General features: G+C 49.7%; 4 protein-coding genes across 9 annotated transcripts; 1 reads left to right on the forward strand and 3 right to left on the reverse strand.

Moving 5' to 3' along the window:
• Positions 1 to 4,614: 4,614 nt before the first annotated feature.
• Positions 4,615 to 15,650, reverse strand: CD40 (CD40 molecule). 2 transcript variants are annotated; one of them, XM_047852227.1, is made up of 9 exons: positions 15,529 to 15,650; positions 11,859 to 11,937; positions 11,400 to 11,525; positions 10,999 to 11,145; positions 10,551 to 10,644; positions 7,952 to 8,013; positions 5,982 to 6,068; positions 5,853 to 5,881; positions 4,615 to 5,237 (listed from the first exon to the last, which is right to left on the reverse strand). In XM_047852227.1, exons 1-9 carry the CDS (start codon positions 15,577 to 15,579, stop codon positions 5,073 to 5,075), a joined length of 840 nt encoding a protein of 279 aa, XP_047708183.1. In that variant the 5' UTR covers positions 15,580 to 15,650; the 3' UTR covers positions 4,615 to 5,072. The 2 variants fall into 2 exon arrangements, with proteins under 2 accessions (XP_047708183.1, XP_047708184.1); XM_047852228.1 differs by lacking the exons at positions 4,615 to 5,237; positions 5,853 to 5,881; positions 5,982 to 6,068 and having other exon boundaries at positions 7,140 to 8,013; positions 11,003 to 11,145.
• Positions 15,651 to 32,640: 16,990 nt separating this feature from the next.
• NCOA5 (nuclear receptor coactivator 5) lies at positions 32,641 to 63,939 on the forward strand. Of its 3 annotated transcripts, none has more exons than XM_047852224.1 (8): positions 32,641 to 32,784; positions 45,800 to 45,866; positions 54,533 to 54,859; positions 56,466 to 56,602; positions 57,580 to 57,706; positions 59,539 to 59,738; positions 61,093 to 61,413; positions 61,872 to 63,939. In XM_047852224.1, exons 2-8 carry the CDS (start codon positions 45,829 to 45,831, stop codon positions 62,459 to 62,461), a joined length of 1,740 nt encoding a protein of 579 aa, XP_047708180.1. In that variant the 5' UTR covers positions 32,641 to 32,784; positions 45,800 to 45,828; the 3' UTR covers positions 62,462 to 63,939. The 3 variants fall into 3 exon arrangements, with proteins under 3 accessions (XP_047708180.1, XP_047708182.1, XP_047708181.1); XM_047852226.1 differs by having other exon boundaries at positions 61,093 to 61,436; positions 61,872 to 62,058; XM_047852225.1 differs by lacking the exon at positions 45,800 to 45,866 and having other exon boundaries at positions 32,649 to 32,784.
• Positions 63,940 to 66,844: 2,905 nt separating this feature from the next.
• On the reverse strand, positions 66,845 to 101,178 carry SLC12A5 (solute carrier family 12 member 5). 3 transcript variants are annotated; one of them, XM_047852221.1, is made up of 26 exons: positions 101,058 to 101,178; positions 87,871 to 87,965; positions 87,434 to 87,565; positions 86,976 to 87,122; positions 85,501 to 85,555; positions 84,876 to 85,006; positions 83,529 to 83,770; positions 82,579 to 82,790; positions 80,793 to 80,963; positions 80,400 to 80,498; positions 80,201 to 80,258; positions 78,159 to 78,333; positions 77,436 to 77,554; positions 77,021 to 77,119; positions 75,966 to 76,085; positions 75,600 to 75,704; positions 74,286 to 74,454; positions 72,265 to 72,460; positions 71,221 to 71,390; positions 70,661 to 70,792; positions 69,655 to 69,762; positions 68,422 to 68,544; positions 68,124 to 68,323; positions 67,768 to 67,782; positions 67,394 to 67,527; positions 66,845 to 67,187 (listed from the first exon to the last, which is right to left on the reverse strand). In XM_047852221.1, exons 1-26 carry the CDS (start codon positions 101,176 to 101,178, stop codon positions 67,096 to 67,098), a joined length of 3,420 nt encoding a protein of 1,139 aa, XP_047708177.1. In that variant the 3' UTR covers positions 66,845 to 67,095. The 3 variants fall into 3 exon arrangements, with proteins under 3 accessions (XP_047708177.1, XP_047708178.1, XP_047708179.1); XM_047852222.1 differs by lacking the exon at positions 101,058 to 101,178 and adding an exon at positions 93,584 to 93,650; XM_047852223.1 differs by lacking the exons at positions 67,768 to 67,782; positions 68,422 to 68,544; positions 101,058 to 101,178.
• Positions 101,179 to 105,985: 4,807 nt separating this feature from the next.
• On the reverse strand, positions 105,986 to 113,563 carry MMP9 (matrix metallopeptidase 9). Its single transcript, XM_047854582.1, has 13 exons — positions 113,394 to 113,563; positions 112,665 to 112,897; positions 112,156 to 112,304; positions 111,743 to 111,871; positions 111,481 to 111,654; positions 111,057 to 111,230; positions 109,957 to 110,133; positions 109,700 to 109,855; positions 108,601 to 108,874; positions 108,338 to 108,477; positions 107,867 to 108,017; positions 107,671 to 107,774; positions 105,986 to 106,295 (listed from the first exon to the last, which is right to left on the reverse strand). The coding sequence occupies exons 1-13, from the start codon at positions 113,529 to 113,531 to the stop codon at positions 106,177 to 106,179; spliced, it is 2,118 nt and encodes a 705-aa protein (XP_047710538.1). The 5' UTR covers positions 113,532 to 113,563; the 3' UTR covers positions 105,986 to 106,176.
• Positions 113,564 to 138,510: the final 24,947 nt, after the last annotated feature.

Below are 138,510 nucleotides of genomic sequence, written 5' to 3' on the forward strand. Positions count from 1 at the left end.
GACGATTCCCTCCACCCCTCCACCCCTCCACCCCTCCACCCCTCCACCGGGTGAGGGCTTGGAGGGAATGGGGGGCAGGAGAGGAGAAAGGAGGGTGGGACCCTGGAGGTGAAGATGGGAGAGGAGGTGGGGCAGAATGAGGAGAGGCAAAGGGGGGAAGCAGGTAGGGACTCCAGAGGAAAAGGAAAGAGAGAAGCCGCGTAAAAGTCCCTCTACATGGCATCCTTAGGTGAATCGGGCTCAGCCCTACACGGAATCCTATGCAGCACTTAAAAAGCATGTTGCCGATCTATTATTTATCGGCATGGAGAGACGCCCACTGTATCCCTCTAGGCAAAGATGGCTGCATACAACATAGTGTATGTAATAATAGCCCAGGTTAAAAAAAATAGTTTTGGCACAGAAAACAAGTCTGGAAGGACCTGTAACTTGTGGTTGGTGGGGGTGGTGGGAAGGCTTACAGGTGGTCTTATTTTCATGTTTATTGCTTAGATGGGGGCGGTGCATTGCACAGGTATGATTTTCATAATTAGCCAAAATAACACTTGTTCGAAAGAGAACAGGGGGAGATGGAATTGCCGGGGGAAGGAAGGAGGTGGGTGGGTAGGGAGCAGGCAGACCGCGGGGAGGGGGGTAGAGGGACGGGCAGGGACTGCAGGTGGGGTGGGCAGAGCCCTGGAGGGAGGCAGAGGCTGGGAACTAGCTGGGCGCCTAAGCCCAGCGGGATGTGCGAGTCTGCAGGGAGAGAGGCAGAGAGCCCCAGGGATAGAAAGGGGGGTAGGAATGGACGAGCGGTTCCCCTCCTACTGGCCCCATCTGTCTGGGCAGAATCTGCCCAGTGACCCTGCTGAGCCCCTCCCAGAGCCCTTGTCCCTTAACGGTGCTACACCTGCTGTAGGCAGGTGCTGTAGGCTGTAGGCTGGAGGAGCCTCCCCAAGTTGTCCCCAACCCCAGCCCCCAGACTCCAGGACCACAGCACGTGGGGTTTTTTTTCTTTCTTTCTTTCTTTGTTTTTTTTACAAATTAAAACTGTATCTCCCCACCCCTGCAGGTGGCTTTGTAATTTTCTGTGTCAGAATCACTCTGGGGGAGAGAAATCCTTCGGGGCAGAGTCTTTAATAACTTCTGCTGCCCAAGGAATCCACCACAGAACCTGAAGGCTGAAGGGGAGGGTATGTGCGTGCCTGCTAGGGAGGAGGGGGGCTGGAGGGGAGCGGGGAGGGGGTTGCTGGCAGGGGACAGGACGGGGGTGTATTACAGAATTAAAAGGACACATACACCCGGCTCAGCCCCAGTCCCAAGGCAATTGCCTCGGTCCCAGAGCTTCCATCCTTTATTCACCTGGTGGAGCCTGAGCCCCCAGGAGCCTCTCCAGCCTCCCAGCTGGGATGCAGAGGAAGAGACAAGCTGCATATGACACTTGGCCTAACTCGGTTCTGGGCGTTCCCAGGGCCTCAGTTTCCACATATATGAAACAAAGGGATTGGACACAATGTCATTCCCAGTCTCTCTTAAATTCCAATCCTCTGTGACATGCTTTCTTGGGTTCTCACTGACTTTTCCAGTTCTTGGAATTGGTAGGATTTCAGCATTGGGAGAATCCACACGGAAATCTGGATTCTCGGCGATAATCTGGATTCTCAGGAACTCCCGTTCCTGCAGGGCAGCGTTGGAGAGGACTGATGGACGCTGCCCCCCCCCAGATAGATAGAGCCTCCCCACTCACTCAGCCATAGTCTCTGCCGTCCTGATCCCGACCTGGCCTGCCTCACTCTGTAGCTCCTGTGCAGGAGCAAAAACCAGAGGCTTTGGGTCAGCCTCATTAGGTCCAAATCCCAGCTCTAACCCTCCAGACCTTAGCATATCATTTAGCCTCTGAGCCTCATCTGTAAAATGGGTTATGAGACTGCGCGTTACGTAGGGTCGCCCTACACACTAAGACAATGCATAGAAAGTTCTTAGCATTGTGCCTTAGTACGTAGTGAGCACTCGATCCTTGCACGCTCTTAGGGTCACTGTGCACAACCCTAGCTAAGGATGAGGCCACAGTGAGAATGCAGTCGATGCTTGTCAAATCGGGGAAGCAGTGGAGAGGGAGGCCTCCGCTGGGGAACGGATGAAGTTTCAGAATACAGGTTGCAGGAGGCTCAGGCCTTTGGGGCCCCAGAGAGGAAAGGCCTCTTCTCCAAAGGGAGGGTGGGATGCAGCTTGAAAGTCCGCGAAAAGCGGCCGCCGGGGTCTTCGCACGTTACTTTGGCGCCACCTTCTGGCTGATACATGCCTCACACCCACCCTCCTCCAAGCGCAGGCCAGAGCCGCTCCTACAGCGGGTTGACCTTCTTCACGTATTTTTAGATTTGGCGGGGCCCTTAGAACTCCTAGGGCACCAGCCCTTCATCACACATCGGGAGGGAAAATTTCCAGAACCAGAGCGTAACTTTCCCAAGGTCACACAGAAAGTTTCTGGCTGAGCTCCATTGAGAACCCAGAACTCGCCACAGTTGCCAAGAACCCCTTCCCTTTATCAGGGACTCTAAGATACACAAAATTGTGCCTTCCCACGTATGCATTCTGCTGGTTCTTAGGGGGAAACTCTCCCAGAAACAGACTCTGTGGCAAGGAAGGAATGCAGGTAGTTTATTCTGGGGTCGAACTCAAGAAGCACCAGTGGGGGAGTGGGGAAGTGAGACGGGGGGGAGGGGGGGGAGCCAATGGCAGAGGGGTACGGGGGCTCGAGGCCTTCAGATTTGTCCCTCCCAAGGGCGAGGAGGCTGGGGCATCTACTCTCCACCTTTCATTCCTATTCAGTGGAGAGTATTCTGGGTCATCAACTCCCCTGGGTAGATCTGACCACCGCACACCTGCACCCAATACCGGGGGGGAGCCCCAAGGCAATCGATCTCCAGTGCTTGTAATAGGAAACTCATGGCTCATCTGGACATAGCAATGTAGGAATGCCGAGGGAGGGGCGGTACTTCTCAAAGTGTGGTCCCTGGACCAGCAGCATTAGCGTCACCTAGGGATCTTGCTAGAAATGCACATTCCCGAGCTCCATCCAGACTTACCCCAACACTGGCCATGGGGGCCCAGCAATCTTTTAGCAAGTCAGGTTTTGATCAGGTGGTCTGACACCTGTTCAAGATTGAAAACCTCTGACCCAGGAGAAAACAAAGAAGACTCAATACCGTCTACTATGGGTATTATCCCCATTTGCCAGATAAGGAAACTGAGCTGGTCCGAGATGAAAATGACGTACCCAAGGTCACACAGACAGCAGGTGACAGAGGAGGGTCTCTTGCCTCTTACCACCATACTGCCACGCGCAGAAGTGAGTGACACTAGTCTTCGGACTCTAGGTAGAGAATAAGGGTGAGGTCCAAAGCTCCCCTCCCTCCCCCCCACCCCATGACGCCACCACTTTGTTCTGCTTTCTAAACCAACCGTCTCCACCTGGTGCATCCAAATTGTTCTCAAAGCCCTTCTGGGAAGACTGCCAAGCCAGGTGCCCTTCTCTCGGCTTGCAGCTGCCCTCAGTCTCCATCCAGGATAAGCCCTCTCCACCCCCACCCTCCAGCCAGCAGGACACACGGGAAATCCAAAAGCAGCTTTGTACTGGGGAAAAGGTTGAGATCCCTGGGTGAAAACAGCCCGGTCTCATCTTCACTGTGAATCTCTGCGCAGGGGCTTTGCATGGCTCTTCCCTCTCCTCGTCCTACAACCTTCCTCCCCTCCCCTCCCTTCCCCTCTGCTCCCACCCCATCTGCTGCTCCTCCTGGCTAGGCTCCCCCTCAGTTGGCACAGCAGGAAAAGAGAACAGGATGGTTTATTTTTAACCTCAGATACTGTTGGGGGGGGGGGGAAGGGGGCACCATCTGACCAAGAAGCTGCAAGCTCCTGTAGCAGTCGGGAGGTCAGAAGGAGGTGGGAGGCCCAGGAGCTCCCCAGGAAGGAGCCACAGATGTAGGTTCCAGAGAGCAGGAAGATCTGGAAGCAGCAGCACAGGACAGAGAGTGGGGAGCTCTGAGTGGCATCTCTAAGAATTGCTGTGTGGCCACAGGCAAGTGGCTTCACCTCTCTGGGCTTCCATTTTCACCTCTGTTCAAGAGGGAGGGATGTGGAACCCTGGCTGCCCTCAAGGCCGTTTTTTGACGAACATAAGTAAAATGAAGACAGCGCTTTGCAAAACACCGCCAAATGCGAGCACACATGGAAACCGCCCTGGAAGGACAGCAGCCTGGGGACATTGTTATTATCCTCAGAAAGTGCCCTAATTCTGTGAGCCTGACAGTAAGTTAAACAGCTCATGTCATCGAGCATTTCCACCCCCGTTTTCCTTTATACATGTTTGATGACTTTTTAATTACATAAGCATTGTATGAACTCACTCTCCGTTTGGGGGGGGGGGGAGCCAATTCTTCCTTTAACCCTTCGCCAACCCTTCTTCCCCAACCCAGACATTACAACTCCTGGAACCGTGCGTTTTCTGTGTATCCTTCTGAACACTGGCTATACCTACACATACACGGGTGTGTTCTGTGCCTACACATAACCCCAGACGACATATCATGCTGTTGGGGTGTGTGTGTTTTTAAAGAAATGCTTTCATACCCATCATTCTGCAACCTGCTTTTTTTGTTGTTGTTCCACAACAGTGTTCTTGAGATCTTGTTGTATAAAATATATTACACTTTTATTTAGCCAGTCCCCTTCTGCTGGACAATTAAGTGGCTTCCAGTTGTCCACTGTCACAAACAACACCGCGATGGATATTCACGTATCCGTCTTCCTGGGCTCGTCGAAACCACCATGATACATCTCTGGCCACTGAACTCTGGGCGGGAGGATTTTGGTGGATATTCCTACACGGCCCCCCAAAAGTTTTGCCTCCGCCTTTACAAGCAAGTCGGGGGATCAGTGGGCTCCAGGGCAGGGTGGAAGGTTCTGTTTCTGCACCACAGGGGTGCAGGCTGGGGGGGCCCCCCCCGCACCCTCCCTCTGCAGCACCAGCAGCTCCAGGCTCTCCGGCCACGTGCCCGTTTCCCATGCCGCCACACTCCTGGGCACACACCGCCTCATACTCTCTCCTGCACCGAGATGCGGCTCTCTTTGCCGTCCTCCTGGGTGACCGGCTGGCACCCGTGTAAGGTCTCCTGCACCGGAGCAATGGGGTGGAGGGGGACAGGAAGGACCTCCAAGTCCTCCACAGGGTCCTGCGACACAGCCTTAGGCTGGAGGACCTGGGGAGCCAAGGCGGGAGGTTACCCCCGGTAATCCTGCAGAAGGGGACCCCCCCCCCAACACGTGCGCGCGTACACACACACACACACACACACACACACACACACGGAAGCCCCTTCCCCTTTCCCAAAAGGAGGGTCGGTGCTGAGTCAGTGGGTGCCTCCTGCCCCCTGCTGGCCACACAGAGCGTGTCAAGAGGCTTCCAGAGCGGGAGGCTTTGGATCCAAGGAGCAGGGGGGCTGGAGAGGGGGCCCCACCTCCTGACCGCTGACCAAGGCCACAGAGACGTGGTTCCCCACGTATCAAATGCCGGGAAGGAACAGCAAATGTCAGATTTTACCAGCGGTGCCAGGGCTGTTCTGTGGGGAGGTGAGCTCACGAGATGCCGGAATTTGGTGGTACAGGGGAGTGAACGGGAAGAGCCCTCCGGCCAGCACTGGGGGTGGGGGCATGGGGGGGGAGGGGTTGGTGGGGGGAGAGGAGCCAGTCCTGCCGCCTCCCCACTGGCCACAGGGGCAGACCCTGAATCAGTGTTACTGCCATAGAGGCAACAATGAATCAGGCTTTCTTTCCAGTTTGCCAAAACCCTCAGCCGGTGCCCAGGGTTGACCTACCTTATTCTCTGGCTTCCTGGTCACCTTTCCTAGAGAGAGAGAGAGAGAAGGAAAAAACCAAATGGGAGGGGGAGTTGGCAAAGCCAATCTCTCCCCCTTCCCTCATCACCTCCCCACCTGGGGACTCACTGATATACGCAGACACCAACAAGACAGCAAGCAGGACCACCATCGTGATGGGGATCACCACCAGGGCTCTTATCCGATCCTGGAAACCTGGAGAAATCAAGACTTCGGTGACGGCCTCCCACCCGCAGCGGCCCCCTACCCCCGTGCCTCAAGCTGCTCTGTCCCCGGCCGGACTCTCAAATCCTCCAGTGTCTGAGCTCAGCTGTATCACAGGATTCAAACAGGTGGCCTTGACAAAATGTGGCCAGATGTGTTTAGTGTGACCAGCACTGAGTAGCGATACAGCTGTCTCTCCCGGCTCCCCACATGCCCCTTCCCTCCCTACTCCCTGCCCAATGCTGAGGTCCATTGACACTGATGTCTGCATTGCTGCCTTTGTTATAGAAGGATGGAGGGGAAAGTAAAGGGTTTCCTGTACCTAAGTCTCTATCCTAAATGGGAAAATGGCAAAAAAAAAAAAAAGACCAAGATGCATGGCAGGAACTAGGGGAAGGCAAGTGAGACATTCACCTTGCAACAAAATTTAAGGGAACACCAAAAAAACCTCAGTAATCAAGAAGAGTAACGTTTTAATGTCATGTTTTGAAAAATCATATCAACAAGCTGTGGCCCACAGGCTGGCTGCCTGCTTTGTATTTTATTTTTATTTTTTATTTTATTTTTATTTATTTTATTTTGTTTTTTTAACTGAGCAGGCTCCATGCCCGACATGGGGCTTGAGCTCATGACCCTGAGATCAAGAGTCACATGCTTTACCAGCTGAGCCAGCCAGGCGTCAACAGATGTCTGTTTTTTAAATAAAGTTCTGTTGGGGGTGCCTGGGTGGCTCAGTCGGTTGAGCATCTGACTTCAGCTCAGGTCATGATCTCACGGTCCATGAGTTCGAGCCCCACGTCAGGCTCTGTGCTGACAGCTCGGAGCCTGGAGCCTGCTTTGGATTCTGTGTCTCCCTCTCTCTCTGCCCCTCCCCCGCTCATGCTCTGTCTCAAAAATAAATAAACATTGGGGCGCCTGGGTGGCGCAGTCGGTTGAGCGTCCGACTTCAGCCAGGTCACGATCTCCCGGTCCGGGAGTTCGAGCCCCACGTCAGGCTCTGGGCTGATGGCTCAGAGCCTGGAGCCTGTTTCCGATTCTGTGTCTCCCTCTCTCTCTGCCCCTCCCCTGTTCATGCTCTGTCTCTCTCTGTCCCAAAAATAAATAAACGTTGAAAAAAAAAATTATAAATAAATAAATAAATAAATAAATAAATAAACATTAAATAAAGTTTTATTAAAACCAGGGCTGGGATTAGGCTGAGGCAAGTGAGGCAGGGTTGGGTCGTGTTTTTATGTAAATTTTGATATTGTATTCTTTCTAGACTTGTTTTTACATTAGCTTTGTTTTTTAAAAAAAATGTATCTAACGTTATTTATCTTGATTACTGCATTTTCTGCCTGCCCACCTGCCTGCCTCGCTCACCTCACTCCAGTCCCAGCCCTGCCAAGAGGAAAGTGGGTCTGAAGAAGAAACAGAGTTTATTCTTCTTACCCCTGACTCTTTTGCTCATTAACATGACCTGCCTAGTCCCTGCAGCTATTTGGGCCTGTGGCCTGTGCTACTGTAGGCCAACCTCCTCGTTATAAAATCAAAACCAAGGCTCTGAGAGGAAACAGTGGCACGCCCACGCTGGTGTTGAAATGCAGGGTGGAGTATCTCCAAAGTGCAGGAACCCATGCCAGGCACTCCCCCCAACCAACGAAGGGAAGTGCTGTCATCAGCCCATTTCACAGATGAAGAAACTGAGGCTCAGAGTGGGGAGGGGACTTGCCCAGGCTCCACAGGTAAGTGGCAAAGCTAGGACACCTCAGTCCCAAACTGCCTCCTCTGACTTCACCTCTCTCTTTCCGCACCGGGTGTCTCTGCGACCCTGCGTCCCCTGTCAGCTCGCCACCTTCCCGGCCTGCTGCCACAGTCCCTTCTCTAAGACTCACCGCAGACGGCATCCGTCTTGTTGGTCCCCGCCTGAAGCTCCACCAGGCCTTTGGTCTCACACCTGTGCACAGACAGGTGCACGCACATGTGCACACACGGACACACAGTGAGAGAAAGAGACATTACATTTCCCCAACCGTAAGATTTCCAACCCCGGAGGGAGACCATCAAAACCAACAAGTTCAGGTTCACTGAGCACGTATTGTGTGCAATCCCCTGTGCTGGTTATTATGGGAATGACACAGACTCTGTTCTTAGGGAAGTCATGAGTGCAGAGAAAACATTATTGCGCATCTTCAAGGAGGAATAATAGGCCAAAGTTTGTCACATAGGTCAAAGTGAACTGGGAATCGCTCAGAGAAGGGGAGACAAAGCCCACAGTGGCTGGAATAGAGGGGTGATGAATTCAGTTTAAGGCAGGGCTTCTCAGCCTCAGCACTACTGACGTGTGGGGCCACTTAACTCTCTGTTGTGGGACTGTCCTGTGCACTGTAGGACACTCAGCAACACCCCCGGCCTCCACCCACTAGTTGCCAGTAGCAGCCCCTCCTCAGTTGTGACAACCAAAACGTCTCCAGATATTGCCAGATGTCCCCTGGGCAGAAAAATCACTCAGTTGAGAATCTCTGGGTTAAAGGCTCGTCCAGAAAGACTTCCCTAGGGAAGGGCGATCTGAGCGGCCCTGAAGGATGTAAACTTAGAGCAGCAGAACACTCTAGCTGAAGCAGGACAATGTGATTTGAGGGATTAGGTGGGGGAGGGGGGCATGCCAAACGGTATTAGGGAACTATGGAAAATTGGGTCTTTAGAACCAGATCACCGGTAATCAGCCATGAAGGTTTCAACTGGATTCAGCTGGGAAGTCACATCAGCACCCAACCAGACGCCCCAACAGTGAGAGGACTCACTTGGCCGGAGAGCTTGCAGGAGGAGAAATTATGGAAGAGTGGACAGCTGGGAGGCCTGCGCAGGAGTCTCAATATGGGATGATGAAGATGTGGTCGCTGGAGGGGTGGGGAGGAACGGATAGAAAAGGACACCACGAAGAAAAAAAACATCTAAAGTGGGAAAAGGGTGAGAAGCTTCAAAGAAAGCACATACATAAGAATGCTTAGGTGTCTACAAGGCACCCCTACATGTCTTTTCCTCATGCCTTGTGAGATGAAGGTCATTCCCATTCTCCAAGTGAGGGCACTGAGGCTCAGAGGGTTGCAAACTTTCTAAGCTGCAGTGAGGCTGGAACTCAGGGCTCTGATCTTATTAACCAGGGTGCCCCCAGTTATCATTCAACATTTATCGGTAAAGATTAATTGAGCACTTACTATGCATGGACACTGTCCTAGGCATAAGGAATGCATCACCGGAAGAAAAAAAAAAAAAAAAGGCCAAGTCCCTACACTGAAGGAATCTGCAGTCTACTGGAGCAAGGCAGACAGTAAACAAATAGCAAAGTATATACGAGATGCTAGTATTTGTGTGGAAAATACGTGTTTGCATGCGTGTGCATTTATTTATTTGTACATAGACTCTCTGGCAGGACACACAGGGGGAAGAGCTGCTTCCAGGGAGGAGAACTGAGTGGCCAAGGAACAGAAACTCATCACCATAGGCTCTCTCGTGCCTTGTGTTTCATGAGCCTCTCTTACCCATTTTTTTTAAATTAAATGTAAAAAATAATTGGGCAGGTGTTTAAGGGTATTCCAGGCAGGAGAGTTTGATGCAAGAGGACAAACCGCACATTGAGGGCATCGCAAGTAGCATGTGGGGAAAAGTCAGGAAATGGTGCCGCAAGTTAGGGGAGCAGGTGAAGGAGTCTGCGTTTCATCCTAAAGGCACAGGGAGTCACGAAGCCTTTTAAATAGGGAGCACCGTGATTTGAAATAAACTAGAAAGCTCGCTTTGGCAAGAGGATAGAGACACAGCTGAAGAGGAGAGACCAGAGGCAGGGAGGCTGGTGAGGAGGTGAAGGCACCATCCAGACCACAGGGATGACCACAGGGATGACCACCGGAGAGAAAAGGAATCCCAAAACATTTGGAAGGCTAGATAGACAGGACCTGGTACCTGATGTGGGCTTGGAGGTGAGGGAGGGACCACGGGACAAGTGCCCAAACACAAGTGAGTGTCTTCCCAGAGGGTGAGAGGGGCGGGCAAGTGAGTCCATTTGGTGCCTGTGGGTCAACTGCGTGGAGTTGGACCCTTGGTGGTGGCATGTTACTGTCTTGGACCCAGGAGACAGATCCAGACAATAGATGTTGATTGGGAACCATGGATACGGATGAGATGCCCGGGGGAGGCGGGCAAAGTGACTGGGGAGCAGAGCCTAGAACAAAGGCCAAGGAAATCAGTTAGGAGGAGGAGCAGAGGAGTGTCATGAAGATCAAGAGGTCAGCAGTATCTGTTACCGCCGAGACAGAGCAGAAAAAAAAAAAATGCTGAAAAGTGGCCTTTGGGTCAACCATGTGGACACTCTAGAAGTTCTCTATGTGCACAAGTGTGTGGACATGGGGAGCAGGGGCTGAAGGACAGGTGGCCGGGTAGAATAGAAGTAGTCCCACACCCCTCTTAGGGCAGGAAACAAGGGGTGAATCCTTGTACCTCGTCCAAGGGTGACACTTTTCCGAAGCAGATGACACATTGGAGAAGAAGCCGGCTGGGCACGGGTGGCAGATGGTATCAGAAACCCCTGTAGCTGGAAGGGAGGAGGTGGCTTTCGTCATCACAGGGGACCACCCACCCGACTCTCAAGGAAACAGGCGGACAGGAAGGGCCAGAAGAACTATCTGTGTCAAGTGCTGTCCCCCAGCACAGAGCTTCCCCGACTGCTGCAGCCCCTAAGAAGCCTCCTCCCACTGCCCAACCAAGGCAGATACCCAGGGCTGGAGGCAGGACGAGAAAGGTGCCATTTCCTGCTCACCAAGCAGAGATACCAATGCAGGGTGGCCCCTCCACCTCCGAGACCGAGCGCCCTACTGCCCAATCCCTCACCGTGAGTGTCAGCTCCTCTCTCCTGCCCGCAGAGCCAATTCCCAGACAGGCCACTTACCAACCTGCTTGACTCCAAGGCCAGGGGGGCACAGGGTGTGCTGGATGCAGCTTTCACAGGCGTCGCTGGTACAGTGTAGACCTTCGTCACACGTGCAAGTGGTGTCAGTTTCTGAGGTGCCTTCCCTCTGGACCTGGAGCCCTTGGTCTGAGCAGAGATGGCAGGAAGGATGGGGACCCCTTACGAGCCATGCTTGGGGGATCTGCCCCTCACACTTCCTGCTTTTATCAGACCCTCTTCCAAGTAGGGATAGGAATCAAATTATTTAACAACCGGTACAACCCAGACTCCAACCAATCAGAACAGACCCTGGCTATTAAAAAGCAACGGCTGCACTGTCAGGAATAAGTTAGACTATCAGCCTGACTCCCCGCGCACCCCTTCCCCAGCAGCCCACGCACTGGGGTCGCAGTACTTGTGCTGGTGACAGTGTCTCTCTATGTTCCAAGTGTCTAGGAATTCGCCTTTTTTGCAAGGAAGGCATTCCGTGGAGGTGACCTCTGTGCAGTCATTCACCAGTTTCTCTCCTGGAAAACATCAGGAAATGAAGCAGCTCCAGACAGCTCAATGAGTCAAGACATTTATCAAAAACTGATCAGGCTGGGTTTTAGGGCAGGGGATTCAAAGATGACAGTCTCGGACCCTTCTAGACTTCATAGTCTGGTGGGGGACATGGGAGAGATAGGAGCCCCACTCCCGGGTAGGCAGAGAGGGGACCCAGGACATTCTGGCTGCAGGGCGGGGCTGGGGAAAATCCCAGGGGTCATTTGAGACTCGAGTTTACAGTTGACACACGGGGCCTGCACCCACCAGGAAGCCAGGAAGGGTCCCGCTGTGGGGCTGGAGGGTGGGCCGCTCACCTGGCTGGCACTTATCACAGCACCGACTGTTTATCAGGTACTGGTTTTCTCTGCACGTAGTGCGTGATTCTGGGTGGACCTAAAAACAGAATTGGACGATTTGAGGGGATCTCGAAATCTCTACTGCAGCCTCTATGGCAGGAAGGTGGAAGTCAGCCAGCACAGAGGTTAGAACCGAAGTGGAAGTCCAAAGCAGAAAACTGGAGCCTGCACATTACTTGGTGTGTTTGTTTTTAACTAAACTGCCAACTGACGTGATTATAAAAGCACCCAGAGGATCGGTCTGGCATTTTACAAAGCGATTGCACTGGGACATCGCAATATTCTCGGCACTAAACAGATCTTCCTTTTGGCTTGACGCCTGAGTCTTTCCTCTTCCCAAACACCCAGGAGCACACGAGGGCTCCGGTACCTCCCCTGGCGTCCTGAGGCTGGCTAGGCAGCTGGTCCTAGGCCTGGCTGAGGCTATATTTAGCACTTGGCCGCTTCCTTCAATTCTTCTGCTCCCCACCCCTTTTCCCTCTCCAAACCCTCATCATCTGATTATCCAACCCCTCTCTCATGAAATGCCAGGACTGTGAAGCTGGAAGGGAAAAAATCCAACTTTTTTGCTTTACAAATGGTAAGGCTAAGGACCAGAGAGGTTGGGTCACCTGCCCAGGGTCACACAGTGATAGAATCTGAATAAGAACTCAGCTGTCAATACTCCCCCTCTCCGTCAACTGCACTATTTTTTACTCCATCCAGGTACCATTAATTTAAGTACATTTGTTTTATTTTTTAACCATTGTGATTTTTATTTATTTTTAAGTTTATTTATTTATTTTGAGAGAGAGAATGCGCACGCTCGTATAAGTGGGGGAGGGATAGAAGGAGGGGATGGGGGAGAGAGAATCCCAAGCAGGCTCCGCACCATCAGCGCAGAGCCCGATGCAGGGCTCGTACTCACAAACCATGAGATCGTGACCTGAGCTGAACTCAAGAGTCAGACGCCCAACTGACTGGGTCACCCAGGCACCCCTTATTTTATTTCTTTTTAATACTTATTTATTTTTGAGAGAGAGAGAGAGAGAGAGAGAGAGAGAGAGAGAGAGAGAAAACACAAGCAGGGGAGGGGCAGAGAAGAGGAGGAGACAGAGGGTCCGAAGCAGGCTGTACGCCGACAGCAGCGAGCCCAATGCAGGGCTCCGAATCACGAACCATGAGATGGTGACCTGAGTGGAAGCTGGGCAGTTAACCAACTGAGCCACCCAGGTGCCCCTGAATACGTTTATTTTAAATGTGAACCTTATAGCGCTGCCATCAGAGAAGAACCAGTATCACTTCTCATAAATAAAAGGCAACCCTAAAAATAAATTCAACAGAAGCAAAACAATGTTATTAAAACCCAGCCGGTTGCTTTGCTTGCTGACCTTGGCGTTTGTTTCAAAAAGCGGGCACCTGGGTGGCCCAGTCAGTTGAGTGACTGACTCTTGATTTCGGCTCAGATCAGGGTTGTGGGATTGAGCCCCGCATGGGGTCAGCGCTGAAAGTGGAACCGGTGCTGAGCGGTAACCTGCTCAAGATTGTCTCTCCCTCTCCCTCCGCCCCTCTCCCCTGCTCGTGCTCACGCGCGCGCGCTCTCTCTCTCTCTCTCTCTCTCTCAAATAAAATAAATAAATAATTTTAAAAATAAAGAAATAAAGAAATAATAAAAAAAGGAGTATTAGCAATCTTGACGTCATAACACTTACTAGTTATGTTGTCTCTTAGCCTCAGTTTCCGCATCTCTAAAATGGGAGTAATGCCTGCCCCACAGATTCGGTTGTGAAAATCAGAATGAATATATGTATATGGCCTGGCACGGCAGCTAGAACATAGGAGGTGCTCATTAAAAGGCACTTTTAATTATCATATATATGTGAATATCTGTTTGGATGACTACCGCCCTGGCTAACTGGCTGGCTGTCCAGGATTCTGCCTAATTGGTGGCTCTCATTCAGTGAGAAAATTACCTACAGAAGTGAATCTTACTCCAAATGGAGAAGGAAGTATGAAGGTCTGTTGCCTCCACCACCACATCCTGTGAATGTTCTTCCTACAACCCTGTGGACTTTCCCACTAGACTCCCAGGGCAACGAAAGTCCTTTATGCCATGTTCAAATCTATGAGAAATACGGCTTCTTCTCTGAAAGTTTGTCAATCTCCAGCTCCCACTCCATAGCTCTAATCCTTCTGACAAAGCAGCTCAGGACCTAGGCTTGGGGAGGCGGGCGTGGGCATCAGGCAGACGTAGATTTACATCCAGGTTCCACCTAGCTGTGAGAACTCTGGCAAGTTCTTTCCTCTCTCTGAGCCTCCGTTTGCTCATCTGTACAATGGGAGAGTCAAAAAAAATCGGACCAAGAATGCATGTAAAGCATTTTGCTCGGAGCCTGACAGAAAGGAAAGTCTCAAAAACAGTCCCTGCTATTGTCATAGCCCAGTCTCTACCTGGAGCCAGAGCTGGTAGTGTGCTCTTGAGAAGCCCAGACCACCCTTCTTCCTGAATCCCCTGGCTCTCCCTCCAATCCTCCTACAAGAGCCCTCTTCCTCCTCTCACTAGCTCCAACACCGCCCCGCCCCCCCCCCCAACTCCCTTCTCCCTAAGAACCATTGCTTAGAGTGAAAATGAAAGTTCTGGGACAAAAGCAGCTTCCCCAACTGCTCTCTTCCCTTGCTGCTGACTCCCCTCCCCTGCGCCTCCATGGGTCTTTCCTGCCCAGACTTCATGCCAGAAACTACGGCCCTTGAAAGCAGGGGGAGGCCGGAGAGGTTGGAATGAGAGCGGCAGGTACTTGGGGGGATGCCCAGCCTCCAGAATGAGGAACTACAAAAATACATTTGAACAAAAAGTGAGTCAAGTGTGGGCCTCTGAAAATCCCGGAGATGTGCTTGGTTGGGCATAACTGAGACTTTCTGGTGCCTGGAGAAACCCCTGCTGGTCACCTCACCCCTCCCTGGGTCCCATGAATTATTCATCTCCCCCAGGGGTCCTCTATGTCATCTTAAATTCAGGAGGCAGAGACACAGCCTTGGGTATTCCTCCTAGGTTGGATCACCTAGGATTTGGGGGTCGAGGTGGGGTGGGAGTGTTAAAAACCCCTTGCCTTCTCAAAGAAGTACCTGGGCCTCTGCACCCACCCTTGTTCCCACAAGATACCCCGCAAGAAGGCGGCCCCAGGGGGCCAGGACATGATAACCGCTCAGAGAGGCTGCCTGCCATCTGTCCACAATGTTAAAGGGACAGGAAACCTGCCAGACCCGCCCCTGCCCTTGCCCGGCCTCCCTTCTCATCTCTGAAACCCCTCAGCAGTCTCCGCGTGGCCAGCCTCTGAGGCAAACCCAGACTCCAGCCTCCCGACCAAATAAAGGCTTGAGTCTCCCAAAATCCCAACCCCGTCCACGCCGCAGGTGCACGTTTCCTGCAGTGCCCCCCCCCACCACGCGCCCTCTTGGGGCTACCTGGGACCCCAACCTGGGATGACACAGAAGCAGCCGGGACCCGGGGTACCTTACGCACCTTCTACCCCGTCTTCTATCCCCCAAAATCAGCTAGGAAGTTGCCTTCCCCGAAATATTGCTTCTCTTCCCATTCTCCACTCTCAAATCCCCAAATCCCCTGTCGGGTCGGAGCAGAAACTCAACTTACCGCGGTCAACACGCAGCCCCAGAGGAGACAGCGCAGAGGCAGAAGAACCATGGCGAGGTGAGTACCTAGCGGCGGAGTACGGGTGCGGGCCCTGCGAGCGTAGTAACTCCCTCGGCCCGTGCCCCACCCCACGCGCGCCCGCCCTGGAAATGGGCGGGGTCTTCGGGGACCAATCGCGGCCAGCATCGTTGGGGGAGGCGGAGCTCCTGACAACGCTGCGCGCCGGGATTTCCCCTGAACGTTCCTAGGAGTCGAATCTCCCGGGAGAGTAGGGACTTGCTTTCGGCGAGGGGGAGGGCGCGTGGTCCCTGGAAGTGCACTTCCTCCTCGCCCCTGGGACTCAGAGGCCAAGCTGAAGAGGGCAAGGAGTTAGCAGTGTTCCCGGAGCGCGAAGGCAGAAAAGAGAGATCCCCCGCGTGCTGGGAAGAAGCCCCAGGGACACCCCCCCCCCACGGTTCTCCACCCACCCACCCCCCCCCCCGCAGCCTCCGGGAATTCCGGCAGAACCGAAAGTGTCCCCACCGCGGATGCAGAGGCCTGAGGAAGTTCCCCGCATCCCAGAAACCGGGAAGGCCATAGCTGGGGTGTGGGGGAGAGGAGGGCTCCGGTGGCGTTTCAAGGAAAACAGTTTCCCAGCTTAAAGTTTCCCTCTCTTTCAAAGGAAATTCCCTCCTGTGGATGCAGCGTCCCAGCCTCCCCATCCATCCATCCATCCATCCATCCATTCATGCGTCTCCACCAGATTCTATTCCAACGCCCCCGTTCCCACCTGTCACCTGGAGACAGGCATTTGGAGTAGCACATCAGCCTTTGTGTGGGAGCGCAGGACCCCGTGAGAATCTCAGGAGACTCGGGACTCTTTCCTTCTGCAGAAACACACACAGCCTTGTGCCCACATTGCCCAGGTTCTGGCCCTTCTTCAACCAGTGTTAACACGGTCTACTCAGCAGCATAGAATCCCTGAATTCTGACTGAGACTCTCCTTCTGATGGGTTGACTTCCCTTGAGCTTTGGTTGTCGCCAGTGCAACCTGAGGAGCGTGAACTAGACAGCTGGTTGTCGGGGTGACGACACTCCACGTTCTGCATTTCTGGGCCAGGCCAAAAGGCCAGGCTGCATGGAATCAGACAGGATGGGAGACGAAGGGGCTGTTAACTCCACTCTCCTGGCTCCTGCTGCAAAGGGCACCCTCCTTTCCGTCACCTCCACCACTGATTCACAGGCTTATCATCTCTCACCTGGGCTGTCCCAACAGCCTCCCTCCTTCACTAGGTACCTTTTGAGCCCCTACTATGGGCCAGGCAACTCTCAACTAACTAACCGTCCCCCACTCCCTCCTTCTCTCGTTGTTCATACTGTTGCAATTCTCTTTGCAAACCCCAGGTCTGATCTGCTCCGGACACTTCCCTGCTGAATAACCTCTTTGGGCTCCCCATCCTTAAGATGGTCCAAACCCCTCCTCCTGACCCAGCAAGCTCTTCTCCACTCTACCCCCACCTGTCTCCCCACGCTCACTCCCTGCCATGTCCTCCCATGCACACTGGCTTCCACCATACTCTCCTTCTCCCCAAGTTCAAACGATCTTGTGTTCTTACGGTGTCTTGCTGTTTCCTTCTTTCCCCTCTCCTTCCTGGAACCAGTTTAAGTTTCACCTTCTCTTTGGTTAAACCTCCTCTTAACTTCCTGCGCCCCTTCCTTAGCCCCTTCTCCATGTTCCCACAGCATTAGCCTGCTGGACTAGAACTCCATCTGTCTGGTCCCATTGGACCGTGAGCTTCTTGAAGGCAAGGCTGACTTCATCCCAGTCCGGGGCACGTAATAGGACACCAATACATATTTGCTGAGTGAATAAATAAGTGGGTTCAGTAACTTCTCATTTGCAGTACATCCTCCATCAGGAAGGATGTGGGGGGCAGGAGATGCAAAGCTGATTGGTAGCCGCAACACATCACAAGCTGGTGGTCAGACACAGATAAGCCAGGAACGCTTGAAATCAGAGTCCAGGGGACTTCACGAAAGCCACCAAACATGCCTGGGATGAAGAGAATATTAAACTATCTTTTCCCTTTTTAACCCACTTCAAAAAGCAAACACAGCTTTAATTCCTTTGGGAGGGGGGAGGGCGTTGCTATAATAACTTCAGCCATTACTTATTCTTTATTTGCTTGATTCCAAAATTGGGCCCTTCACAAAACTGCCTTGGGAAGCAAGTACACAGAATTAAAACGTTAATTATATTATATAAAACATATCATGGTCGTAATTAAAGCTGCTTAAATTAATGTGTGGAAGAATAAATAGTAGCCTTCGGGTTGCCCCATGGGGTGAAGACCAGATAAGATAAAGGGAAGATATTTTAGTATATGCATATCCCAAGGAGACATGTGCTGTGGGGAGAGGCTAAGAGAAGGCATAGAATCCTCCTGGGCTGAGAAAAATATACTGGAAGAGGAAAGCGAGATGATTTATGGGGAGGATGGCAATATTTCAGAGTCCTGTCAAAGAGGGGAACTATTTAGGAAGGGTTCAAAGATAGGGCAAAGGACATTCCAGGAGTGGGGACCCAGGATTTTGGAATGACAAGATATGCCCTTTGCAGGAGGAGGTGGGGAGGGGGGCAGTCACAGGGCCACATGGATGGGTAAGAAGCAGGCCTGGAGGTCAAGTCCACAACATAGCCAGAATCTGGTGAGCAGATGATTCTAATATGAAAATCCCATTGTGTTGCTCTTAGGTTTGAAGCAACTCCCTAGAGCCCTCACTCCTTAAGCTCACAGGACCTCAAGGCCATGGGCTCCTTCTGCCCTCAACTTTCTGCTCCAGACTGTGCCACCACCTCTGCCGGAAAGACCTTCTCCATTCTCCTTTCATTGGATCAACCCCTTCTCATCTTTCAAGTCTCAGCTCAGGTGCTGAAGCAGAGCCCTCTGCAGCAGCCCTCTGCAAACCCGGAAAGCCCTCTGCATCAGCCACCCTGGAATGTGCACCCACCTACCTCCCCTTGCCCTCTCAGAACCCTGCGGCTGCTTACCTAAGCAAGCCTCCAGCCCTACCACACTGTATTTCAGTTATTCTGTTTACTCACGGAACCGGTATACTGAGGCGACTCGACTTGATAGGGCATAATAATGAAGCTTTCCCCCCTAATCTCTACCTTCAGCTATGCTGTGGTGAATTTCCCTTTTCCATCCCTTAATGACATCTTGGGCAGATTGCATTACTTTTGGATCACTTTCTGTTGTTAAACCTCCATCCTTGAAAGCTTTATTCTCAAACTCAATTTAAATCTCATTCTGTCTTCTCCCTTACTCATCCAAGGGTTGACTGGAGCCAGGATCCTGCCAGTTCGAATAAAGGGTGGGGGAGGGGAGCCTAGCCGGCTTGGAAACATGCCCCAGCACCCTCCCCCTTGTTGAAATTGGGAAAGGGGGAATGGGAAAAGCCCTCCACAGTAGCTCCCTCCCTGTGGGTTGACCCTGTTTCCCGGGCTAACCTGGAGTAGCAAGTGTTGACAAACGGTTTCTCATGGGGCACATGAGTATATCTCTGTGGGCTTCCCCATTGCACAGTCCTCTGACAGGGGGCGTCCGGCTCAGGTTTCAGCTTCCCCACCTTGCCCCGCCACCTCTGCTTCTGCCTCTGGTGGGACCCTCTTGCTCTGCAGTCAGCCTGCTCCAGTGGAACACTAGGAGCTTAGCTAACTACTACTGGGTCCACTTGACCCAGAGAAACTCAAGACGTCCTGGCCAGCAGCTCCACGGTGACCCCTCTCTCCACCTCTCTCTTCCCCTGCTCAGACAGACCCAGGGGGACATCAGCAAGTCCACTACCAAGTTGACCCCCACTGGGGAACAGCATCCCAGCATCCCCTTTTTGCAGCCACCCCTCAATCTCCAGAAGGGACTCCCAACGAAAAGGGGGAGAAAAGGGAATTGCTTTCACAATAAACACTATATTCCTCATCAAAACCAAAGAACTCCTCTCTCCCCAGTATTACTGTTTGGGCAAGGAAGAGGAAAGTGAGCTTATAGCTAGGGGATCTGAGCCATTCGTGCCCCCTTTAGTAAACCTTGCAGGCTCCATTCAGAATGCGGGTTACACAGGGCCTGTTTGCTTTGGCCGTGGGACATGGTACCAATTCCTGAGTAATGGGGAGTTCCCACTCAGTAACCTTTGGATTGGGCCATCCTTCATGCCTAACTTGATGCTTGGAGAGGACGGTCTTTGTAGCCTGAGGCCCACACAGAGCCCAGGCACATGCTAGATGCTGAGCAAGTATTTGTTGAGTGAACGTGGGACTATAAAGTAATGAGACTGTAGGGTTCCATCGCTTCTACCTGATCATTCTCACACTGTCTGGGGAGCTGCTCATCTACCTCCACCAGAGAACCAGGCTCTCTAGCTAGGATTCCCAGGCCCAACTGTAAACACAAATCTCTCCTTTCAGCTCAGCATAGTTGGGGTTGGATTTATCAAAAGGACTACGAAACTCAGAAAAGAACCCAACCATAAGTTAAGAAAACCTGAGAGCCAGCAAAAAAAAAAAAGATGGATGAACTGACAAGTTATAGACATTTTTTTAGCATGATCTGGTCAAAGCCACTTACTGACTTGGCTGATCCTGATTTCCTAGACCTCGGGGTCTTGTCCTCAGCCTTGTCAAGCTTTGATGTCTGGAATGTGAGATGGCTTTGGTTGGGGGAGAGGATCCAAATCCCTTACAGTGGCCTCAAGATCTTGAGTAATCTGACTTCTGATGATAGTACCTTCTACACACCCACTTGCAGGCTACACCCTAGCCATCCAGTCTTCTTGGTTCACCTCAGAGCCTTTGTCTGTGCTGTTCCCTCTGCCGGAAAGACCCCTCCTCCCACTCTTCATCTGCTGACTCTTCATCACCATTCAGATCTCCGGGCAAATGACACCCTCAGAGAGTTCTTCCCTGATAACCTGCTGCAACCCACTTCCCCACCACTGTCCTCTCTCATGGCACCTGTTCTAGTCACAGTTGTCATTGCAAGCAAGACAAGACGGAGCTGGTGAACTTAAATAGAAGAGAACATTGTTGGAGGGTGTCAGGTGGCTCATAGAATTGACAGGAAGGCTGAAGGACCAAACTCCAGCAGGAACCGCAGGAGGCAGGACATAGTCAAGACTCTGCTACAGGTCTTACAGGTCTTACAAACCAGCTCTGTGTTAGCCAACCTCCAAGATGGCCCCCAATGACCCCACCTCCTGGTCTTCACACCCTCTGTGGTCCCCACCCTCACGGTACTGAGGTTGGTCTGTGTAACCAATAGAAACAAGGGGAAATGATGGCACGTCACTTCTAAGATTAGGTCATAAAACTGAGATTTCAGGCTTCTGTGCTCTATAGAATACTCTCTCTCTCTCTCTCTCTCTCTCTCTCCCTCTCTCTCTCTCTCTCTCTCACCTTCCCCCTTTCCCCTTTCCCTTCCTCTCCCCCTCCTCCTCTCCTCTCTTCTTTCTTCCCTTGTCAGACCCACCTGGGAAGCCAGCTGTCCCGTCAGAAAAATGTTCAGGCAGTCTATAGAGAGGCCCACATGGTGAGGATCTGGCAATTCTGGCCATCAGCCACACAAGACGAGTGGACCCTCCAGGCCCAGTCAAGTCTCAGATAAGCGAAGCCCCAGCTGACACCTTGACTGGAGATTTGTGAGCTCATAAATGTTTCATTATTTCAAGTCGCTAAGTTTTAGGATAATTTCTTACACGGCAATAGAAATAGATAACTAACACGGTCAGTAAGTGACCCTGACCTTGAGCATCAATCCCTCGAAGTTCAGTGTCTTGGGAAGGGACATTAGAGTGGCCACACTTGGCTTACACCCCATATTCTGGCTGCCAGGGGGTGGGAAGAACTATCTGAGTCCTCCTGGCCCCTGGTGAGTCCTGCCCTTCGACGTTCCCCTCAAATAAGAAGGATGTTCCTAGGCTAAATGGTCAAAGCGGTCCACTTGCACTGCAATGTTTCGTCACATTACCACCAGCTGCAGTTCCCTGCACAGAAAGGCCTTTTTTCTCCTTTCTCCCTCCCTCCCCTCCTAATCTTGGGCACACAGCAAGGCCCCAGAACTAAAGGAAGCAGATACTCTCTTGGCCAATAGTACAGAGGAAATATCCCTCAAAAATCAAAAGTCCGAGTGCCTTAAAAATGTCAAACCCTGAGGGCAACCTCTTCTCAGTGGATTAGGGGGGGGGGGGGGGGGGGGCGGAGAGAATAGTTTGAGAATCAGGATCAAAAGATCCAATTCTGCATCTTTTCGTATAGCCAAAGCCCAATGAATAATCAAACCATTCCTGCTCAAGATATACATACGAAAGAGGGGCGCCTGGGTGGCGCAGTCGGTTAAGCGTCCGACTTCAGCCAGGTCACGATCTCGCGGTCCGTGAGTTTGAGCCCCGCGTCGGGCTCTGGGTTGATGGCTCGGAGCCTGTTTCCGATTCTGTGACTCCCTCTCTCTCTGCCCCTCCCCCGTTCATGCTCTGTCTCTCTCTGTCCCAAAAATAAATAAACGTTGAAAAAAAAAATTTTTTTTTATAAATAAATAAATAAATAAATAATTAAAAAAAAAAAAAAAGATATACATACGAAAGAGATACTTTAAAACAGACCAAAAAATTAGCTATGGTCCCATTCCAAAATTAAATCGGTTTTGTATTTGTACATGTCACCTTGATTTTTCTTTTCTGAGGATATCCTAGATAGATTTCCTGTTTTATGTTTTTCAATAGCATGGTATCATATGCATTATTTCCACTTCTGTAAATACCTGTGTTTTTTTTCTTTATCTTTACGCCCCCCCCCTTCCATAACAGCTTGATAGGTATCCTTCTACATATTTATAAATATATTTGTTCCTTCCATAAGAAAAGGAATGTTTGCCATTTTTTGGCCCTTTTCTCACTTAACTCTATCATGGCAATCATTCCAGGTTAGCAGACACAGATCTGACACATTCTTTTTTTTTTCAACGTTTTTGTTTTTGTTTTTGTTTTTTTAATTTATTTTTTTTTTTTGGGACAGAGAGAGACAGAGCATGAACGGGCGAGGGGCAGAGAGAGAGGGAGACACAGAATCGGAAACAGGCTCCAGGCTCTGAGCCATCAGCCCAGAGCCCGACGCGGGGCTCGAACTCACGGACCGCGAGATCGTGACCTGGCTGAAGTCGGACGCTTAACCGAATGCGCCACCCAGGCGCCCCCACATTCCTTTTTTTAATAACTGGGTAATATTCTGTGATGGGGGCTTGTCACAACTGATTCAATCATTCTTCTTTTGATGTACATTCAGGCTGCATCCAGGTTTTTACCGCTGCGAAGCATGCTGTAACCACATGTACCCATACGCTTAGGCATTTGTGCTTCTATTTCTATAGATTTCTAGAAGTGGAATTTGCAGATATGTGTATTGTAAATGGGAACAGTATTTACAAAACACTTGGGAAATGTACAAGTGTGAAGGGACCTTTGCTTTGTATGCTCTCTATCACTAGATGTTGCCATTCATTTTAATATTTGACAGTTAATGGGTGAAGAGAGAGGTCTCATGGCTTTGATTTACATTTTCTCAGTTATAATTGAAATTGAGCATCCTATCAAATGCTTACTAACCATTTGGGTTTCCTCCTTCATGAACTAACTGAATATATCCTTTGCCCATTGTTTTACTGAATGTCTTTTTCTTAACAATTTCATTCATTCATGTGTTCATTCAACAAATATTCATTGAGCATTTGCTATATGTCACTTTTGAGGTTATAGCATTGAATTAGATAAGTCCCAGCCCTAATGAAGAGCTGTTTGTATGATTTCAATGTTAACCCTTTACTATGTCACCCATATTTTTAACTTTTTTAATGCTTATTTATTTTTGAGAGAGACAGAGCGCGAGCAGGGGAGGGGCAGAGAGAGAAGGAGACACAGAATCCGAAGCAGTCTCCAGGCTCTGAGCTGTCAGCACAGAGCCCAGTGTGGGCCTTGAACTCACGAACCGTGAGATCATGACCTGAGCTGAAGTCTGATGCTTAACCGACTGAGCCACCCAGGCACCCCATACTGTGTCACCCATCTTGAAAATCAGCTCAGATGTCTGATTGTACCTCGAGGCTCTCCCCATAGCCGTGCTCTGGAAGACTGCTAATCTTTATAGTTTCAGATTTTATGATGTAAAATACCTAATATCAAGCACCACTAGCCGCTAGTTTGTTAGAGCAGAAAGACCACTTATACAATCCCCTAGGTAGCACCTTGCTGCTACCCCACTTTTATGTCCTCCACATTCACTCTTCCTGTCCCCCCTTCAAGCACCTGTGACCTCCTCCTGAAGGGCCTTTTAAGGCCGCCTGAGCATATTTAGCCCTTGAAGGGGGCAGGACAGAAGTGCCTGGGGGAATGCCCCTGGGAGCAGCCTTCTACCAATGACAGACAAAGAGTCAGCGAGTGAGTACCCCAGTTCCCTCGTCCCTTGAGTGGGATAACTCAGCGGTGTGTGTTCTACACTACCGCCCCGTGAAGGTTAACCCCCAGTTGTCCACGGCACAATCAGCACATGAACCTAGCCCGTAATGGCTTCCTTCCCTCCCTGTTTCACTTCCCCACACCCCCACTGATGCTTCGTGGGGTCACCTTCCAAATTACTTGCACTCAAATCCTTATCTCAGTTTCTGTTTCTGCGAGACTTCCAACTACGTAAGACCTCTTGGTTTGCAGATGAGAAACTAGCAGCAGAAGACCGTGTAGACTGATGAACAGAAATGCGGCCTCTGAAGTCAGAGGCCTGGGTGCAAAGCCTTCTTCTGCTCCTGACTGTGCCCTTGAGTACACTCTTTCCTTTTTCTTTTTTATTTATTTATTTTTGAGAGAGAGAGAGAGAGAGAGAGAGAGAGAGAGAGAGAGAGAGCACGAGTGGAGGGGCAGAGAGAGAGGGGGAGAGACAATCCCAAGCAGGCTCCACACTGTCAGCACAGAGCCTGACACAGGGTTCAATCTCGTGAACCCGTGATACCATGACCCGAACCGAAATCAAGACTCAGATGCTTCACCAGCTGAGCCACCCAGGCGCCCCCTTGAGTACATCTTTATTTTTTTTATTATGAAATTTATTGTCAAACTGGTTTCCATACAACACCCAGTGCTCATCCCAGCAGGTGCCCTCCTCAATACCCATCACCCACCCACCCCTCCCTCCGAGTACATCTTTAATCTCTGGTTTCTCCTCTGTAAAATGGACCTAATAGCTCACACGGTTGTTATAAGGATTAATTAATTATGTAATTTTCTTGTAATATCCAGTAAAAAGTGTTATTAATCATTAATATTAGAAATAGAACAAAACTGCATCCTAGAGAGTGCAGGTAGCTCACCTAAGGTGAGACGGAATGTGGGACGCAAATGTGTACCATTTCAGAAGACTCTAATCCTCTACCTTCCCATTGGCCAGGGATGTTACAGCCATCGGGTTCCACTCGTCCTGGACTTTGAATGCTCCTAGACTCATGGGAGGAATTGGGTATTTATCAACACTGTCCAACAGAAACTTCTGTGCTGATGCCAACACTCCAGATCTGTATCGAATGTGAGAGCGGCTAGCTAAGCTATATGTGCCTATTAACTTGGAATATACTTAACGCAGCTAAGGCCGTGGGTATTTAATTCCATTTACTCTTAATAAATGTAAATCGTCACACATCGCTGGTTAGACAGCTCAGGTCTAGAGAATGGGGGTTGGGCAATGACAGGAAGAGTCTTTTAAGTTCTTTTCTTCTCCCCTCCTCTTCTCTCTGCTCTTCTGCCTTCTCCCGCAGCACCAGCCATTCAGCACCCCCCTCAAGGCACCCTCTGCCTTTCCCTCCTTCGTACAGGCTGGGCTCTATGAGAGGAAGCAGAAGGGACTGTGACAAGCCTTGTGCTTTCATACACCCAGCAAGGTGAGACAAGCCCCTTTGTGGTCCCCGTATTGAAAGACCAGATGAATACCTGCTATAAATAAAGCTGAATAAAGATCCTTTTCTAGATGGCTTCCATTGTTCCCTGTTCCCTTATGGTATTCACGCCGAGATAATTTCCAGCTTCTCAGACCCTCAATAGTTATAAAACATACCATTACCTCATTTTCATTTCATTAGATTTACAGGTCACAAGACCACTTTGATCCTCACCAACTTCATCTTTAATGGTTTCAAAATCATGGTTCTGTTTCAGTGTGAGGCCGACACAGAACTTCCTACTTGTGTATTCTCACATCTCCGGCTTCCCACTTTTAACTCTCTGTCTAGACAATAGTGGCTAATGGAGTTTCCCAAATGCCAGTGTGTATTTCACATCCATGAAGACGCGCCCCGTGTTGCTCTGTAACCCCACAGCATGAGCAGTAAAAGCAGTCATTTCTTTCCAAACCGTCTAATCCTGATGGATGGCATAGAAAGGTCTACCTGAGTCATATATCTGATAAACTGTCAGCTCTCCCAGGCTACATTTGCACAGCACCTTGAATTCGCTCTGCAGAGCACAGTGGAACACGTGCGCTTTGGAGCCTGACAGATGTGGGTTTGAATCCTATGTTGCTTAACTGTGAGGAAAGATAACTTATTCTCTTTGAGACTCAGTTTCCCCATCTGCCAAATGAAAGAATGGGAGAATTGCTTTGCAGGATAGTGGGAGGACTAGATTTACATGGAAAGCAGGATGTTGGAGGCATTAAAAGCATGAACTCGACCACTGGTACACTGCTCTGTGACCGCAGGTAATTTACCCAATTACCCAAGCTTCAATTTTCTTCCCTACATCCCAGGGTTAGTAATAATGCCTACCTCTTAAAATGCTGGGAGGATTAAATAAGGATATATATATATAGAGAGAGAGAGAGTCCTCAGAGAGTGCTGACTCAAAGAAAGTGCTCACCTCTTAGAACGCCCTAAGGAGAGCTTCTCATCCCAGGTATTAACTACTTTCTTTAGAGCAGGATTCTCCTGTGTGTGTGTGTGTGTGTGTGTGTGTGTGTGTGTGTGTGTGTGTGTTGTGGAGTCCTCTGACCATATGGAGAAGCCTTTGGACCCTTTTTAGAAAAACATTTCTAAATGCATAAAATATGATAAATAGAGGTACAAAGAAAACCAATTATGTATATTGAAATACAGTCATCAAAATAGTAAAAAGACAAATCTGTGATGTAGCACTGAGCATCTTCATTAATGGATTACATAATAAGATCTAGTGGCAAGTCTAAAATTTCCATAATTTCAAAGCAGTGATGAGTGCAAACAATAATTCAAGACATCTGCAATAATTGTAATGTGATATGAAATATCTGTGATTTCTACTGGAGACAGTGTAGCAGGCTCTGACAGTATCACGGTTTGTTGCTTGCATTCATAAGTGAAAGAAACGCTTTGGGGCACCTGGGTGGCTCAGCTGGTTGAGCATCCGATTCTTGATTTTGGCTCAGGTCATGATCCCAGGGTTGTGGGACTGAGCTCCCATTGGGCCCCATGCTGAGCATGGAAACTGCTTAAGATTCCTTCTCTCTCTCCCTCTCTCTCCTTCTTCCCCTCTCCCGTGTTCATGCGAAAGAAAGAAAGAGAGAAAGAAAGAAAGAAAGAAAGAAAGAAAGAAAGAAAGAAAGAAAGAAAAAAGGAAGATAGAAAGGCTTCATTTTAGTCAGAGGTAAATGAAAGTAAAGAAGCAGTTTTTTCCCATCCAAGTTCATGAACCCCGGGTTAAAGCCTCTGCTTTATAAAATATCTAGCACCCCTTTATCCTCAGCTGTGGGTCCAAAGTCACAGATTAGGAGGTACTCCCCAAATTCTCCTCACATCCCATTAAATGGCCTCTGATTGGAAGAGTAATTTCAAGACAGAAGTGCACAGTTCTACACGAGTGGGCAACAGGCTGACAAACCACGACCAGCTAATGCTTATTGTGCAGTCCACGACAAGCACTAAGTGTGCTAAGTGTTTTTCGTGGGTTTTTTTTTAAATAGGCTTCACGCCCAACATGGAGCCCAATGCAGGACTTGAACTCAGGACTCTGAGATCAAGAGCTGAGATCAAGAGTTGGACGCTTAACTGACTGACCCACCCAGGCAGGTGCCCCGTAAGTGTTCTAAGTGTTTTACAGATATTGACTTACATATGTGGGTTTGAACATTCACAATAATCCTTTTAGATAGATAGATCCTATTACTATCTCTGTTTTACAAAGGAGAAAACTGAGGCACAGAGAGGTTAGGCAACATGTCCTGAGTCACACAGTGAGCAGATGGTAGAGCCAGAATTTGTACTCAAGTAGTCTGAATCCATGGTCTGTGATCCTAGCTACCAGGCTATACTGTCTCTCTATTCTAGTGGAGAGGGGGAGTACGATTTAAAGAAAATTTTATTAACCTTAAAAATAAAATAGCCAGTTATTTTACCAAAAAAAAAAAAAATTAGTTTATTTGGGAATTGCAGAGGAATTTATTTGGGACATACAAGCTATGGTAAACCGAGGGTGAGTCTGGAGAACAAAATGGGGGAACATTACTCCGTGGAGAGAAAGGAGGAAGTTGGAGGGGGCTTCTCTGAACAAAATTCCCTTGGAGCAAAGCAGGAGTTCAGGGTGGTAATGGTTTCTCATTGGCTGAGTGGTGGCAGTTTCTCATTGGCTGGGCTGTTGCTGGGCAAGGAGGAAATCTTCCTTCTTCCTGTTGGGGTAGTCCAGTGGATTTCTTCCTGCCCAGGAAAGCAAAAGGATCTGCACTGGAAAGTTTGTGGGTGAGAGCTTCCCCTTGAGAGCTTCCCAACTCCACTCTAAGTGAGGTTTCCCTTTAATTACTTTCACAACCTTAAGGATGAATAGAATTAGTCAAAGAGGTGGCAGAGAAGGGAGGAGGGAGGATGGTGATGCAGGGAAAGGGTTGGGAGAGTATTTAAGTGGAGGCAACAGGAGGTACAAAGGCCCTGAGGTGGAAAGAATGTGGTGAATGTAGAGCCTGAAATGATACCAGTGGGGTTGCAGGTTGGAAAACAAGGAAGACAGTGCATAATGTGAGTCTGAATGGCAAAGTTCCAGATCATCAGGACCAGCTTTATCACTATCCCAAGGACAGTGGGGAGTGACAATAGATTTGTTGTATAAAAATATTCTAGCTATAGAAGAGAAAGAACTGGAGAGAAGAAAAGGTGAAAGCAAGGAGCCTAGTTTGGAGATAAGCAAAGAGGTGCAAGCTAGGAGTGCTGACAGCTTGAACTAGGTGGTGGTCAGGGCGGACCCATTCAAGAAACGTTAGGGGGAAGGATCTGGTGCACTGGATATGGGGACGAGGGATAACTCTGTGGCCGACTGTATTCCCTAAAGGTGGCCACAGCCTCATCTTCCACCCACAGGCTCTGCTCCCAGCGAGTCCTTGCTATTCCTCCCATTGAGTGGAGGGCCTTGAATATGACAAGCATTATGAGGCTATATGACTTCTGAGGCTATGTCACAGAAGGCAATACAGCTCCTGCCTGGTTCTTTCAGCCACTCTCCCAGGGCCCTGAGCACCATGTAAGCAGCATAACTGCTCTGAGATCACCATGCTATGAGGAAGCCCAAAGTAGCCCATGCAGAGACTACATGGAAAGACCCAGAGACTATGTGGGGAGAGAAAGACGTCCAGCCAGCCTCCAGCTGCTCCAGCCCCCCCTGCTGTTCCAGCTGCAGCTACTGTCTAACTCAGAGCCACAACCACTCAACCAAGCCCTTCCCGAATTCCTGGGCCCCAGAAACTATGAACAAGAATAAAATGCTTTTTTGCTTTACATCATCAAGTTTTGAATCTGGAACATTCATCCTTCAGATTCTGCCTCTACTGACTCAGCCAGTTATCCAGTTCCAACTCTCATTCTCGGTTTGAGTAATGTGTGAGAGACCCTGAAACATGGTAAATGCCTTTTAGGTATGTTATCTCTGTAATCACCAAGCCCCATGGTGTGTACACCTGGGAGGAGAGTTTTGTTGTTGTTGCTGTTGTTATTGTTAAGTATTCTACCCTAGACTCACTGAACCAGAATCTCCAGGAAACAATGAGCCAGGACTCGACCGAACTGTCCTACTCTCTGCCATCATCCTTAACCATTTTTATAATTATTATACTTGTATTGTATTTCTATACCCCAACATATGAAGGCAAATTTAGAGATGGATCCTTTGAGAATTTCATGTGAAGGGAGGGATTAATCAGATTGCCCTGGCAATCTGAGTAGCATAAAAGATTTATTTACCTGCTCTTTAAACATTTTCTCTCTTTAAACATTACCTGCTCTTTAAACACTCTCATAAGTATATTTCACTTGGCTCTGGAAACAAAACAACTAAATATGTGCTATCTAGAGTAATAATAATTGAAACTCTGTGAATTGTCTCCAAAAGAAAGAGATATTACAGAATCAATGAGGAGCCCTGAATTTAATCCTCCTATAAAAAGTGCTATATGATAGAGAAGAGATACAAAAATGGTTTGGAGCTGTTATTTGGTGTTGAAATAGCTTGGGGAAAGAAGGAATCTAATTTGGAATCAAAAATAACACATAATGTATGATGTGACAGCATACATCAAAATCAATGTTAATCAGATTAAATTATTAAAAGGGGAAAGATAAACCATGGTAACATTAGAAAAGGAAAATATGTATTTATTAAGTTTTCTGAAGGGAGGAAAGTCAAAAGTTAAAAATGAGTCAGCAAGGCTGTGTTCCTTCTAGAGTTTCTAGGGATAAATCTGTTTTCTTGCCTTTTCCAGCTTCTAGAGGCCTCCTGCATTCCTTGTCTCAAGGCCCCATCCTCCACCTTCAAAGCCAGTAGTGTAGTAACATCTTCCTCTCTCTCTCTCTCTCTCTCTCTCTCTCTCTCTCTCTCTCTCTTTCTCCCTCACTACCCCCTGCTTCCATCATCACATCTCTGACTCTGACCGCCTGCTCCCCTCTTATAAGGACCCTTGTGATGATATTGGGCCCACCTGGGTAATTCAGAATCCTCTTCCAATCTCAAGGTCCTTAACCTAATGACATCTGCAAAACACCTGTTGCCATGTAAGGGGATACACTCACAGGCTCCAGAGATTAGGACATGGACACCCTTCAGAGGTCATTACTCTGACTTCCACAGCTGTACAAAACGGTACTGACATTGATGGCTGTGTCATAGAGACTGGTCTCCCTGATGGCTGAAAGGAGTCTTAGAGCGGCTATTCCATAGTTCCCTGAGCCACTCCTTTCAACATACAACAGAACTTGTTGAGTGGGGATAGTCCCATTCTGATCCACTTTGTTGACAGAATCTTGCTCTGAGGAGCTATTAGCTCTTGTTGGGGTTCACCAGGAACTTAATATCACAACAAAGTCCCCTCCACTCCCACCCCAGTGTCCTGGGGAACAAGGACTCGTTGATCAACTCCCAGTGACATTTATTCTATTTATTCCACCTGTGAACAGAGTAGCCGATGAAAACCCAAGGGCCGCTGTTTTCTAGGGATGTCTCACAAACTGTGAACACAAACAAATCTATACAAAGACACAGACCGTGGGATCATAAGAAATCTATGAGCTGATGAACCTGCACGATGAGCTAAGCATGAATCTAAGAGCTTTGTGTATGATACTTACTACCTAATTTAACTTCACACTGACTTTATGAGGCACGTGCTATTCTTTTTTAATTTTTTTGTTTATTTATTTTTGAGAGAGAGAGAGACAGAGTGTGAGTGGAGGAGGAGCAGAGACACCAGGAGACGCAGATTCCTTAGCAGGCTCCAGGCTCTGAGCTGTCAGCACAGAGCTCGATACGGGGCTCGAACTCACCGACCGCAAGATCACCACCCTGGGTGAAGTTGGACGCTTAACCGAGTAAGCCATCCAGGCGCCCCAGAGGCACGTGCTATTATCATCCTTATTGTACAGATGAAGAAAATGAGCCATGATGAATTTTGTATTAAAGATCTAAAGACCAAGTGTATTTGTCCATAGGCATAAGGCACACCCTGCATTTGTCACAGGTGAGAAAAACTAGACAATACAATGCATCCCTGTTTCCTTCCTTCAAGCATTTACCTGTAATTACACACTCAAGTGTGATAATTCACCTATTTTCTCTTTCCACTAGGCAATAATCTCCAAGATAGAAGACATGGGTCTGCATTTGCTCATGATAGTGCTTTGAAAGTAGGTGTCTAATAAAGCATAGGGCCACCTAGTAAGTGTAAACATTCAATGAGCAAACGAGTGAAGGGATGAGCAAATGAGTGGTTGTCAGAGAAATCTGACTTCCCATAGCGTTCAAATTCCACAGCCACCGTGTTTGCTTGGCATGCACTGTTCACAAGGAGAAAAACTAGACCCCCACAGGGTGTGAGGCATTTCCTAACTAATAAAAAAGCCTACCTGATTCATATAGCAATAGCTGTGATTATAATATTTACAATCATGTGAGCAAACTCCATTCCCTCCGACAAATTATTCTGGGAGTTAAATGAACGATACAACATTTTACATGCTTCACAGTCAGCACCTACATTCCGTGAATTTTTTTTTTTGACGTTGAATAAATATTCCAGGAAGAAATAACTCGAAAAGAACCTGTGACTCTATCACCAGAAGCTGCCTCTTGCCAGCGAAATTAATAGGGTACACTGCCTATTTAAATGTGAATTTAAATAAAACATTTTCTCTACCTCTCTGCTGTCTTTGTTCCTTGAGATCCGGAGGTTGCAGGAGTATGTACGCTACTCTCCAATACACATATCTAACGGTGTTTCGGGTTTTGTTTCGTTTTATGAAAAACTAAATAAAGTATTTCAGGATTTAAGTGAGCCGTTTCCACAGTTAGAATGGAAGGAAGACGCTCCGAAGACTAGAAGAAAGGCGCAGCCTCTTGGGATCAGGGAACTAGGCCCGGGACCCATCCTTAGCGGGGGACGCCGTTACTAGGCAACCCCTAGCGTTCTCAACCGCCGCCCCATAGCTACTTCCTCTCTCTCATTGCTAAGGAGATCGACGCCCAACTCAGCCCTGCCGTAAACCCGCGCGCTCTTGCGACATTGCCGCGCCTGCCGCTGCGTGCGCGCCCTCTGCCCCCACTCTCCGCCCCGGCCGCCATTGCCTCGTGCCCGCGCCGGTCGGTTGGTGGCGCCTTTGTCCTACGGCGGGCAGGTGGGCTGAGGTGGAGGCGGCAGGGGCGGGCCTGAGGCGAAGGAGCGGCCGAGAGCCCGCCGCGCTGGTAGCGGTGAGTGCCGGGATGCGGTGGCCGTCTGCCGAGGCGTGGGGCTTGCGGCCGACGGTTGAGGGGGCCGGGGCCGGATGGGGAGGCTGAGGCGGGAGGGCCCGCTCGACGCGCGGCCGCGGCCGCGGCCTCGGCTTCTCTCCGGGTGCGCGCGGAGCTGCGCATGCCCGGTGCGGGGCGCGGCCTCTGGCTCCCGTCAAGCCCAGGCCCGGCCGGCCCGGGCGGCCCGTGGTGGGCTCCGGTCCGGGCGGCGCCGCACCGCGGCCGCCTCTCTGTGCGCGAACCGCCGACCGTAGTCCTCCGAGCTTCTCTGTAGGGTAGGGCTGCACACCCCGCGCCCCTTTCTCGAAACGGTGAAGTCGCTCGCCTGCGGGTCCTCAGCGAGTCGGTGGCGCAGGCGGGATTCGAACTCGGAGCGAGGCGGCCCGCCTCTCCGGGCGTTCTACGGGGCGTGCAGCGCCGTGCGGCGAACCGAGCGCTGGTCCCTGTCGCCGCCTCCTCGCCGCCCCTTGACAGCATCCTCGAGGCGCCTCCGTGTCGTGTGACGCCCCCACCCATTTTGTAACGCGGACCCCGGCCCCAAAGGACGGGGAAAGAAACTGTGCCCGAGGTTCTCGCGGAAATTAGCGACAGAGCCAGCGCCCCAAGTGTGACCCAGGGCACTCCGCTCCCGACTACCCGCCAGGGGCTTTTTTTTTTTTTTTTTTTTTTTTTTTTTTTTTTTTTAAAGACGGCGCTTCCCAGATTTCAGTCTCTCGCGTTGCACCTCTACGTCCGTGTACCATCTGTACTGCTGTTTATTTCCCAAATGTTAATTTTTTCCTTTGAACTGCCTCTATTTTCCTCCTTCTTAAATACATTTGTTTAAGGTGGAAACGTAAATCCCAAACCGTATGATGGAAAGCCAGTTATTTTTCCAATGCTCATAAAAAAAAAATAATAAATACCTGTCTATTAAAATAAACAGCGCGTCCTTGTTCCTGCTGAAATTATTGTGCGTTCCACGCTTTGGGAAACGCTGCCCTGCGAGTGTGGGGTTCATTGCGGTCCTGGCTTTCGCTCTGTGCACAGGATTTCTCTCTGAAGCCTGGCGGATTCCGTGAAATGCCCCCCAGGATCTTCGGGGGTGGTAACACGAGCAGCTTTCTCGTTGCAAACTGTTGTCGGTGTTGACCTACAAGTGGCAGTCCCACGGAGTTGCACGAAGCGTCGGCTCGAGCGCACGGGGTGTGCCGCCTCCGTTTTCTCGTTGCGTGTTGTGGTGTGGTAGCCTCCTGACCCTTTCTGCACCCGACGATGGAGCCGTTTGGGCTTTTGACGACTGTAGATGTAATGTTTTGTGTGTGAGTCGGTCTGGGTGTGAAAACTAACTTTCACGTTGCCTTTTTCCAACCCGTAAAACCCAAGCTTTTGCACTGTGGGTATTGGAGATCACGCGGCTATTTAACATGTTTCTTCCCATGTTCTGGTTTCTTTGTGTTTCTTTCAGCTCCTCTTGTCACCGTCCAGATGCTCTTTGAAACCTCTGGCACGATCTTTTAACCTAAAGCATAGAAACGGTAATTTTCCTTGTAGAATGTGCCGGAGAAACCGTATTTCAAGGCCCCGTGGAAGAATTTTTCCTAGGTGCAGGTTGTCCAATGTTACAGGCAGGTTAACACCATACGTTTAAGGAAGGCATTAGGCTGGGGCGCCTGGGTGGCTCAGTGGGTTGAGCGTCCGCCCTCGGCTCAGGTCACCACCTCGCAGTCTGGGAGTTCAAGCCCCGCATCGGGCTCTCCCTCCGCCCCTCCCCCACTCACGCTCTGTCTCTCTCAAAAATGAATATACTTTAGGGGCACCTGGGTGGCTCAGTCGGTGGAGCGTCCGACTTCGGCTCAGGTCATGATCTCACGGTCCGTGGGTTCGAGCCTCGCGTCGGGCTCTGTGCTGACCGCTCAGAGCCTGGAACCTGCTTCGGATTCTGGGTCCCTCTCTCTCTCTGCCCGTAACCCACTCGCGTTATGTCTCTGTCTCTCTCAAAAATAAATAAAACATTAAAAAAAAAAAAAAGGAAGGCATTAGGAGCTCCTTTTGATTTGCTAGGTCATATTGGTGAATTGTTGAATAAAGCTAATTAGGTCCTCCAAAGAAAGGGAGGCATTGATTGGTTAACTTATGTAAACAGCCTGTTCTGTTTGTAGTCAGTTCATAAACTTAATGTGTGAGAGAGCAGATTTACTCTAATTCATTGAAAGGAAACTCAAAAAAGTCTGTTCGGATCATTAAAGTGTTTCCTCAAGGGCTGTATTAAAAAAAAAAAAAATCCATACTCCTTGGGGTTACTTTGGTATGAGCACAATGTAGTACTTACAGAAGGCCAGAGTGATTTTCTTCACATTTCTCAGCGTTGGTCCTGTGTAGAGAAGACAGGAGAACTTTTTACTCAAGTCAGTTTCAGAACTTCAGCAAAAGGAGCCTCGGTCTCCCTGTGCTCAAAAGCTAAGTCCGTTGCAGAGGCTACAGGCGTGTGCTGAACAGGAGCGCCTGGTGGCTTGAAACTTCATTCTTAAGAACCGTTGCAAGCATTCCATCCCTGTGGCCTGCAGATGGCAGTGCTTTTGTATGGCTTGTTACTGCTGTGAGAATTACTGGAATTCAGTTGTGCTTTTAAGAATGAGAAACCGTTGGAGGAAATGTATTTAATATTCTCTTCAACTATCGTTGCTTCTTTGTTTTTGACTCCCCTAGAGAATGAAAGGTCTGTTCCTAAACTCACTATTACTCTTAGTGGTAATGAAAGCATACAACCAGCAGCACGTATGATTTACAAAGCAGGTGTACGTTACCAACGTGTTTGTTCCCGCCAATCTTGTGAGATAGGTAGGCTGATGTTGTATCTTCTTTGCGTATGAGGAAATAATGACTCAGGTTAGATTTCTTGCCCAAATCACATATTTAGTAGAACATATTCAAGGTATTGTTGAAGATAAAAGATTTTGTGGTCAAGCAAAATTGGGAAATTTTGAGATAAAGAGGTTAATATGCTAAACATGGGCGCTATAGATGTCCAAGAGAGGAAAATATCATTGGTGCCTTTCTCTTGCTATCCTCCTACAAACATCTTGGGTCCTAGTGTTCTCCCAAACCTGACTACTCTTTCTGCCACACTGTTTCTTCTCTATACCTTGTGGTTTACTAATGATTACCGTGTGTCTTTGAGACAAGTGCTTCTAAAGCTCAGTCAGCTTTTTTTGTGCCAAAAGATTTGTCCTGTCAACAGCATAGGCATTTGTGCAGACTATTTGGCTTAAGCAGAGTTAAACTCTCAAGAAGTTAAAAGGGCAGTGACCAACAGAAAATTACCCTCTATTCCACTTTCATTAATGAGAAGTGTTAATGAAAGGATCAGGGTAAGGCCACTGTCTGAAGCAGCAGCACATTAGGGAAATATGAAGTATACTGACAGCTAAATATATAATACCAGCATGCCTGCTGCTTTTTAAATGGTGGTTTTATTACCACCAGATATGAATATTTATAGGGATGGTCATTTTCATTCTTTATGCTTTCATTCTTTATCACTAAAAAAATAAGAGATAATAGGTCAGCTGGACGAATTACTTTTTTGTTAAGAAAATAATTCTCTTCAAAGAATCAGCACTTTTGCACACCATAAGACTCTTTTCCCTTTATTTCAATTCAAAACAACATTATTACTGACCTGCCTAAAGACCGACAACTTTAGGGAAAGATCAGGAAAACTTAGGTTGCATTGGAGAGCATTTATAAAGCAGTCTTATACCTTTATCTCTATAAAATATCTTGAGTGGTTCCCTGGTTTGGATCTAGAATTATTGAATTACTGAAGATTAGGTTGATCCTACAGTTAGTGGGCAAGCTTTGGAGAACTTTGAATTATGAGTAATTTGGCCTTAAGTGGATATACTTAATTATGCAGTTGGAGATTGAGATAATAATAACATGTATTTAGCATCAGAGATGATACAAGAAATTTATTTTTAAATCTCTCTTTGGAAATTATTCTTGATATCAAAAAGAAAAACTAAGAAAAATGTGATTCCGTTCAGTACAAAAACTTAAGATTATGAACTGAACCTTTTTTTGGAAAAGTTATAGTAGGACAGCATCAGAGTCACTAGAACAGCTAGTTGGAAATACATATCCGTGGATGCAGCTTGCCACCCCCTCCCCCGCTAACTGAACAGTCTCTGGAGGGGCTCTGGGGGCTACAGAATCTGCCTTTCAGAACCCACCCCTGCGGTTGTTACGTACATTAAAGGTTTGAGGACCTCTGATTTAGGCTTTAGAAAATGAGTTTTCACTGGAAATAGAAGTTTGAAGTAGATTCTAGTACTAATCTGTTCGTATCTCAGATTACTAATAGGAGTTAACAACTCTGGTTTATGGTTGTATACATTTTAAGCAAAACTGTAATTTAAAATGTTTTTTGGCTTGATAGTCTGGACTAGAGGTAATAGCAATAGTTAGAATATCTGTGCAGTTTTCAATATTATAATTCCTTCCATTCACATCAGTAGGATGATTTCACTTTCATGTGAACAAAGACAGCAGACTTACCAAGATTGCAGGTCTGCTTATTAAATTTAGGTTTGCTCCACTTTGCTTTTAGCGGTGTGGATATGAAATTCTGTGTGTGACCATTTTTCTCTTCTTGCAGAGAGATGCATTTAGATATGAAAACCAGTTGCCTCAGAAGAAGCAGGAGTTTCAGCCCCTGCCAGCAAACCAATACCAACAAGTCTAGTTGGCAGAATTTAGAGAAAACTTTAGTTGGTAGTTTGCCATTTATTAGCCAAAGAAGTGGATAATATGCTATCAAAAAGTGGCAAGCTCGAGGGGCGCCTGGGTGGCGCAGTCGGTTAAGCGTCCGACTTCAGCCAGGTCACGATCTCGCGGTCCGTGAGTTCGAGCCCTGCGTCAGGCTCTGGGCTGATGGCTCGGAGCCTGGAGCCTGTTTCCGATTCTGTGTCTCCCTCTCTCTCTGCCCCCCCCCCTTCATGCTCTGTCTCTCTCTGTCCCCCAAAAAATAAATAAACATTGAAAAAAAAAAGTGGCAAGCTCAGTGGTTAATATTTTTCTTGCTATTTCATAACTAGGTAATAGGGAAAAGACACGTAAGTTTTCAGGGTACTTTTTAAAATGGTCAGATGAAATCGAAGAGAAGGTGTTGGTGCACACTCCTCCTTGGGGAGCAGGGGCACAGACCTTATAATTGGATACTATCTTTAGTACTATGGAAACTTGGGTTGATGATTCCATTTCCTTTGGGGATAGCTATGTGATTATGTTTACTGTTTCCAGCGGTTGTACTTTGACAGATTTTAACCATTGTCATGACATTTTCTTTGTAACAGATTATGTTCATGGGTTATTACCCCTTGAATACAGGAGTTTAAAGAGGTTTCTAAATGGAGGATCTAAGTATATGTTGTACATAAGCTAAAGGGATAAACAGAATATGGTTCTCAAATACCTGCCAAGAATCACCTGAGAAGCTTGTTCAAATACAGATTCCTAGGCTTCATCCTCAGATTCTAAAAGTTTGCGATGGGGCCTGAAAATGTGTTTAACTATCTTCTCAGGTGGTGCTGATACATCTTCAGTAAAGGAGTGCAGTGTGAAGAGTGAAAAAATGTGTATGTATACAAATGCGGAGAGGGGAGATGGGGAATTGTTTACTGGATGTAAGGAGTTGCAGTTTTATGAGATGAAAAAGTTCTGGAGATCTGTTGTACAACAGTGTGAATAAACTTAATATGCTCACTTAAAAATAGTTAATATGAGGGGGGCCTAGCTGGCTCAGTCAGTAGAACCTGCTACTTTTGATCCTTAGTTCAACCCTCATGTTGGGTGTAGAGCTTGCTTTTTAAGAAAATAATAGTCAATATGATAAATTGTATATTGTGTGTTTTTTACCACATTACATTTTTTAAAAGATATTAGAAGAAAACTAAGGAAGGGTGCTTGGTTGTCCGTTTCTTCCTGAACGGTGGGTTTAACTCATTTTTGTTAGCTATTAATTACTGACTCTGGCCCTCAGTTTATTTTATATCCCTTTACTGAAGATAACCTTTTAAATATTTGCCTCGTACCTGAATAGGCAATATTTTTAAGGTGTGAGGTTTAAATACTCTTGCCTGCCCCCCCCCCCCCTTTTAGATAATATACATACAGTAAGCCTTCATTAGTTTGGCTTCATTGAGACTCTGTTATGGTAGCTCAATTTATATAGGCCCTCTTGCCACCAAGCTCTTGCTTTTCAGTAACAAAGTTTTTTGTGACCTTTTTCCGATTCTGGCTTGCATCTGTAATTCCTCTTTTCTTCCTCTTATCCCCCTACTCCCTACACTAAACTTCCTATAGTATTTCTAATTATGTTCTTCACGCCATTCCTTCACTTTTGCATGTGCCAAATGACTTCTCTCTTTCTGGTAAACTCCTATTCATCTTCCAGGACTCAGTTTAAATGTTACTTTTAGGCCATCCCTGCCCCTTACTCTTTCCAGTCTCCTCTCTGTCCTGTTCCTCTCCCCTGCGACACCCATGTACACAGAGTTAGGCCTTTATTATCTCTGCTATAAACCCATTTTAGATTATATTATGATTATCTGTATGTGTCCTGCTCTCCTTTATTAAGCAGCGAACTCCTTTAAAGCAGAGACTTTACCCTTTTTATTTCCATATGTCTAAGGCATGGTACATAGTACATAGTAGGCCTAGATGCATTTGGTGTGCTGGTTATGAACTATCCTTTCCAGTTTATTAATTTAGTTCTATAAGGATCTCTACTTGTACCGTTTAGTTGAAATTTTACCTGTGTTAAATAAACCTATACTTGAAATTTTTTGTAGCTCAGACTATTTTACTAGTTTAGATTAGCTCAATCTTTGTGAATCCAAATTAGTGAGTTTTTTTCTCTTAGCTGATGTTCTCCTTGAATCAACATAACCAACACAGGTGGAATATCCACTTCATCAGATTCAGAGAAATCAAATGACTTGACTAACCACATCCCACACACACACACCAAGTAGAACTAGAACTCTGATATGCTGATCCCAGGCAAGTGTTCTTTCCTGAAAAGAAGTAAAAGGGGTAGGAAATTAAATGTTGGTAGAGAATGTTTGTCTGAAGTGTTGAAGTGAATAGAATATCAGTAGCAAAGCCAGAAACATTGTACAGTTGACCCTTGAACAACATGGGTTTAAACTGTGTGGCTTCTTATGTGCAAAATTTTTTTTGGTACTGTAAATGATTTCTTTCATAACATCTTTTCTCTAGCCTACTTTATGGTAAGAATACATTATATAATACATATAACATACAAAAATATGTGTTCATCAACTGTTTATATTATCGGTAAGGCTTCTGGTTACCAATAGGCTATTGTTAAGTTTTTGGGGTCCTTGGGGCTCAGTGCCCCTAACCCCTGCATTGTTCAAGGACCAACACTGGTTTGAGGTGATAGGTGGGTGTCTGGGGTACTTAAACATTGGAGTGACTAGCATAGACTGGGCCTTTTCCAGGTTCTATCAGTTTGATCCTTAGCAAGTGTTCATAATGGAAACCCTGTCTTTCCACTCCCTGTTGGGGCAGCATAGCATAATGTTTAAGCACTTTGGTGTCTGACAGACCTAGATTTGAATCCTAGCTCTGTCTCCTGATGATCATGTGACCTAAGATAAGTCATTTAATTTCTCTAAACTTCAAATTTTCTCATTCACAAAATAGAGATCATAATAGTACTTAACTCCAAGAGTTGTAGAAAGGATTGAATGAGGTAATGCACATAATGTTCTTAGTTCAGACTCTGGGACAGAGTCAGCATTCTGTAAATATAAGTTATCATTGTTTCCCCCGTTCCTATACTGAGGAATAATAATCTAATACAGTTAAAGATAGAATAATTATTTTAATTAGAGAATGAAGGAGATAATCAAATAAGAGGGAATGCATGGTTTTTAAAGTGAGCTTAAAGGGTTGATTTAGAAACCACAAGCAGAGCAGTCTCTTATCCTTAACTCATTATAGTATAACTGGTTATAATATTCCTGATGTTATACCGTCAACGTCATCTTCACAAGTATAGTTTAAATGAGAAGTGCTGTCCTTTCCTCTCCCGATTTGGGGCATTTGATGTGTGATAACCACTTTATTGTCAGTGTGATTTTCCAAGTGGCATTATCTTTATAATCATATATTTTCAATTTAGTGGTAACTGATTTTTAGGTGGTTTCAGCTAAGGCTTTGGAGAATTTTATTTCATTTGTAATCACTTGACAAAATTGTGTAGGCTTCTGGATTCTTTCAACAGCCAATGGTGGTAGTGTCACTAAGTGCAGCGATTCATACTGCACTTATTTAGCGTAGTCTTTATGGTTTTCCATTGTGATAGCTTGTGATAAAAATTGATTTTAAGGGGCACCTGGGTGATTCAGTCAGTTAAGCGTCCGACTTTGGCTCAGGTCATGATCTCACAGTTCATGGGTTCGAGCCCCACGTTGGGCTCTGTGCAGACAGCTCAGAGCCTGGAGCCTGTCTTTGGATTCTGTGTCTCCCTCTCTCTGTCCCTCCCCTGCTCTCACTGTCTTCTCTCTCTCTCTCTCTCTCTCTCTGTCTGTCTCAGAAATTTAAAAAAAAAAAATTAATTGGTTTTAAGTTGAAAGGAATTGATTTTATGATAGTACAATTAAAGGGGCACCTGGGTGGCTCAGTCGGTTGAGCGTCTGACTTCGGCTCAGGTCATGATCTTGCGGTTCATGGGTTTGAGCCCTGCGTCAGGCTCTGTGCTGACAGCTCAGAGCCTACAGCCCGCCTTGGATTCTGTGTCTCCCTCTTTCTCTGCTCCTCCTTACATTCCTTCTCTCTCTCTCTCTCTCTCTCAAAAAAAAAAAAAAAAATTAAAAAAAATTTTTAATAAAAAGAGCAAAGCAGCTCTTGGTGCTGTGAATGAAACATGCGTTTTTATTTATAGCATTATACAAAAACCATTGTGTGAACCTTGTCTAGCATATTAGTCTAAAATAAAATTGTACATTAGGCATTGTGTTGTTCTTTGAAAGTTCTTTAACCCAGTCTTTTGTGACTTAAAACAGCTCTGCCACTTCCTCTGTGACATCATGTTTTCTAGATTATTTTCTAATTTTTTTCCTTTTATGTAGATCCCTTCAGTTGGTGTTATTTTTCTTGTCTAAAAATCCTTACCTGAAAAGTGCTTTTAACCATTTTCAGAAAACCACTTAGAAAATATTCAGGCCAAAGTACCTCGTAGTGATGGTGATTTCCAGTGGTGCTCACATTGCTAGTATAGTTAACAAAGTATAGAGGTACCAACCAGGCCGAGGTGAAAGAGGCACTAAGAGACTGACTTTTGATCTTACAGGCATTTGGCCAGAATGAGATAGAGCAGGAGGAGAAAGAAGCATTAAAGTTTCCACTACCCTCTTGTTGGTTACATTTTCTCCCATTATGTTCCCTACCTAATGTCCAGAAAGGTGCCCAAATTGTCTTTCCTTCTTTTTTTTCTTTTCCTTTACATTAATGTCATTTCTATTTCCTTGGCATAGGACTATATGTCTCTGAAAGGATGTAGGAAGAAAATAATCTGATTCAACTAATTAATACAAAAGCCCTCTTTCCCAGTCCCAGTATTTGCATTTTCAAAGAGAAACTTGTTCAAATGAACCTCCAGCCTCCCAGTTGATGGGTTATTAAGTTGTATAACAAAAAATTGTAAAAAAAAAAAAAAAGTAATGGGGCAAGGGTTTTTTCCCTTGACTTTTTAAATCTTTGCTATACTGTCTGATCAGCTCCCTGAAGTTATTTGTACTTTTGTAGCTTCTCTATTCTTCCTGTATTTCTGAACTCATAGGTTTTCCAGAAGTTCTGGGTGACCATGTGTTAGGATGTTTTGTGTATTGGGATTGGTGGTGACGATAGTTTTGTTTTCATAACTCTCACTGAAACCTGCCCCCCAGCTCTCCTGTAACCTGAGCAGCCCTCTTGGGTGGCACTGAAACGATCAGAAATTTCCAGGTCTCATTTTCTCTATAACTCATCCAAGATGGAAGTATAAGGAACTCTTAAATAGCTGTGAATAACCAAACACTTGGCGTAAGGGAAAAAAGAAAATGGTCTGAGAGTTCTCTTTTTTGCAGAACATAAGTCACATCATCAAAGTATAATTGCTTTAGACTCTTCGATGAGGAGGCAAATTACAATCAAAATTATTTAAAGATACAATAATCTTGGGATGCCTGGGTGGCTCAGTAGGTTGAGCGTCCGTCCAACTCTTGATGTCAGCTCAGGTCATGATCCTGGGGTCGTGGGATTGAACCCTGCGTCAGGCTCCACACTGAGCATGGAGCCTACTTAAGATTCTCTCTCTCCCTATGCGCTTCTCCCCTGCTTGTGCATGTGCTCTCTCTAAAAAATAAAAATAAGTAGGGGCGCCTGGGTGGCGCAGTCAGTTAAGCGTCCGACTTCAGCCAGGTCACGATCTCGCGGCCCGTGAGTTCGAGCCCTGCGTCGGGCTCTGGGCTGATGGCTCAGAGCCTGGAGCCTGTTTCCGATTCTGTGTCTCCCTCTCTCTCTGCCCCTCCCCCATTCATGCTCTGTCTCTCTCTGTCCCAAAAATAAATAAACGTTGAAAAAAAAAAAAAAATTTAAAAATAAAAATAAGTAAAAAACAAAAAGATAAATTATTCTTGAATTTTAAATAATATTTCAAATAATTACAAAAACTTTTCACTAACTTCAAAGTAAAATATTTACCTCCTTCAGTCTAACTGGAACCAGTTTTGCCCCAGAGGTATGTCATACATGACTGCTTTGGTCTCTGCAGTCCTATATGTAGGTGCTCACAGAACAGGATATAATTACACAATGTAATAGTCCTTTTCATATCATATGGGCAAATTATATGGCATTGATAGAAACTTCCCTACTAAAAGAGTACCCTATGTTCTGTACTCTAACATAATCAATGTTCAAGTCAATCAATGTTTAGGTGAGTTTTCTTTATTCACAACCAATTAATAATATATAGAATCCTACTGGGAGTTACAGTGTTTATTTAGAAGAAATCTTTATACCACCACCACCACCCTCAGTGTATTCCAGAGATACTCTGAAAACTACCTCAACAATCGAAGAGATTACATTTCTCTCTGAATCATAGTCACTCCATATTAAAGAGCAGACTAGGTCAGTAGGCCCTTCTGAACCTGAACTGATATTCTTCACAATTACATAGAAGAGAGTTAGGTGTTCCCTGTAAGGCCTATCATTATATAATGCGTAATTCAGATGTTCATTAACTTTGAGGGTTATAAATTGCGAAAGTGCCACTTGCCATACCAAAGCCATGATCAGAGATTATAGGCCAAGTCCTATATAGATATTATTTTCTGATTTTTTTTATTAGTAGTTCATTTATTTCTGTTGTTGAGTAGTATTCCATTTTATAGATATAACACATTTTGATTATCCATTCACCAGTTGACCGACGTTTGAAATGTTTCCAGTTTTGAATATGTTATTATGTATAATGCTACTATGAAAGTTTGCATATAAGTCTTTGTGTGGACACATGTTTTCATTTCTCTTGGATATATAGCTGGATGATAGCTTGTGTCTGCTTAATTGAAAATGTGAGAGGCAGTTTAGGGTGGACTGTGCTTCTCTTACTGTTTAAATTTATGTTACCTTCAATTTATCAAAAGTCATTCTTCTCCTAGACATAATAGAAACTCTGACTTAAAATGGAAGTGAAGATCGTTCTCACTTGAACGGGAACTCAAAAGTTGACAAATAGCGGGGTAAAGTCTGTGCCAGACCTCTTAAATTTCTGGTTATTACTATAGTCTCTCACACCATAGGACTCTGGTTGGAATTTTTTAAATACATAATTACAATTTTAAAGCACTCTAATTATGTGAGTGCTTAATACCATTTAATGTCATTAGATACACTACTAATCACTTAATATGGAACAAGGGGAACAAAACTACACCATAGCAGGACACAGTTTTATTTCTTCATTCAACTAAAGAATGAAATTATGAATGAATTTATTCATTTTTAAGTCATATAAAAATTGGTCTGTGTTATCTTTGGACATAGATGGGTACATTTCTTTAGATACTTCATCATTTCTTTCTTATACATGGTGTTTTTATTATTCACTTCATTTTTGCAAAGCAGATTTGTATTTAGCAAGCAGGCTTTAACTGCACAAATTGGCTTTTCTAAGTAAGTTTGTACGATTCCACTGTTCTCCCTTACCTAGTTGTAAATGCCAGTCTTCTCTAATGAAAACTTCTTATGTGAAGTGTTTTGTTATCTAACCCTATTATACCAAATGCCAATTCTTATTCTTAGCTACTTATCTGTGAGGGCTATAGATGTTAACATATAATATACTTTGTTTAGGAAGAAAATTAATTTCCTACATGTCATTCTGGAAGATTCTATCTAATGGGATGCAACACAAGGCACATTAAAAGTAGGCCTGCTTCATGGGATATTGGAAGTCTTAAGACAGCAGGGTCCAGTTGTTGCTTCTTTGTCACATAAAGTGGAATTATTTGCCTTTGTTCTTTTTTTTTTAAACTCTCTCCTCTTTCTCCCACTCTCCTTCCCTCAAAAAAGAATCTTAGAGCTGGCTCTCCAAGAGTTTAGAAGACAACCGTTTCCCCTTTTGGAAGGGGCAGTTGTTAAGTTTGTGACTTGGCAGAGTGTTAAGCATTGACATAACCCGTTTTATACAAACTGTGTCAGCTAGAAAACTGAGGGACGTTCCTTACGAAACCGTGACAATGTACTGCCGTAACTTAATAAAAATTGCCCAAGTGACAGTGTGTCTGCTGAATGGATTTTCTTACACCATCTGGTTGTCATTGTAGTTTTTTTGTTGTTGCTTTCATTTGAAATGTGCTGATGATTTTGTTTTTATTCCGTAGCATTGAACAGATGGGTTGATTATTCTTTTCAGATATTAATAAGGCAGCGGAAAGAAGAAATATGAATACGGCTCCATCAAGACCCAGCCCCACACGAAGGTAAAGTACCCTGAAGCAGTGAGTTACCTTGGGAGAGTTGGGCTCTGGGGAGTTAAGCCCAACTTCGTACATCAAGGGTCTTTTCTTCCCCCCAACAAATCAGAAACGCTCAAGCAAACAATAAGAACATGAACCTTGTGTGAAAGGCCTTGCTGCTTTTTTTAAACATACATCAGGAGATGCAGAGAAGCTTTGTGTTTTCGGTGACAAACCCAGCAAGTTCAGCCTGCAACATGAGTTGCAGGCAATTGGAAGAGGATAAACCTCTCTGTCCCCAGCTCACGTGTCAATGGGAGCCTCCACAGCAGGAGGAGTGCCCCGGGGTCGTTGGTGTGTGCTTTGCTGCACTGCAGCGAGCATCAGAGATTCGACTCTTCATTCCACATGGCTGCCGGTCCAGATGTTAACCCAGGTTTATGGAAAGTGCTGCTTGAGAGATTGCTGCTGTGCCTGTGCTGCACATCCCCTGTTTGCTCGCATGCTTGGGTTACTGTTCGAGGGGAAATAAAAAAGGGCAAAAAACACTCCAGCTCTCAAAAGTCTCCCTTTTTCTTAGCTTTTCTGGAAATAAAAGGCATTTCCCTAATATATTCTTTCTTCTAATATATACAAAAGAGGTTGTCCTGATGTATACCCTTGAGATATGCATTATATTGGCCCCTTCTCTCAAAGAAGGGTCTTAGTAATGTTGCCATTTACATCAAAGATACAGTCTCCAAACTAGCAGATGCAGTGTGTGCACTTTTGTGTGGATTGCAGGCAGATAGGCTGTATTTCATATCTGGTGTCTCTTCATGGCCCAAATGAATACTCAGTATGGATTTTGCTTTTTCCTCTAAGTAAAAATACCAATTTTCCACAATAAACTATATACCTAAACTATATACCATGATAGACTACGTTTCCTATAATGAACTGAACACTGCTGAGTACAATGAATCCTAGTCTGCAATGTACTAGGAGCTCCACAGGTCACCCGGGATATACCCAACTCACTTACACATAACATACAGCTGTCCTTTGAGACACCTATATTTTGTTACCCACTTATAGGAAAGAATGGCTGCTGTATGTTTGGTGTATATCGTCCCACTTCGATGTGAAGGATGGGTATTTTCTACGCTAGCAGGAATAGATTATACACGACTGCTCGGCAGAGTTCAAGCAGATTGTAGCAGCAAGGTGGTGGTTTCAGTTGGATTCTTTGAGCACTCTGCCGGTGCAGAGGAGTTGAATCTGACACCACAACTATAGCTACACTATAGCTGCCACGTGGATGCCCTGGCCCTCCATTAGTCTCGCTGCAGAAGTGAGCATATACATTGGCATTATGTCTGTTGTCTTTAACACCATAAGGGATGCCTATAGCTTGCAGGTAAATACTGTGTTGGTTGATTTTGTGGGTATGTGTGAGCATCCCGAAGAACTTAAGTGAATCCTGTAGAACTGCAGCAGTTCCGTATGATGTCTGCTTCCATTATGCTGCATCAGACCATACTGGAGATGTTAGGAAGTCCCATCTGTGTTCCTCATTGCCCCAGTAAACATGGACTACAGAGGGCTAAGAGTTTGCATCTGACTAACAGTCAGAAATATGGGGCTTCCATTGGAAGCTGTGGTTGCCAAGTGGCTTAAAAGGAGATAACAGTGTGTATCCACTTTCCAAGGAGCTCTGATTGTGTTTCTGGACTAGGTAGCTTACCAGAAGGAATATGAAATTGGTAACTATGTAGACCCTGACTCCACTAGTAAAATCCTCTCCACTCTTTCTTTTCCCCACAATACTTATAATCTCTAGACAATATCTGTGTGTTTTTTCAGGCAAAAAAAGAAAACAAAAAACAGACCAAAATAACAACAAAAAACCAAGACACATTGCAAAATACAGAGTAGTAGATTGATGTCATCCTGTTAATGACACTTAACCAACTGCTTTTAATATTTCCAATTGATTATAGGTATTCAACAAACATTGGTAGTGTTGGGGAAATAACCATCTCCTCTGCTTGGAATCCAGTATAGCTATTGCCAGGACATTAAGTTAAAAATGCCACTCTGTAATTTCATCTGTAATGGAAAAAACAGCTGTATGCTTTTCTTCTTTTTTTAATAACATACAAACAATGTTAGAGGGGGCCTTTTAAAACGTTCTCCCTACTAGATACATACACATGATTCTTTTAAAATCCCCCCTTCCTCAGTAACAGTTTCTAAAATGAGATTATTTGGGATATAGATAGGACAGTAGCTTCCTGCTTTTTTTTTTTTTTTTTTTTTTTTTAAACAATCATTAGGAGGCACAGCTAGACTAATTCAATTTCCATCAAAAGTCAGTCTTCCCCCTTGGTGCTGTGTCCCTAACTGGGTTCCTCAGCATGTTATTTAACGTGATGAAGTGTCATACTGTCATGCTTATTAATAAAGTTCAAGGAAGAAAGATGTTCGCATTTAATAAAATCTATTCTGAGCCCCATCTCAAACCTGAGCAGAGAGTCCCAGTTTTTTACCTTTAAGAATAAAAATGTAAAAACTCTAAAGCCAGGGGTGCCCGGGCGGCTCCGTCGGTTAAGCGTCCGACCTTGGCTCAGGTCATGATCTCGCAATTGGTGATTTCGAGCCCTGTGTCGGACTCTGTGCTAACAGCTCAGAGCCTGGAGCCTGCTTCAGATTCTGTGTCTGCCCCTGTCTCTGCCCCTCCCATGCTCATGCTGTCTCTCTCAATAATAAATACACATTAAAAAACATTTTTTTAATAAAGAAACTCTAAAGCCAGAAAAATTGAATATTCAAAACAGAATACTAACATTTTGATCATCGTACTGATCATGTGTTGTCTCTTAAGGTGTACCAAGAGGGCAGAAATAAAATGGAATAAGTAGGCAAGATGGATGACTAGTGAGCCTGGAAGAATCTAATCGTTTCTTCAAGGGTGAACACTAGATACCACTCTTTGGGTGCATACTTCCAGTCAAAGCCTTGAAGTAATTCCAGTCTCTTGACAACAGCCAAACTACCTTCATTTGGCAACCCTAATCATTTGTGTGTCCCCTGCCATAGGGAATGCAATGTTTCCGGGGGGGGAGGGGGGGGGCGTGTATTTGTGGCAAATATTTCCCTTAAGTTGTACTTTTATGTCTTCGGTGTTGCTACTTTTGATAAAATAGTTTCTAAGCATGCTGGCGAGACCTTCGTAACACCTTGTTTTGCTGGACGTTAACCTTGAGTGTCAAAACACCTCCGTATCTTTGGGAGTTTTCACAGGATTGTCACCTCTTCAAACGTCTCCGTAAGCCACAGTTCTGCTGGCATTGCTCTCTGTTCAGTAATGTGCCTCCCTGATGACTCCAGCTGTCAGTGTGTAGTTCTAACAGTATTGGTCCAGCCAAGCACAGAATGGCTGCATCAGGGATCCCTGCTCCGGATCAAATTTCGGCCTGAATTCTCATCATTTAGCCCTTGGACCGCCTCATTGGACTCTTGAGCGCATTGCTTAGTTACCACGTAAGTTGTCTAGCTTTGGTACTAGGCGCTGGCCTTTACCTTCTTTAAAGACTGGACCGTGATTCTGACTGTACCTCAGATGTTCTCCGTTTCTATCTTCAGCTCAACACCCTGGCAATCCAGGTCTTGGGAGCATACCCCGACACAGATGTGACCTCCAAATGAGACGCCGTATTTCCTAAATCTTCCTGCCTGGCGTAAAAAAGAGCAAATAGAACTAATTTGTTACATCAAAAGCTCTGCAGAGAATTTTTCCCACGTATTTGTTAAGGATGTTAGGCCTGGTGCCTCTTTGGTGAAGGTGGTCCAAGATCGGTTCCTCAGAAATACCCTAGCTGTAGACAGTTTTCTTACGTGGCCCAAGGTGATTTCTGCATATTCACGGCGCTGATTCCTCTGATGACCACTTGCTCTTGGGTATGAGACAGCGCTAGCTCTAGGTGAGCCTCACAAGTTAAGATACCAGGCACTAACACTTAAAGAACAGCCGTCGATTCTCAGAGCAAGTGCCACCTCCACCGACAGAAAAGTCATATTTGTGCTCGAGAAAATCACCAGTGTGCTTCCTAGGGAGAAGCGTGGACACTTAACAAAATTCGGATCTGTGAGGTGTGATACCTCATTGCACCCCATATCCTGCTGTCACCTAATGGCAAAATTCCACACAAGTCTGTTGTCTCCGTTTCTCAGTAGCACGGAGCCATCGTGGTGGGGGATCGACATCACACAGCAGCCAGCCGTTTAGATCATGATATTTGTGGACAGTATCTGTGACAGAACAGAAGTACCAAGAGCTATTGGAGAATTTTTTTTCAGGAGTAAACAAAAAACTGGCCCTCCCAAGGAAAATATTCCATTGAACAGAAAGGCGGAACGGAGATGCCAACAAAAAAGGACCGAGGTCTTTCTCCGGAATGTTCTGTGGAGCCAAGGACAAAGAACACCATCCTGGGCTTGAGGTTTCATTCTCTGGAGGAAGAAAAGCTCAAAGTCCATCGTGCTCTTCCAAGATGGTCATTTGTCGTTCTTACTCTGTAGGCTCTCAAACGCCTAGTGCTCTGCGCACCTCTTTAGTCCCCAGGAAGAGAAGCACTTCTACCAGAAGCGCATCACTTGCCACCTGAGCCATGGCTTTTCCCTTCACCCACCCTTCCCTTCCCTGTCACGTGTTTCCAAATGATATGACGATATTTCTCTCAAGGCAAAGAGCACTTGGCTTTTTTTCCCAGCTGAATAGATGAGAAATTTATAACAGTTTTAGTAGTGTTTGTCATCTGCCTTCAGTTTGTGGACTCCAGTGCTGAAACTTCTCTAACTGGTTCAGTTTAAAGGTTCGGTTTCATTTTAGCCTCTAGTGACCTGGTACCTAAGGGTACACTGCATTTGGTCTAAGTAAAACACCTCTGGTGCCATGGGATGAGATTGAGCCTTATTGGGCTCCAGAAACTTGCTTTTAACCCACTTGTTACCTAAGGTCACGCATCTTGTTCAGGGGCTTCGTCCTTGCGGCACTCTGAATCCTGCACGCTGTACCTCCCTTTTGTTAGCTGGTTCTTGTTTTGAGAAAGATGTTGGGGCCAGCAGCAGAAGCCCTTTTGTTCTGGGGAATTCTTGATTTGGGTCCTACAGTGACCCTAAAAGGTTTTTTGTTTTTGTCTCCAGAAGAACAGCTTCTGCCATACTGCTCATCTTTTGGAGAAAGGAGAAAAGCTTTGCCTTTTCATTTTAGAGAATTGTTATCTTCTCTGTTCCTATTTCCACCATTCCTTTGGTTCTTTCCACCTTGTGAATATCATCTTTTCTTCATTTTACCCAGAAGGCAATTGAGGGGGAATTAGTAGTTTTGTTGCACATGGACTTTAGATTCATTGAGGGAAAGGGAGTGCTTGCCTTCTCACACTGGAAGCGTGAGCCGAGACTTTGGGAATCTCGGGTTATGGTCAACCTCCAGGGATGGACTCTGACAGGTAAGTAAGGCACTTTAGTGGATTCAAAAGAAGGAGAGTGATACGGCCTTTACAGTTATCCTAAGGCTGTGATAATGTGCTGTGACTCGGTGTTCTTATCCATATCCCCACCCCTCATTTCCAACACCCAAAGGCTGTGTGTGTGGTCTGTGGTCTGTCAGGTTCATGATCTCTCTCATCCCTGATTGCCAAGAACACTTGAAATCTGATTCTACCTCTAATGACTGCTTCCAACTGCTCCCCAAGGCAGGTTTATCTACTGATCATTAATCCAAAAATACTTAATGGTTGTCCCTTCCCATAGAATCTTGAGTGTTTGCCCACATTATATACTCTAGCAGATGTTATACATGTGAGGAAGATTATATGACCTAATAAAAACCAGAGTAAGAATCTTGGTCAGTCTGCACTTTAATAGGAAAACTGCTTAGTACCTCATTTAAATTCCCTGGTCTCCCATATGTTTGCTCCCACAAATCAGGAGTACTTGTGAGCCTTAAAATGTATGACAAGGACTTTTCATAGATGCAAAATTGGCATTTAAATTGGTTTTGCTGTGCCCTTGTGGATGAAGTGGAACTGAGGCTCTCTACCAAGCTGATGGCAAGGCATCATGATGGCTGCCTAGTAATGTGTGATCATGATAGATGACGGAAGTATAAACGAAACAGGATGCCTGCTCATGAGAGGCTTATAGTTCAGTTGGAAAATTCAATTCATTAAACGCTGAGCTCCGTGCTGTCGTCCTAGGGATCCAAAGACTTCAAAAGAGCTTAGTCTTTAATAAAAGCCATGTAAACATAATTACAGAATGGTGTGATAAGTGCAGCGACAGAAATATGTACAGGAGCAAGGTTCATTGCACATAGTCATGGAGCATTCGCTGCATATGCCAGACATTATAAACCTACATAGTGGGTTTATAGTAGAGAGTCACACTGACAGTCATTGTCCTCATGGACTCACAGTCTGACAGCAGACATTAAACAAGTAAATGTGTCGAATTGTGATCAGTGACAAAAACAGTGCTATGAGAAAACGTGGCCAGGATTTAAGGGCAGAAAGTAAACTTTTAGACTGTTAGAATCAGGGATAAGAAACATTCATTGTGCTGAGACATAGAGAATGAGTGCGGATCTGTTTTTGCTGCTCAAGTAGAGGCATCAGGAAAAGCCTTGGCTAGTTCTAGCTGAAAGGCCAATGTGGCAAGATAATGGTGAACTTGGGAGGGGAGGGGACAAGATTGGAGAAAACAGCCAAGACCATGCAGCACCTGCCCAGCCTTAGTAGAGATTTTGGATTGAATTCTGAACACTGTGGGAAACCAGTAGAAGGTTTTATGTATTTGAAAGATCACCCTAGAATAATCTGGAAAAAAGATTAGAAAAAGAGGCAAGAGCAGAAATGGGGAAATCTTTCCCCACTTTAGAAGTCTCTTGCTTTGTTAGGGAAAGATTATTATGAGTTGGCCTTTAGTGGTATTAATGAAGGTAAAGAAATGGGCAGAATTGATAATCAATTTCAGAAAAAGAATGGACAGAATTTGAAAATATGATTGGAAGAGCAGTTGGGACTTTGGAAGAGATGACATTCAGTTTCCTAGCTTGAGCAACAGTGTAGGTAGATGTGGCATTTATCGAGATGGAGAGGACTGGAGGAGGAACATATTTGTTGGGGAAGTTCAAGAGTTTAGGGCAGATTTTATGGAGGAGGTAATCCTTAAAAGTAGGTCAAACAAGAAGACATTGTTGTAAAAACGTAACTATATCAAGATGAGTAATAGAAATAGTAAGTGTTCTAAGCATTGAGCAGCCAGAAAGATCAGCAGTTACTAGGGAGATTAGAGAAGACTTCTTGGACGATTTGAGACATGAATTTGCCTGTGAGGATTGGATGATACTTGCATTAAGTGCAAGAAAAATATTCCAAGTTGAAAAATATGAACAGAAATCCTGAAGCAGATAAGAATCATATGAGTTAAGTCATAAGGACAGACCTGAGGGGGTTGAATCAGGAAATGGGGGAGGGATAATAGTTGGAAAGTCCAGATTTGTTATGGAGGGGTACACAGAAATGTGATCGTCAAGCCGTGATTGGCAACAGGTGGAAATTTGGATGGTTAATCTGATATTTATGTGTAGAATGAATTGAAATCTGGAAGATTGGTTTTTGGTTTGTGTTTTGGAAACTTGTTCGTACCGAGCATAAAAATAAGGGTTTGGATTGATGAATCCAGGGGGAATGAAAAGGAAAAATGAACAGGATTCAGGTGACTTAATGGGGATAGGAAAGAAAGAATCAACGTTAATTTTCAAAAACTTAAACCTTGGTAACTAGGAAGAATGAATCTCGGCAGAAGTGAAAAAGTCGGGAATGGGACTGAGTAAGAAATGGGTTGAATAAGAAGTTTAATTTTAGATAGGTTGAGTTTCCAGTGGAGTGGAATGTCACATGAAGAATATTGAATGAGATCAGCACAAATATGTCTGTGACTTCAAACACTGTTTAAAAAGAGGGGAGGGAACTGGGTTCTGCATTAAACTCAGATTAAGAGAGACCACTACTCAATAACTATGTTGAAAAGACAGAAGCTGAGTGTTCTTCTACTTTACTGTGTGTGTATCATATTGTACTTTTTCTTTTTTCCCTTAATTTGATTATCGTACTATATATTTTAAGTGAAGTTTTCTGTACTTCAGGGACAACTACTTTGATCACTGTTCCTTTGTATGAGATTGTGCATTTCCTCCTTTTTTCTTCATGAGTCTTGCCCCTTACTGTGTCCCTCCAACTTTCCCCCCCCTTTTAAAATCTCTTTCAAACAAGTCTGGTTGGAAAAAACAGGTTCTAGGGGAAAGATGCTTTCACTCTGAAAACCTGTGGAGATGATAAACATGGTGTAAGGAATACCGAATTACTCCCTGAAACCTGACAAATACTATGACCGCATTCAAGACATTTGGCTTTGGGTCATACGTTCTTCCTCTGATGTCCTAATCTTTTGAGATCCTGGAACCTACTAGTCTTTATTCGCTGATGAGATGGGTGACTGTCTTTAAAGTTGTAGTCATGTTCTCACTGGCTGCTGTGTTTTAGAGAAAAATGCTTGGAAAGGGTGGGGGCTTCCTCCATTAAAGAGCTGAAGGGTTGGCTACCTTCAATTTCTTTGTCTTAGCTTCTTCTTGCTACCTCCCACAGAGATCCATATGGCTTTGGAGATGGTCGAGATACAAGACGTGATCGATCCCCAATTCGAGGAAGTCCAAGGAGAGAGCCCAGGGATGGCAGAAATGGCCGGGATGCCCGGGATAGCAGAGCCATTCGAGACCCCCGAGACTTGCGGGACCACAGAGATAGCAGAGACATTCGGGATCACAGAGACAGCAGAAGTATGCGTGATGCTCGGGACATGAGGGACCTCAGAGACTTTCGTGATCTAAGAGACTCTAGGGATTTTCGGGATCACCGGGACCCCATGTATGACAGATACAGAGATATGAGAGACTCCCGAGAGCCCATGTACAGGTACATATTCAGCCATCCGCGTAGATCTTTGTTGGGGTTTTTTTGTAACAGTCTTTTTTTGTGGGTGTTCTGCTGAACTAATTGGAAACTCTGTAAGGACAGTGACTTTATCAGCCTTAGGTTTCCAGTGTCTAGCGAGTGGCAGATGTGCTCCTCAATAAATATTTGCTGAATGTGTGAATGTTCAATGAATTATGCTTAGTGAATGAATCTGAATCTCTCCCTGTAGCCTATGAAAGGTAGTATTGTGCAAATGGACAAAAAAGATGGAGTGCAAATTGTTTTGGCAGTGCAAAAACACAGGGAAGACACACACGTAGCCAGTAAGTCTGTGAAAAGACTCTCCGCATCATTAGTCAACAGGGAAATGCAAATTAAAGCCACAATGAGATACCACCTCATACCTACTAGGACGGCTATGATAATTTAGTAAGGAAAACAGCAAAAGAAAAGAACAAGCACTGGCGAGGTGTAGAGACTAGACGCCTCAAACATTGTTGGTCGGAATGTAAAATAGTATGGCCGCTGTAGAGAGCAGTTGGCAGGCGGTTCCTTAAAAAATTAAATGCGGGGCGCCTGGGTGGCGCAGTCGGTTAAGCGTCCGACTTCAGCCAGGTCACGATCTCGCGGTCCGTGAGTTCGAGCCCTGCGTCGGGCTCTGGGCTGATGGCTCAGAGCCTGGAGCCTGTTTCCGATTCTGTGTCTCCCTCTCTGCCCCTTCCCCGTTCATGCTCTGTCTCTCTCTGTCCCAAAAATAAAAATAAACATTGAAAAAAAAATTTTATAAAAAAATTAAATGCAGTAGAATTGCTCTGACCCATCAATTTCACTCTGGGTGTGTACCCAGAAGACTTGAAAAGAGGGACTCAAACAGATACTTGCATGTAAATGTGCAGAGCAGCACTCTCCACAGTGGCTGGGAGATGGACAAAACCCGAAAGTCTGTCAAAAGGTGAATGAATTAAAAAATGTGATATATCCATACAGTGGAATATTATTCAGCCATAAAATGGAAGGTAATTCTGACACCTGCTGCAACAGGGATGGACCTTGAAAACATGCTAAATGAAGTAATCCAGACAGACACAAAAGAACAAATAATGTGTGATTCCACTTACATGAAATATCTAGAGAAGACAAATTCACAGAGACAGAAAATAGATTAGAGGTTATAGGGATGGGAAGTGAAGAGTTACTGCTTAATGAGTGTTCGTTCTGCTCAGGGTGATGAGAAATTTATGTATAGATTTATATGAAATATTTGTATTTTTTGTATGTATTTTAAACAGTTTTTTAAGAAGCACAGGCAGGGGGGATGGGAGTCCTCAAAATTAATATCAGTCATTACTATTAGTTATTTTGCATTTCCTTTAAGCCAGAAACTTTTATGAGAGCTTTCTGTACATCCTCCCAGCCATTTTGCAAGGCAGGTTAAGAGTCACAGCCACCGAACTGATAAGCAGTGAATCTCGTTTGTCTAATCCCAGAGTCCACTGCCTTACTGTGCTGTTTCCTCACAGGGGACTGGGTCTTGAAGAATTCTCTATATCTGAGTTTTGCAGGATAGGTGAGTTTTAACTTTGTGCAAATTTCTCCCACTTTTCAGGAGAGAAAGCTCTTATGACCGATACCTGCGAATGGATGACTATTGCAGGAGGAAGGACGACCCTTACTTTGACCGTTACAGAGATAGCTTCGATGGACGAGGCCCTCCAGGCCCAGAAAGTCAGTCTCGTGCAAAAGGTAAAGTAGCAGTTTATTTGTTACTGATAGAACACTTTACAAATAACCAACTGGAAAGGGACTAACGACTTGGCTAAGCAATCCACAAAAAGAAGAAATACAGATAGCCTATTAGTATGTAGGGAACATTTAGCTTGAAAATAATTTGTAAAATTCAAGATTACTATCATCTGCTTTAGTCATGTAACAAGAAGTAAATACAGAATTGTAGCAATAAGAAATGAACAAAAGATTACAGCTGGAGAGGGTTAATAAGTGCTTACTTTTTGCCTGTTAACCAAATAACTACAACTGTCGGCACTCTCTGTGCGGCATGTGATGTGGGGTTTTTTTGTTTTATATGTAATTTTTACCTAATAGCGTCTCTTTTTTAGATAAAGACAAAATGTTTTTTCAAAGCCTGATTATTCTCAATACATCCTTAAAGATCTCGTAATTGTTTTGTAGTTGAAATAAGAGCCTCATTTTTAATTTGTAATAAAACTTTACCACGTGATTTTTTTTTTTTTTCCGGAACAAATTAACAAATACCTGCCAATGAGAGTCTTAAATAGTTGTCCCCAAAATGCAAATTAGAATAGTAATGGAATACTATTTTTTACCTGTCAAGTTGGCAGGAATGTTTAAAAATGACAACACCCAATGTTGACCAAGATGCAGAGAATTAGCACTAGGTAATCTACCCCTGTGAAGGGATAAGTTAACAGCCTTTAGAGGGCAGTTTTGCAGTATGCAGCAGATGATGCATTTAAGTGACCATGCCCTCTAATCCAGCCATTCCATTTCAATGAATTTATAGTAATAAAAAATAATAATACTGGCTATTTTTAGGAGGTAGTCCAGAAGAGTAACTCAGAAGAGTATATGTATATTACGACCTTGGCCTACATACTTGTAGGATTTAAAGTAAGGTCTGTGGCTTATTTTTATAGAAAGGCACAGTCCATATTTCAGTTTTCCTTGTCGGTGTCTTACAGAACGTTTGAAACGTGAGGAACGGCGTAGAGAAGAGCTTTATCGTCAGTATTTTGAGGAAATCCAGAGACGCTTTGATGCTGAGAGGCCTGTTGATTGTTCTGTGATTGTGGTCAACAAGCAGACTAAGTAAGAATCCTTCGGTTATTTCTCCTGAGTAAGGAGAATGGTCAGAAGAGAAATGAAGACTTCCTTTGGCAGCCGTACCCACTGAACTTGGGCTGTGGGTTCTAGCATTGCTCTCCTACATTGAGCCAGAGTTCTGTCAGTTGTGGCTTGACAGAAAACCCATTGCAAACTGGCTCCGCCCCAAAGGGAAATTTTTAGTTTGCCTGACTGGGAATATCAGGTATGGCCACATCCAGTGACAAACCACGTCATCAAGACTTGGTCCCTGTATTACCCTCATTCTCACGCAAGCTTTCTACTGGAAAAGGCAGAATGGCACTAACCCTATACATCTGTCTCAGCAAAAGCCTCTGTTTCCCAGTGCTTCCATTTAAAGGCCTGGAATTGTTTCTCATTGGACTGACCTGGCTCACTGTCCCATCCTTGAACCAGCGGTGCTAAGATTCCCGATTAGCCAGGGCTGGGTCATGTGCCCCATTCCTAGAGCTACAGGTGGAATTAGGCCTGTGGAATCATGTGGACTGAGTAGGAAGGGTGCTTTCCCAAAGGAAAACCGAAGAGGGAATATATGTTGGTCATGCAAAGCAATAGATGCCCCCTTCATGGAGCCACCCCGAATCCCCACCACTTCGGGAGGCACGTGTCTTTGCATTGGCCTGCCAGGCCTTCTTTATGAAGTGCCGTGATCTTGCAGAACTGTCAGGAAACCGTTCTAGCCAATCCAGAGTTCACAATACCTCTTTGCTTGCCTCTTTTTCACATTGTTTCCTGAAGAGACCGAGCAGAGAGGCACAAGGGAGCATAGCAGCTTGCAGGCTTGGCACTGGCTATGTTCCCTTTCCCCAGGTGGTTAGTAAATAACTTCATGTGTTTTCTAGCAGTTTGAGGTTAAAGAGCTAATTTCAAGGCAGAGACTAGGGAAATAGGTGTCGAGACACCAAGCAGCAGGCAGAGTTCCCAGGCTCTGGGCTGCCTTGTTTAGAGATAGATGCCACTTTTAACTGTGGATAGCTTTTTTTTTTTTCTTTCTTGACACAGGATAATAGCTGTTATTTTCTAAGCACCTATTCTGCTATCCCTTGCTAGGCGATTTACTTAAATTATTTTTAATCTTCGCAGTCATCACGTTACATGTGTGTTCATTCAGCTCATCTCTTACGTGTATGGCGAAGCTAGGTACTGGGATGCAAGTATATAGGGCCCCTTCCTGTGGTGGAGCTTACACCCTAGTTGGGCAGATAACAACAAAAATGGGGGTATTGGTGATGAGCCCTATGAGAAGAAATATATCAAGGATCTAATTTAGATTGGAGAGAAGGTCAAGGGAATGACATGAGTGGAGCCATATTCCTGTTTTGTTGGTAAAGAAACAAGTTGGTAAGAGGTTGAAGGATTTGCTTAAATCCTCACAATTTTGTAAGTAAATGATAAGGTTGGGATCCAGACTCCTCCTAGCGTTAAAGCCCATGCTTTTTCCACTCTATTGTGCAGCACCCCAGAGACAGGTACATGCCTCAAGTCTTGGGCAGCAGGATGGTGTTCAAGGAAAGACCACTGCTCTGCAGGATCAAGAAAAAGACCTGGGTACTAAGGACTGTGCTGTTGGTAGCTTAATATGTGACCATTCTGAGCTAGGCATAACCATTCTGAACTCTGGTGTAAGGGATGGAATTGGTCTAGATCCTTTGAGCCTGAAGAGGGCACTAGGGAGACATGGGATGTGCTAAGATTTGAACTCTCCATAGGAGCACACACTGCTGGCTGAGGTGCAACAGTATACAGATTGGGAGCTGGTCAGGGAGTGCTCACTTGGATCCTGTTTGTTCCTACAGAGATTATGCTGAATCTGTGGGGCGGAAGGTACGAGACCTAGGCATGGTAGTGGACTTGATCTTCCTCAACACAGAGGTGTCACTGTCACAAGCCTTGGAGGATGTTAGCAGGGGAGGGTCTCCTTTTGCTATCGTCATCACCCAGCAACACCAGATTCACCGCTCGTGCACAGTCAACATCATGTTCGGAACCCCACAAGGTACGGAGGCCCAAGTGGGTTAGAATTCCAGAGATAGTCACTAGTCCATTAATTCTTTGATGCCCTACTGAGAAGAAGCAGGTTTGGGGCAAATGACTCGTATGTCAGCTCAAAGATGGTGGGTCCCTTTTATAAGCAGACTGGAGGAGACTTGCATAGTCACTTACTCGTCTGATATTCTTTCAGTGGATGCAGTTCTGGGTCTGCTATATGGAAAACATTATATTTAGCTCTCAGGTATACATAACGGGATGCCGGTAAATGTGTAACCACTAGTTCTGGGAAGGGGGCAGGAGGCATTGTGGTTCACAGCATTTGCTGATGGTGTAAATGCTCCCCCTATGTGTCTTGTTTCAAGCCACCAACATGCAGTCACTTCAGGGATGGTTGGGAAGAGACATGCACCATCAGCTCTCACCGTTGAGAGCAGGTGCCGGCACACCTCTGGCAGATGTGCACCGCATGGAGCGTGCTAGAACCCTTGGCTTTCATTAGACTTTGTAATAAGGGACTGGGGACACGACAGGCGACGGGACAGGACAGTCTGCAAGTGTGCTAGAGAAGTAGAGGGGGCAGGAGAGCAGGGAGGAGGCTCAGGAAGTCCTTGAAGCCCTTCCCTGAAGATGCTTTTAGTACATCGCACTCAGGATGTTAGGACTCAGCCAACCAATGGCCCTGGCCATTGCTCTTCCAGCCCAGACTGGACTTTGCCCTTTTTCCACCACATCGGAATCTCTTTGCGTGACTTGTTACCCATAACCATAAAATACATAGGGCTCTCACTAGGTCATTTGTGTCTCTGAGCAGTAGTTCTCAAGACGTGTGAGGGCATTTCTGTGACGTTCTGAGGCTTCTCACCACCCTGTAGGTCACGTTGCCCATGGGTAAGGAGAGGAGGTTATTTAGGGTCATATTTGATCTTAATGCATGACCTTTGAACTGATGAATTCAGAAACAGTAGGCCAGCTCTATCCTGAGTGTCACAGTAGAGAGCCAGACTTTACAGAAGAGCTTTTTGGCCCCCTGCAGCCTGCCTCCCATGGTTGTTCCCCATGTGGTCTTTTTGAATCTGTGGGAGACTGTCATGTTTCTTTGGTTTTTACTACAAGTCTGTGATCTAGGAATTCCCCCGAAGAACCAGCTCTGTGAAAGGTGTGTGTGTTCCCCACCAAAGAAATCTATTCACCTGTCTTTCCAGCCTTCGTCTCCCCCACTCTGCTCCGCATCGTAAGGCTTTTTGTCACCAGAATGGTTTTCTTGCTGGTTTGAGGTTAGAAAAGGCTTGGTAGAGTCCAGAAGTTGGGCACTCACAACTGTCACGGGAGAAAATAACTCCTGTCCTTCTCTCCTACAGAGCATCGCAACATGCCCCAGGCAGACGCCATGGTGCTGGTAGCCAGAAATTATGAGCGCTATAAGAATGAGTGCCGGGAGAAGGAGCGAGAGGAGATTGCCAGACAGGCAGCCAAGATGGCAGATGAAGCCATCCTGCAGGAAAGGGAGCGCGGAGGCCCCGAGGAAGGAGTGCGCGGGGGGCACCCTCCAGCCATCCAAAGCCTCATCAACCTACTGGCAGACAACAGGTACCTCACTGCCGAGGAGACTGACAAGATCATCAACTATCTGCGAGAGCGGAAGGAGCGCCTTATGAGGAGCAGCACCGACTCTCTGCCTGGTGAGCTACGTGGCAGGGCCGAGGTGAAGTTCTGACTCTGCATTTCTCTAACCCCCAGGCTCTGTTGGGAGGGTGGCAGGCCCAAGCTCTTTGGGGTGGGTAAGGGGAATGAGCCCGTCCCCTGGGTTCTCCCACGGGCCATCCTTGCTGATGTAATGATAACTTAACGGGTACTGAATTCCAGTCCCTGTAGTTAATGTGGCGATGGGTGGGCTAAGATTGCCAGCTACCTGGTCACCGAGATGGATGCCCTTTGTTCCTTTAAGTAGTCCTCTGGGGCACCTAGGCTGTTTTCTGGAGACAGCATATACCATGAAGTAGCTCCTTTGGGAAATTGATGTTACAGTCTGTGTACTATGTGATTGATGTGATCAGTGATTGTTGTTCTTCCCTGGCTGTTAAGCCTCCTGCCCACGGAGGGTACTTTCAACTAGATACCTCCTCCTTCTGTCTTTTAGGCCCGATTTCCCGCCAACCACTCGGGGCGACCTCGGGTGCCTCGCTGAAGACACAGCCAAGCTCCCAACCGCTCCAGAGCGGCCAAGTGCTCCCCTCTGCTACACCCACTCCAGCTGCACCCCCCACCTCCCAGCAAGAGCTTCAGGCCAAAATCCTCAGCCTCTTCAATAGTGGCACGGTTGTGGCCAATAGCAGCTCTGCATCCCCTTCAGTCGCTGCCGGAAACACCCAGAACCAGAATTTTTCCACGGCAGCGAACAGCCAGCCTCAGCAAAGATCACAGGCCTCTGGCAATCAGCCTCCAAACATCTTGGGACAGGCGGGATCTGCTCGGAACATGGGCCCCAGGCCTGGGGCTCCTTCCCAAGGGCTCTTTGGCCAGCCTTCCAGTCGCCTGGCACCTGCTAGCAACATGGCTAGCCAGAGGCCCGTGTCTTCCACAGGTATCAACTTTGACAATCCAAGTGTACAGAAGGCTCTGGACACCCTGATCCAGAGTGGCCCTGCTCTCTCCCACCTGGTTAGCCAAACTACAGCACAGGTGGGGCGGCCCCCGGCCCCGTTGGGATCCTACCAGAGGCATTACTGAGGCTAAGTCTCTCAACTGTCCCCAGTCCCCTCATCCCCTGGCCTCCTCCCACCTACTGCGTTCAAATAGAGTTATTTGGAGGATGTTCTCTGCGCCTCTCCAGGTCTACATCGAATGTTTCTACCACCTGCTCTCTCTTCTGCCCAAGGCTTTGTTGCTTATTCCTTCCAGAGTCAGAGTTTATACTGCATTTGGGGGTGTATCTTTTTTTGTTGTTTTTGGTTTTTGTTTTGTAGAAAATAAATATCTCTGGGGTCACTTGGGCAGTATAGGTGTCCGGGCTCAGTTTATATTTCATGGGTTTCTCTGGTCTCTTGTCAGCTGGATTTGGGGGTTGGGGAGAAGGAAGAAGCCACGCCCTGATCGACTGAGTTTGGAACAGCATTTTCATGTCCGTCGCCACCGCCTTTGTTCATTTTGAACCTACCAAGGTTTTTTTCAGCTTCACACAGGCCGACCAGAGCTCAAGCTCCTGTCTGCAGCTGCTTCCTAGGGTTGCAGAAAGCCAGCCTGGGCTGGGCAAGCACGGTGTCCTCGTGCCCCATTCCATGCGTATGGGGTCTGCCGGAGGATTCATAAAGCAGCTGCTCTGGAGTTTGTCTAGGAGAGTGCGTGGCGGCCACGGAAGCAGGCACTTTTCTGCCTAATCCAGGGTTGTTAGTTTGGGGTTTTCTTTCTTTCTTTTTTTCTTTCTTCTTTTCTTTCTTTTTTCTTTCTCTTTCTTTTTCTTTCTTTTCCTTCCTCCCCTTTCCTTTTTTTTCTTTTTTCTTTCCCTTTCTTTCTTCCTTTCTTTTTTCTCTTTCTTTTCATTTTGTTGGAGGATCTCCAATGGATTGAACAGCTGCAGTCACCAGCAGTTCAATAAGAACTGTAATCTGGGCCCTGACCACTCTCACCCCCTTAACGTTTTTGTCAGCTTCTCCCTCTCCAGTGCTAGTTTCATGGAGGTTCTGAGAAAGCAACTCTAGACTCTGGCAGGGAACACCCTTTTTTTTTTCAGTGATTGTTTTGAGCTTTTGGCTCAGAAATCAGGTTCTTATTTTCATTTGGACTCTTCTGTTTCTGAGCAGCAGGAGGTAGGGACCATTTTGATGTCAGACTTTTGGTAGCTGGACATGTCCTTGATACAGGTGGTTGTTCATAACTTTTGAGCCAGAGTGAAATTATTAGAGGGAGGACTTCTGGCTGCTGCTCTCTATGGAGCCAAAGGAAGCTGCCCTCTCCCTAGGGATGGTGCTCATCAGAGCCCTGTGGGTCACAGTCTCAAGGGTCCCCTGCAGGGATGAGGGAGGGCAGGGACCTCAGCTGAGTCCTTGCCAGTGGCTGAGCAAACAATGCTTTCAAAAACTCAAGGTCCCCGATGGCAGCGTTTTATGTTCTGACCTGTTTGTGTTCTATAGTGTTTTTTTCCTCTTTGGAATTCTGTGTTGTTAATAAGATGAGATGATTACTTTTTATTAAAATGAAAAAGTAAAGGCTGTGTTGTCTTTTTGGGGTGTGAATAACTGCAGGGGCATTCCCTCCCCAGTCAGAAGGTGAGGGCCCCTGACGGAACATTGACTGGTTTCCATCTGCCGTGACGCCTGCCCCCTCTTGTCCTCATCTGTGGTTGCGGTCAGCCCCGAAAACCTCCTCTGACCCTAGTCCTCTTCTGCCACACCTCCCCCGGTCAGAAGCTTTAACATCAGGTCAGAGCAAAAGCCTGCTGGCTAATTATGATGCTGTGTTGAACGTGCTTGTTTGTGGTGGACTCTCAGTGTGGCAGCAGGCTTGTCCGCTCACTCTGGGAAAGGGACGTTTCTGAGGAGGCCGTTTCTGGCCACTGGCCAGTGGAGCAGGGTGCTCTCCCGCTTTGATTTGGCCTCAGCTGCCACCCTGTGTTCTACCCGCTGTGTGGGGAGTTGGCAGAACCGTAGAGTCATAGAAAGTGGGCGCCTGGAAGAGCATTTAAGGGCCAGGAGCCTGGGGAAGGGGGCGAGGTCGGACCAGCACGGGCCTGACCTGGTTGTCCCAGGCAACCAGACCCTGAGGAGCAGCCCAGCCAGGGACCGTGGGTCGGGGTGTGATGAGGCAGGGCTCCTTCCGAAGAGCCACCTTGAGTTCTGCTCCTTCCCCCTCAAGGGTCCATACAGCACACCTCAGGCTGTGAAGGGTATAATAAAATTATTTTTATTGCATTTTGTGCAGACGGGAGTCTAAAAAATACAGTAAAAGCTGTAAAGCATTAAATGGGAGCGGAGGAGCATTCAACAAGAAAGGAAAGAACCAACGCGCTCCTTTCCATATTGGCACAAAGAACACAAGATCAGTACTGAGGCGGAATGCGGAATACTGAAACACACTGAAAATTAAAGGCAGGCCTAATAATAGTAATAAATAATCTTGATTTGGTTTGCAACCTCTCCTATTTACAAGGGTTTTCAACTTCATTGCATTGCCCTGCACATAGATCGGCTAAAACAAAAGCAACACTAGTTCTCACTACGAGGCTATTGAAATATTGCACTCAGAATAAAAGTCACTTGAATGGACATGAAACATCTAGCTACGATGATTGTAAAGATAATTTGATGAATGACCTGTGATAACATTCATAACAAATATTGCACATGTAGCACAGAAAACTTGGGTTTTGTTATGGGGTGTTTGTCTTCTTTAACAGAAACTTTGCTCTTGCCAACCAGACATTCTGGGCCCAGATAGTGCAACTTTGGTTCCCTAATTGGTGGTGTTGATACAGCCCCTTCCCCTTCTGCCCAGGCTGCCGCTTAGCCTGGGGATGCTCAGGCCCCCAGAAGGCTAGACCCAGCTGTGGTTCTCAGAGGTCTTTTGAAAGATGCAGGGGGGTCAGGTGGGGGGGCCTGGTGTCTTAATATTTCCAACCTTCTGGAGAGTCCATCTTGCCCCCTTATCAGAGGGCCTTGGCCTAACAGGCAGATACTGAGACCTACCTCCAGCCACACCTGACCCAGTCTATAGACGGCAACAGCTCCAGCTCTCCGCCTTGGGCTCAAAGGGAAGGAGGTGGTGAGGTCAGGAGTACTCGGTAGCCCCAGCTCTGGGAGATGGGCAGGATGTCTAACTAGGTGCAAATGTCAGGGACCTGGAGCTGGAGGTACTGAACCCGGTCCCAGAGGGCGCTGGAACGAGCATGCAGTGCCTGTCCCCCTTAGTGACGTGCCCTGGGGGAAGGGAGCCCGCCCAATGCGCCTTCTCTAGGGATAGACGGCGCCTCCGACCGGGCTGCGTGGAGCAGAAGCGCCAAGGACTGGAGTTGGAGAAGCCAAAGAAAGGCTTTGGGTCCTGGTTGGAGGAGGGCAGAGAGGCGCTTAGAACAAAGCACATGGCGACTCCAGCCCTCCCCCAGGCCCGGGTGCCTGGGAGACGCAGCTAGAGGCCGCTGCTGGGCAGCAAGGCCCGGCCCCGGCACGCGGGAGAAGGCGGCTGGGTCCCCGAGGCCGGAGCTGCCAGCTGCCGGGTGGGGACAGGGGAGGGAACATCAGGAGCAGAGCTGGGGCCTCCCCGGTGGGTCTGGCCCCTAAACCCAAATCGCTTCCCCTCCTCCCTCGCCTGTCCCAGGGACGCAACTCCGGGGAGGGGACGCCCTCCAGCTCCCCGGTTTCAGTCTTTGGCGAGGAGCCATGGGATAGGGGGAGCAGGCGACCAGCCGACGAGGAGAGACGCCCGCTCCCCCATGAAGGCACGGGGGCGGGGCTTCCTCGGTCTCTCCGCCCCCCATCCCCTCACCACCCCCGCCCCCAGCAGCCCCTCCCGGGTCCCGGCTCCGGCTCGCGGGGAGCCGAGAGGCGGCTGCGCGCGTCTCCGCAGCCGCTGGGAGGCGGATCCAGGAAAAGCCGGGCGCTGGTCTCACCCCATCTCCAAAACGAACTTGCGGGAAGGGTCGGAAGCCGGGGGCGCGCGGGAAGGGCGAGGAGGCGAGAGCGGAGCGGGGGTGTCGAGGGGCCAGGACCACGACTCCCGCCTGGGCCGAAAGCACTTTTGCTCCCAAACTCGCGGACGTCCAGGAAAACCCAGCCTCCCGAGGCCGCCGCCTCCCCCGCGTGCCCCCAGCGGGAGAGCTCGAAGGCGGCGAGCAGAGAAGTCCGTTGCGCTTCTAGTCACAGAAATATGGGGACGTTAAAAATACACGCGATGTCTCCTGTACACTATGTATAGGCGCGGCCCCGCGCGGAGGGGCGGCGGGTCGGGCCGAGCGCGGCCTCCCCACCGCGCGCCCTCGGGCCGCCCGGGTGCCGGGCCCGCGCCGGGGCGCCGAGGAGGACCGGGCGGGGCTGGAGAGGGGACGCGGCCGCGCGGCCCGCGGGCGCTCCTCACGGCCCCGCGCCTCCGCCCTCCGCGCCTCCCCGGCCTTATTGCAGCGTCTCCTCCGGCGGGGCGAGGCCGGGCCCGCAGAGCGACGAGCCAACGGGGCGCTCGGGCTCCGGCCTCCGCGCGGGGCGGTCCCCTCCGAGTCAGCCCCGAGCGGCGTGGCCTCCGGGCTTCAGGCAGCGGGGAAAGGGGCCAGGGCGCGGGCACAGGGTCTGTATGTAAACGGTGACAGCGGCGGGGGGCGCGGCGAGGGCTCCGGGGCCGCCGGCCGGGCGCGCTCGGGCCCGGGTGGCAGGTCCTGGCTCTCAGGAGTAGATGGTGATGACCTCGCGGCCGCCGCCGCGGACCAACATCACCCGGTCCAGGTGCTCGGTGAGGACCTCGAGGAACTCCATGTCTGAGCGCCAGTCAAGGAGAAAAGCCGCGTCCCCTTCGCCCTGACGGAGTGGAGGGTCGCGATCGGGCGCCGGGGACCCCTGGGCCCGCCTCCCGGTCTGAGGTTCCTGACGCGGGAACGCCTCGGCTCTTCCCTCCCAGGACGAGGACCCCGTTGCCCCGGACGTCCGCCTCCCTCCCGCACGCCCCACTTTAGGTCCTGGATACAATTTTCGTCACCGTTGCGGTTGCGGGGAGGTCCAGGCATGTTGAGCAACACCAGCTTGGCATCCCGGGATTTCTTCACGATGACCTCGTTCAGCCGCACGGCAGTGTGCATGCGCCGCACGTTGGACTGGTTCCTGGGGGAGGCGGGAGGGGAGGCGGGCGCGTGAGCCCGAAGCCGGAGAGCAGGACCCAGTGCCCTTGCAGCCCCAGGCGCACTGGGCCGCTGGCACCGGTCAACCCCAGACCTCTCCAAGTTGGGCTGTTCAGAGACCCCAAACGGCCAGGGGCCCGCGCTGAGGGTTCGTGATAGACTGAGGAGAGCAGGGACCCTGGCCAACCCAGAAGAGAGAATTAAAAAATCCTGAAGCACTTACAAATTCTCCCACTCCCTTCAGGAAACACAAGAGAAGCAAAGAGAGGAAGAACAAGAGAGGGGTCAGAAGAAGGAGGGGCTGAGCACTTGGGCCACCATCCTCTCCCTCCCCCACCCAGTGCTCGCCGGTCCCGCTCTCCCGGCCACACCCCCTTCGCTTCTTCACGGCGCCCCTGGGAGCGCCGACCCTCGGCAATCAGCCCGACCCCAGGTCCTCGGATGGGGACGCCCAGACAAGGTCTGGGCGGGGTCTTCCCACCAGGACCTCCTCTGCTCATCTGCTCTGCCAGGAGGAGCAAAGACACTGCGGGCTCACCCCAGCCCCCAGCCCCCAGCGCGCAGCCCCCAGGCCCCTACGGCTTCATGCTGAAGAAGTCCTTGATGCCCTCCGAGGAGACGGGACTGGGGCCCTTATTCTTCTCTGCCACCGACTTGTCCTTGGTCCAGGTGAGATGCACCTTCTCAGGATCGGCCTCGCCCTCCCCCTCAGGCTCCTCCCCCGGGGACGGAGAGCTGCTGGGGCAGCTGGGAGCGCTCTGGTCGTGGATGAGCTGCACCTGGGAGATGAAGGAAGGGGCAGGCAGCACGTGACTCCCTTGGCCGAGGCCAGAGGTGCGGCTCCCACCGGCTGGGGCCAAACCACCCAGGCGCACACCTCCTCTTCTGGCTTCTCCTCACTGTCACCAGCGGTCTCTTCTGGGACGTTGAGGCGGAGCCGAGTGTTGGCTGGATTCTTTCTCCGGATTGAGCCGCGAGACTCATCTGTGATACTCTGGATCTACGGAGTGACACAGGTTAGCGCCAGCTCAGCTAGGAGTCACCACCCGTGCCCTGCAAACAGCTACCTCCAGAGCTGATGTTCAGCCACGATGCACACTTCTGGGAGCCGTACCAGCTGTTAAAACATTGCAAGGCTTCCATACCAAATAGCTTTTGCCCCCCTGGCCTGGCCGCTCCAACTCATCCGCAGAACCCCTGACCTCCCCACCGTCCAGCAAGCAAAGGGTTAACCCTTGGCCCAGCAGGGCTCTATCTTAGCACCGTGGTCCAGTGTCAGTTCTAATTGGTCAGTGCACATGCCGTTTTGTGTGTGTGTGTGTGTGTTCACTATCACCCTGGACAACATCCTTGAAGTGTTCACCTTTCCCAGCTCAAAAAGGTACCCACCACTCATTCCCCTGAAGATCCATTAACCAAATCTGAGAAATATATTATCCACACCTGGGAGACCCCCTCAACCATGGTCTGTCGCTCTCACCTACAGGATCGATTCCACAGGCAACCTGTCACCTGCCCCCCAGAGCTCTTCAGTCCCCTGCCACAGAGTTACCATCACTCATTTCACCAAGGGGTGGGCTTTCATCCCAACTCGGGCGCTAGTGGTCCACGTTACTCACACCTGGGAGATCTTACACCCATACCCCGTGGGGGGCTCATCATCATTACCCCCTGAGAACTCATCAACCGTACCCTAGGAGGTATGCCCCCAACTGCCAACCATCAGCTATATCCCTAAATAACCATCTGTTACCCACTCTCGCAGGGTCTATCACATGATCCCCCACACTCGGAGCCCACGCCCATGAGGAATCATCATCCATACATATTTAGCTTCCACGATTCTCCCTTGGGCCCCAGAAGTCACATACAGAGGAAAATCTGTCACCCGTGCCAAAGCCCTCTGCATCCTGGCTGGCAGACTTGGTAGGTGCCATGTACCCCTGCTGCTAGGGAGGTGGGGTTGAAGGGAATGAGGGTGATGAGTAATGCTCTAGGGTGAAGGTCGTGCCAATGGCCAGGAGTGTGAGCCCCGGGCCATCCCTAACCTGTGCAGACCCAGAACTGGCAGCAGCTTGAGGCTCTCAGAGCCCAGCCAGGGCAACCTCACCTCGCGCTCTCGCTCATTCTTGGTTAAATGCATCTGTTTGAGGATCTGAGAACGCTGCTCCATCACCAATGTCTTCTCGTAGGTGTATGCCGAGATATCGCTTTCATGCTGTGGGCGGGCAGGGATGGGGGGGGCGGGGGGCAGGGTAGAGTGACAGGGGCAAGGGAGGAAAGCATGAGCTCAGGTGCAAGGCCAAGGGAAGGGAGGCGGACCCCCTTCCTTCTGCCAGCCTAGGGCTTCTCTCTCTAATGACCTAGTTTAACCAATAGCTGTGGGAGGCAAGGACGAAGCAGAGGACAATGCTCTTTGAAGACAATGCTGCTCATTCCCTCCTCAGCCCAGCACAGGACCAGGGTGTGAATGGGTGAATTAATAAATGAGCAGATTAATTAATTACCCGGGTGAATGGAGAAGGGGAAGAAATTTTAAAGGAACAAAGTGATGAATGAATACATATATGGATGAATGGGTAGTTGAGTGAATGACTACATTAATGAATACACAGAGGGATGGGTGGACGCGTAAATAAACCGAGGGCGACGGATGGATGAGAGGCCATGCGGTGTAATCGCTAGGGGCCTGGACTCTGAAGTCAGCCTGCCAGGGTTTGCATCCTGGCGCTGCCATTTGGTTGTCCTGTTGAGCAAATTACCTAACCTTTCCGTGCTTCAACTTCCTAATCTGTAAAATGAAAATGCTGATACTTGTATCTGTTTCACTGGTTGTTGTGAGAATATATATATATATATATATATATACACGGCGTGAGACAGTGCCTTACATATAATGACTTGGCTATTCTTGTAAAGAAGAGAGGGACGGATGGATGGATAGATGGGCAGACTCTTGGGTTACTCCAAGAGAGGCTAAGAGGTAGGTAAGATGGGGAAGGGATCCAGCATCATAAGCTGATCGATTTGGGGGTCGCCCTATTTGGTGCTAGGGCCAAGAGGAAAGAGGGCCGGCTAGGACTCCAGAACTTCAGGGGTGGCTGGTAGGGACTCACCATCTCCACGACCTCGACCTCCGCGGTGATACGTAAATGGTACAGAAAGGTGGTCAGGTCCTTCTTCATCTGGATGCTGTTGTCGTCCATCTGGGCCACGGTGAAGATGCGCATCTTGCACTTCCGCCAGACCTGGAGGGGTGAAGGGGACCCAGAAAAGCCCAGCCCAGACACAGTGAGAAAATTCAAGGTCAGAACCTAGAGAGGACCCTGTCCCTCACCCTTCCCACCCACCTTCCCCCCCCCACCCCGCCACACACACACACACACACACACACACACACGCAGACCCAAAATCCTCTACCTGGGAGGCCACTCCCTACAAACCACCCCCCTCCCCCGCTTAGGTAAGAGTCCCCATTAAAGTATCGCTTGCAAGGGTGAAGCAGCGCTCTCCTTTACAAGGCAAGGACACCCGCCAGAGGAGACACACTCAGGTCCTAACATCTCAGGGGAAGGGAGGCGATCAGCCCCCTCTTCCAGAAGCTCCCGGGGAGGGGCTCACGTGGAGGCTGGCCCTGGCCAGAGCCCACAAGCCACGCAGAGCCACGCTCGCTCACCTTGTGGTGTCGCAGCAGGAAAGGCAGCAACATGAGCATGCCTCCGTCGTGCACAATCCACCAGACGTCGATGCTGCCCTCGGAGAAGCGCTCGGGGTTCCCAGGGAACATGGAAACGTTCTTGGTGACCAGTAGGGCCAGGTGACCAGCTGTGGTTTCCCGGACCAGCTCTGGGGATGGCCAAGGAGAGGGCCAGAGGGGAGAAGAGCGACCCCGGTCCCTTCCTGCACCAAGGCTCCTGGCACCCAGCACCCCACCCCACCCCCACCTGGCCCCGGCCTTGGCCTGAGTAGTCAGAAAACCAGCATCTACGTAGGTCTCATCACTGAATTGTTGTTTGGGTTGGGGAAAGCCTCTCGACCTTGCTGGGCCTCAGTTTCCCCACCTGTCAAGTGGCAATGAGACCACCTGCCCTTCCTATCAGGAGCTCTTCCGTGCACGGCCTGGTTTATCCTCTCAACTGCCTTTAACTATGATCCACCCGGAAAGGAGCCAGAACGGCCTGGAGTCAACAGGGCAGCCTCTAGGCGCCCAGCTGTGTGATCTGGAGCAAATTCCTCCATCTCTCCGGGCCTGGGCCTCCGTTTCACACCAGTAAAGGGGAGATGACACTGCCTCGCCAGCCCACACGGGACCGCTGAGAGGATAAGAGGCTTAGAGAGAGGCTCAACTTGTCTGGCAGACAGAACACAGTCTATACATGTCCGCTATTATATTACTACCAAGGTGTCTAGTGCTCAGAGAGGGTGAGTCACTTGTGAACGATCACACAGCTAGGAAGGGCCAGAGGTGAGATTGAGACCCAGGCCTCTCTGACTTCGCAGCTGTAGCTCTTTCCGCTGCCTTCCACTGACTCTCTCTCTCGGGGCTGAGTCAGCTCCGCAGGGCCCAAGACTATCTCCCTCACACCTGAGTCCTCAGCGCCTGGCACATGGCCAGCTCTGAGCACCGACCCCCCGCATGTGCGACACCCGGGAAAGAGCCCCCGGGGCCCAAGAGGGAGAGCCCACCGCCCACCACTGTCCCCGGCCCACCCAGTGTTACCAATGAAGTTCCTCCATGTCTGATGATCTTCCTTCTGCCGCCAGTTGCGGGGCCAGCCAACCAGCACGGTGTTGTGCTGCAGCCCCCCGAGGCCCCCGGACTGGATCAGATGCGACACGCCGTCACGCAGGTTGGAGGAAATCACTACCTGGCAGAAGCCTTTCACTTTCTCTGCCTCCATCAGGCGCCGGATGGACTGGGAGATGGGGGGAGGGGCGTGTCAGACAAGGACGAGCCTCAGGCCTCCCTTCCGGCTGTCTCTCCCCTTCACTGTCCCCATCTTCTCGAAGCTCAGCTCCGATCACGTCAGCCTCTGGCACCAGAATCGCGCATGGCTCCCCATCACCTAGAGCCCCATTCCTTGTGGATCCGGCAAAGCCGTCCATGACCTTAGCCCACCCTTCCCGCACCCTGCCTTCGCCGGCAAGCCCTCCACCCCCACAGGGACCCTCCCCCCATTGCATATCACACCCTGCTGGCCCAACTCAAATGTCACCTTCTCAGAAACCACCCCCCACCCAGACCAGAACGGAACTGGGCTGCTGTGCGTGCCCCGACGATTTGTTTTTAACAACTTTTAAAAGTTAGCATAATGAGAAGCATTTTTAATGCGCACTCAACCTGCACTGTGAAGGTAGGGTTCTTATTAGTCTTATGTTATAGATGAGGCAATTGAGGTTCGGAGAAATTAAGCCTTCCTTAAGGCCACCCAGCTAATGGGTATGTTATTGTAGGGGTTCAACTCCAGGGCTCTGACACCATCCCCCACACTCTAAACCCCTACCCCGATGTCAAGCAGAGAGGGCTTCAACTCCTACCTCCGGCACCTCCTGGCTGTGTGACCTTAGGCAAATCGCTTAACCTCTGTGAGCCTCAGTTTGCCCATCTGTCAAATGGGGATGGCAGCTACCTCACTGAGGAACGGGCAGAATTACAGGACATGATGTGGGTAAGGTAGCCTGCTGCTTGACAGATTGGAAGCACGCAGCACATTCTATTATTCTGATGATATGAACCCTAGTGAAGCATCTACCAACAGCAGGAAGGCTTGAGAGCCTTCTGGGTACGTTCTATCTTCCCACGAGCCTGTGAGCACCTTGAGGCCTGGGATCTGGTCTTATCCACCCCCCATCTCCCCAGGTCCAGCCCGCTGTATGGTTCGCAGCACCTTCTCACCCACTCCATATTGAAGGAAGTTGACCAGTGGAGGCCTCCAGCCCTGGACCCTGACAGATTGGTGTGAACGGCCCAGTGAGGCAGAAACAGCAACTGTCACAAGCCATTAGGGGTACTCCTCCCCATCTCTCCTCTCCCCCCTCCGGCCCCCTTTCCTTTCTCCACAACTAGTCACAGCCCCCAGGAGAGAGAAGCCTGGATCGAAGACAGAACCCACCTGCTCAGCTACCCACCAGGTTCCAGACACGTGTTAGTGCCCCATAACACAGAAGCCAGCCGCCCCTGCCCACGCTGGCCCTGTACACTAAGAGCACAGACCGGTGCTCTTAGAAGCAGGTGACCCAGAGCCAGGGACCCAGGCTCAAATTCTGCCTGTGCTCCCAGCCAGCTCTGTGACTTTCAGCAAGCTGTCTTCCCTCTCTGGGCCTGTTTCCCCTTGTACTAAATGTGGATGCTCACACTGCCAACTTCATGCGGCGTGAGGGTCGAAAGAATCATAGATGTGAAAACACTTTGAAAGATCTATACGTTGGCAGGGAGAAGCCTGGAGTAGGAGTCACGCAGTCCTAATTTGAGTCTGTTTTCTGTCCTTAGACAAATGACCAGACTTCTCTAAGCCTCAGTTTCCCTATCCATAAAGTGGGGCCCTTTTGGCTCTGAAGGTCTTTGGTTCTGACAATTGGATTCTAAGGAACTCACTCTCTGAGTCCTTAGATTCCTCTTCTAAGAAAGAAGAAAGAAAAGCATGAGCCACCTTTGACCCCAAAGGAGGTAAGAAGGCAAAGTGTAAAGGGTCAAGTCAAGGGACTTGTCCTTGCCCCCTTCCCACCAGGGACTCCTCTCACCTCCTCTGCCCGCTGGGCCTGGGGATGGTTGTCCAGAAAGGTGCCCTCAAGGACAGAGCCCACAATGGTCAGGCCCTTCCCTGCCTTGAGCTGGGAGGTCAGTGAGAGCAGCTGTGGATGTACCACATTCTGGTCTTGGTCCACGCGCACCAGCACCAGCAGCTGTGGCCTGAAAAGGATTCAAGATCCATTCAAAACCCACCCAACTTCTACCCACCATACGCCACGCCCCCACACACCAAAACACTGGTGAGCTTACTAGCCATCCGTCCTCTATACCCCCACCCACTTACCCATCTCGCTGTCCACCTCACTCATCCATCCACCCAGTCACCCACCCATCCATTTTATCCTTCAGCCGCCCACTCACATCCATATTAACTTACCTATATATGCATTATTCACCTAGTTATCTAACATCCACCTGCCACCAACCATTCACACGTTCATCTATTCACCAATCACCCTCCCATACATACATACACTTAGCCATCTACTCATCTGTTTATCCATTCACTTCCTTTTTCATTTGGCCATCCCATCCATCCAACCAACCATCAGTTTAAGAGCATTCTCTGAGCACTCTGGGCGAGACCCTGTGGCAAGCATTTAAGAATTCACAAACAACGCAAAGCCCTGGTCTCTGGAAGACCCAGTTTAGTAGACATCAGCAAGTGCAAGCCAACAGTGTCCTAGTCAGAGCTCAGAGTTCAGGCCTTCCTCTCGGCAAAGTGACCTGAGGGAGGTGAGCGAGGGCTGGGCTTGCAGAGCAATCAGCTAGAAAGCAGGTGGGGCTGAGAGGTGGAGGCAAAGATTCTGCTTCCGGTTCTGACTTCCGTGGCCTCTGAGACCTTCTCTGGTCCCTGATGTTCACACGAATAAAGTGGAGGGATTGTTCTCAATCTAGAAATTTCTAGAAGCCCCCTATAACTCTCAAAGTGAATGGGTCCACCTTTCCCAGAGCAAATGCTACACGATATTACGTTTATCTGTCTCCGTGTGTGCCTGCTCCGTGGAACTATTCACTCTCTAGGTCCCCAGAGACTGGAAAGGGGCCCGGCACAGATCATGCATTCACACATGTTTTTAAACACATGATGAGGTGAACGGGGGGATGAATGGATGGTTGCTCAGCCTGACCCCGGGTACCGCAGGTGGGAAAGGTTCAGACTAGGCTGAGCAGAGGAGGAGACATTAAGGACACACCATTGTGGCGGGAACACCACCCAGCAAACAAAACAGGTGAGGGAGAGTCAGGCCCTGCTCCCCTCCTGTCCTTCCCCTGGGCCCTCCCACGTGCTCCTGGCCACTTACCTCCAGTTCTTGGTATGTGGGGGCCCTTCCTCCAGGCGTAAGAGGGCATAGCGTGCAGCGCTGAGGGACAGGCCTCGGATCCCATCACCCCACTCTTTCTCTGCCCTGGGGACCCAAGGGGATCAACCAGAGTAGAAAGCCAGGGGTGTCAGGAAGAACCACGCACACACAAGTGGCTGCCCCAGCAGACAATGTGCAGCCATTCTGCCACCTCTTTTCTCGAAGCTTCAGCCCCTCCCTCAACTCCTGTCCCCTATCTCCCAATCCCACCCCTATCACCCTTCCCCCTCCCCTCCAGCCCCAGCCTCTCCCCACTCTAACCTCATCCCTACCCCCTTCCAGCCCTCCCCACTTCCCCGCACTTACCCGCGGTACTCGATATATTTGTAGATGAGCCCAGCAATGAGCATGGCCACCAGGGCGTAATACCAGGAGCAGATAAACATGAGGGCCAGGCAGAGGCTCATGCCCAGGAAGGAGAGTGTCCTGAACAATGGGAGGAAGACCCAGCCTCTGAGTCCCAGCAGGACTGTCACTGGTTCCCGGGGCTCAGACAACAAGGCAAGAACTGGGAGGTCTAGGGCAGCTCAGGTCTGGGGGAACTCACACCATCATCTCCAAGAGCACCATGGGAATCTGGGAGCTTCTGGGTGAATGAGCAGCCACAGACAGCGCCACTCCGTGACCCCCCCCCCCAACTCCTGAGAACACGCTGCCTTGTCCCAGTGCCTTAGACCCTGCCACACCACCCTGCCAGATGGTTTCTGAGGCACAGGTGTCTGGAGAGAGTTGTAGGCAAGATCTCCTGGGAAGAGTGTGTCCCCAGGAGGAGGTAACTGGCAAAGCAGGAGCACTGAGATGGGAGTCAGGCAGCCTGGGTTCAAGTCCAGGTCTGCCGGAGACTTTCTGGGTAACCTTGGGCCACTCCCTTCCCCTGTTTGAGCCCATTCCCTCTCCATAGACCAAGCATGGTCATTCCTGCCCTGTCTGCCCCACAGGCCTATTGTGAGGATGAAGGACCATAAAGTAAAATGATCAGAAGAGCCCCAGGCTCCACATAATAAGAATCTTCCATGCACTAAACCCTGTAACACTCACGAGGGCCCCTGAGGTCAGTGCAGTTGTCATCCCCATTTCACAGCTGAGGACACTGAGGTTTCCTCTTCTAGACTGAAAGACGTTGGGCATTGTGGGGAGGGAGGGACTATAGCCGAGACTGTTCACGACTGTGTTATATTATTTGTGGTTATAAGGTTCTCCAGAACCTTTCTCTTGCTACTTGGGCTACAAAAGCTGGAGAAATGGACTCCTTTTTTTAAATTTTGGGACCCCTAGACCTAGCGGATGGGCTAGGGTGAGGTGGAGTGGGGGTGGAGATAGGAGAGTGTTCTGTTAGGCAGGGAAGGGCACAGGGCACCCACCAGTGGTAATATCGAAAGCGTGGCCTCCAGTTGGGGGTCCTCAGCAGTGTCTGTACAGCACAGGCCAGGTTCACAAACATGTAGCACATCAGGAAGAACCTAGAACACAGAAAGGCCCCAGGAGAGGCAGAGATGCAAAGGGAGGCAGAAACAGAAAGAGAAACATAGGGAAAGAAAGGGGGGGAAAGAGGATAAGAAACCGAGGAGGTGGCCAGATCACATTCTGGAATGGGATTCAAGGGCCAGATCCCCTTTCAGCACACCCTGATGTGTGTGGGAGTGAATCTTCATATAACAAAAGACAGGTTGTTACACTATTGGGTAGGCTATCCAGGGTCACAACTGGAGGATCCAGGTAGAGAGACAACCCCCCCCCCCCCAGAGCTGATGGGGAGGGCAAGAGGCCAGCACGCACATAGAGAGGATGGGGGCAACTTCGTCGAGGGATGCAATGAGGATGCCAATCTCACAGATGCAGGCCGTCAGGAGCAAGGCCCATGTTGGCTCTCCGTTGGCTTTGCCGTGGCCAAAGACCTGGGGACAGAGCAACCATCATAGATGTCTGAGATCTTAGGCACTTCTTGTCTCTCTTGTCCAGTCTTGGGGACCAGTGCAATGGAGGCAGGAATCCCCTAACCAGTGAGGAAGTAGGGAGAGGATGCTGTATTCCTCACCCTTACCCAAGGGGAGGCCAGTCTTTGGCTGTGTCTCTCCCACTCTGACATTGGTACTTCAGTTAATGAAGTTCAAATGACCCCTTAAGGGGAAAAGAAGGACCTGTAGGACAGATGGAGAGGAGCTACAGGGGCCAGCAAGTGGCCATGACTGTGTGCTCCATAAATCTTTTTTTTTAAGCACCATGGAGAGAGCCACACTTGCCCTTTGGCTACCTCCCTGCCTGATCACTCAGCCAAAGGAGGGCTAATGGTTTCTCCCCTAAGAGCAGACAACTCTGCCCAAAGAGATGGCACTGACCATGGGCCAAATCCCAAATAAGGCACACCCATTCTTCTTATTGGTAGTGCAGAGCAGCAGGGCCCTAGGGGGCCTTGGCTCACCCGGTGGCCTCTCCGGGCAGTGGCTTGGCTGACCGGTATAATGGATGGGCTGTTCTTCCCACACTCCACCCCTCACTGACCTGCAGGAAGGGCACTATACCATCCCGGGAGATGGCCTGCAGCAGGCGTGGGGCCCCCGTGAGGCTCTGCAGCCCAGCCCCACAGGTGGAGAAGAAGGATCCGATGACAATGACCCAAGGGGATGGCCAGGCCAGTGTTCCCACCACCAGGTTGCCATTCACAGCTTCGCCAAACCTGGAATGAAGCAGCAAGGGGACAGGAGATGCTGGGTGAGCAATGCCACCTGGATCTCCAGGGCGTGTCTCCCACACCAACCCCAGGACCAGTTGTACACCCATCACAGGACTAGGCTCTCTAGGAGCAAGGGGGGAGACAAAGCTCCTAATGTCCTGGGCATTTCTGTCTGTGTGACCTTGGGTAAGTTGCCTCAGCTATAAAATGAGAATCATTATAAACCTATCTCGTATGATTGGTGACAAGATAAAAGGAAGCAACACAGGTAAAATGCTTTGCACTATGCCTGGAACAAGACACTAATAGTGATTCTAGTAAATGGTCAACATTGTAATATGTTAAGCTGGAAAAAATCTCTTGGCTTATTAGAACTTGTGTCTCCATCTGAAAAATGGGGTTCTGGCCTCATTTATGGTAATGATATCTAATGTGAGAAGCATAGAAAAGCATTTTCTAACAGTGACACTATCTTAAATTGAATGATGCTGCCTCAGTAGGTAGAGAGAGCCCTGTGGCTGGAGTGTGCAAGCAGAGGTGTGCTCAAATGGGCTGTTGCTGAAGGACTCCAAAATCAGATGAAGGGTTTTATCGGATGGCCTGCTGAATCCCTTGCAGTTCTGTGGGAGGTCTCTGATTAATTTTTTTAATGTTGATTTATTTTTTGAGGAGGGGAGGGGCAGAGGGAGAGAGAGGGAGACACAGAATCCGAAGCAGGCTCCAGGCTCTGAGCTGTCAGCACAGAGCCCAATGTGGGGCTCGAACCCACAAACTGTGAGATCATGACCTGAGCCGAAGTCAGATGCTCAACCAACTAAACCACACAGGCACCCCAAGGTGGGGGGGGGGTCCTCTGATTAAATGAAATAAGTGGAGATTAAGTTCCCCTAAAAGCTAATAAGTATAATATATGCAAATTGTCCACTTGGCCAGGTCACTCCCCTGCTTAAAACCCTTCAGGGTTTCCTCTATTTTTTTTTTTAATAAAATAAAGCTCTAATTTCCTGGTACCAAAACCCAGGCTTCCAGGACTGGCTCCAGATGCATGTCCCCATTCCCCACCTTACAGAAGCCAGGATGGAGCCATGGAAACTGACTTCTGTGACAAGACCTCCTACTTTACCCTCCTAGTGGTGCGTGCCCATACCCTTCAAATGTGTAGTCTCCATAAGCTTGAATTTCTTACAGTTATAGGCACCTATGTGTGTGTGCGCGCACACACACACACACACACACACGCACACACTACTGTTTCTCTCCTCCACCTTCGTTCATGCTGTTCCCACCACCTAGAATGCCCTTGCCACTCCTAGTTACCTAACTGATCTCTACTCAACATTTAAAGTGAGAAAGATAAGTGGGAAAATGTGTGTAAGGCACTTCCAGCATCACCTCCTCTTCCCCAACCCTCTGAAGACTGGATTACGGCCTCCTGTGCACTACCAGAGCCCATTCCTACTGCTCTACATTTCAAGTCTGTTGTTGAGCATGGTTATCAGCCCCCAAAGAGCTCCTTCAGGACAAAAAGCATGTGTTATTTATTTTTATTCTCTCCTAGAACACTGGACAGCGACCAACATATAGATATCTAAGAAATGTTAAATGGGTTAATAGATTTTAAGGCAAAAAAAAAAAAAAAAAGGAAAGTAGCATTATCCTAAAAACAATGAGACACCATCCAAGTTTCTTGAGCTGGAGTGACAGGAGAAAGATAAAATATAAGAAGGTGAGCTTGCAAGCAATCGCCTGTGATCTCCCTCCCACAAGTCCCCTTGCACAGACTCAACACTCTCTGCGGGGTCTGTTTCCCAAAACCTGGCCCCATGCACCCACTACCCAGAACAGGATCAGCCCCAATTCCCTTACTTACTTGTCCCGCAGGACGACCCCCTCAATGCAGGCCCCAAACAGAACAACAGAACTGATGTCTGTAGCAGAGGATGAAGGAGAATCCCCAGGATGACATTCCCCTTTCTGCTCCCAGGCCAGCTGGGTGAGGCAGCAGCTTCAGCTGCCCTCCTCCCAGCCCTCCCTATCCACGGTGGTCCCAGCCCAGCAATGCAGGATACAGACAGCAGAGGTGGTGGCAATGGCCAGGATGGTGCCAGTGGGAATTGACTTCTGGGCATCCCGTAGGTCTCCAGAACGGTTAGAACCAGCCATGATCCCTGTGAATAGAGGAGCAGCTAGTACAGGGGCCACAGGAGACAAGACACAACAAGAAGAAAGGACACCAGCCTCGGAGCCAGGAAGTCTGGGATCTAGTCCTGGCATACTAACTGGTGTGAGAACTTGGGCATGGCTTCTCCTGGCCTTAATTCCCTCATCTGTGCAATGGGAACTGGATTTTGGCTCCTGCCTATGTGATGAGATTGCTGGACTAAGAAATTCCCCACATCATCATTGACTCTCTCCACCCATCACTCTCAGGCAGAGTCCTCCCTCTCTGAGCTCCCCTTCACCTGTGACTGAGGGGAAGTAGATGCCAACCAGCAGGGTGAAGTAGGAGGTCATGTCGCTGAAGACATAAGGATGGTCCATGTCGACAGGGGTGCCATCTGCCAGGCCCACCGAGGGCATCCCACGTCTCTCCACAATCACCCCCTTGGTCAGGTAGGAGCTCCAGAGGTTCTCTGTGGGGAGGAGATATGATGCTTAGGAGGAAAACCAGAAGTCAGGGTACCAGAGCTCCAGGGCCAGGAGGTGGGGTGGGCAGAAAAAGAAGGGTCAAGGTCAACCACTTCTCACTCCTTCAAGGCCTTTGCTCTATTTTATTTCCACTGACATTCCCTAAGCTCCTGCTTTGGGCCAGGCCATGTGCAGAGGCTTTGCACATGAATCACATCTAGTCCTTGCCCTCAAATAGTCCAGTCTAGTGGGGTAAAAAGACACAGAAAGACCTATCTCAGACTGATTCAATATGTCCCAAACTGGTCTCACTGGCCAGCCACCTCACAACCAGCTCCTTTTTTGTATCCCTTATCTCAGTAAATGGCACCATCATTAATTCAGACAGCTTTACATTGCCCTCAACTGTTCCCTTTCCCATATCTGTTTCAAAACCATCTCCAATTTCTGTCTATTATCCCTTCTAAATATTTCTCAAATATGCCCCTCCTCTCCTTTTCAGGATTTCCTCACTTCAGCCTTATTGACATTTGGGGCCAGATAATCCTTTGTTGTGGAGGGCTGTCCTACAGCACTGTAGAATGTTTAGCAAAATACTGGTTTCTATGCATTAGATGTCAGTAACAACCATCTAGTTGCGATGGCCAAAAATGTCTCCAGACATTGCTATATGCCTCCTGGGGGGCAAAACAGCCCTGGGGGAGAACCAGTGCTCCACTCCCATGGACATCACTCGATTACTCTTGATCAGAAAACTATCATCTGTCACCTGAACTCAGCATCAGCCTCCTCCTGGACTCCCTGTTCTCTCTCCCTTTACCTCATCCATATTAACAGCCAAAAAGAACCTTTAGAAATAACACTGACCATGTCCATCCCTTATTTGAAACCCTTTCATGGCCCCCATTGCCCTCAGGACATGGTTCAAACATTTCAATATGGCTTCCAAGGCCTGCCACAATCTGGCTTATGCCACCCTCTCCAACATCATTTCTTGCCCCTCCTTCCTTTGTACTTTATGCCCCAGTCATACCAAATTATCTGTGGTTGGAAGGACACAATATGCTCTTCTCTGTCTGCATGTTTTCAGGCAAGCTGTTCTTCTGCCTTAATTCCTTTACCCCCCTAGTATAACTCAAAATCTCTTATTTTTCCTTCAAAACCCTCCTCAGATGAGTCTAGGAAGCCTTGTCTTGCCCCTTTATACACACGACCACTCCCTCCCCTGAGAGGTCTCTGTTCATTGAAGGCACATCAACTCATGTTGTAATTTATTTGCTTATGCATCTGTGTCCACCATTGGACTCCTTGAAGCCAAGGACTGTGACTTATTTATATCATGTTCCTGGTGCTTAGCCCAGTGCTAGACACCACGGAGATGATTAGTGGTGAATACTTGTTTAAACTGATGACTTTCTTTCCTACTAGGTAGTAAGATATTGAAGGCTCCCTTTCATCTCTATTCCTCCAAGACGCCAAGGAAAGATGGCCCAGAGTAGGTGCTCAATTAAAACTGATTGAGTTTAAGTGAATCCCAAGTAGAGTTCCTTAATCCTGACTGTTTAACCCACAATCCCTGTAGTGTTCCCTGGACACCAGCCTTCTTCCCTCCCCCCAGACCTTTGATGAGGCCACTGGCAGCGCCAGGGATGCCCTGGATCTCCGTGACATTGTTTCGGGTGAAGTACTCATCACAGGTGGCGTTGAGGAAACGGGAGGAACAGAAAAGGCCCCAGAGCCGTGTGGTCACCGTCTCATTTCCTTCCCAAGCCAGCTTGGCACAGACATCAAAGCCATGGCGAGATAGTGTGCGGTTCCCCAGGAGGCAGATCCTAGGGAGAGCAACAAGGGAGGAAGATGGGGGAGGGACATAACCTTGCCTTGGCTTCACAATAGAACCACCAGGGGAGCTCTAAAAAACACAGATCTCAGGGCCCCATATCCAGAGATCCTGATTTAATTGGGATGGAGCCCAGAATCGGTGTTTTTTTTTTTTCAAAGCTCCCCCAAGTGATTTTAATATGCAGCCACAGCAAAGAACCACGACTTTAGTACAATGCTATGTTTCAGAACCATGGACAGCAGTCTCTGTGTGCAGTCCTGGGCGGTGGGATTTAAAGGAATCTGTCCTCAAGAAAGAGGCAGGACCCACAAAGATTTGAGACTCTAGACCCTCTCTTCTGTGACCTTTCCCCCAACAGAGAAGGTATCCAACACTAATAAGGTGCCCTATTCCAGGAAGTTGTCTCCTGCCAGGAAATGCTTCTCTAACACAGAATCATCTGTTCAGAAATAATCCCACTTGGTTCTTCCCAATTCTGCTCCACCAGCAAGCAATTGACCCTCACAAGGGAAACTCTGCCCACCTCCAGAAACATTATCCCACCCTGTAGAGATTTCCCCCAAACAAGGAGAGATTTTACTTCCCAACGGAGGTTGCTCTAAATCCACAAGGACTCAGATTCTGAGAGATGAGGAGAGGGAGGTTGGCAGAGACTGGCATCGCAGACCCTGAAACCTAACCAGGGAGGAGGAGGACGATGCCTTAGACTCAGAGCAACAGCACTTACGGGAAGTTGGGTGGGTCGAAGGCAGATTTGATGACCCCAGCATAGATGGCCAGGATGGAGAGGATGACACAACCCAGGAAGACAAGGGCAAACTTGTTGACATACTTGACGCCCACAAATACCACAGTGGCCATGCAAGTGAGCACACAGGTGCCATACACACGCATATTGTTCAACATGGCTGCTGCCTCCCCACTGGCATCTTCTGCCTTAAAAATGGCCATAGCTGGGAAGAGGTAAGCCTGTGGAAAGGGGGCAAGGAGGTCAGGTGAGTGACACAGCAAGAACCAGCTAAGAATCACCCCCAAGGATATAACCTGACGTGCAGGAAGAGCTTTGGAAAATACTTGCTCATCACGGTATATTTACAGTAGTATGAGACTGGAAATGACATCCAATGATAGGAGTAAATGCGATCATTTTTATTCCTACAGCATATTTGTATTTTCTAAAATTTTTAGACTGAATGTTGATATGTTTATATTCTTAAAAAAGTTATTTTTGCTTATAAATGATATTACAAAGGGAGTTTCTAGTTACTTAGGGAAATCTATGGAGTCTATTTTACAAGGACAGAATACAATTTCACATGGTAAAAAAAAAAAAAAAAAAAAAGAAGGAAATACACCAAAATGTTAATGGTGATTTTCTTCAGGCAGTTGTTATTTCCTTTTTTACATTCTTTGATATTTTTCCAATTTTGTGCATTGAGCAGAATTGCTTTGAGCCGAGACCCACATCACTAGGCTCTCCTTCAAACACTGCCCAGCACCCTGATTTCTTCTCATCAGTCACTACTCCTAACATGTCTCTTACTCAGCTCCCTCACATCCTTCTTCTCTTTTGCAACCCATTGGTCATCAGTCCTGCACAATTAACATTCACAGAGAAATCAGCACAGTCCCAGGCACATGGTAGGCAATCACCAGATATAGCTATTGTGTGACATTACTTTAATTATTGCTACCACTATTAACTCTTATCGACCCACCTCTGCCACTTGGTAGCTGAGTGACCTTGAGCAAGTCATGTCACCTCTCTGAGCTTCTCATTTGTAAAATGGGCATAATAATACTTAATCCTTGTGAGGATTCAAGATAATGACTGTAAAGCAATTGGAACTCTGCTGAGAGCACAGTGGGTGCCTGATGAACGACAGCTGTTCACGTTACGTAATTACTGTATCTTGTCTCCCCAACTAGACTGAATTTTTTAAAGACAGAACCACATCTGATTTCCTTTTGGCCTCACTGAGTGGCTTGGACCTCTCCCTAGGAGGTGTCCAGGGAGCATTGGTTAACTGATTGACAGCCTGGGGCCCCACACCTCCTCCTCAGCCCCTCTCACCAGCAGGATTTCGATGGTGCCCAGGATGTACATGGCCCCAGCAAATGTAGTGCCCAGGTAGAAGCAGAGGCCAACGGCGCCCCCAAACTCTGGGCCCAGAGACCTGGAAATCATGTAGTAGGAGCCGCCAGCTGCAGAAAGAACCTAGTGTCAGTGAGAAGCTCAAGGGGCACTGGGCTGCCACTGGGGGTGAGGGGGCTCCAGGACAGAGGTGGGAAAGGGGTTGTTCTGTGCCTCATGTCTTAACAGGCTACAGCCCTCGAATGGTGGGAGACTCAGCCAGCCACTCTGAGTGGATTTTGCAGCACTAATTACCACGTTGCTAATTACCCCTCTAAGGAGGTCATGGCTCAGAAAAATAGGATGACGGAGAGGAGGGTCTCAGGCAAATGGAGATCTTGCATTGCCCTGTTCAACTCCATCAACTGCCTCCCTCCCTCGTCCCCCTTAATACCACTGTCCCCACCTACCCCACAAACATCATAGACCAGCCCCCAGGTCTTCAATATTGCCTCTCTTGGTCCTGATGACCCCAAAGCCTATGGCTCTGTCCTTCCTTCCAACTATCTGGGCCCCCTCCTGACCAACCAGACCCCTTTCCCCTCCAAGAAGCCCCATCACATACCAGGTACAACACCATTGGTTGCGATTGCACTCATGGAGATGGCCGTGAGCATTGTCTGCAAGGAGAGAGATCATCAGAGTGGCAGCTAGGGCAGGGGCCGCAGTGCCCTGGGTCAGTGCCAAACCTTATACCCCATAAACACCTGCCAAACCCACAAGTCCTTGCTGAGCTTCTCTCTGGTCCTGTTCCAACTTCTACCCCTGCCAAGTCCTTCTGGTCAAGAAAATCTCTTATTCACCATGCACATGGAGGAAGCACAAGCTATAGCATCAGAGAGCTCTGGAAATCCCAGCTTGGCCTCTGACCAGCTGTCTGATCTGGGACAAGTCACTTCACTTGTCTAAGCCTCAGTTTCTTCATCTATGAAATAGGTGTACTGTATTCCTGCCTAAATGCTTAAGCTGAATCTGGTCATGAGGAGATATCTGACCAACTCAGATCAAGGGACATCATACAAACTAACTGCTCCATACTCTTCAAAAGTGTCAATGTCATGCAAGACAAAGAAAGAGCAGCTGTTACAGATTAATGGAGGCTAAAATCATGATATCATAAATGAGTATAAACGTGATCTTGAATTTTCTTCAGTTAGTGAGGACATGATTGGCAAAATCTGAATAAGGCCTGCAGATAAAACATTATTAATGTGTTACTATTAAGACATTATTAACGTATCAGTGTTAGTTTCCTGCCTCTGATCATTGTACTGTGGTTACATAAGGGAATGTCCTCATTTTTAGTAAACACACACTGAAGGATTTAGGATAAAGAGGCATCATGTCTGCAACTTGCTCTCAAATTCAGGGGAAAAAAGGTACTTACAGAGAGGATGGAATAAATACAATAACGTTAACATTTGGGAGTCTGGTGGAAGGGATATTCTATTCCTGCAAATTTTCTGTATGTCTGAAATTTTGTGAAAACAAAAACTTAAAAAGAAATAAAATAGGCGTTCTACCGTCAGTAGCGGCCACCTCACATGCAGAGGTGGCTCAAGGGTCATGTGTGAAGAAATGTAAACATGATGAGAAGTAGGTGTTCCGTGAATATTTGATTTTCTAGGGAGGATGGAAAGGATTCTATTACAAGCTGTTTGTGACACATAATCCCATTTTTTGTGAGTCTGGGCCTACAAAAATGTTAACCACTGGGGTTTTCTAGGTGAATTTTATTTCCTTCTGCACACCTATCTTTTTCGTCAATGAATCTGCATTACTTGTGTAATTATACACGCACCCATTCACACACACACACACACACACACACACACACACACGATCCAGGCAAAACCTGGTTAGTGGCTATCAGGGACCAGCTTGTGAGATGCAGGAAGGACCAATCAGACCTGATTTACTCTCAAAGATCATACGCAGTGATTCCTACAAAACACTCAGGTCTCGTGCTGCCCCTTCCCCTCCCCCACCCCAGGTCCCTGGTCTGCCACAACGGTCAGGAGAGGGGGAGGTGTCACTCACACAGGAGCAGCAGATGAAGACCATGCAGAAGGCCTCCATGATGCCTGCGATGCCCACCACCCAAGTGAGCCTCAGGAAGAGGATGACACCAAAGATGTTCTGCAGGCATGGTAGGTACACACCCATGAAGGTGCCCATGCGTGGGGCCTGCCGGGGAAGCCAGTGTCAGTTTCTGCAGCCCGTAGTCACTATGAACACCCAGACCCCTCCTCCCCCCTATTTTCAATCCCCCACTCCCTTCCCTTCTCCGTCCCCATCCCTTCATCCCTCTTTCCTCTGGTCTTTACCCTCCCTCCCCTCTCCTCCCTCCACCTCTATCCCTTCCTCACCCTCAGCCCCAACTCCTATCCCTCTGCCTCCATCATCCACCCCTTCAACTGACTCTCTTTTGTCCCCCCACCCTTTGTCCCCTCCACCCCTTCTTCCTCCCCCATCCCTTTTCCCCCCAAGGCCCTCACCTGCACTGGCTTCTTTTTTCCACCCTCATTGTTTTCTGCCTCTTCATGCTCCCTACTTCCCTGGGGCAGGTTGGTGTAGTTGGCCAGGCCACTGAGCAGGGAGGACACCATGGGGCTGGTGTCCATCTCCTCCTGTGGAGGTGGGGGTGGTAGAGTTAGGACACAAGGGCCCAGGAAAGGAGAGGCGAGCTACATAGTAGGAGGCAGAGAGAGATGGGGGTGAGGAAAGCAAACCATTGGGGGTGGGATGAGATGAGGAAGGAGGAGGAAAAAGCACAGAGAACAGGGAAAGTGGATGTGGGATAAGGAGAGGGAGTAGCAGGGGTAAAGGGAAAGAGAAGGAAATGGAGAGGAGGACACTGTCCCTGCGGGAGGGAGAGAGGGAGAGAGGGAGGGAGTGGCGGATGAATGGGGTGTCACACAAACTAGCAACCCACCTCAAACAGGGCCATATTCTTGCCATCATACTCCCTTCCCTTCTCTGTGTCAGTGCTGTTGATGAAGGGGCTGCTCTCCTTGGGGTTGCCATCACCTGAGAAGGCAGAGGAGTCAGGGGTCTGGCACCAATGGGTTGCCATCCTTCTGCCTGGGCATCCAGCTATGTGGCCACTTTGACTCTCTGAACCTCAGTTTGCACATTGGAAAAACGGAGCTAACAGTAATGCCCCCCCCTTGTAGAATTTTAGTTGACAGGATGTGTAAAGAGCCTAGTGCATTCCCTGGCACGTAGTAGGTTTTTAATGAAGATGTGAGTGCTTCCTTGCCCTTGGGGGGGTCCTTCTTCATTCACTAGGTCACTCTAGACTCTCCAGGTGCCCCTCCTCAACCATAACTGGGACCACGCTGGTGTTCTGGGGTGAAAGCATGCTCTTTCCCAGAGACAAAGGCAGAGAATACTAAAGCCTGAGGACCAAAGGATACTTTACCTCTTGGAGAAGTGACCCATGTGGCATCCCCTATGCCCCTCATGCATCTTCAGTCAACACATATTTACTGGATCTCTACCATGTGCCAAAATCAGCATGGGAGGGAGAGGGAGTAAAACACACATGAAGACACCATCTCTGCCCTCAGGGAAACCACAGGCAGAAGAGATAAAACAGTATTCATGAATTTCCAACCCAGAGTGGTAAATTCTGTGATAGGAGATGAATAAGGGACTGTGGGAATACAGGAGAGGCATTCAGCCCAGCCTGGGAGGTCACGGAAGGCTTCCCAGAGGAAGTGACAAGTAGGCTGAGAACTGAAGGATGAGTAAGAGCTACGCTGGGAGGGAGGCGGGAGGGTGTTCCAGGCAGAGAGAACTGCAGAACAGCATGTTCGATGGCCCAGAGGGAAGAGTGAAGAGAGTGGGTCAGAGATGCTGAAAGAAGCCTGATCTGGCTGGAGTCTGAAGAAGGGACATGGAGGGAGGGGCTGAAAGGTAGAGAGTGACCTACGAAAAGATGAGCCTCAGAAGGTGTAGACTCAGTCCTTAAATGATTAGCAGGCCATGTTAAAGATTTTGGACTTCATCCAGAGGACAATGGGAAGTCATTGAAGAGTTTCAGCCAAAGAGGTGCCATGAACAGCCTTGTGTTTTAGAGCAATCACTCTGGCCTTTAGATGGAGAATTTCATCTAAAGAAAGTTTGAGACTTTCAGTAATCCAGGCAAGGGCTGAGGATGTCCCAGGCCAGAGCAATGCAGGACAATGGACAGACCCAAGAATTATTGGCACATATTTTTATGCCAGATGTTTGGGGACATGAGAAGGAGAAACCTAGGATAATGTCTGGTGTTTCTAGCATAGGTCAATGAGTGGGTGATGGTGCTATTTAATAGATGTGGGAAGGGCAGAGACTGGGGTGGGTAAGAAGCTGAATTTGACTGAGGGAAAGGCAGTATAGGACACTCAAGTGAATACGTCCAGAAGGCTCTTGGATATACAGAGCCTGGGCCCCAGAAGAAAGGCTGGGCAGGAGAAGGAGATGAGGGTAACCCATGACAATGTATGGAGGAAATGTGTGAAACCATGAATCTGGATAAGATCACCCAAGGAGGAAGTCTTTTGGGCCCCTAGCAGAGGTCCTTTCAAAGAGACATAGGAGACCCCCATAGGCACTTTCCCTTGGCTTCAGCCATCACCCTTTCTCAGCTCAAGGGCTGAATCCCAAGAGCAGACATCTGGAGAAAGTCCCCAATAAACAAATCCCAAATGAACCTGAGGCCCTACATATTCTGAATTTCCTGTCCCCTGGTCTCCTGTCATGTCTTTCTCCACCTCCATCTTCCCAATCCTCCCCCGTTTTTCTCCTCCCTACCTCCTGGAAATCTTCCTTAGTCACCCAGCCAGGGTCCACCCCTAGAGCATGACCTGTTACAAATCCAGTCTCATCCTGACTCAAAGTTGTGGAAAGGGGAAGCGATGCCTCACCAGCTCAAGGGACACCCACCACCTTCTCCTGACACCACCTCCACCTCATCGATCAAGCCAGGAGCTCCTGGTCCCTAAACAGGGAGCCACCATCAGCTCGTTCTTCTCCTCACATATCTGAGTGCCTGGAAATAGCAGATCTGTCCTCCCAGTGAGAACCTGGCACATAATAGATGCTAAGGGGGGGTGGGGGGGGTGGAAAAAGTCTTTCTCAGGAGGAAAAAGTATTTGGAGATAAATTCCCCCCGGCTTCCTTCCTGACCCCCAAGATCTCAGAAGAGCTGCCCGGGGCCAGAGAACAGGAGAAATAAAAGAGAAGTGGGTTCCTCCTCCTTTTAAAAATGCCGACAAGATGCTTCATCAACACACTGGGTTGTGGGACCAAGAAGGGTTCAGGGGGATAACAAATTTCTTGGAAAAGGGCTGGGGGGGGGGGTCAAGATTTAGGCTCCAGTCCCAGCTTCACTGGCCGTGCCGACATGTTCGGCAAGTCCCTTAAACTCTCTAAGCCTCAGTTTCCTCCTTTGCAAAGGGAAAATAATTGTGCTTAACTCACAGGGCTGTTTTGAGGCTGAGGGGAATAACGCCTATTGGGTGTGCCTAGCACATAAGCGTAACTATTGCTGCTATTACAAGTACAATTATTATTCATGTTCGTGGTGCCCCACCCAGCCCGGCCTCCGCATCCCACACCTCTCCCCAAGCCGGAAGATTCAGGGGCCCTGCCTCCAGTGGGACTGGGTACCTCTCCCCGCCGCGTCAGCTCCGCGCCGGGACTACAGGCCACGAGAGCCCCTCCCCTCTACTTTTCCCGCCCCCTCCCAAGCCCCTCCTCCTTCCTGGGGTCCCAGGGAACGCGCCGGGCCGCGAGGGGGTCGTCCTGGCCCGAGACCCAGCTCTAGGGAGTCCCGCGCCGGTCTCCATGGCGACCGCGCGGGCAGAGAGCGCAGCGCCGAGCCGAGGCGGCCACGCGCCCGCAGCCGCTTATGTAACGCGACGCGCTGCGCGGAGCCAGACTCGGGGCCGTTTCCCAGCTAGGAGATGAGGGCCTGGGAGAGGGCGGCTCGATAGGCTGGTCCTGGGTCCCGCCCTTCCACCTGCCATCTGGACGGGATGCCAGGCCGCCGGCCTCCTCTGCCGGGGGGCTGATTTCGTCCCCTCCCTGGAACGGCGGGCGCACTGGTCGAGGGGAGAGGGGTGAGCTTCAGGAGTTCTCAGAGGAGCAGGGGGAACTGCGAAGGGGGAACTCGCCCCGAATCCCCAGAGCCAGGACGCAGGCTGCCGGGTAGCGGCGAGTGGCGCGCGCGCGAGAGGCAGGGCCAGACTGAGGCTGAGCCCTCTCCGCCTGGCCCCCGCCCCCGCCCCCGCCCCCTGGGAGCTCTCAGCCCGAATCGGCTTTCAATTAAGCTGCGGCGGCCAGAGCTCCCGGGGAGGAAACAGGCGAGCGGCGAGGGCTAAGGAGCCTCCCCCGGGGGCCTGGGGCCAGGCCTGGGGGAATCCCCAAGCCAGATTGGGGTGGGGGAGGGCGTCAGACCCCAAGGGGATAGGAGGCGTGGGGGCCAGACACAGTATCCTTGGGGTCTTCCTTAGTCCGGATGAACCCTCCTGCTCAGGCTATTCCCACTTCCCTGAGGTCAGCACCTCGCATTCCCAGGTCCTCCCCTACATCCCCAAGAACCTAAAATCAGAGATGGCAGAGGCTCTCAATCTGATAGTCCCTCTTCCCTCAAGTCCAGCAGGTCCTTAGAGCCCCCTACCATCACCTTCAGGCATCGCCGGGAGGCCTTATCTTTCTGGGACCCCAAACTCCTGACCAGGTCCTGGACCCTACACATAGAGAGAAAGTCTCCAGATGGACCTGCTACACTCAGAGTCTAGTAACTAATGGGGAGGGGGTAGAACGGAAGGGAGCTTTTAGCTTGACTCCTGTTCCACACACATAGATAGATGCCTCTTTTCTAGGCCTCCGGAGACCCCATGGAAACCCCAAGGCCCAGTAAGGCAGGAATCTCAGGATAGAGAAATCAGGGCTGGGGGATAGGACCATACCCCGTATCTGGGGGGAGCAGAGATTCTCTCTCAGGCTGAGTCCCTGTCTTCAGAATGGAGGTATCTGAAGGGGATCCCAGATGGAAATGACACCCCCCCACACACACACACACACACTCGTTCCCGGGGCACCGTGTCGGGATGCCTGGATCTGTCGCAGACTCGACTTTGCCAAACCCTCTTCCCCCGGAGCCTAAGCCTGCTGGGGAGGGGGGCGGCTACGGGATGAGGTAACCCCAGGGTCACCCGGGAGATGGATGAACTAGCTGGCTAGCTGGTGGTTCTGACCTCTGTATACCACTCAACGTCAGGAAGGAAAAGAGGGTCTCAGACAAAGAATTGGGGACCCTGGTGCCCACAGCCTTCCCAAGCGGCCACTTGGCTCTGACTTGGATCCAGGATCCGGAAGACTTCAAGTCTAGGCTGCCAATCCCTGGAAGACCTCGCTCTTTCAGTCCTTGGGGCTCTTTGGTCATCCCCCGAGGAGGTCTGCAAGAATCTCAGCCCAGAGGGTCAAGCAATGCCCAGGGGACCGTTTGAAAGCGCGGAGCGCAGACAGCCGGAGCGGGAGGCGCGTTAGTGCGCAAGGGACGCAGCGCCGCTGGAGGGTGGGGGGTGGGGGCGGCTGACAGCCGTGATGGATGGCTGAGACCGCTGGGGGGCGGCGGGGGGCCTGGGAGCCCGAGGGGGTGGCTGGCCCGAAGACCTCAGAGCGGGGAAACTGTGGAGGAGGGCGGCAGAAAGCAGGAGCGGCGAAAGGACCTGCTTCAAGCCCCCGAGCTCCTAGCGAGTCTCCGCACCCACCGCAGCGCGTCCGCAGTGTCCGCGCCGCGGCGGCGCCGGGGATTCAGCTGCTGGGACCCCATTCCTGAGGCCTCGCTGGGGAAGCTAGCAGAGCAGACTAGAAAACCTCCCCCTTGCCCCGCCCTGGAAACCTCACTGCCATCCCAGTGTACCGAGAGAGGAAGGGGAAAGAGGGAAGAAAGGAGGGTGATCTTGCTTCCCGTCCTGAATAGGAACCCATGGGTATGCGAGAGGGAGAGGGAGATTCCGCAAAGTAGAGCTGAAAATCTCCGGAGGAGGTACGCTTCAGTCTGAGGTCGGACCTCCGGCAGCTTTGGGGGAGGGGGGGCCCCGATTGCACCAAGTGTCCCCTTAAGGAGACACCACAGCCCGGACGGGGGCTGTCATATGGTTCCAACCCCCCATGGGTACCTTCCCCCCACCTTTCAGTTGAAAGTCTCAGAGCGAGGGACTGCAGCAGACTGCACCCCCCCCACCCCCTCCCCGCGTCGCCGGTCAACGCTCTGCGCCAGGACGCCGGGGTCCCTTCTTGAGGAAAGGAACCCTTCCTCCCGCCCGTCGAGGTCCACGTCAGCCCATTCTAGCTCTTCCATCCCCTTCCCACCGCCTCCCCCGCTTAGCTAACCCACGTCTGCCCCCGGACCGTGGGCACTGGCAACCCCCTCGGCCCCCAGCCCTGCCACGGGCGCGGCGCATTCCAGCACCTTGGACAGCGCCTGGCGCATTCCAATGGAGTAGGGCTCCAGGCCGCCGTGGGCGCCCACCGCCCAGGTCAGTCCCAGCCTCTTCTCTGAAGGAGGCGGCCCCCGCTCTGCCTCTAACCCTAGAGCTGCCTCCTCTCCTCGTCTCCCCCTCCCTCGCCGCCCCCGGGCCGCTGCTTACCGGGGTTGGCTCCCCCATCGCCGTCCTCGCAGTCCGTCAGGTTGTTTAGCATGGTGGCGGCGCGGCGCCGGGCCCGGGGATGGCTGCTCCGCCTCGCCCGCGCCCCTCTGCCCGCCTTCGCCGCTCGCTCGCTCGCTCTAGCTCTCTCTCGCTCTCCGCTCCACGGAGGAAGAAGCTGCAGTGCCCGCCCGCCCGGCGCACACACACTCGCACACGGACACACGCTCACACCCGCGCGCGCCCCCTCTCAGCGGCGGCGCTGCTCACCTCATCCCGTATGCAGGAGGCGTGAGCCACTGGCGGGGTTTTGGGGGGGAGCGCGAGAGGGAGGAAGAAGAGGAGACGAGGGGAGGGCAGAGCGCGGCTGGAGGCCCCCTCGCACGAAAACTGGGGGCTCGTACGGGTGGGATGGAGGGGGTGCTGCGGGGGACGGGGGCCTCGCCTCCCACGAGCAGACGCAGCTCCGCCCGCCCCCCACTCCCCGGCGCAGGCGGGGCCGGCACGTGGGCAGGTGCCATCCCGCGCCCTAAAAATAACGGCAGGGAACTAGGTCGCGGCCGCGGGGAGGCGGCCCCGCAGCGGCTGCCTGGCTAGGGGTCTGGGGTGACCCCTAGGGGGAAGGCGAGGAGTACTGATGCGGCGGGGGTGGGGCGCCATGGAATACGGGTCTCTGGGGATCCTGCCTGCAGAGCTGGGGAGGCCAGCCCTGAAGAAGAGTGGAGAACCAGACCCTTTCCCAAATCGCTGGTCAAGAGGTTGGAACTTGGGGTGTGTTGAGGCCAGAGCCCTTAGTTGAAGCCCTGTGCTGCCCCCAGGGGTTCAGGGTCACTGGGCTGAGCTGTCTGGCTCATTCTGTCTTAAAATGGGAGGAGTGGAACCTGAGGCGTTGCAGTGAACCCTCTCATTGTGTTTAGACTGCATCCCAGCATCTCACCTCCAAGACAAATCCCAGGAGTCCAAGGCAGGGACCCTCTGACTACAGAATGACCCTGGGAACGAGATGTGATGAGGAGGAGAGAAGGCAGCGGTAAGGTTCTAGGGATCTCAGACTCCCCACTAGGATGGTACAGCCTCCAGGGAGGGCAAACTGGTAGGAGGCAGGCCAGGGACAGAGTGGGGGAGGGAGGAATGAGGCCGTCAGTCGGTTTGGGACCAGATTTTCTCCTGGGGCAGGAGTGTCTAATCCCCTAATCCAGGATTGCTTTCTGAGGATTCCAGAGCCAGCATGCTCTCTGTGTTCCTCCCCCTCCCCTGACACCAGTCCTCCAGAAGCTTGATTGGGACCTCTCACAACCCCTAGAATCCAGACCTGAGCCAGTGGTGGAGACATCTCAGGAAGAAGCATCCCAGGTTTGGACCGTTTGTGTCTCCAGAAGATCTAAACACCCAAAGGGGAGAGCAGGTTAAGGGGAAATTATTTTCAGACTCACCCTAACCCCCAGCACTAGCCCTCTAAATTCCAGGAGAGTCCCAGGGCTGGAGAGGATCACATCAATCATCTTATCTAATAGACAGCTTTCACCTTATGGACTGAAAAAAAAAAAAAAAAAAAAAAAAAAGCTAAGGCCCAAAGAGGAGAAATTACTGCCTATGGACACTACGCCAGTGAATGGCAGGATTCGGTCTAAAATCCAGTTTGCTTTATTCCAATTTAGGAGTCTTCTTCAACATAATTTCTTTTAAAATTGGTCCTGCCTCCAATAGAAGGGACAAAGATACATTCGAACCAAACTGCTCAGCCGTCTCCGATCCTTGGCTACTAAAAAGGGAACAGGGATCAGTCTGAAATGAGCTGTCTCCTTTCTCTTGTGGTCAGGCTTCAGAGGTGCAGGACTGAAGTACCCCTTGCAACTGGAGGTAGGCCCAAAAGATCTCCAAGGGTCCTAAAAAGCCATCCACATGACTGGAGACCCCATTCAAGGGCACGGCTTTTCAGAGTCACGGACAGGGCCTGCTGTTCAGAGTCCTTGTACGCATCTGTCAGTGGCTTCAGATCAGGTTGATCACAGTTTTTGGCAGCTGACGGAAAGGGGCTTCTGAGGGATCCACCAATAAGGTGTCACTGCCACTGGGTTTTGTGGATGCTGGAAGGACTTGTTAGGATGGAGAGCTAGCTATTCAGACAAGGTCTAAGAATTGGTTTTCTTGGCTTTCCCAGGGAGAAAACCACAAAAAAGGTGAGATGGGTTTGGCGTGGTGGCAGGGGTTAAAAGGACAGCAGGTGGATAACAGTGTTCAAGAATTCGTAAACACTCCACTACATACACACCCCACCATCACCACCACGAGCAGCAGCATCGTGGTTTTCCACTACTCTGTAGGGACAGGTAACATAGCAAAATGTGTAGCATGTTTGTCCGAGAAGTACTGTGAAATAAATTAAAGGCTGAGATTTTTTTTCTCCAGCAATCTCAGATCTGGGACGTTACCCTGGATCTGTTTCCATTCGTTTGTGGTCCAGAGCCCTGGCCACTCAGGGACTAAGCCCACCCACAGGAGGAACCTAGATCCCAGGGGAGTATAGGTGAAAGCAGAAGTGATACCTCTTCCCCTGGATACCCCCTCCGCCCACCCTCACCAGAGCTTCTATCTCACAGGACATCTGGGATTCAAGAGATAGTGATGTTCTCCTGCCGTCTGCCCCCAAATTCTGTGTATCCCTGGGGAAAATTAAGTTGCTCTTTCTGGGCTTTAGTATCTCCATCTGCAAAATGAAAGGGTGAGGCCACATAAATCCAAGGGACTTCTTCCCACTCTGAAACCTCTTAGTGCCCACTCCATTTATCTCAGACTAAAGCCATGAAGCCCTTCCTATGGAGCCCAGACCAAGTAAGGAGACAGACCCAAGGGGAGACCCTGCCCCTTCAGTTCACACCCCCTGCCTCTGAAGGAGACTGATACCTATTCTGGCCTCAGGCCAACCCTCTGCCACGAGACTTTGAGAAAACACATTGCAGGCATCTTCTGCACTGCCAGCCTGGCCTTGGCCGGTAAGGTCACCAGTAAGGTGACCCTCAGCCCTGAGCCCCAGGAACATGGCTGTCAGCTTAGCATCTCATCTCCACCCAGAGCCCTAGGAAGATTCCCCTAGGGCTAGGGGGATGCTCTCATTAAACCCACACAAGATGCTAGAGCTAGGAAGGGTCCTGTTTCTGAATTTGAAAGCTCTAAAGTTCACGGCCCCCCACCCCACTTTATGCTTCTCACAGAGAAACAAATTTCACAGAAGCTGCCTGAGTGTCAGGATGTGGGAACTGGACGAGACTTTATAAGTTATTTTTGACCACCCCTCATTTACGGGGAAATTAAAGCCTCGAAGCGGAAAGGTACAAATTTTCTTCATGGGGTGAACGTGTGGCAGACTGGGGACTAGAATCCAGCTCCCTGACCTCCAGGCCAGGGCTCCATCCGGGGAACCAGAATAGGAGGCCATTTGGAGGAAGCTGGAGCCACCTGACTGGATTTTCTTGCCACACGAGGCAGGCATAGCGTTCCTCTTTATGGCTTAATCCCTGTGCATCCTTATCTGCATATCATTACCCCCATGACCTAAGCCACCCACCCCAGCTTTGGACTCCTGGAGCCAAGGCTCCGAACTCCCTCTTTCACTCTTCTCTCCCCAAACTACATGCCGGTCCTCCAGACCCAAAACCCTCTCAGTGAATTGATGAGTCCAGCGCATAGCACACCCCACACACACAGGGCTCGCCGCAGAGCACGTCAACCACCATCGTCTCCGTGGCAACCAGGGGCTTAATTAACAGGCTGCAGCCCTGTCACCATGGCAATGGCACCCCAACAGCCCCCTATTCCCCTACAGATTCAACCCGTCTTCCCTCTTTCTCAATCTGGACCCCCTTCTCACTGCAGCCACCACCCCCACCCCCACCCCACCTGGAGAGCTGGTGCCCAGCAGATCGCTCTGGTTCATTGAGAAGAGGGGAGGGGAGATGAGGGGGATGAGAGAGAGAGAGAGAGAGAGAGAGAGCAGCCCGTCACCATGGCAACTGCAGCCCCGTTCATAACCAGTTTGTTGCCATGGAGATTCCCAGGGCTCACCTTGGGCTGAGGTACTGGGCTGTAAGGTTCTGAGTCCTGGCTTGAGGAAGGGGTGACTGCACAACAACCTGAACAGGCTGGAGATCTCCGGATCATATATTTATACCAATAACTCAGTGTCATTCCTCCCAATTTACAGATAGAGAGACTGAAATATGAGGTTTGGGTATGGGAGAGGCAGAGAACCTCACCCTTCTAGATCATCAAAGAATCCTAGCATTTTTAGGGCTAGAATGACCCTCAGATAGCTTCCTGTTCAAATCTTTTTTACTACAGATGAGGAAGTTGAGCCCCAGACAGGGAAGCAACGTGCCCAAGGCCACAGCACAGAGGCTGAGCTAGTGCGTGGATGGGCTGTACCGTGGTCTACCCCCTAGCATAAGGCGGCTCCTTGTCACTCATGGGAACACATCTCAACTCCCGTTAGCCTTAACCCGGGCCCAGGGTTCTTTCCAGTACCCTGTCTCCCTCCACCAGAAACTGAGGCACAGTGGGAAGTGGTGTAAAAGGGTGGGGAAATAGTTCAGAGTTGTAACAACTGGCCCTGGGTCCACTTCTAGCCAGCCAAGTCACCGTCAATCTCCCCATGGTACCAATGAGGCAAATGAGGTATGGGGGCTGCAGCTGAGGGTTAGTGGTGGATTCAAGGATCAGCCTCTGATTTGCTGCTGTCACCCCTCTGAGCTATGTTCCCACTATAGCTGATCCTCCGGCAGCAGGAGGCACTTCCGGGGACAAACTCCACTCGCTTGGTCCAGAGTTAAAGACAACGCTCGTACACAAGTGACCTGCCAAGCGTCTCCCAACCCTACTCTACCTTCCACATGCTGCCATCTGTCCCCGTGGGCCTGGGTGAGGAGAAGAGGTGGGGAAAACATATCCTTGGGGCCAGAGGTGAACACGAGAACAGCTGTGGGAAAGATATCACCAGATTTTGGGTTCCCCTAGGGAGCCCTTTTCTACTTCCCCATGCAGTAACCTAGCAAGGAGGAGGTGCTGGACGCTGTCTCGGGGCCAAAGAGGTTAAAAGTCACCCAAAGCATTCCCAAGATGAAACTTCTAATAATCTCATACACACAGGTACCCACTCCACAGACAAACACGGAAATACATCAACATGCCCATCAACACCCCGGAATACAGTGACACATATAAGCTCTGACTCACTGACCGCCCCACAGGTCATCAGAGCTCGCGTGGGATGCTCCTCCCTCAAGACGCACAAAGACACACACACACACACCACCTCTGCCACGAACATACAGCATTCCAGATTCACATCCAGTTTGCACACATACCTGCACACCCAAAACTGAGAGCCATATTTTACTTCAACATTCAGGAGCTTGGAAATGGGAATGGGAAGACCGATCAATCACCTTGGAATGAGAGAGAGGGCCATCTTATTCTCAGGCCAGGGGATGGGAAATGGGAGGAGAGGAGAGCAAGAGGAGGAGAAACGGAAGCTTCCAGACACTCCCCTCTCGTCTGATAAACATTAAGCACCTACTAAGTGCCAGGCTGTGGGCTTGGAACTCAGAACACAAAGATAAAAGGATATGGTCCCTGCTTTTGAGTTGTAGGAGACATACAAGTAAATAACTTGCATCCACTGGGACACGTGCTCTAATGGTACAGTGGGTGGGCAGGAGAGGAATGACTGCCTTTGCCTGGAAGCAAGGGAAAGTGAAAGGGGTTTTCAGGAGCGGTTAAATGAGCCATAACCCATAGAGTGAGTAGGAGTTTCCCAGCTAATGGAGGTGGGAAGATGAACACGGACAGGTATGCCCAGGAGCAAATGAGGAAAAGAGTTCAAATATGGACTATGGGTTTGGCCTTTATCCTAAAAGCGATGGGGAGCTTGTGTGGAGGATGATTAGGACAGGATTGGAGGCAGGCAGACCAGTGAGGAGGCTGTGGCCGTGGCTGAGGCCTTGGGAGAAATGATGGAGGTTTGTACAGGGTGATGGTGACAGGAAGAGAGATGGGGACAGATTCAGGATCAGTTGGGGGGGAGGGGTAGGCAAGATGTGAGGACCAATTAGATCTGGTGGGAAAAGAAAAGGAGGCATTGAGAATAGCTCCTGGAGTTCTGACTTTTAAAATTATAAGGATGGAAAGGACATTCATGAAAATAAGAAAGGCTACAGACAGTTGACAGAAAATATGAAGAATGGAGGGACCCCAAGAAATCCAAATGGTCATGTCCAGGAGGCGGTTGGTTCAGGGGCTGGAGCCCTGAGGAAATCCAGGCCTCCGTTTGGTCATCTACACAACGAGGGGGTTCGCTAAAGAAGCTCCTAAAGGGCCCCCTCCAGGGTGGTTGGTGCTTAGTTTTACTGCAGTCCTGGTGAGCTCACCTGCGGCTCAGCAGCGACCCCTGGCGGCCCGGGGAGGCTCTTCCTCCTCCCCGTGCTGGGGCCACTCCAAGCCGATTCGCTGCGTTTCTTCCAGACCTGAGGGGCTCAGAGCCAGGAAGGGGACCCCTGACAAGTGCCCCCTGGGGATGAGGCTGTGAGAGCATCCAGGGTGCTAATTCTTCATTGAGAGCTAGAAGGATCCTTCCCCTCTCCTCTTCTGTACCCTGGGTGTAACTTCCATTACGAGACAACAGCAATAGGTCCTCGAAGAAGACGCCCCCAATCTAGCCTGAGCTTGTTCCACCCAACCCTCTTCTGGGGCTGGAGCAGAGGGACTTAAATGGGTCCCCAAGGGTCGGGACTGGAGACCCCACAGAATTCTCCCAAGATCTAGCGGCCCAAAAGTAACTTCTCTTTCTTCCATCTCCTTCCCGGGATCCCCAGGCGCTGTCCCCTCCAGGGAAGCCGAGGATTGGAAGATCCTCCAGGCACCAATCACCTGCCTAGCCGGCACCAGCCTCAGCGACCCGGACTCATTTTACCTCCCGCCCTCGACCCCACCCCAATCCTCCTGGCACAACCCGTTCCCTCTGGCCCCGCCCTTTTCTGCCCCCAAACAGAAATATCCTGCTTCCTCCCATTGCCTCTGGACCTACCCTTAATCATACCGCCCTCCTCTTTCCCTGGTTTCACCTTTTCTTCTCCGGTCCCGCCCCTTACCCGAAGTGACCCCGCCCCTTTGGTGCCCTCCAGTTCAGCCCCCTTTGGACTCTAGTCCCTCCAACGCAAGATCCGCCCCTTCGCCTATAGCCCCACCCTCTTCCCTGTGACCCCGCCCACCTCGAATCTGGCCCCTCTCCTCACCATTTCCCATCCAGCCTCCTTCCCTCCCCTCTAGGTCCCCGCTCCTCTCCCATCTCTGGCCCTAGGCTGAGACCACCCCACTGTCAAATCCCTGGCCCTGCCCCTTCCAACAGAAGACCCGCCCACCTAGGCCCCGCCCCTTCTCTCGCCCCGCCCCCACGCCGCCAGGCCCCGCCCCCTGCGGCCTCTACCTTTGGCGTCTTCCCCTGAGAGGTGGCGGAGATCGGCTGCCGAATGCAGTTGGGACTCTAAGTCAGGGGTCCCGGCGGGCGCCGCGGAGGGCAGTGAGGTGACAGTGAACCTGCGGCTCATGGTGCGGAAAGGAGCCGGGCGGCGGCGGTACGGGCCCAGATCGCACAAGTGGCTGCAGCCCGGCTCCAGCAGACAGAAAGAGCGGATTCCCCCCCGTCCACCGCCCCCCACCGGGCGCGGCGCCGCGCAGGGTCCTAGTGCCCGCTGTGCTGAGCCTCTGAATGTAGCCATTTCGCTTCAAGTCCATGGGCTCTCAGTTCCGGGAAGCGCCTGAGGATCCCACCCGCAGTTGAGAGCTGTCCCTACACCGAGGGCCCCAGTGTGTGGCTCCAGGAGCCCGGGCCCACCTCTGCTGGGGTCTCCTAAACACCTGGGTTTTATTCACTCATTCATTCACTCAACACATCTTGAGAGCTTTCCTGTGTTTCAGGCAACGGTACTAGGCACTGGGGATACAGACTGAGATTGACTGGCTTTCTGCCCTCTTGTGGCTTAATTCTTTTTTTTTTTTTTTAAGTTTATTTATTTTGAGAGAGAGAGAGAGAGACAGCGCGCATAAGGGAGAGTCAGAGAGGGAGAGAGAGAACCCCAAGCAGTCTCTGGGCTGCCAGCGCAGAGCCCAACTAGGGCCCAAACCCACGAAACCGCGAGATCATCACCTGAGCGGAAAACAAGAATCTGAGGCTTACCCCACTGAGCCACCCAGGCGCCCATCATGTGGCTTAATTCTAATGAGGAGTGAGGGAAGAAAGATTGTAAGTGAGCAAAAGCATAGACAAGATAATTTAAGATTATGGTACATGTTAAGGAGAAAAAAATAGTGCCCAGGGTTAATGACTAGGGGGAAGGACTACTTTAGAAGGTGATCTAAGAAGATCCCTTAGAAGATGTGATATTTGAGCTGAAACCTCACTGATGAGAAGGAACCAGCTATGCAAAGATCTGGGGGAAGAGCGCTCCAGCAGAGAAGATAGAAAGTGGAAAGACCCTGGGCCGAAAATAAGCCTGAACCATTCAGGGAGCAGCAAGAAAGCCAGCGTGTCTGGAACAGAGAGAACGGAGGCTGGAGTGATAGGAGATGAAGGAGGGGAGGAGGGCAGATCCTGTGTTCTCTTGAAAGTTTAAGGGAGGAGCCCAGATTCCTTTTTAATTTACAAGAGAAGCCATTGGAAGTTTTTGAGCAAAGGAATGATGTGATCTGACTTCTACGTTGACAGGATCACTCTGGCTGTTGCCCGAAGACTCAACTAAAGAAGGGCAGGAGTGGGAACTGGGAGTCCAGTTCGGAGGCTCCTGCAGACCCCCACGTGAGAGGCGATGAAAGCCTCGCTAGAGTGGTGGCAGGTATCCTATTCAAGATACGTTTTGGAAATAAAACCTACAGACCCCGTTGCTGAATTGGACGTTGCCTGGGACGTTGCATGGACGGAAACTGTTATGGATCGCTGGTGAGAGTACAGATGAGCAGAACCACTTTGGGAAATTGTTTGGCCATACATCCTAAAGCGGAACACGCACATACCTATCTTCCCAGCAATTCTACCCCCAAGTATGTGCCCCGGCAAAGCACTTGTATGAATAAGTAAGATTTAACACATTTGAATACACAATATCTTACTTCTCGTTATGCAATTTCTCGACACATTTCTAATTGCATCATTAATCGCTGTACTAGGTAAACTAAGTAATGCCCCAAAGAAATGGCTGCCCCTGGTCACCAAAAGACATTTACAAGAACGTTTATAGTGGCATTATTCCTAAGAGCCTCAAATTGGGCTATTAACGAAATGTCCAGTAACCATAAAACGGATAAATAAAATGGGCAAATAAAAAAATAAATGGATAAAAAACATAGCACAACATCCTTATGGTAGAAAACCATACAGCAGCGTGAATGAACAACCTATAATTCACAAACAATATAGACGAATGATCGCAAATGTAACCTTGAGCATAAGAAGCCAGACACAAGAGTACATACCACAAAACACTATTTAAATAAAGTAAGAACTAGTCAAAATCTATGTAAGCTCATAGAACAATGGTGGTAACCCTTGGTGTGGAGGAGTAGCGATGGCAAGGGGGAATGACAGGGGCTCTTGCGGTGCTGCTGACGTTTTGTTTCTTGATCTGGATGTCTGTTACACAGTTGTGTTCAGTATGTGAAAGTGTATATTGAAATGTACCCTTATGACACGTGGACTTGTCCGTATGTTTACTGTATTAGAGCCATGGTTCTCAACATGGTAGTGTTGCCCATTAAGGAACGCCTGCAATGTTCAGAGACATGTTTGATCGTCACAACTGGAGAGGGGTGTTACTGAACATCAAGTGGGTAGATGCCCCTTGTGGCATCCAGGCTTGCCCTAAGTCGGCCACACGTTCCCCATCTCCTCCCTGCACATCACATCTCCACACCCCCACATTGGGACATGAGGTGGGGAGATGTGGACTGACCCTGAGTGGGTCTGCCATCTGTCCACGATCCCATGACCTCCTGGAGGAAGACACCAAACAGCCTATAGCGTTCCCCATAATCCAAAAAAAAAAAAAAAAAAAAAAATCTGACCCCAAATGTCAAGAGTGCCCGGGCTGAGAAACTTACTAGAATGAGGAGTTTAACAGATACCTAGATTTTAGGACCGACCTGAAAGCAGGTGATGTCTTTATCAAGGTAGTGATGACTAACACAGAGGCATGTTCAGAAGGTGGAGCCAAAGAGTTCAGTTGGACCCGTTAGGTTGAGAAGACTGTCAGGCACCTAAGGAGCATGCGGAGTCAGCCCTTGAACATAGGAATCTGGAGTTCAGGGTAGAGGTTAAAGCTAGGGATATAAACTTGAGAGTCTTTAGTAGAGAGATACAAAGCTGTAGGGCTGGGCGAGATCACAGGCAATGAGTGTACACAGAGAAGTCCAAGGATTGAGTGCAAGGGCGTGCTGTCATCTAGAGGTCACAAAGAGGAAAATCCACCAGTGAGGTTGGGAGGAGACCCAGGAAGGGGTGACCCAGAAATTGAGTGAAGAAAAATTTCAGGAACAAGGGCATTACCAACTGTGTCGAACGAGCTGAGAGATGCGTAGGATGAGCACAGAGTGCCCGTGGCACCTGGCTACAGGAAACGCATAGGTGGCTTTGAAAGGAAAGATTTCAGAGGTGTGCGAGTCAGGCTGGAAAGGGTGGCAGAGGGAATGGAAATTGAGGAAGTGGAGACCGTGAGTGGAGACTGTACTTGGGGAAGTTTTACTGTGGGTGGGGGCGAGAGGTAGAGAAATGGAACTGTATTGAGAGAGAGAGAGAGAGAGAGAGAGAGAGAGGTTCAGAGGGGCTTTAAACAAGCCTTCTGAGGGAATGTCTGTATGCCCATGGGAATGGGTCATTTCTCAGTAAGAAATGGATGAGGTGGGGGGCGCCTGGCTGGCCCAGTCGATAGAAGATACAACGCTTGATTTCAGGGTTGTAAGTTCAAGCCCCACGTTGGGTATAGAGACTATTGAAAAATAAAATCTTAAAAAAAATGGATGAGGTGGGTGTGAGTCCACCCAAAGGAATCTCAGGAGGACGCTGCCACTTGGGCCCAAGTTCGGAAGGCAATCCAATCTGAACAAGCCCATCGCCTCCACTCACCTGCCCCAACCCTTCAGTTCAGTCCCTCTCTGTCCTGTGGCATCCTCAGCCTGGCACTCCGACCTTCTCTCATCTAGTCCAGACCAACGTTCCTACCTCAACCGTTCCAGAATCCTCTCTGCTCCCCTCTCGTCTACCCCCTAAAACCACACACAAGAGTTCTGAGCCATTTGTACTTCCCCCAAACGCCCCCCCACTTTTTCTCCTCTCCCAGCATTTGCCCCAAGAGCCTACAGTCACATCCCACTGTGGCCGCCCACTGGCTCTGGGACTTCAGGTGGGTTGTGTAATTCCGTGTGCCTCAGTTTCTTCATTTGTATAACGGGGGGAGGGGGGAGGGCAATAATACCTATAAGGTAAGGGTAGTACCTGTCTGCTAGGGTTGTTTTAAGGATTAGTTGTGTCGACACACATCGAGCACATGGAACCTTGTCTGGCAGAGTCAGTGTGCCCGGGGTGAATACCACCATCATGTCTGTGATCCATATTTCACTTATCCCCCGCCTGACCTCGGCACACTGAGGTTTTGCCAGGTTTTCACTACTGGGACCATGCTGCAATGTCCTTCTATCTGCCGTTTCGTGCACACGTGTGTGAGAGTTAGAGTAGGCCCATTTTTAGGTGTAATGGTTTGTGGTAGATTACCCTGTAAGAGGACAGTTCTACCTGCACGGGAAGAAACTCTTGCTCAAGCTTCCAGATTCAGTTCAAGTTCAGACGTCACCTTGGCTGAGGAACGTTCCCCGCCTTCAGCCACAACATACAGAATCACAGAGAGGCACCATTATTCTGGAATAAAGGACCACACGTCGCACACTCTCCAAGGGTGATCCCACCCCCACCCCGCAAAGAATCATCCTGGTAACTGAGTGGGACTCTCTGGGGACAGAGCCTGGAGTCTGCATTTTAAGCAAGTCCTGGGGGCACTCATGGACCTGCAGCTGGAGGACCCTGAGAGGTCCTTGAGGAGAGAAACATAGTCCAACTCATCTCTCCTTCCCCAGGGCCCGGCACACAGCCTGGCTCCATGCAGGGGCTCAATAAATGTTTGATGAATGAATAATAGGTTGGCCATTTCCCCAGCTGTAAAATAGGAGTAATCACATTATATCTTCCTAATAGGAAGGATGAATGTTAATATTTATGAAGTGCTTAAAACACTACCTGGCACACAGGAGGCGCCCTATCAGTTACATACACACATGCACGCATACATACGTAAAGAAATCTGCTCCTCAAGGTTAAAGAATTCAAGTTTATTAAAAATATTCCCACAAAAGAGGAGGGTGGGAAGAGAGGGGCCCAGCCCACCTCGCCTCCTCCTTGTCCTCCAGAACAGACCCACCAGTTTGTATCCGGCAAACTGGCTCCTTCCCCATTGGGATGGTCCCCAGAGGACCCACTCTGCAGTGCTGAAGCAGGATGGGAACCCCTAATCCTCGGGGCACTGCAGGAGGTCAAAGGTCACGTAGCCCACTTGGTCCACCTGGTTCACCTCATTCCGAGAACTCACACGCCAATAGAAGCGGTCCTGGCAGAAGTAAGCTTTCTCTGCAGGGGAAAGACAAGCCCAAGAGGGGTGATTCCAACCCTCCCACAAACACACACAGAGACAGGAGCAAGATCTCTACAATCGTCCCTCTTGCCCTTTCTAGATCTTTCATACGATGCCTCCATCTCCCCCACAGAGATGCCAGAGGGCAGAAAACCTCCATGTCCAAAGCACCGCCACAGAGCCTGGCACACAGCACGTGCTCAGAACAATTCACTCAACGTTCCTTCATTCATTCATTCATTTCATCAAATATTTATAGCGCTAAGCACTGTTATACAGCAGAGAGAAAAAATGCAGGCATGATCTCAGTTCTGCTGCTGTTTACACTCTAGTGGGGTAAGAGAGACGATTAACAAGCAAACACTTAATAAATGAGGCTGTGGCAATGTAGAAAGCTATGAAGGAAATAAAAGCAAGTCAGTGAATACAGAACAAGGGTCAGAGACGGCCTCTTTGAAAAGGTATCCTAAGTACTGAGACCCGAAGGGCAAAAGGGAGGCAGCCCAGTGACAGTCTGAGGGAAAACCTCCAGGCAGAGGGACCAGCTGGCACAGAGGCCCTAAGCTCGGTGTGACCTTGACCTTGCTGTGTTTGGAGCAGCCAGAGGCCGGTGTGGGTGGTGTGGAGCGGAGGAAATGACAGGAGAGTGTTAGGAGGGTCTGAGGAGCAGATCAGATCCCCATAGTTTTCTTTTGTTTGTTTGTTTTTACCTTGGAATGGGTCTGGAGTCTCCCCGCAAGACCATGGCCCTCTACTCCTAACCACTCCCTACTCCTAGAGAATATCGTAATGGTATTGAACAACCAGTATGGCTTGAACCAGGGTGTTTGCAAGGGAGATGGTGAGAAGTGAACATTCTGGTAATGGAGTCAACAGAACTTGTCAGTTGATTGCATGTGAGCAGTGCGAAAGACAAGGAAAACCCCAGCTAGCGTCACCATTTTACAGACGAGGAAACAGGTTCTGTGAGCAGCAGTGACTGGCCCAAAGACGCAGAGTAATGAAGTGCCTTTTTTATCACTGTATCTCCAGCGTCAACTCAATGCCTGGCATATTATAACACTTGATAAGTATTGTCTAATAGAGGAATGAGCCTCCATGCAAACCACTGTTCTGTACTGGGGGGGAGGGGGGGAGGCGGTAAACTTCCAGCTGGGGGGTGGGGTGGGTAGGAAATCTGGGTTCTAATTCTGTGTCCCTTTATGATCTGGGAAAGGTCCCTGCCTCTATGGGGAATGTACCTGTGCTGGAGCATTTGCCTCAATCTCCAGGGGATTTTTTTTTTCTCCCTCAGAATTTGACTAATCACTGAGGCAGGCAAGTGTGGGAAGTGTCCCGGGGAGGGACCTGACCCCCATCAGCAGCCCTCACCTTGGTACTGAAAGATGTCATGCGTGTTCAAGGGCACGCCGGGGAACATCTGCTCCACCTGGCCGGCGCTCTTGGGATCCACGGTCTGCGTCTTCACGTCGAACCTGCAGGAAGGCGGTGAAGAGACAGGTGCTGAGCCGGAGGGCGGGCGGAAGGCGCCCGGGGTCCCCCTGCCGGCGGTCGCCGAGACTCTCACCTCCAGAAGCGCTGCCTGCTGAAGAGCAGCACCTTACCCCCGCTGCGCGGGAGGGCCCCAGTGATTTGGGCCACCTCCGGGCCCAGGCCCAGCTTGTCCAGACGCCTCGGGCCGAGCACCGACGCTCCTGTGTACACCCACACCTGGCGCCCTGCGGGGGAGGAGAGCCACATCGGTGTGGGGGCAGGGAGTGGCCACACATTGTCCTTGAATGTCAAGAGGAAGAACCCAGCGAGACCTTTCCGCGCTCGACCTGCCGGCAATCTGGGTGCCCAAGGAGCAGAACCCACCGCTCCGTCGTCGGACGGTGCACGAGGACGGTGAAGAGCTGCTCAATTGCACCCGCCAGAAGGGGGCGCCTGTTCCTAATCCGCATGAAATGTTTCACGGATTTTACTCGATCTGCAGGTCTTCCTAGATCCGCAAGGATGAGGAGGGCGGGGGCGGGGGAGGAGAAAGGAGGAAACTAACCAGAGAAGAAGAAAGTCTTCTTGGTCAGCGGGTCCTCAAAGGCGGAGTCCAGCTTGCGGGGCAACGCAGGCCACTTGTTGGTGATAAGGAAGGGGCCCCGCACCCGGCGTCCTGGGTTCTCAGAGAACTGCCAGTACTTCCTGGGAATGAGAGAAGGGACCAGCGGGCCACTGAACTTTGAACCGAAGGCCAGTGGGTGGAGAGGAACAGGCAGGGCCCTCCTCTGAGTCCCCTCCCCCAGCCACATATCCCTGCCCCCTCACCCATCCTTGAAGAAATGCAGAAGATTCCCGATCTCAGCAACAGCGTCGAAAATGTTCACGTTGCACACATCTTCTGCTGGATCCAAAGACACTGTAGGGGCCTCAGAAGGGCCAGCAGTGGGGGGACCCGTGGGGCCAGCTGAAGGGGGGCCTGTGGGGCCAGCAGTGGGGCGCTCTGGGGGGCGGGTGGTGGGAGGCCCCGTAGTGCAGACCGTGGGCTGGGATTCAGGTGTGGTGGTGGTTGGAGGCCGTGGTTCAGGTTCAGGGCGAGGACCTAAAGAGAGACGCTGGATGAGACCTTCTATTGCTACATACACCTGTGCTGGTGGAACGTATGTTCCCCAAAACGCATCAGTGAGGCCCCTGGCACTCACTGTCTTCACTCTAGATGTTGGAGCCTACCTTCCCCCAATCACAGGCTGGCTTTTTTTTTTCATACATTCACCTTCCATTCCGATCATGCTTATCTAATCCCTGGGCTATGTCAGGTCCGGGCCAGGCCCTATGAACACAAGACATGGAGGAGCTCTCCCCCTCTCCAGGCTAGTGGGAAAGAACTGGGTTTTGAGCACTCAAACTGAGTGGCAAACTTAGTGCTAAGAGCTTTATAAAATTACATTAGCTCATTTGACTTAAAAAAAAATCAAATAGATTCTTTAATATTCCCATTTTTAAAATGAGGGAATAATACTAATGATCATAGTGATGATAACAATACAAATATTAAACACTTACACGGTGCTTACTATATGTCAGACAATACTGGAACTCACTTAAACCTCTTCACAACCCAATGAGGCAGGTAACATAATTAGCCCCATTTCACAGGTGAGAAAATTGAGGGGTGAAGTCACGTACCACAGGTCACCTAGCCTGGAAGTGGCTGCACTGGCTTTTGAAACCACATCTGTCTCACTCTAGAATCTGGGCTCTTTATCATCTTCTCCAAGCACTGACCCGACAGCAATTGGACCCACTGACCCCAGGCTCTTCCGCAGATAAATGTTGAGGGGTCCCCACTTCGCTGATCCCCATTCCCCATTCTCAGTACAAGAGCAAAGGCACCGCCCTTCCTTCCATCCCTGCCCAATAACCTCACCGTACAGATGCTGGATGCCTTTCACGTCGTCCTCATGCAGGGGGGGGCCCTCCGTGAAGCTGTACATGGGGTACATGAGTGCCTCTGGCACCGATGAGTGATCTAAGCCCAGAGCATGGCCGAATTCATGGGCTGCCACAAGGAACAAGCTGTATCCTGGAGGGAAAAGGGACCTTGAGATGTGAGCCCAGCCGAGCTCCCAGCCCTGGCCATCCCTCCCCCAACACTGCTGCCCCCAACCTTGGAACCCTGACCACCTTGGTCCGGGCAGAAGCCCCACTTCTTGTCTCTGTCGAAGTTCGAGGTGGTGGCGCACCAGAGGTGCCCATCTCCGCGGCCCTCCCTGGTGCATGTTGAGTACTCCTTGCCCAGGAAGATGAAGGGAAAGACACACAGCTCCCCAGCGGAGTTGCCACCGGTCACTGTAGAGTCAGCTGGAGAGACAAAGGGTGCTGGGTGAACCAGCTGAGTGGGCCCAATAAGGGGCCAGAGGCTGGTGGAACAGGAGCTAGATAATCCTGGTGTCCTATTTTATTTATTTACTTACTAATTTATTTATGAGACAGAGAGAGAGAGACAGAGAGAGAGAGAGAGAGAGAGAGAGAACGCGCGCGCGCGCGCACGAGTGGGGGAGGGGCAGAGGGGGTGGGAGAGCGAGTGTGAGAGAGAGAGTGAATCTTTTTTATTTTTTTAAATTTTTTTTTTCAACGTTTATTTATTTTTGGGACAGAGAGAGACAGAGCATGAACGGGGGAGGGGCAGAGAGAGAGGGAGACACAGAATCGGAAACAGGCTCCAGGCTCTGAGCCATCAGCCCAGAGCCCGACGCGGGGCTCGAACTCACGGACGGCGAGATCGTGACCTGGCTGAAGTCGGACGCTTAACCGACTGCGCCACCCAGGCGCCCCGAGAGAGTGAATCTTAAGCAAGCTCCATGCCCAGCTGGGGCTTGGAGGCCACGGGGTTCCATCCCATGACCCTGGGATCATGACCTGAGACAAAATGAAGTCGGCTGCTCAGCCGACTGAGTAACCCGGGCGCGCCCCCTGGTGTCCTTTTTATAAAAGCCTAGGGTGCTGGGGGCACAGCTGAGACCCGGCTAGGCTGGTGGGCAGGGCCTGGGGACCTGAGACTAAGGGAGAGGAAGCTGTCTGCGCTGAAAGGCCAAGGCACAGGGATGCGGCGGGGCGGGGGCAAGTGGAAGCCAGGGGGAGGGGCCGTGATCGCGGGCGGAGACACGGTGATCCTGAGGACCAACGAAGAGTGGAGAGACACGCTGACGGGTGGGGGAGCCACGTTTCGGGGACCAGTGCGGAACGAGGGGCGAGGCTGAGTCTGGCAGGCGGGGCAGAGGTACCTCGGGTTGGGCAGAACCCATAGAGCTTGTCCTGGTCGTAGTTGGCCGTAGTGGCGCACCAGCGGTAGCCGTCTGAGCGACCCTCGGTGGTGCATGCGGAGTAGGAGCGGCCCTCGAAGGTGAACGGAAACACGCAGGGCTTGCCTCCTCCGTTGCCGTCCTGGGTGTAGAGTCCTGAGGAAGCCCATACAATTACGGGGAGGGGAGGACGGGGGGAGGGGGGAGGATGTCACGAGTTTATTGACCCAGAGACCATCGGTTGTACTCCATTCCTCCTCTCCCCGTTTCACAGATGAGAAACTGGGCCCAGAAAACAGGAGGGTCACTTGCAGGCCACACAGCGCTAGTGGCCGAGCCGGGATTAAAACCTAGGACCCTCGAGGGTGGTGGGAGCCCCTCACCCCCGTCGCGACCCCGCACTCACTCTCGCTGGGGCAGAAGCCGAACCGGCGGTCGGTGTCGTAGTCGGCGGTGGTGCTGCACCAGAGCATGTCGTCGGAGCGGCCGTCCGTGGTGCAGGCCGAGTAGGAGCGGCCCTCGAAGGTGAAAGGGAAGTGGCAGGCGGCGCCACCTGCGTTTCCGAAGTAGGTGGGAACCACTGCAGGAGAAGGGGCACCGGGTCAGGGCGGCTGGCGATGGGCGTGAGAAGAGAAGGGAATGCGAACCGGGGCGGCTCGGGCTCTCACCTACGCCCTTGCCCAGAGACCACAATTCCTCATCGTCGAAGTGGGCGTCTCCCTGAATGCCTGGGCCGGGAGGAAAGGCGTGTGCCAGGAGCCCGTCTTTCCCATCGAAGGGGTACCCATCTCCGTGCTCTAGAGAAGCAGGTGCAGGAGGAGGGGGTTGGCCGAGAGCAGTCGTGCAGACCGTGCGCTGCCCTGAGCGTGGGCTGAGGTCCCGCCTACAGCAGCTGTCCGAGCCCTGCGTCCCCGCGCTGCGCCGTGTCGGGCAGGAGGGGGCGCATAAAGCCAGAGGCGGCCAGGGCTGCAGGGACAGGCGAGACCAAGCGGCGTCCAGTGCCCGCTCTCCTCTCTCCGTGGCCCTCCCTCCGCTGTCCCCGTCCGAGACCCTCCCGGCCTCCCCCTTCTCGCTTTCTCACCCCTGACACCAAACTGGATGACGATGTCTGCCTCGAGGCCATACACGCGCGTGAAGGTGAGCGGCGTCACTGCGCTCCAGGCCGCGAAGGCGCGGGCAAAGGCGTCGTCGATCACGTCGCGCGGCAAGTCTTCCGAGTAGTTCTGGATCCTACAGGTGAAAGGCGAGAGGGTAGAGGTCCGAAGTGAGTCCGGAGCCGGGGCGGTAGCGACACCCGGTGTCTCAGCGACTTCAGCAAGCACGATGTTCCCTGCGTTCCACATTTTCACCTACAAGGTACTTTCAGACGCATTTTTCTCTTGGGACACTCACAGGGGCCCTAGCAGGAAGACTCAGATTGCCAGGCCCACTTCCCTGAAAGGAAAACAGAGGGCTCAGAGGCGGAGCCACCTGCCCCAGGCTGCACATCGAAACCTAGGGGTCTGTCTGAGGGACGAATTCGCCGCCGCTGGCCTGGGGTCTGGCCCTCCCGTCCCCCTCCCCCGCCTTCTCTGGGGCCCTGCCGCGCACCAGTACGTGATGTTGTGGTGATGCCACTTGAGGTCACCCTCAAAGGTCTGGAATTTGCCCAGGTCTGGGACGCCGCAGCGGGGGGTTCGTATGGCCTCCAGGGTGGTTCTGTCCAGTTCGCCAGTCTCAGGCAGAGCCAGGCGCCTCTGGAGAAGCCGCAGTCCCCGACTCAGGGACTGCTGGTCGTCGCTTATCTCCGCCACATGAGTATAGCCATAGCGATACAGATATTCCTGTGGATGGAAGGGCAGAGATACTCCAGAGCCCTGACTCTTACCCGGCCCTAACGGGCCAGGATTCCATCCTCCAGGCACTCGGGGACTATCAGCTCTCCAGGACTTGGTACCCTGGATACCAGTGCTTATGCCCACCCACTAACTCCCTCCCCTATAGACATCCTCATCTCCTTCCCACCCCTGTATGCCCCTGGCCCAGCCTACCTCAGGGCCTCCTAGCCTTTACCCCTGTTCACCCCACTCCAGAACCCTCCAAAGCATTATCACCCCCATCATGTCCCATTACCCACCTAGGAAACCCTTATTAGCCATTCCTGGCCATCACCAGTCCAGAGCCTCCACAGGACCCCTGAGGGCCTGATCCCAGATACCTCTGTCCTCCAGGCACGACCATCACCCTCAACTTGCCCGACAGAATCTCCTCTGAAGCCTCACGCCCTCCCTGAGACTCCTGGCCAGCCCTCCCTAACTACATGCAGGGGTATTAGCCTACCTCTGCCAGCTGCCTGTCAGTGAGATTAGTTCGCATGTCTCCTGGGAAGACCACAACGGTGGGCTTGCGTGGTCTGGGAGCGGCGGTGCAGCAGCCCAGCACCAGGAGCGCCAGGACCAGGGGCTGCCTGGGGCTCATGGTGAGGGTGGCGGTGTCTAGGTGCAGCTGTCCTTGTGGGGGCTTTAGGCAGGCGCTATTAACTGAATCAGTAACCCCGCCCCTCCCTGCCAGGCGGGGGCTGACTCAGGGGATGAGGTGTGTTTGGGGGGGGCAGCCCCAGCATGAGCAGGCAAACAAAGGGCTTACACCACCTCCTCCTGTCCCCACTGCCCACAGTCCCATTGCCAAGTCAGGCAGGACCCCAGACCCACAGGAAACCACAGGCCCGCAGGGGAAGGGTTGGGTTTTGCAAAATGCAGAGCTTAGGAGAACTGAATGAAAGCAAGGAAGGGAGGCTGGAGGGCTCCCTGAGCTCTGTGCCTGAAAGCCCCAAGCGGTCAGCCTAAGGGAAGGGGATGAGAGATTCCCCGAGGCCTCTTCCTGAACCCAGAGATTTCCCCCTTCCCAGTCACACCCCATCTATGGGCCCCTCCCCACACTGCTAGGCTCTGTCCTCTCCTCCCTTGAAGCCTTTCTCAAGGGGGACGGTGGGGGGCTTCCTCTCCCTGCCTCACCTAGGGACGGAAGGAGCAGCAGGAATTGGGGAATTGCGGGATTCCCCCAGGGCACCCCCACCCACCCACCCACCGAGCCGTCTTCCACAGGCTGAGTCTTTCAGGACAGTAAAGGGGGAAGTTTAGGGCATCTGGAAGCCAGCACACAGGCCTCACTCTCTTCCTTCAGGGCCTAGGGCAAATGTCCTACCACTCTGAATTTGTTTCCTCAGCTATAAAAAAGGACCCTTTGTCCTTAAATTGATGGAGGATAAAATGAGATCAAATACCTACAGTGCTTACTCCAGTGTATGGTGCAATTTCTCAAGAATGGCCATGGTTGCTTTTAATGACCTGGGCGAAGATGGTGATTCCAACTTGGAATCAGGAGACTCCAAGGGTCTTGGGTTCTAATCTGCCATGTGAGCTACAGCAAATGTCTTCCTCTCTCTGGGTTTTGGATTCTTCAACTACAAAATGGTGGAGAGGGGACGATCTTGGGGAAACTTCAGTTCTCCAGCCCTTCTCCAGGAGCCCAAGCTGTAGCCCCGGTTATCACCCCTGTGCCTCCCTCCCTCTCTTCTTCCCAGCCAGCCCTGGTGGGGAAGGATCTGTGTTTGCCTTCCGGGAGGAATCCCTTGGGAAGGGCAACACTAGCCATCCAATAAGCTGGGTTTAAAGGGCTCACTACGTGCCACGCACTTTCTGTGCTTGTCGAATAAATGAATCTTCGAGACGAGGACATTTCGCTTCCCTTCTAGAAAAGCTGAAGCTCTAGAGTTCACTAATTAATGGGCATCCACTTTAGATCTGGTGTTCAGTCCCCGCTCTGCCATTTCCCAGTTGTGTCGCCTTGGGCAAGTCACTTCACCTCCAAGCCATAATAATAATAATACATTTCTTGAGATTCACTGCGTAGACTACTGTGAGAAGTTGCTTGTAAGCATCTCATTCCACCATCTGCGAGGTAGATTTAATGAGTACCCTCTCCTATTTTTAGAGGAGGACACTGAGGCTCAGAGCAGTTAAGGAGCTCACCTATGACCACACAGAGAGTTAATTCGCAGAACCAGGATTCAAGCCTAAGGCTGCCTGGTTCTGAAGTCTTTCATATTTATCACCATTTACAGGGAACCAACATGGCCAGGGGAGGCAGGGAGGAAGAAGAGACCTCAAACCTGGCACCTTCTCCCCTAATTCCCTGCACCCACAGAAGAACAGGGAGCAGGCTTACGCCTTTGGGGAACCGGAGGCTAGGACAGGGGACCCAGGGGAACTATATTCCAGATTTGAGAGTTCAAGGTCATTGAGCAATATCATTTTAGAGATGGAAACAAAGAGACCCTCCAATCCAGGGGTCTTCACCTGGTGGCAGATGCAAGCTTTAGGCGAATCCACGAACCACCCCCAACTTACCATCAATTATACAAAATATGTCATATCTATGTACGTATGTCACGTTTCTCAAACTTAACACTATTGACATTTGGGGCCCAATAATTCTTTGTTTTGAGGGTCTGTCCCGTGCATCGTGGGATGTTTCATAGCCTCCTCAGCCTCTACCCACTAGATGCCAGTGGCACCTCCCCCTGCCAGTTGTGACAACCAGAAATGTTGCCAAACATTGCCAAATGTCCCCTGGGTGGGTGGGAGGGGCAAAACCACTGCCAGTTGAGAACCACTGATGTACGTTGATTTTTTTTTTTATATAAAGAGTTCAAAACGTTTATCATATACTCAAACCGTTGATGATGATCCTCAAGTCTGTAAAGACCATTTACTCAAGTATTTGTTGAGTTTTTATGGGCCAAACATTGTGCTAAGAATTTGGGAATACAGTAGTGACCAAGATAGCTTTGTCACTGTGCTAGTGGAACAGAGTCCAGTACGGGAGAAATTGAATGAATAAGTAATTACCAGAGAGACAACCGTCACAAGAGGGAAGTGTACCAATCTACTCCAACTACCTCCATTATGCAGATGAGGAAACTGTGGGCCCAGAGTAGAGAACTGACCTCTCTTAGGTACTAGAGCAAGCCGGGGGACAGCATGGGTGGGACAGTAAGGAGTGGCAGCTATGAGCCTGCCCTCTGGAGCCAGGCTACTTAAGTTCCAATCTCAGCTCTGGCACCAACTTGCTGTGTGAGCTGGGTAATTGACATAACCTGTCAGTGCCTCAGTTTCCCCATCTGTAAAACAGGGGTGATCATAGTGCTTGCCTCATGGAGTTGTAAGGATCAAATGAGTTAACAGGTACAAAGTCTCTGGCACATGGAATAAGTGCTTGCTGCTACTTTAATTCTGATGGCCTCTAGGCAGCTGGCTGTTTTGACCAAATTGTTGGGGGGGGGGGGGAGACAGGAAGGGGGCACCTAGCCAGGAACCTCTGGCTTGATTCCTGGAGTTAATCCAAACAAGACCCCTCCTTTTCTCACCCTCCTCCCAGCTTCCTCCTTTATCCCCTGGCTCCCCAGCCCCCATCAAGAGGAACTTGGAAGAGCTTGGCTTTCAACACGGCAATGGCAGGAAGCGGTTCTGGTTACCACATCCCCTTCCCCACTTCCCTCAGCCCCTCCTTCCAATACCACAAGTTTAGCCAAGGCCCTGGGAGAGGAGGAGGCAGAGAGCAGGATATTCTTCCAGGTGGGCACCCCTTGACCCTGACCAGGGTCATAGCTTGGACGCTAAGCCCCTCCTTCAGGTGGAGACCCCATAAGATGGGGAGGGGGCTGACCCCGGAGCCCTGAGTCACCAGCTGGATGACACAGCCCTGCGGGCTGCCCTTAGTAACACCAGGCCCCCAGACTGGGGTCAGCCTCACGAGGGGAGGATCCTCTCCCCTGATTTAGGATGGGGAATTCCAACCCTGTTCCTCCCGAACCTGCCAGAGAAGGGAGGGGCGGCCAGGCCTGAGATGCCCTGGCAGGAAATGAGAAAGACATTTCTGTCTGGGATGAAGCAGAAAGGTGTGGGTATACTGTAAGACACTGCCCCAGGGATAGAGCATCACCCAAGCACCCGCCCCCACCCACACTAGCCCCAGGTAGTGGCAATCACCAGGTCGATTCTCAGAGGCCTTAATAATAATCTCATGCCTCCCCCTTCTCTCTCTTTAGCTCCTCCAAAAGGAAGCCATATAGTGTAGCCCTCAGAATCAGACCTCCTGGGTTCAAATTCCAGCTCCCACTACATCTGGCTGTGTGACCTTAGGCAAGTCACTTTGCCTGTCTGTGCCTCCATGGCCTCATCGGTGAAATGAGGGAGGACAGTCCTCACCCAAAAGGTTGTGGTGGGGATCAAGTGGTAGTGTACATTGTGAGTTTTTAGCACACGGTAGGTACACACACCAAAAGTAACGTTAGCCGTCATGATTCTGCTATTTTAATGCTCTCTCTGCTAAGAATTAGGATTCACAAACCTCTTTCACTGGTGAGGAACCCATGAGGCACAGGGAGTTGCCAGGTCCACACAACCAGCCAGGAGCAGGCCTGGGATTCGACCCAGACCTGGCACCAGCACCCTGTTCTTTCCACCACATTCGACATGTGCTAACCACCTCGGTGGGCATCCATTTCCGTAGTCCACGCACAATCCACTTAACTCTTTCTCCAGCGCTGTCACGTACCTTATTACCTCTGATTTGTATCCAATGGCAGAACTTCTTACCCTTTTATTTGAGTCTGAGCTTTCACAGGAGGCAGAGACTGTGGCCCATTTTCAAGGTGGCAGACTCGAGGCCCAGAGAAGTGCTTCAGGTTGCTCATGGTCACACAGCCGGTGAGTGACAGAGCTCCTGCCCAGCCCTTCTGACTCCAAATCCCGTGCTAAGATCAGGTCACTGGATCTGACAAGAAGGAAGTCAGTGGGGGAAGCAGCCTGGGGGCGGGGTGGGGTCCCCAGAAGTCAAGCTGGAGGGATCAACAGAGAGAATGGGTGTGGGATATTTGGCTGGGTTCTGTGGGGAGAAAAATGGGGGGATAAAAAGGAAAATAAAATATTAAGCGGGGCTGGACAGGGCAGAGAACAGTCTAAGGGAGGTTCCGTTACAGTGAGAGGTTTGTGTCTATAAGAGGGGATGTGCCGGTTGACCGGGAAAGAGACTGGGCCTGGGACCAGTTCCCTTGACATTGTATCACCCACTGCTATGCATGGGTTCCCAGCAAAGCAGGTGCAGCCTCAAAATACACATTTAAAAGATTCTTTGTTTGTTGGGTTGGTATTTTATTTTTTTAATTTTTTTTTCAACGTTTTTATTTATTTTTGGGACAGAGAGAGACAGAGCATGAACGGGGGAAGGGGCAGAGAGAGAGGGAGACACAGAATCGGAAACAGGCTCCAGGCTCTGAGCCATCAGCCCAGAGCCTGACGCGGGGCTCGAACTCACGGACCGCGAGATCGTGACCTGGCTGAAGTCGGACGCTTAACCGACTGCGCCACCCAGGCGCCCCTGTTGGGTTGGTATTTTAAATTAAGACTCTGTTTTTTAAGGGGCACATGGGCGGCTCAGACGGTTGAGCATCCAACTTCGGTTCAGGTCATGATCTCATGGTTTGTAAGTCTGAGCCCCGCATCGGGCTCTCTGCTGTCCTCGCAGAGCCCGCTTCAGATCCTCTGTCCCCCTCTCTTTACCCCTCCCCGCCTTGCGCTGTCCCAATAAATAAATATTTTTTTAAAAAGACTCTTTTTTCGGGCAGCTTTACTAGCTATACAGCAAAATTGAGAAGAAAGCCCAGAGTGTTCCCGCATGCCCCGTGTCCCCACACAGGCAGAGCTGCCCCATCATCAACATCCCCCACCAGAGTGGGACATTTGGTATGACCCGTCAACCTGCATTGACATAGCGCAAGGCCTCACTGCGTATGTTCCGTGGGTTTGGGCAAATGCAGCATGACGTGCCCCATCACCGTGCTATCATACTGAGTAGTTTCGCTGCCCTAAAAATCGTCTGTGCTTCGCTTATTCATCGCTCCCTGTCACAAAGACTGTTGTCGATATTTGGGGAAAAAATCCTTACAGTAGCCAGCATGGGAAAACTCGGATCTTCAGGGGATTTCCTTATATAGTCATTTCAGGGTTTGGCCTTGTTTTGTTTTGAATGAGATATGGGGAAGGGCACCATATTCTCAGGGGTAGCAGCCCCTAAAGGTCTAAATCTGGTCCTGTTCACAATGGGTAGGGGGTTGAGGAAAGCCTTACTCCTTGGAAATCCCAGGTTAAACATTCAGTGGTCGAACATTCATCCAGGGAGCTGAGGGGGGCGGGGGGAGACACCTGGATGGCTCAGTCAGTTAAGCATCGGATTCTTGGTTTCAGCTCGGGTCATGATGTCACAGTTTCCTGGGTTCGAGCCCCCTGTCGGGCTCTGCACTGACAGTGCAGAGCCTGCTTGGGATTCTCTCCCCCTCTCTCTGCCCCTCCCCTGCTTGCGCGTGCTCTCTCTCTCTCTCTCTCTCAAAATGCATAAATAAAACTTAAAAAAAAAATGAACCCTAGGGTAAACATCCAGTCGGTCCTGGCCTGATGAATCGAGAGCCTTGGGACCAGAGTAGGAGGGAGAAGTCCACACTGCGCACAGGACAACTGGTGACTTCACTGCCCCTTTCCCAAACCTGCGCTGAGCCCCTCCTCTTGGCCAGGCGTACTTTCTCATGCATCTTCTAGTTCCACGGTTCTCCAAGTGTAGTCCCCGGACCAGCAGCATCAGCACCACCGGGAATTTGGTCGAAATGCAGATGGTCCGCTGCTCCCACCTCAGAACTACTGAATCAGCACCTCTGGGTGGGACCCAGCAATGTTTGCTCTAACAAGCCTGCCATGTGGTTCTGATGCAGGCTCAAGTGTGAAACCTCTGCTTTACAGCTGCATCCCCCTGCTGACAGGAGGGGCTTTAGAGCCATTTCCAGATGAGGAAACTGAAGCTCAGAGAGAAAAAGCCACTCGCCCCGAGGTCACACAGTTAGTACTAAAATTAGCCTTTCTGACTGTGAAGTTGATGCTTCCCACAGCACTATAAGGACTAATGACTTCAAATATTTAACAACCAGGACCCCAAGGGATCAGACTGATTCCATCCGAGGAACTTCAAGAGGCCCCTCATTGGAGGGGGGTGGGGGAAAGGGGGTGACTATTAACACTTTTGTTCCTGGATCTGCAGTTCTAGGAGTCTGGGAGAAGGGGCTGCTAGCTAGGGCTCTGGGGCATTTAGAAGGCTCAGAGTATAGGACCTGTTACCAATGCGTAGGCAAGGAAATGTTTCAATATTTTAACAACTTGTGCTTACCAGCTGAACACCAGCCCTAAGGGTAGTTTGCTTCCCAAGAGAGGTTCCTGAAACTTGCATATCGGGTAGAGGGCCTGGAGCTACACAGCCCAAAAGAGAACATAGGTTCTCATAACAAACATCTTATGAGAGTACCTGTTCAACTGTGCTTCTCAAATTTGGCTGTTCATTGTGGAGTCTCCGGGGATTTTCTTTTGAATAATGATGCCTAGGTTTCATCCCCTAGAGATTCTGACTGAATTGGTCTGGGTCGTGGCCTGGGCATCGTTGTGGGTTTATTTGTTTTTGTATTTTTTTAAAGGACCCGTGACTCAGGATTGAAAACAATCCTATACGGGTTCCCTGAAGCCTGTAAGAGACTCCAGACTAAGAACCCCTGGTTTGTACCAGTATTTCCCAAGGCTGTGGACTTTAAAAAAAAAAAAAAGTACAGATTCTGAAGAGATTCGGATTCAGTAATCAGTGGGGCCCAGAACTGGGTGTTAGCAAGCTCCCCTGGTTTAGAAATCAGTGACAGGGGCAGCCCCTGCAGGCCGTGGTAACTGAGAGAGGCTCAGAGATTCTACCCCCCCCCCACCCCCCCAGCCCACCCGCAACGTAGTTGAAGCAACCAAGAACATTTTGCCAGGAAGTATCCAGAACCAATTTCCGCAGCTCTTCCTTCCCCTGTGCTGCAGAGACATTGCTTCAAAGAACACGCTCTGAAACAGCCTAAGACACCCTCCCCGGGGAGCCCTTTCCTGGCTGCACCTCAGCAGAGCCCCAGGCCTGCTCTGATTGCCTTTCTTTCCCATTAATCCTGGGACACCCTCATTTAGATGTGATCTGCATACATTTGCATATCGAGCTCCAGGGGCCCCCTTCCTCCTCCAACGCCCAACCCTGTGGCTTGTTGGGGGCAGGGGGAAGGGAGGAGAGAAATAAAACTAATGAATTCGCGAAGCCTGCCGAGATGTGTTTGAACCCCTTGCCGCGCTGGGACTTTGATACACCTGAAGCCGGGTTGCCGGGTTGAAGGGCCGATAGCACGGGCTCAGCGTGGATGCAGCAGGAAGGCAGACGCAGGAGGCCTCCCGAGGTGTAGCACCAGCGGTTGGGGCCCAGCTCCTGATGAGAGGCAATGCGGGATTTCTCCAATGGGAAAAGACGAGAGCAGCAGTGGAGGCTTTCGGAGAGGGGGCGGGGGGGGGGGGGGGGTAGGTGAGATTCCTTCCCAGCTTCAGAAGAACCCAGGTTGAGGACTCAGTCGGTTAAGCGTCAGACTTCCACTCAGGTCATGATTTCAGGGTTCGTGAGTTCGAGCCCTGCATCGGGCTCTGTGCTGACAGCTCGGAGCCTGGGGCCTGCTTCGGATTCTGCGTCTCCCTCCCTCTCTCTCTCCCTGCCCCTTGCCCACTCACACAGTGTCCTCATCTTTATAACGGGAGCAATAATCTGATTACGCAGTGATGAGAGCCACCCCGGACCGAATATCTTTTCCAGACCCCTTTGGAGGCTGGGAAGGAATCTGCTAACGGGGTGCAAGCGGAGGGGGTGCCAGGAGCCCTCAAGTCCTCACGGGCTGTCCCTGCAGCATGGTTCCGCCCTGCTCACAGCTGGCCAGCTTCCTTTGCCTCTGGCTCACTTTCCTAGTCTGGTCTTGAGCCTTCACATCACTGCTGGGAGCCTCCAGAATCCTTTTCAGTCCCTTCCCTTCCCTTCCCTTCCCTTCCCTCCCTCCCCTCCCCTCCCCTCCCCTCCCTTCCCTTTCATTTTTTTAAGGTAGACCCAACCAGTTTTGCCTGCTTGCAGCCAAGGCCCCCAGTTGACACAAGGACCATTCTGTTCCTTCTCCTCCACCCTCCTGAGTGTCTGGTTCTGATGTGCTTCTCTCCAGCCCCGCTCCTCCCCCCAGGCTCCCTTCCCTGCTTCTATGCCATTCATAGCACTCTTTCCTCCCTGGTCTTCCCGATTTCCCAACCATCTGTATATAATCCTATAGTGTGCCCCCCCCCCCACCCCATCTCCCGTGTCATCCAAACAGGTGACAAACTGTATAATTCTCTTAAATCCATCCGTCTGTATTCATCTACTCGGGGGCCATAACAAAGTACCACAGACTCGCGGGGCGGGGGGGGGGGGGGGGGGGCGCGGCTTACACAACAGACCCTTTTGGGTTTTTTAAGTTTATTTATTTTGAGAGAGCCTAGGAGGAGCTGAGAGAGAAGGAGAGAGAAAATCCCAGGCAGGCTCCGCGCTGTCAGCACAGAGCCCAATACAGCGCTCGAACTCATGAACCATGAGATCATGACCTGAGCTGACACCAAGAGTTGGATACTTAACCAGCTGAGCCCCCCAGGGACATCCTGGTCAAGACCAGGGTGTCGACGGGGTTGGTTTCTGCTATGGCCTCTCTCCTTGGCTTGTAGACAGCAGTCTTCGTGTCTTTGCACGTGGTCCCCTCTCTGAACAACCGTGTGTCCTAATTTTTCCTCTTATAAGACACCAGTCATATTGGATTGGCATCCACCCTAAAGACCTTGTTTTAACTTAATTACCTCTTTAAAGACCCTGTCTCCAAATACAGGCACATTCTGAGGTCCTAGGAGTTGGGACTTCAACATATGAATGGGGGGGGGCACACTTCAGCCCAGAACACCCTCCACCCTCTGCGTGGAGGTACCATTTCCTACCTGGTAGTGCTATAGCTCAGTCCCCTAGCCCCCGGCATCCACACCCCAGATTCAGCTTCTTGCTCAGCCCTCAGAAAGCTTCCATGCCCCCCAGTGTCTCCAGAATAAAGACTAAACTCCTTAGCCTGGCAGCCAAGGCCTCCTTTTACCCTCAGCACCATGACCAGGAAAAATGACAACACCGTCTAGCGCCTTGCTTTTCAAAGTGTAATTCTTGGACCTACAGCTTCAGCATCACACGGGGGCTTGTTAGAAATGCAGAATGTGGGGCGTCCAGGTGGCTCAGTTGGTTAAGAGTTCCGCTCTTAATTTCGGCTCAGGTCATGATCTCTTGGTTTGTGAGCTGAATCCCCACATCAGGCTCTGTGCTGACAGTGCTGAGCCTGCTTAGGATTCTCTGTCTCCCCTCTCTCTATGCCCCTATCCTGCTTGCACATGTGCGCTCTCTCTCTCTCAACATAAATAAATAAACTTCAGAAAATTAAAAAAAAAGACTTATGCTCTTGATTTCGGCTCAGATCGTGATCTCGCAGTTCATGGGTTCCAGCCCCACGTTGGGCTCTGTGCTGACATCGCAGAGCCTGCTTGGGATTCTCTCTCTCTCCCTCTCTCTCTTCTCCGTTCCTGCTTGAGCGCTCTCTCTCTCTCTCAAAATAAAAAAAGAAAAAGAAAAAAGAAAAGAAAAGAAAAGAAAAGAAAAGAAAAGAAAAGAAAAGAAATGCAGAAACTTAGGCCAGGCCCCAGAACTGCTGAATCAGAATCTGCATCACCTGAACAGACCCCAGGTGATCTGTATGCACACAGAAGCTGGAAAGGTGACAGGCACCAATGGTATCCAGAGAGGGACTCACAGGAGTGGGACCTGTCATCACCTGGTTGGGTCAGAAACTTGACTTTGTCCTGACAGAACCATCCGATTCACAGGAGTTGGGGCTGCACAGCAGATGACAATTCTGAACAAACGAATGAACTTGACTTCCCAGGGCTATTAGGAATGCCTAACTCACAAGTATGAACAAATGGAAAGGTTGCTGGGGATGGCCCCCCGATGGGAAAGGCAAGGTTCTCATCTCTCATTCCCATTCAGTAAACATTTATTGGGCCCTGCTGAGTGCTGGGCTGGGTGCTGGGCATCAGGCAGGCATATGGAATGAAAGGAAATGTGAGTTTTGTCCTGTAGGTGGTCACAAACCAGGAAGGGAGACAGATCACAAAGACATGCATTCAATTACCAGCATACACCCAGGGGGGCACCCACCCACCTCCTCCACTCCTCCTACTTCATTCTTAGAAGGCATCACGCTCTGGCCCCTGGACCTTTGCACTTTCCACCACCCCATTCTGCCTCAACCCTTCCACACCTCCCCTCTGTGCCCCCCTCTTGTGTCCGGCTAAATCTTATTCATCTTTTAGATTTCAGCTGAGATATCATTTCTTCCAAGAAAGTACTGCTGATTACTCCAACCTGGGAAGTGGGGTTCTTCTGTGCTCTCATGACTGCCCTCACTCCACCACTTCCCTTGCTGTGGCATTTTTCATAATTCAGAGTGAATTTCCTGTTTATTCATCTATCTCTCCCCACAGGCTGAGATGGTTACAAGGACAGGACCTTTATCCACTGTGTTCACTATATTCGCAAGTGTTTCTTAAGCACAGAAAAATAATAGTCATGCTAGTCAGCTTTGTTTTAATTCATACTATCCTAAGGCACTGTCCTAAGTATTTATATGTATTAACTCATTTAATCCTCACAGCTACTCAGTGAGCGGGTGCTATTATTTTTCCCGTTTCACAGATGAAGAAATAGAGACAACAGAGAAGTTAAGTAGCTCACCTAAGGAAACACAGCTATGAAGTGGCAAAGTAGGGGTTCAAACCCAAGCAGTCTGGCTCCAGAGTCTGCATATTGGAAGAGGGGGTGATTAACTCTTTTTTTAAATGTTTATTTATTTATTTTGAGAGACAGAAAGGGAGCACGTATGAGCAGGGGAGGGCAGAGAGGGAGAGAGAGAGAGAATCTCAGGCAGGCTCCACACTCAGCGCAGAGCCCAACTCAGGCTTGAGCGCACGAACCTCAGCCAAAATCAAAAGGCAGATGCTTAACTGACTGAGCCTGCCAGGCGCCCAAGGGGGTAATTGATTCTATGGAGAAGTCAGAAGTCAGGGAATGCTTCAGAAACAACACCTGAGCCAGATTTTGAAGCCTGCATAGGAGTTTGCCATGTTGGAAAGGAGCGGGGGATTTCAGACTTGATAACCTCCAATTTGTCAAGGCAACAGCATTTTCCCCAAGGGCAAAGGGAAGGAAATTGAACGGTGCTGCAGATCCTGGCCTACGAGGCTTAGACAGAGTGACTGCCTTAGCGTCCAGTTTCAGCCTGAGTCATGCATGAGTGGGGCGAGGCAGGTTACACACACCCTGGGGCTCTGGTCCTTCGGTCCCTGCGTGGGTGAGACGTACACTCCCCTCCCCTCTTGCTCAGAGACTCAAGGCTCCCTCCTGAATTGTGCCCCCGTTCCTCACAGGGATTGGCTCACCACCTCGGAAGGAAGGTCCCAGCAAGCGCACCTCTGGGCAGATGCAGGCCCAGCACAGATCTGGAGTCTGTAAGAAGAACCGAGGAGTTTCCCCAAAAACCCCACGCAGGCTGTCCTCAGCCTGACCTAACAAACCCTGGGATCCTCTTCTGGCTCAGGAGTCTCCCAACTTTTAAAGGCCCAGAACACTTTTAGGCAACTGGATCTCAAGAAATCCCCAGTATATAAGACAGATGAAGAGGTGTTCTTCTGCTTCCCACCTCTGTTGACCATGTCCCTCGCAAGGACCCCGAGGCCTGATCTAGCCCAGCCACTTCTTTTTACTGTTAGGAAAACTGAGGCTGGAGGAGGGAAGAAGTTTGCCAAGAACAAGAACGCAGGACAAGTCAGGGCCAGCACCCAGACGGGAACTTGGGTCTCCTGAATCGGACCAGCACTCTTCTCGGCAAACAGCACCTTCTCTCCTGTCCTCTCGGTCGTGGCCTCTCCAATACAACTGGAGGACTTTACCCCTACCTTCATTCCTCCTACCCAATCAGTCAGTCAGTCAGCAGGCGTTTACCAGGCTCCTTCTAAGTTTCAGGCACTGAGCCGGGCCCCTCACCTCAGTGAGTGACGGAGTGATGTGTGTAAGACAAACACATTCGCAGACATTTACGATCCCCTCTGATAGAGCCACAGTGGAGACCACGCATCCTTTATTCTCAGGGCCTGGTACAAAGTAGGTGCTCAATAAATATGTGTGGAGGGGCGCCTGGGTGGCTCAGTCGGTTAAGCATCCGACTTCGGCTCAGGTCATGATCTCACGGTTCATGGGTTCGACCCCCGTGTCGGGCTCTGTGCTGACAGCTCCGAGCCTGGAGCCCGTTTCGGATTCTGTGTCTCCTCCTCTCTCTGCCCCTCCCCCGCTCATGCTCTGTCTCTCTCTCTCTCTCTCAAAAATAAATAAACATTTAAAAAAATTTAAATCAATGTGTGTGGAGCACAGAGGAAGAAGTGACGTGGGGACCAGTGGGCCGACGGGAAGGAGGGCCAAGTGACACTTCAGAGCCCCTCCCTCTCCCTCTCTGACCCCCCACCACTCAGCACCTCGGATGTCTCTGTCTGTAACGTGACAGTGATGACCGGCTAAAGACAGGAATACTCAGACCCAGACCTTGCCTGAGCTCCCAGCTTTGTGTACCGGCTGGTCTAGACCCAGGCTGTCCGACCCCTATGGTCACGAGGCCCATGTGCCTGTTTCAATTTAAATTAATTAAAATTACATAAAAGGTAAAATTCAGTTCCCCAGTCTGACTAGCCACACTTCCAGTGCTCAAAGGCCACATGTGGCTAGCGGCGACCCCACCAAATGGTGCAGGTTAAAGGTCACTGGCATCATCACAGAAAGTTCCCCTGAACTGTGCTGCTAGTCTCTAGCAGCAACTGGCAGATTTTGAATGTCAAGGACCAGTCCATGTTCAAAAATATTTGGGAAAGGACACAAGATTGGCAACTCTTTGGGGCACCTGGCTGGCTCAGTCCGTAGAGCATGGAACTTTTGATATCGCGGTCATGACTTTGAACTCCATATTGAGTGTAGACATTACTTAAAAAAAAAATTGCCAGGGGGCGCCTGGGTGGCACAGTCAGTTAAGTGTCCGACTTCAGCCAGGTCACGATCTCGCGGTCCGTGAGTTCGAGCCCAGCGTCAGGCTCTGGGCTGATGGCTCAGAGCCTGGAGCCTGTTTCCGATTCTGTGTCTCCCTCTCTCTCTGCCCCTCCCCCGTTCAAGCTCTGTCTCTCTCTGTCCCAAAAATAAATAAACGTTGAAAAAAAAATTGCCAGAAAAATTTTCATTTTGCCAGAAAAATTTAAATGCAGTAATAATGATTTAAATTTTTTTAATCTTTATTTTTGAGAGAGAGAGAGACAGAGTGTGAGTAGGGGAGGAACAGAGACAGGGAGACACAGAGTCTGAAGCAGGCTGCAGGCTCTGAGCTGTCAGCACAGAGCCTGACGCAGGGCTTGAACCCATGAACCGTGAGATCATGACCTGAGCTGAAGCTGGATGCTTAACCGACTGAGCCACCCAGGTGCCCCAGTAATGATTTAAAAAAGAAGAAGAAGAGGGGCACCTGAGTGGCTCAGTTAAGTGATGGGCCTTGGCTCAGGTCATGATCTCATGGTCCATGAGTTCCAGCCCCGCATCAGGCTCTGTGCTGACAGCTCAGAGCCTGGAGCCTGTTTCGGATTCTGTCTCCTCTCTCTGGAGGATTCTGTCTGTCCCTCCCCCACTCAACTCTGAATCTCTCTCTCTCTCTCAAAAAATAAACATTAAAAAAATTAAAAGAAGAAGGAGAAGGAGAAGAAGATGGCTACTAGAAGTAATATGAAATCATGTACTGGGTCCTAGGCTTAAATAGCCCATATTAAGGGATATTCATGGAATAATTGGAGAAATTTGAATTTAGATTTTATATTGGATAATTGTACTGTGGTTGTATAGACGATGGTCTATATTCTTCAGTGATTGAGGTGGAGGATTTAGGGGTGAAATATGAACATGTCTGCAACTAACTCCCTTGTGATTCAGGAAAAAAGTATTATGTATATTTATAAAAATATAAACAGGGGTGCCTGGGTGGTGCAGTCGGTTAAGCGTCCGACTTCAGCCAGGTCACGATCTCGCGGTCCGTGAGTTCGAGCCCAGCGTCAGGCTCTGGGCTGATGGCTCAGAGCCTGGAGCCTGTTTCCGATTCTGTGTCTCCCTCTCTCTCTGCCCCTCCCCCGTTCATGCTCTGTCTCTCTCTGTCCCAAAAATAAGTAAAAAACGTTGAAAAAGGGGCGCCTGGGTGGCGCAGTCGGTTAAGCGTCCGACTTCAGCCAGGTCACGATCTCGCGGTCCGGGAGTTCGAGCCCCGCGTCGGGCTCTGGGCTGATGGCTCAGAGCCTGGAGCCTGTTTCCGATTCTGTGTCTCCCTCTCTCTCTGCCCCTCCCCCGTTCAAGCTCTGTCTCTCTCTGTCCCAAAAATAAATAAACGTTGAAAAAAAAAAATTAAAAAAAAAACAAAAAAACAAAAAAACAAAACGTTGAAAAAAAAATTTTTTTAAATAAAAAACAGAGGGGCGCCTGGGTGGTTCAGTTGGTTTCCAACTCTTGATTTCAGCTCAGGTCATGATCTCATGGTTCGTGAGTTTGAGCCCCTTGGGATTCTCTCTCTCCCTCTCTCTTTGCCCCTCCCCTGCTCATGCACACACACTCTCTCAAAATAATATTAAATATATATATATGTATATGTAGTGGCTCAGTTGGTTAAGCAGCTGACTTCTGGCTCAGGTCATGATCTGGTGATTCGTAAGTTCAAACCCTGCATCAGTCTCTGCAGTATGGAGCCTCCTTAGGATTCTCTCGCTCTCCCTCTCTCTCTGCCCCTGCCCAGCCCACGTGCACATTCTCTCTCTCAAAATAAATAAACATTAAAACAAATTTAAAAATATATAAATATAAACATAAATGAACATAAATCTAAACATAGAAGGAGCAAATGTTTCAATATATTAACAACTGGTGAATCTAACAAAAACAAAAAATAAATAAAACAAAAAACAAACAAAAACCTGGTGAATCGAGATGAAGATTACAGGAGTGCTCACTGTACTATTCCTGAAACTTTTCTGAAAGTTTAAGAATCTTTTGAAATAAAAAGTTGGGGGAGGGGAATCAGAAGTCAAGACAGTGGTTCCTCTGCTGCCAGGGAAAGAGACAAGGAGCCTTGAAGGCCTGGCTGATGCCCTAGGGCTTGACATGGGACATTGGTTACATGTTGGTAGTGGGTTACGTTGTATCCCTCCCCCCCCCCCCAAAAAGCTATATCCATCTGAATCTGTGAATGTGAGCTTATGTGGAAAAAGGGTTTTTGCAGATGTAATTGAGTTAAGGATTTTGAGAGGAGGTCATTCTGGATGAGGGTGCACCCAAATCCAATGACTGGTGTCCTTATGAGATCTGCCCAGAGACACAGAGAAGAAGGCCACGTGAAGACGGAGGCAGAGGTTGGAGGGATGCGGCCACAAGCCAAAGAACTCCTGGAACCACCAGAGGCTGGAAGAGTCAAGGAACGATTCTCCCCCAGAGCCTCCAGAGGGAGCATGGCCCAGCTGACGCCTAGATTTCAGACTTCTGGCCTCCAAAACCAAGAAATAAATTTCTGTTTGTGGTCATCTGTCAGAGCAGCTCTAGGACACTAACATGGGCGTATTCACTCCATGAAAATTCATCAAGCTGTATACACCTAAGATTTGTGCACATTTCCCTATGTGCGTTATACTCCTTTAAAATTTTACTTAGGGGCGCCTGGGTGGCTCAGTCGGTTGAGCATTGGACTCTTGATTTCGGCTCAGGTCATGATCCCAGGGTCATGGGATCAAGCCTAATGTCAGGCTCTGTGGTGAGTGTGGAGCCTGCTTAAGATCCTCTCTCTCTCTCTCTCTTTCCCTCTGCCCCTCTCCCCACCTCATGCACTCTCTCTTTAAAATAAAAAAAATTTTTTAAAAATTTTACTTAAGAATGACTACTATCAGCATTCACTTATCTAAAAATTTTAAAAGAAAAATTTTCGTAAGGACATAATCTCAAAAGAGAAGATGGACCCTTAAAATGAAATTAAACTTTATGACACTATTTTTCTTCATTTTCCTAAGAATCTGCAAACATATCTCATCACAGATAAGCACCAGCTACAGACGGACTGCATCAGAATCACGGGGGGGGCTTTAAACAATCCAGAATCCCAGACAGAGGTCACCGAGAAAGGATAGGGAGTCCAGAAATAGACTTGAATACATGTGGGAATTTAGTATATGCTAAAGGTGGCATTTCAAATTAGTGGGGGAAGACAGATTACTCAATATGGTGTTGGTTCAACTGGCTAGCCACTTGGAAAAAAATAAAGCTGTATCTCTACCTCATTCCAATCTACCAAAATAAATTCCAGATGGATGAAAATGTTAATTAAGAAAAAAAAAAAAAACCATCCTAAAAGGACTACAAGAGAATGTGAGGCGTTTTCCTTTTATAATCTGGAGGTAGGAATTGCCTTTAACAAACATTTACTGAATTCTTATTCTCTAACTTTGTGCTTGGTGCTAAGAGATGTGTGGGAACAAGGGTGCTTGGCCTCCAGGAGCCCATCATACTACTGAGGGTGATCTAAATCCCTGGTGCCCAGGTTTTAAGATTTCACTAAGCATTAACAATCTTTAAATTCTTTGCTTTTTAATAATCTTAGAGTGAGGAAAGCATTTCTACGCACAATACAAAAATCACAAATTTGTTACAAAAAAAAGGTTAATAAAGTGTACTACAGAAAAACAAATGGCCAAAAACACAAAAACAGAAACAAAACAAAACAAAATAAAAACAAATGGCCCTGAGGGCAGGGGAATGAAGATAGATTGCTTAATGGGTATGAGGTTTTCTTTTGGGGGGATAAAAATATTTTGGAACTTGATAGAGGTGGTGGTTGCACAACATCAGATTTCAGATTTCCGGCCTCCAAAACCAACATTATGAATGTACTAAATAGTACTGAATTGCAAACTTTTAAATGATTGATATTATGTTATGTGAATTTCACTTCAATTAAAACGATAAATAGAAATGCAGTTTTTAAAGTCAACTTAAAAACTCCAAATGCCTCACTGGGAAAAAATTTTTGCAATACAAAGGGGATACAAAAAATTCATTTCACGAATATACAAAGAGTTCTTACAAATCAATAAGACAAAGATAAACAATCCAGGGTTGCTGAGGGCATGGAATAACAGACAACCTCATATATGTCATTGGTAAGAATGTAAATTGGTATGAACTTCTGGGAATGTAATTTTGAAATACTGTAATTTATTTATTTATTTATTTATTTATTTATTTATTTATGTTTATTTATTTTTGAGACAGAGAGAGACAGAGTGCGAGTGGGGGAGGGGCAGAGAGAGAGAGGGAGACACAGAATCCGAAGAAAGCTCCAGGCTCTGAGCTGTCAGCACAGAGCCCGATGCAGGGCTCGAACCCACGAACCATGAGATCATGACCTGAGCCGAAGTCGGATGCTTAACCGACTGAGCCACCCAGGTGCCCCTGAAATACTGTAATTTAAGTGGACATAACTTTTGGCCCAGCAATTTCACTGCTGAGGTTTGTTTTTTTTTTTTTTTTTTTTTTTTTTTTTTACGAATATCCTTACACAAGAGTTCATTGTATTATCCTTGCAACTCAAGGGGCCATCCAGGTTCAAAGGTGTTTTTTGCTTCACTGTTTATAAGAACAAACAAATGAATATAAGTGGCCATTGGTAGGGAACTGGTTAAATATGGCGCATCCACTGGGTAGTGAATCTTCTTTCGTCATTGAAAAGAAAAAGATGGGGGCGCCTGGGTGGCGCAGTAGGTTAGGTGTCCTACTCTTAGTTTCTGCTCGGGTCATGATCTTGCGGTTTCATGGGTGGGAGCCCCACATCTGGCTCTTTGTGGCCGGGTGTAGAGCCTGTTTGAGATACTCTGTCTCCCTCTCTCTCTGCCCCTCCCCCACTGGCACTGTCTCTGTCTCTCTCAAAATAAATCAATAAACTTAGGGAAAAAAAAGAAGAAGTTGTATCTATATGTTCTTGTGGAAAATTATCCAACACAAGAACTTTATTTTTTTTTTAATTTTTTTTTTTAACATTTATTTATTTTTGAGACAGAGAGAGAGCATGAACAGGCGAGGGTCAGAGAAAGAGGGAGACACAGAATCTGAAACAGGCTCCAGGTTCTGAGCTGTCAGCACAGAGCCCGACGCGGGGCTCGAACCCACGGACCGTGAGATCATGACCTGAGCTGAAGTGGGACACTTAACCAACTGAGCCACCCAGGCGCCTCTATATATTATTTTTGAAGTTTAATTTTTTTAAATTATGAAATAGCTTAGGCATAGGGAAAGTATGGATAAAAATGAAACAAACTCAGGTTTCCCCCACCTGATTAAGTAATTTAACATGACGGACACAATTTGAAGATCCCTGTGCATTTCTCTATGACCCACCCCCTTCTCTTTCCCTAAAAGTAGCACCATTCTGAATTTGGTTTTATCAGACATGTGTGTTTTTATTCCTATGCCTTGAAATTCTTTTTAAAACTTCCATACCTATCAGTAAAAAACATACTGTTTTGTATATCTTTGTATATACTTTTTTGGTATATTTTGTATATAAATAACGTTAAGTTTTGCACTATCGCTCTTAGACCCGGGCAAGTCAGGTCTTGGGTCCAGAGCTTTATGGGGGTCTCCCTCTGGCTCTTCTGTGTCTGTGCCCCTCTCCATGGGACAGGGGGGCCAAGGGAATGCACACATGTCACGCCTCTGAGCCTCTGTGACAGGACACTCAGGGTACACAGGACCCCAGGACTCCCAGTGAGATAGCCTCCAGGACTTTTTCCAGGATCCCTCCTCTTGAAGGTGGGCCATCTACCTGAATGTGCACCCTTAGACCAGAGGGGTGGCCAAGGGCCAAATGTTTGGGAAGGGGTGGGGTGGGGGGGCAAAAGGAGCGGAGCTTGGGCTGGAGTGCGCAACACAGGGCGGGGGGGGGGGGGGGGCGGTGAGGTGGGATGCAGATAGGGCGTGGGCCTGTGTTTATATTCTTGCCTTGGGCTCCCCACCCACCCCCCACAACCCCCCCTATACACACACGTTAAAGTCAGTACGTTTGACAACTTGCTTCTCCGCTCAACATTACATTTTTTAGCGTGATCGATTTCCATGCCTATACAGTATTTCTTTAAAGTCTTAAAAGTTTCGGATCCCTGGCCCATCACCCAGGGGATTCTGACGTGGGGGAGGGACCAGACAGGGCTGAAAGCTCCTGCATCCTCTGGAAGCTCTGTGTGATGCCGCTGGGCAGCCCGGTTTGGGAACCGTGGGAGATAAGCCCCTCTGGGCATGCCTCTGGCTTTGTACAGGCTAACACTGTCACTTTCTGCTGCCCCTCCATGGGGTCCCCAAGGTCTGCCTGGACGGGCCACTCACAGGGCTCACGCCACCAGGCCAGAGGCCTGGTTCCCGAATCTGGGACCAGACGGAGGCAGCGGGCGCCCCCTGCTGGGGACAAACGCGAGTTGAGCGGATGCGTCCTTCCAAGCCCCCGCTCCGCTACTCTCACCCAGGCTTTCTCCATCCTTTAATGTGCATTTGGGCCTACTCCACGTGGACACAGGTAATTGCCATCTTCTTTGCCTCCTGCGTTTCTACGAAGATGGCAGTATCTGTGCACGGAACACAGATATTCTAATAGCTTCCTTTTATGGAGCCTTTATTAGGAATGAAGGAGTGCGGTGGCACAGGGTCTGCGGGCTCAGGTCCTGGTCCAGTCCTCTGATCACTGTGTGACCTACAGCAAGTCATTGAACCCCCGAATAGCTCAGGTCCCCATGAGCAAAATGGGGCAGTAATGTCCCTGATCTCACAAGACTCCTTTGAGGATTGGAGTTTAAAGTGACGCCTGGCATGTGGCAAGGACCAGTCACTGTTAGATGCCAGACCCAGGCATCTATTGATTACTCAAAGTGACAGAGAGCTTACTGGTGCCAGCTGCTGTTCCATGTTCTTTCTGTTGATTATATCATTTAATCATTACAACTCCATGACATGAGCGTGCTTATATTCCTCTCCCGTTTCCAGAGGAGGAAACTGAGGCACAGAGGACGAAGCAACTTGGTTAAAGACTCACAGCCTGTCACGGTGAACCATGATTTGAATCCAGGCAATTGTACTCCAGACCCCATGTTTTTGTTTTTTAATGTTTTTAGATGTTTATTTATTTTTGAGACGGAGAGAGACAGAGCACGAGCGGGGTAGGGACAGAGAGAGAGGGAGGCACAGAATCTGAAACAGGTTCCAGGCTCTGAGCTGTCAGCACAGAGCCCAATGTGGGGCTCAAACCCACAAACCACGAGATCGTGACCCGAGCCGAAGTCAGATGCTTAACTGACTGTGCCACCCAGGCGCCCTAAGAGCCCATACTTTTTATTTATTTATTTTTGAGAGAGAGAGAGACAGAGAGAATGAGCGGGAGAGGGGCAGAGAGAGAGAGAGAGAGAATCCCAAGCAGGCTCCACACTGTCAGCATGGAACTCAATGTGGGGCTTGAAATCACAAACCATGAGATCGTGACCTGAGCCAAAACCAAGAGTCGGATGCTTAGCCCACTGAGCCACCCAGGCACCCCCAGAGCCCATAGTTCTTTTTTTTAATTTTCTTTTAACATTTATTCATTTTTGAGAGACAGAGACAGAGTGTGAGTGGGGGAGGGGCAGAGAGAGCGGGAGACACAGAATGCAAAGCAGGATCCAGGCTCCGAGCTGTCAGCACAGAGCCCGACATGGGGCTCGAACCCATGGACCATGAGATCATGATCTGAGCTGAAGTAGGACGCTTAACCGACTGAGCCACCCAGGCGCCCCTAGCCCATACTTTTTTTCTCCAGATAGTGAAGTTCCTTCTTAAAAGGTGCCCGTATTTTTTTTTATATGAAATTTATTGTCAAATTGGTCTCCCTACAACACCCAGTGCTCATCCCAAAAGGTGCCCTCCTCAATACCCATCACCGGCCCCTCCTCTCCCTCCCACCTTCCATCAACCCTCAGTTTGTTCTCAGTTTTTAAGAGTCTCTTATGCTTTTAGCCGATACTTTTAATCACTAGGTCCTCACGGTAATCTGGTGAGGCATGTACGATGACTATTATACTGCTGGGACCACTGAGGCTCAGAGAGGTGAAGTGACTTGCCTCAGATCAAACAACAAAATTAGTGCCCGGGCCGGGACTCGTCCCAGTTCTGTCTCTCTGAGTTGTCTCATGTAAGTCCATGACAAGCCAGAAGGCATGGTGGACCAGTGCGACAAGCGAGGATGCTGGACTGAGATGGTTGAGTGCCTTGCTCAAGGTCACAGAGCCAGTCAGTGGGGAGCTTTGTCTGTTGGTGGCGGGGCCCAAGGATATTCTGTCTGGGGCCCAGCACCTCCCCGGCGCCCTGCTGCCGCCCCTGGCCATCTCTTGTCTGTATGAGCCCAGCTCCAGTTCCCAGGCATCCGAGTTTAGCACCGCTTGCTTCTGGGCCAGCCTCAGCACAGCTGTCAAAATTGCGCACTCCAGCTGTCACTCAGCCTGAGCCTGGCCTCCGCATTGGGTGCTGGGGCTTCCTGTCTGGCTTAAGGCTCAGAATCCACTCTCCTGCCCTCCGGGAGGCAGCTGGGACCGTGGAAGGAGTAGGAGTTTAGAACCAAACAGTCCCCAGTCCAGGGTTTAAATCTAGCCGTGCCCCTTCATTTCTGCACAACCTCGGGCGAGTTTTCTCATCTCCCTGGACGGCCATTTCGTCACCTCTAAAATGGGGGGCGGTGGGGGGGGGAGGAAGATTGACACTTTGCAGGCTCCTGTGAGGCTGAAACACAACAAGGCATATACAGCATCTGGTACACCCTGCTCAATAAATGTTCGACCCCTCTGCCAGCCCTTTGCTCCGGACCCCTGTCTCCTGTTGTTCATGGCTCCTCTTGATAGGCCCAGTAGTCCCCACCTTCCCTTCCACGATGGTCACTTGACCTGTAGATGTCTGCAGGCCTGGGCTGAGCTGGCGTAGAACAGGCATCCTCTGTGGTGCCGGGGACTGAGGGGGAAGGCACACAAGCCCTGGCTCAGAAGCCGAATATCATTACGACATAGGCTCCGTCATTGGTCAATGGCCTAACAAAGACTGGTTGAGCACCTACTATGTGCCGGAAACTGTTCTTGGTAATGGGGCTCCAGGGGGAAACCAGAAAATCAAGATCCCTGTTTGCCATACAGCACTAAGAACTCACCTGTTCAGTGTTCAGCTGCTGGGTGGGGCCCCATACATGATGCTACGAGCCCATATTCACTGTGAGCCTGCACTGTTTTCCACACATTGTTACACTGTTTCATTTAATGCTCATAGATACCACGTGAAGTATTAAAACCATCCCCAATTTATAGGTGAGGCAGCGGAGATGTGGAGTTAAGTAACTTGAAGAGGTGGGGGCTGACTGTAGACAGTGTGATTCCAGGACCTGAGCTTAACTGGGTTGCCACACATTCTCCCTTTCACTCTTCAAAGTCTGTGTTGTTATTCCCATTTTACAGATGAGGAAACTACGACTCAGAGGGAATGAGAGCCGGCCAAGGTCACACAACATATAAATGTAGGTTCTGGAATACTTGCACCGTAGGTGCAGCCCAACTCCAGACCCCATGTTACCCCTGGCTCATTCAACAACCATTTTCTTCCCAGTAGAGAAAAAAAAAAATCAGACCTGGGTCTGGCCTTGGGAGGCTAAATCTGTTGAGGATGCTGGGAGATAACTGGCAGCATTACACCGTGGTATATGTTATGACAGAGGCATGTAGAACGTGCTAGAGGAAGATACACTAGGGAGAGAGCAACTCTGCTGGGAAGGAGTCCCGGAAGGCTCCCTGGAGGAGGTAATGCTTAAGGTGGACGTGGGAAGATGAAGAGCCTTAGAAGGATCAGATGGAGTTGGGGGGAGGAGGACTGCCTGACGGCATACACACGATGTGGCTTCTTTGTAGGTGTGGGACTATTTGGGCCACTTAATTTTTCTGTTTATCTCAAATCCATTCACTGCCCTTCTCCTGCTCCTCTTCTTATGGTAGAGGCTGGTCCCTGCAAACCATGCCTCCTGGGCTCCTTTGCCAACTGGCTTCTGGCTGGGTTCAACCAACGGGAAGCCCTGGTGAGAGAGGAGAGCAAAATGAAAGGAGAAGTCAGGGCATTTCTCCCCATCCCGGTCAGCCTTGGGAGGGCAGGGGATGGCTGCAGCAGCCAGGATGTCTCCTCCAGAGTTGCGGCTTCTGCTAGAAAGGCTACAAAGGCTCCTCTTTGTGGCCCCAGTCACTGGTAATGCCATCTCTTCCCTGCAGGGCTCCAGCCCTAGGGGAGGTCATGGCTTCCTGAGTGGTTGATAATCTCAAATTTGCCTCGGCTTCCCCAGGGGGTCGATCTTTCTGCTCACCCAGCAAACTTTGTAACTAACTCTCCATATTAGATGCCTCTTTAGAATCAACTGGTACAGATCTTATTATCCTTGGGTAGACCTTTGATACTTTATGTCTCTGCTTCGCAACCTATAAAAGGAGGGCTCATTGATTCATTCAACAAATAGGAATGTAGTGGCTTCCTCATGATGCAAACTATGCTAAGTATTGGGAATATCACAGGCAACAAGACACCTTAAAAGACATGAAAATCCAGGGGCTGCCTATCCTTCATGTCTCTGTGATGATCAGATGAGATGTCCGCATAAATGTCACCTGCCGCCTGGTTTTCAGGAACTGCCGCCACAGGCAAACACTGTTTGCCTGCAGCCTGTTTTCTGAATCCAAGTGTTCTGGTCCCAAGGCCATACCCCACCTTTCCACCAATCCTAAAAGAGAAAAATTTAGGACAAATAAAAAGAAACCTTAATTTACACCATGGGAAGTCAACTTAAGGGACTCATTATCTCAAGTGGTGGTACAGTTTCAAGCTATAAATAGGTTTTTAAGAACAGGTTTAGCTAAATCCATAGATGGCGTGGCACCGAGACAGAAGGTAGAGATGGACCCTGGAGCACCCACCTGCTGAGTGCCTACTCTCAGCTCTGCTGCCCTCCTGGGGCATCTAGTACAGTGGAAGGAGCACTGGACCGGGAGTCAGGGAACCAGGGTTTGAATCCCAGCTCTGCTAACCATCAAGTACATAATCTTGAACTAGTCACTTCACTGCTCCTGCCCCACAGTTTCCTCATCTGTCACATGGGACTATTGAGAGTACCTAGGATCTCTGGTTGTTGGGATGATTACAGTTTAAAAATGACTATGAAGGGGCACCTGGGGGGCTCAGTCAGTTAAACATCTGACTCTTGATTTCAGCATAGGTC

Source organism: Prionailurus viverrinus, chromosome A3 (genome assembly GCF_022837055.1).
Source record: "Prionailurus viverrinus isolate Anna chromosome A3, UM_Priviv_1.0, whole genome shotgun sequence".
Taxonomy (NCBI): Eukaryota; Metazoa; Chordata; class Mammalia; order Carnivora; family Felidae; genus Prionailurus; species Prionailurus viverrinus.

What these genes read in the sequence shown, in the direction of transcription:
- CD40 (XM_047852227.1), bottom strand. Translation starts at nt 15,579, where the DNA reads ATGGTTCTTCTGCCTCTGCGCTGTCTCCTCTGGGGCTGCGTGTTGACC. An exon ending in GCACAAGTACTGCGACCCCA is followed by an intron (nt 11,146 to 11,399) that starts GTGCGTGGGCTG and finishes ATCTCTGCTCAG; the next exon opens with ACCAAGGGCTCCAGGTCCAG. An exon ending in CAAGACGGATGCCGTCTGCG is followed by an intron (nt 6,069 to 7,951) that starts GTGAGTCTTAGA and finishes TGATTTCTCCAG; the next exon opens with GTTTCCAGGATCGGATAAGA.
- NCOA5 (XM_047852224.1), top strand. Translation starts at nt 45,829, where the DNA reads ATGAATACGGCTCCATCAAGACCCAGCCCCACACGAAG. An exon ending in TCCCGAGAGCCCATGTACAG is followed by an intron (nt 54,860 to 56,465) that starts GTACATATTCAG and finishes CCCACTTTTCAG; the next exon opens with GAGAGAAAGCTCTTATGACC. An exon ending in AAGTCAGTCTCGTGCAAAAG is followed by an intron (nt 56,603 to 57,579) that starts GTAAAGTAGCAG and finishes GGTGTCTTACAG; the next exon opens with AACGTTTGAAACGTGAGGAA.
- SLC12A5 (XM_047852221.1), bottom strand. Translation starts at nt 101,178, where the DNA reads ATGAGCCGCAGGTTCACTGTCACCTCACTGCCCTCCGCGGCGCCCGCC. An exon ending in CTCAGGGGAAGACGCCAAAG is followed by an intron (nt 87,966 to 101,057) that starts GTAGAGGCCGCA and finishes CTGCCTTCTCAG; the next exon opens with GTGATGGCAACCCCAAGGAG. An exon ending in AGGCCCAGCGGGCAGAGGAG is followed by an intron (nt 72,461 to 74,285) that starts GTGAGAGGAGTC and finishes CCCATCTCCCAG; the next exon opens with TCCATCCGGCGCCTGATGGA.
- MMP9 (XM_047854582.1), bottom strand. Translation starts at nt 113,531, where the DNA reads ATGAGCCCCAGGCAGCCCCTGGTCCTGGCGCTCCTGGTGCTGGGCTGC. An exon ending in GTCTCTGGGCAAGGGCGTAG is followed by an intron (nt 111,655 to 111,742) that starts GTGAGAGCCCGA and finishes CTTCTCCTGCAG; the next exon opens with TGGTTCCCACCTACTTCGGA. An exon ending in AGCAGGCAGCGCTTCTGGAG is followed by an intron (nt 107,775 to 107,866) that starts GTGAGAGTCTCG and finishes GCCTTCCTGCAG; the next exon opens with GTTCGACGTGAAGACGCAGA.